The sequence below is a fragment of the Lycium barbarum genome, chromosome 2 (assembly GCF_019175385.1).
Source record: "Lycium barbarum isolate Lr01 chromosome 2, ASM1917538v2, whole genome shotgun sequence".
Taxonomy (NCBI): Eukaryota; Viridiplantae; Streptophyta; class Magnoliopsida; order Solanales; family Solanaceae; genus Lycium; species Lycium barbarum.
In genome coordinates this window covers 24,289,390-24,433,568 of record NC_083338.1, presented here as the reverse complement: position 1 = coordinate 24,433,568, position 144,179 = coordinate 24,289,390, and the positions used below count along the sequence as shown (strand labels likewise).

The window sequence follows — 144,179 nt, the reverse complement described above, 5'->3', positions numbered from 1 at the left end:
GAAGATATTCCACTAAAAAAGAGGGAAATGGTGGAATTTCTTTTTCTCCTTTTGGGCTAGCATCTTTCAAGATGCAAAAAGATGTATGGATAAACAAGGTCCAAGCTCACGAAAAATTCAGTTTTCTTTAAAGTGCAGCAGCTTAATTTTACTCATCATGATTTCAATTTTTTCACCTCAAGTTCCTACAATATAGACCATATTTTCTTATTTTGAACTCAATTGGAGATTATGGCCTCATTTGTTTGCACTTAATGGAGTTCTGAATCTGAATGGTTCAAACCTTAGGCCATTGAGTGCATTTGTTTACATTAAGATCTAAGCACTTATTTAATCTGAATAGGTCTTAATCATTAAGATCTTGAACCAAGTCTTAATATTATTAAGAGGTGCTTTTATATGGATAATGTAACACACCGTAAATTTGGATTAGGTGGAGATGTGTTAAATGAGTATTAATGTGACATTTTTGACATATGAAGTCCTATTGGGATGAGTATGGGTGGAGATAGTTGTTTTGGAATCAAGACAAATAGTGAGGTGCTAAAGGTTCGATAGAATCAACTAAGTTTACGAAAAGTCTGTCTTCCAGCCCGATTTCATGAAAATCCATTGAGAATTTGACAAAACTCAAAAATGTGAAAGTTGTAGCCCGTTGAAATGCCTTTTCAACGGTATGTTGTGGAGCCGAAATGGAGCTCTGTACAAAGTGTTATGTCCATTTTACTGAAGACAGTGCAGCGGCACCCTTGCGTCGCAAGGGTGGCGCAAGCAGAAGCAGTTCGGACCAAAATTTTGCCTTGTGCGCTACACGTGCGCCAAGGCTGGCATGGGAGTCTTAGTTTTCCAGGTTATGTATTTTACTATATATTTAAGGTCGGGGTTTATTTCTCCAACTTCCCCAAGTGCGAAAAATGACCTAGAAAGAGATAGAACTCATCCCAAGCCTCAAGAACCCTTTAAGGTAAGTTTTAATGATGATTCTAAGTTGATTTCAATTCTCCAATACCTTATTAATACGATTAAACCCTTCAAATCCATAGATAATCGATTGAGACTTGGTTTTGGACGAAAGAACCCTAGAATCCGAATTCAAGAGAATTAAACGTCAAAAAGGTAATACCTTCTTCCTTTAATCGATTATAGTTTTGTCTTGATCACAATAGACTATAAGTTCATGAGATATGAGTTGATGGCCTTGATAGAAAAGCATGAACGGTTATAGGTTTGGGTTGTTGATTGTTGATTATTGATTAAGGGTGTTGTTTATCTCATGGGTGATGAAGAATGGTGTTAATTATATCTAATTGAGATCGTAGAATCACCTAGAAGTAATAGAATGGTAATTGGGTGAAGAAAACACCATTAATGAAGATTGTGGAGCTTTATGCCCACCAAGTGTCTAATATTGAATCCCTTTGACTTGTATTGTTATAGATTAAGGTTGAAAGGTTTGACGAACGTTGTGTTACGTTCAAAGACCGGAATTAAGGTATGTGAGGCTAACTCTCTACGTTTGGGAATGTTAATGATTCTCCCTACACAACGTTCTTTTGCAACGATATGAATTGCCTCAGAAATATAGTTAAACTTAGTTCCTTGAATAGTTGCAGAACTTCTATTCTTTAGTTTCGTAACTCGTTCATGACTTTCATTTCGAACGTTGTGAGCTGAGTACGTAATTAATATCAACTTTTGTTTGATACCCATGAGTCTTAGTCTAGAATACTCAGTATGTTTATAAACTAGTTAAAGTTTCAGTTCTCATAATCAGTGCTTGAATATATGTCTCAGTTTAGCAATGTTCATTATTCCAGTGATCTCCGTTCCTTAATAATAATTAATGAATATTGAACATATGTATTTTTCCCGAGGGCACAGTCTCATGTATATGTATACTCGGCCAAGGCCAAGGCCATTGACTGATGCACTTACTTGGCCAAGGCCACTGATTTGTGCACTTATATTGGGCCGAGGCCCCACATATGATTAACTCAGTTAAAACAGGTGGATTCATATTCACAATAGGGAGTACCTATTACTTTACTTCTTTTGTTTAGTTCAGTTATCAGTTTTAGTTCAAATGATATTACCTGTTTATTGATTTGGGCTGCCCTTTCCCGAGCACCCCACTTACAGTTCTTTCATTCAGTTGATTTACATACCAGTGCAATTTAAATGTACTAACGTCCCTTTTTGCCCGGGGCATGCATCTTTCGATGCAGGTAACGATTTACAGGATGACGCATCTGCTCGCTAGGATCTCCAGTATCAGTTGATTGGTGAGCCCCAGTTCTTTAGGGGCCTTATCAAATATTTACAGTGTCATGACCCAAATCAGTGATCGCGCGGGCACCTACCCATTCCCACTTGGTAGGAGAACCCGTCCCTTACTTGACTTCCAAAATTAACATATATAAAAGTAAATAAGAAGAAATTGCAGTCTCAAATCATAAATAGATAGTCATGTGGAATCCTGCACCATAAAACCCCTGAATCTGGTCTGAATAGTACAAGAGCAACAAAGTACATATGTCTGGAAAATACAAGTATGAAATAAACATCTTTCTCAGAATGGGAAAATAAAGACAGAGGGATAGAGAAGCCTCCGGGCAGCGAATCCATCAGATGCTCACCCTGGACACTCGAAAGCCTAGCCTCGAGATCACACTCGAAGGGTAGAAGTGGAGCCTACTATGAACTCTGCACTCAGAAAAAGAGTACAACAAGGTAGTATCAGTACATACACCATGTACCGGTAGGCATCATAGGCCGACAACAGTTAGATAATATATATAAAAGAAAGAAACTGAAAGATAGTCATGCGAGCAGTCTAGTAGAATCACAATACAGTCCAAGAATAAATAACACACGTGATAGGAATACCAAGTAGAATCAATGTAATATATGAATGAAGTAATGATTGCATATGCAATGCAATTATATGCACTGGCCAACTGTCTGTCTCCGTACACACATGCTACAGACGGATAACCTCCTCCACGTCTCGACAGTCATGACCTATGGGGGACCCGCGAAGTTCATGTACTAGTCACTCCGCACACAGCCCAGAGATGACTTCCATAACGCCAACCACTCCACACACAGCCCAGAGGTGGCTTCCACATCACTAGCCATTCTGCACACAACCCAGAGATGGCTACTATATCAAATCTGTCCATAATCTAGGATGTTCCCTTCTCACTTATCATCATCAATACCAATCACAGTTCCTATCAATGTATCATGCAAAATGAGTATGAATGCAATGCATAATATCAATCTCAAATGTAATCATATCAAATCTCAATCGTGCCTCTACATGAGCACATATCACAATATAAATACTGAATCAAGTTTTTTCCTTTATCAATGATGATGCCAAGTCCAACATGAAAATTTAGCAACAAGTCCAATACCACACACATGGCAACAAGCCAAATCACAACAAACGAGGCAACAAGCCCACAAAGTCAACAACAATACCAACCTAAGAACATCCATCCCAATTTCATATCCGAAGGTTGAACATGCTTTCTCCGTCAATAACTAACTCTACATATGCTTCGCTAACTGGAGTCTAACCAAAAAGGTAAGTCGTAACCTACCTCGTTGCGGAGCTGATGCCACGAACAGTCAAATCTGAGCCTTGCCTTTCCGAAAAGTCTCTAAATACTCAAAGTCTAGCCATTACCGAAATCTAAGTTAGAAACGGGGAACAACGGTATCCATATTGCTATACATTCGTTCCAATCAAAATCAACTAAGGAAAAGAGGGAAATCAGACCCATAAGGGTAAAACGGGTATTTCAAGAGATAGAATTTGTAACCCAACATTCTAGAAGTTCAATTCTACTCTCCAACTGCTAATTTAGCTCAATCATTGATCAATTTCCTCATTCAAGGCAAAAACCCCCAAATTAGGCATAAACCCTAGCTTTTCCATATTCAATTTCTCCACTCAAACTGAAGATTCAAGCCTATTGGTTACTAATTAATGAAATTTCATGCTTAGATTAGTCAAATCCATCAATTAATCTCACATTCAAAGCCTAAATTTCAAATAATAAAATTAAGTTTGAAATTCATCTTTTCCAACTAGCTTTCTAGATTTTCACCATAGATTTCAAGCTTAGGAAAGTAAGTAATGGATAACAAGATGGAAGAGACTTACCCCAAAATGAATCCACTAAGTAAACACTTTAAATTTCCCTTGAGTCATTTTGGAGAATTAATTTTGGGAATGGGAAATGAAGGGTTTAGTTTAAGCATTTAATGATTCTGGAACAACGTCTTTTGCTCTAGCGGAAGTGGTCCCGCTGCCGCGCATTCGCCTCGACGGAATACCATCCGCTGGGGTGGACTTCAATAGAATCTCTAGACTTTTGCGCCTGCAGACCAAGCCTCGCTGAGACGAGTCCGCTGGGGCGCACCCAGTCTCGCTGGGGCGAGACATCAATAACTAATGAAGTTCTGGTTTTTTACCAAGTTCACCCCAAATCCCGACATACACCGGAGACCTCCCAGATACAAAATAGGTATACAAACATATATAAAAGCACGCTATGGCTCGTGGTCTCGAAATTCCCATCAGAGGTCTATTTGACTGGGTCAACCCCCAACGGCCAAAAACCAACTCTCCAACCTATAGCCCAAAACGCTCTCGAGTGCCTCGGAAACCGAACTGAACATTCCACCAAATCACAATCGACCCTCGGACCTCACAAAATCGATGAATTTTCGAATAAGGTTTGTTTACCCAAAATTCAACTGTCGGTCAGTAATTTTTCACTTTAAGGTTCTAATTCTCATAATTCATCATACAACTAGCCCGATTTCCTCGGGAATCATGTCGCCCATCCCCGCCGGTCAAAATCATATTAACAGGGCTCGAGGAAGGGTCAATAGGGGAAGATGGGTAAAAAACACAATAACTACTAAACGGGTCATTACATACAGTCTTTATAGCAGTTATAGATAGTCAGGTATGCCGGGGGACTTGTCCCGACAACAGTCGATTTACAGTACTTTAGTAGAGGCTTCATAGACTATATTAGCAGCTAGACAGAGTCACAGGCTTTTATGTTAGCCTTGTTGGCTACAATATTTATCTCTATGACTTTTTTGGGTATTCCGCACTTTCAGTTATTTATTCAGTCAGACTTTAGTAGATCAGCATGTGTTAGTTCTATTTTCTGCATTTAGTATATCATGATACCACATGTTGATTTAGTCAGCCAGTTGGTCGCTCGGTCACATATAGTCAGACACTGAATGTGGTGTTACGTCCAGGCCCATGGTCGGGGCATGACAGATAATTTTTACCACCACTTTATCCACAAACACCACCCCTCCCCCTCCACCACCCTACCGCCCACCACCTTCCTCGCTAGGCCGCTACCACTAACCACCTCTTCCATCATAACCACTACCCCCACCACCTACCCAACCATTGCTAACCACCACCACCCCACCCTCCTAACCCCCACCTCTCCACCCCACCACCACCGCCACCACCACTGTCAACCCACCACCCTCACCCTCCCAACCCCTCACCACCTAGCCTATTCACCCACCACCCACCCACTCTCCACCCCACCCACCACCTTTACCATCACAGCTGCTATCACCACTAACATCAACCAATTCCACCCTCACAACCACCACCACCACTACATAGCATCTTTACCATCATTAGCAAACATAAATGTTTCATTTTTTATCAAATAATAACTTAATTTTATTAGAATTGTATATTTATTATATTTAAATAAATATATTATGCACATTCAGATATTGAAAAATAAACATCTTTATCATTCAGTGTTCAGATTTAGAGACAACATCTTAATCATTCAAATGTGTATTCAAATCCAGACGTCTTAATTTTAATGGAAACAAATGAGGCCTATGTCTCATGTTGTTGTTTCTAATTTGGTTTTGTATTACTTGAGAGTCTATTTTGTGATAATATTTGACACTAGATTAATTATAAGGAAAATTAAGTTATTTGTATCCTTTGTTTTTTATTGTATGGGAGTTATTTCAATATTTCTCACAAATATGTTTCTTAGGGTCAGTTAGTTCTTATTTCATGATTAGGAAATTAATATGATTGTTAGAAAAAAAAATGGGGCTTACATTATCTGAAATACTTTCTTTGTGTTGAAACTATCCCTAATTATATTATACTATATAAACGTGAGTCTAATTACAAGTTTAAATATATGATTGCGAGGTCATGCACGTTACGTGCTTGGATGTCGTTGTCCTACTTTTACATAATTTTTTGGGGAGAAATGATGTCCTATCTTGATCACTAACAAGCCTTTAAATAAAAAAGTTATTAATTCCCTAAAGAAAATAATAGAATATCATCCTATACAAATAAGAAAATAAAAAATTCATGGGGCCGATAATTTTTCATTTTATGATTGTTAGAAAAAGCGAGCTTACATTATTTAATTGTTTGTTAATGTTAAACAATTCTGAATTTGATAGTAGTCCATAAATAAAACTGTGAGGTACACAAGCCACTGTTGTTGAAATTAATGTTTGGGTTATATTTTGTTAGTTTTTACTTTTTTTTTTTTTTTTAAAAGAACTTATATTTTCACATACTTATCTTCTTCCGCTTCTTATCCATATCTGTACTTTTTACTGTCTTATTTAATTGTTTAGATATACAGTTTTATCACAATATATAAAATAAAACTTTTAGGATGACACATTTTGACTATATCATGTCAACTATAGTTTTAAATGTGAGTTTATCTATTCAATAAAGAGAAAAGTGTTCAAAACACACTTAAACTATGGTCAAAGTTGCCATAACATACCCTTACTTTGCGGGGGTCCTATGATCCCTCTGGACTTATTTTTTGTGTATTATTTACGCTTTCATATGGACAAAGTCACCCAAACTCAAACGAGTGTATGCACGCGCTCATAAAAAGTTATAATCAGACGGGTCTTTTCATTTCTCCACTTTCCAAAATTTCAAACCCAAAAAACTCTCCACCTCCCACTCGATTTCTACCCAGATTAGATGTGTAATCACTCAAATCATAGCATTTTGTTCTGCAAATCACTTTGAATCACACTTAAACTAAGTTTGGCTTGCAACATTGCGGTGAATTTTCAAGGTTGTCGTCGATTTATCTTCAAGGTTGTGTCAAACTTTTAGTGGACTAAAAAATACCAGGTTAGTCGTGTTCTTTGTCACTATTGTACATGTAAAGTTTATTTTTTTCGATATTATATAGGATTTGTGACATTGTCGTTTGGAATTCTAGGGTTTGTTGAAAAATTATAGTTTTTTTTTCTAGTTTAAATTGGGGTTAAGAGGTGTGTAATCTTATGTTGTGTAGTATTGCTGTTGTAGGTGTGTCCAATCCATTTTCACCCCAAAATATGATTTTATACATTGTTTGGCCTTCTATTGTCACTTGTCTAAATTTAATTGTTGTTATTTGATGTTTGTGTGGGGTACTGATTGTTGTTGGCCATCTATTGTTGTTGTATGTGTGTGGTATTGATTGTTTGTACTATTATTGAATTGTAATTTCAGGTATGAGTGGGTTTATATTGGTAGCATTAAGATGGTATCATGGTGGGGGTTTTGGATGTTAGTAGTGGGGAACAGCATGAGGGTGGACAAATAACAGAGTTTTTGGATGCTGATGTTAATAAGATGTCTTTTTTTTAACTAAGGGACTATATTAAAGAACTAGGGTATACTACAAGTTGCTTATTTTGTGTTAGGATACCTAATAGTGACAGTCTTGTAGAAATCCAAACTGATAGGGACATTTTCGAACTTTCACAAAGTTTTGAAAATGGGGATATTATTGAAATCTATGTCTGTCACATGGTTGATAATTTAGATGGTCCCATTGCTTTGTTGGAATATACTAGGCCCAATGAGGAATCTTTTGTTGCTTTTAATGAAGAAAGGGATGGGGATGTTCAAGAAGGGGATGGGTCTGCTTTTAATAAAGAACCAGCAGCTACTAAAACTGCTGCACTTGTTGAACCAGCAGCTGCTGAAACTGCTGCAGCATCTCAACCAGCAGCTACTGAAACTGCTGCTGCTGATGACCCATTAAGTAGTGAATTTCCTATTCTTGAATCTGACCAATCCACTAATGATAGTTCTGAGTCTGACCAAGCTGAACTATTTAATGAACATGATGCTGAACATCAAAATGATGATGTTCATGACGAGTGCATAAATTTGAGGGCTGAAAAAAGATCATATCAGAGGAGGAAAAGAAGAGAAAGAATACCAAATAACCCTGGAGAAATTCGTGTTGGTGAAGTTGGTCTGGTTCTGGGCTTTGATGAAACTGCTACTCCTGATAGAAGCTTGGAAGGTAAGGTTTCTAGGGATGAGCCGGTGTATGTCAGTTCTGATACATGTAGTGTTGAGTCAAATACAGATGATGAGTCAGGGTCAAGGAGGGCTAGGAGAAGGATAATTTTTGACAAAACTGCTGAAAAAGTGATATAGGAGTTGGGGATGTTTTTTGAGGATGTGAATGAGTTTAGGAATGCTGTTACAAAATATGCACTTCAAAGGGGTTTGTAAGAGAAATATGTCAATGAGCCCAAAAAGGTTAGGGTGAGGTGTAGGGAAGGCTGCCCATGGTTGCTATATGCAAGTCTTGACAAGAAGATTAATGACTTCATAATCAAAACCTACAATCCTAAACATAGGTGTATCAAGAATACCAGAAATTACATGTGCAATGCCAAGTACTTGTCTAAGCATTACAAGAATAGAATTACTGAACAGCCAAACATTAGGATTTTCAAGTTTTAGCAGTTGATTAGGGAAGAACTTAACATAAATGTTGGAAAAATCACTGCCAGGAGAGCTAGAGCTAAAGTACTCTAAGAAATCATGGGTGATCATGTGTTAGAGTTTGGAAGAATATTGGACTATAGGGATGAAATGTTGAGGACTAATCCTGGGAGTACTTGTGTTGTTAAGGTTGATGACTCTGGTGAAAGTGGTAGGTTGGTGTTTGAAAGTTTGTATATTTTCTTTGACGCTTTGAAAAAATATTTTTTAGGTGGCTGTAGAAAATTTATTGGTTTAGATGGTTGTTTCTTGAAGGGAATAACCAAAGGACAACTACTGGTTGTTGTTGCTAAAGATGCTAATAATCAAATGTTACCTATTGCTTGGGCTATAGTGGAATATGAGAATAAGAACACTTGCACATGGTTTTTGAAATCGTTGATAGCTGATTTGGGATTAGGAGATGGCAGAGATTACACAGTGATATCAGACATGCAAAAGGTATGACAAATGACTTTTATTTTTCTTCATTTAGTTTCTGTCCATATTTTTCTTCATATATAACTGTTTCTTATCTTTTGTAGGGGCTTCAATTAGATATGAAAGAATTGCTATCACTGGTGGATCACAGGATGTGTGCAAGACACCGCCTAGCCAACTAGCAAAAAAAAATGGAGAGGTCTCCAAAAAAGGAACCAATTCTAGAAGTGTGCAAAAAGCACCTTTGAGGGAGAGATGAAGATAAATCTGGAGAAAATGAAACAGCTTGGTACTGCCCTGCTTGGTAAGGATATTGTTGCAGATTTACTGTACTACCTACCTGAAACTTGGTGTAAATTGTACTTTAGAACTGACATTAAGTGTGATAGTGTGGACAATAATATGTCTGAGAGCTTCAATGATTGGATATTAGGACCAAGGCATAAAACCATTATCACTATGCTTGAAGAGATTAGAGTGAAGGTAATGACTAGAATAGGTCAGTTGAGTCAATTTCCAAATATATGGTTAACCAATATATCTCTAATGGCACTGAGGGTACTAGAAATCAACATAAAGAAGTCAATGGAATGTAATATTGATTTCAATGGTGAGAGAGGGTTTGAAATTAGTGATGGGCCATATCAACATACTGTTAATTTGAGAAATAGAACTTGCAGCTATAGGGCCTAGATGCTCAAGGGAATACCATGTCCACATGCCCTTGCTGCTATATTATATAAGAAGTATGAACCCATTGACTTTGTTGATAGTTGCTACAGTAAGGAGACTTACTTAAGGACTTACTGTCATTTTCTTCAACCAATCACCAATATGAAAATGTGTCCTGAGTCTAATAACCCCTATGTTGCATCACTAGTTGTAAAACCTATGCCAGGCAGGCCAAAGAAGGTTAGGAGAAGAGAAGCCACTAAGACAAGAAGATGTGGTAAGTTGTCAAGAAAAGGAGTTGACATGACTTGTAGCATTTTTCATGGTAAAAACCATAACAAAAGAGGTTGTCCTTTGAAGGTATGAACTTTTAAATTACCATTCATCATTTTTAGTAGTAACGGTTTGAATTTGACACTATGTCTTTTATACTCTTTGTAGGATTCTGGTAGAACCAGCTTTGGTAATGGACCACGTACTGCTGCAGCATCTCAACCAAGCTTGGGTAATTTACCAAATGACTTTGTTGAATCAAGTGTTGCAGCTGAAACAAGAACTAGGACTACTGCTGCTACACCTACAAGAGCTAAGGGAAGGCCAAGAAAGCCAACTCCAACTTCTGAAGCACCAGCAAGAGCTAGGGGAAGGCCAAGGAAGAATCCATTAACTTCTGATGCACCAGCAAGAGCTAGGGGAAGGACAAATACTTCTAATGTACCAGCTAGAGCAAGTGCAATGCCAAGAAGTACTTCTCAAGCACCAGCAAGAAGTATGGGAACAAAAAGGACAACCATTACTTCTAAATGGTTTGAAAATGCAACAAGTTATGCTGCACCTGTTCAACCTGTTGCTTCTTAGTCTAATGTGAGTAAGGAAAGACCAAGAAAAACCTCTCAAGCTTCTAGTGCAACACCTGTTGACAATGAAAGAGGAAGAACAACCCCTTATAAAAGGCCTAGGACAGTTGGAATGGGTATATTTGTTGCTGAAAATGGGTTTACAACATAAAATGTAAGTGCTGAAATATAGGGTAAAATTTTATTTTCAAGTGAGTTTACCAACTATAAACAACTATTTTGCTTTGTTTACAGCATGGCTTGCCAAGTAGTAGGATAATAGTTGCTGGTCCAAGAAAGCCTATAAGGTCAGCTGATGTTACTAAGGACCTTGGTCACAAACCAAGGACTGGAGTGAGGTGGAGGGGCAAAGCAGCAATGACATCAAGCTAGCTTGAAGAGATGAGGGTAAATAAAAGGTAAAAAGTGACAGCAACCCAGAACTCACAAACAAAATATCCATGGAAGTAGTGTTAATATGTTGGTAGTTGCTAGAACAAGCTAATGCAGTTGGCAGTTTTTGCAGTTTTTTGATAAACAAACTAATGTAGTTGTGGTTGAGATGTAGTTATGGCTTAAGATGCTTGTTTTGTGACATTATGCTACTTCACTTGAATGTTGCATCATCATGAATGTGATGCACTACTTTTGTACAAACTTATATTGGTGCACTGGTTTATATATATTAAGGTTTGTTTCTATTATGAAGTTTTGTTTCTTTTTGTATGAACTTATGTTGGCGCACATGTTTAATGTCCAAAATGTGCAGTTTATGGTAATGGTAATGTGGTCAATGATGGTCACTAAATGTGGTCAAGCATTTGAATGGATTTAAAGGTGGTCAACAAGTGCTAAGGTAGTTTGGGGGGGGGGGGGGGGGGGGGATTAGTTGGTAATTTAATGCATAACACATTATAAATATAGGCTTTCACTCACAAATCATATAGGTCTTCCAATCTACCTCTCACTCACACTCTAATAGGCAGCCTTTAACATAAGCCTTAATTTGAAAATGGTAGCATATTTTGAGAAAAAAATTGACCAAATCACATGTCGAAAATGATGATTTCGTAAGTATTAATTTTATCATCTAATTTATTTTTTAGTTTTAGTAATAACATGTATTTTTGCAGATCCTTTCAAGTAACATTTTGGAATTTCTTCCAAACACTGACCGTGAAGCTGTTCTAATTTTTTAAAGTGGTGCGTACAATATGAAATACAAAGTTGGTGCACATACACGCCTCTATCAAGGCTAGAAAGAATTCATCGATGTTAACAGATTGAGGAAAGGAGATGTATTGTGTTTCAAGGCCTGTAACACTGCTAACGACTGCCTAGCCTTCCTTGTTAATAAAAAGCAGGAGATCATAAGTGATAGATTAGATTAAGTCCCCGTATTTTCAATTTAAGTAAGGTTTATGCTGGTACACATGTGTATATTGAACACCTTTTCTTTCTAAATAGAAGGGATTTCATTCATCAACTTCCAACTTACATTAACCACAAAACAAAATAAAACTACAAAGCACTTCCTAACTTACATTAACCACAACACAAAAGATATTTTTCCAAGCACTTCCTACCTTACATTAAGCACAAAACTAAAGCATTCAACATTAAACATACAAGAACCACTATGCCAATTGGTCATGACAAGTCTTTGCATCTCCTTGCATTAACCAATTGATCCAAATAGCAACACAAATCAAGAGACACAAAGTGAACATCATATTAAAGCTACAGTTGTTGGTCCCCTTCTTTTTCACTTTTATCTCCTTCTCTCTTGGATTTTCAATTTCAGGAAAATTCATCACAATTGATTGTTCTTCCATCTCTTTCATTTTCATAACACTTGTGGCAGATTGTTCTTCCATCTCAATCTCCTTCAACATCTCAGCAATTTCAGAACTCCCATATCCTTCTTCCATCTCCTTAATTTCCTTCTCCTTTGAAGCTAATTCTTCGTCCATCTCCTTTATTTTGTTCACCAACTTTGGAATAATGTACTTCGATCTTTCATCAACTTTGCAAAGATCTCTCCATCGAAAAAATTTACACTTCTTCGAACCATAGTAGGGTCAAGACCAGTATCTTCTTCCAAGATTGTTGTCGGACCAGAAAGTCCTCAATGGGAGCAAGAGACCATGGCTGCATCGCACCTCGGCATTCAACATTGGATCTTCATTGTCCATACAAAGCTTATTTAAATCCAATCTTGTTTCTTCCATATCTAACCCTAATTTTTAAACAGAAATTTGGGGAATGAAATTGTAAGAATCCAATCTTACCTCTAAACATAAAGAGAAAAAATTTAAATAGAAATTTGGGGAAGAATCCAATCTTACCTGAAAATTTGGGAAAGAACTCAAATGGTGGAAGAACTCAACAAGTTCTAGCTATTGTTTGGGTTAATATTTGGTGGATTTAATAAAACATTGCTTAAAAGACATTATTTAGACTGCCATTTGGCAAATATATACTGGTTCATTTAGTTTCTAGCTACTCTTACGCGCTCAAAGAGAGTAGTCTCACTTGCTTGTCCAGGCACCCTATAAAAGTTTAGGTGTGTTATGACAACTTTGGTCATAGTTTGAGTGTGTTTTGAACCCTTTTCCCTTCAATAAAAGCTAATCAGATTATGTGAAATCTTGAAAATAATTTCTTAGTAAGTGTTATGATTATCAAGTGCTAATTACGTGCTATATGTTAGATTTGAATTGGAAAAAAAACAAAGAGAAGACTAGCAAATTTTTTTGAGAAAAAAAAAATCAAATGTTTCTTTTTTCATTGAATTCTAATCAAGGAAGAGATCAAATCAAGTGTCAAATGTTCAGAGCTTTTTTAAGTCGGTGACACCGATTGCCCCCTCAAAAGCTCTACCAACAGTATAATTCATTAATTATATTTTCTAGAAATAAAAGTTTTTAATGTGAGTTCTCATTATTTAAAATAGTTTTTCTAATATTTAAACTATTTCGGATTTGATAGCAGTCCATAAACGCGCTATATAGTTGTTGTTCGTGCAAGGTATGTGCTAGGTTGGTGACATAAACGTGCATGTCCAATAGTTAAACAATTTTTCATACTTCTATCAATACATATTATTGTACAGACATTATATGTATCAGGACCCTATGTATCAGTCGAGTATAGCCCTTTATATACTACACAGTACAAAAGAGGCCAAGTTAAGTTTCGGTTTCTTAACATGTAAGAGTCCATAAATGTGAATTTTTTGTGCATTTGCTTCATGTAATAATGTAATTTTTTGGTTGATAGCTTTAATGATCCTATATATATTATTGTTAGTTAATGTGTGAAAAATCAAAGTGTTCACAAGCAGTGATGCTAAGGCTTTGAGGAGTGTGAGACACTCTTTGATAATATGCCATTGTTGTTTACAATAGTTATAAAACTTGTTGCCACAATTATATTGTTACACCCCGCACTTTCAGAGCACGATCATGTCACGTACTTCACCGTAGTAATGGAGTATCGGAGACGTCCCATGAAATTTTGGAAGGTACAAGCCATGGGAAGTACGCAACAACGAAGTAAAGGACGAATTACGATCTTGTAAGTCGTAACCGGGAAGGACAACATTAAAACAAAATAACATGACCATTATCAAGCATAATAAATGATAAATATCATGTAGGGGGAGTTTTGGAAGATTCCGGGACCAAGAAAATCAAAGAAAATAAGTTTGTCGATAATTTGGAAAAAGTTGGCAGAATTAAGGATAGAATTTTGGGTCAACTTTGGAGGGGTATATCTCCAGGTCTATGGGGAGTTTTAAGGTTTTTCAAAATCCTAAAATGAAGTTCGACAAGTCTAGTTTCCAACGCAACAAACCGCTCATCGATACGACGTCGGAATAGCGAATTATTGACGTTACAAGTTAGGCGGACAAGTCTAGTTTCCTACAGTGCCACCGACTTGGACACCCTATATAAGGGTTAAAGCCCCATTTTTTCTCCATAATAATCCTCCCAAATATTCCAGAAAATTCAGCCACATATGAGAGCATATATATAACATAAAAGTGAGGATTTTGAGAGATTTCAAGTTACGGAGTATTAATCGAGGTTCGGACAACGTGTAGTCACGATTATAGTTTTGTCTTGCATTGGAATTGGCCTGGATTCAAAGTAAATATTGAAGATATTGCTGATCTAGCAAGAATAAGGTATGAATCTCTCCTTATTAATATTAATTTCAGTTTATTTACGGAGATAAAGTTATCAAATAGCCGTATTACAAGTTGGTTAGTTGAGAAATTCGGAAAACATCGTGTGGGATGTTTTAGGAAATATATTGGTATGGATAATGGTGTTGATGATGTTGGTATTGTTGTTGTTGATTGGTTGTTGATATTATGATTTCGGGCTAGGCATATAAACAGGGGAGATGTTGCCCGAATTTCGACAGATTCTAAATGGATTTAAATTAATGGTTTAAGACGAGCGTATGATGATGAGCCTAACAATAGTATGAATGGTAGTATATGTATATTACGAGGCTACGAATGATCTTAAGTGAATTGCAAGACAGGAAGTAAGTTGGAAGTCGAGAAATTATCTTCCAGGTATGTTAAGGCTAATCCTCTTTCTTTTAAAGGCATGATTCTTTTCCTACCAACCCATACATGAATTCTATAAAAATCCTCATTTCCAAGAATGTTAGAGATTCATGACTCTTAATGTTTTTATGGTGCTAAAGATGATTTTTTTTTTATGATAACCATGACGATGATTATGAGGGATTTATTTATCAAAGCTCCAAGGCATACAGATTTCATGTTAGTATTAGATGATTTTATTCATAGAGATTTCCAAGTACATGAGCTTTATATTATTATGAGGTGATTCAGCTTACTTTGCAATTTCTTAATTTCCTTCATTGTTGGTAACCTCACCTTATGCCCTTGTTCCTTCAAGATGGGATAAATGATGATGATTGATCCATAATATAATCGGAGGCTACCGACCTTATGTCATTCCGATATAGTTGTGGATTTTGATTGGGCTCTTATGCATGCTTTATATATATGTATGTATTTTCTCACACTGCGCTGCGCTATAGTCGTTCGGGCATGACACATAGATGTGCACACCACTGCAGTGGGCATGTTATGACGCGGGCTAATAATGATAACACCGAGCCTTAATGGCCGGGCATGATACCATATATATGACACCGAGCCTTAATGGCCGGGCATGGTACTATATATATGACACCGAGCCTTAATGGCCGGACATGGTACTATATATATGTATAAAAATATTTTTTTAAAGGTTAAGCATGCATGGCATCCGCCTTATGAGGCATCCAGATGTACAGGTTATCTCTCTTATTCCATGTTACCTTTCATATCTATATTATATTCTTATTCATGCCTTACATACTCAGTACATTATTCGTACTGACGTCCCTTCTTGTGGACGCTGCGCTCATGCCCGCAGGTAGGCAGGAAAAGGGATCAGACCCGTAGGTGTTCTATCAACGAATTCTTAGGAGCACTCCACTTATTTCGAAGCTGCAGTTTATTTGGTATTGTCCTTATGATCATTTGTATTCTATGTAGAGGCTCGTAGACGAGTGTGTACAGTTAGATGTTTTATAGCTCCACCGGTTCATATTGTTGTATAATATATTGGTGGCCTTGTCGGCCTTATTTTGAGCTCTTGATACTTTACTATTAGCCTTGCCCGGCTTTATGATATACGTTATGTTGTGGCGACCTTGTCGGTCCGCATATGAACATATGTGTTGAATGATCGGATATTCCTATGTTGGGTCTTTTCTGCGTGCAGGTGTTCTTTGAGGTGTGGTTTATAATGTTCAAAGTAATGGATAAGTCAGGTGGTTCCGGGCCTACGGGTCAGAGCCCGTCATACTCCTGGTAGAGGTGTGACATATATTGCTAGCAATATGACCATATTCTTTGCAACTGTAACATTGAGTTATAGTCATATCCCTGCCCTTTCCTTGTCCTTGAGCAGCAAATACAATAGTAATGAAATTTTCTTACTTGAAAGCATTTTGTATGCCAAGACACTTCTCTTTATGAAGTAATTCCCTAAACAAACATTCAAGGAGAGAGAAGGGTCAAGGTTCATCAAGTTAGAGCGAACATTCTTAAAATCATATCCTAATTGGTCTCGCTTGTTTTGATCATGAACCATTTGAATTACACAGAGATCCAACAAGTATATTAGTATAAGATATATTAGTAAATTCTGCCCATAAGTTTTGAAATTCAGAAAATAATCCCGAACAAAGACTTCTTGAGAATTATTAATAATTTCATATTTTAACTGAAATCGTCTTGCGCTATTGTCTTGATTGTAAACATTTTGTAAATAATCCCGTCTTGTACGGCTTGAGATTAAGAATAATAAGGGGGTCAATTGACCCTAAAATTCAGTTTATCACCGGATAATTTTTTACTTAACTTTGTAGGATTAGTAGGAGTAGGACCGCTTCCATCTTTTTCAGTGGCAAATAGCTGGAACTGAAACTCCTAGGGAGAATAATCTTTTTAGTAAAACGATCATTGAAGGACTCAAACTGATATGAAATCAAGTTCTCAAATTGTTTTGAAAATAAAAGACACAAGGATACAAGAAAATAACCAGAATAACTGAGACCGAGAGCCTTAGATGTTTGGAAGTAACTGTTGATGAACAATCAAGAAAATAAAAACTTTCAACAATTTTTTTTTTAAAAGAACCACAGATGAAAGACTCTAAGAATTAGAGTAATCAAGAGAAAGCTCTGATACCATGTCAATTTTGTTGAATAGGTGCTCTCAAATTGAGAGTTCTACCATTAAATAGAAAGAATTCTGATTTACATGCTTAAATATCTGCTATTTACACCCCTAAAGATCTTCTACTCGTAGCTATAATATCTCTAAAAATATACTATATTAATCTCTGAATATCTCCTATATATGTGAGCAATTGACACCATAATTATACAATTATGTACAGCTATTACATAGATATGTACAATTATTCTAATCTATCCATCATGCTTACATACAATCCTCCCCCCCCCCCCCCCCCAATTTACTCCAATAATGTCTACTAGTACACAAATCAACTCAACTGCTCAAGGTGAGAAGCAGTCAAAAGAGATGGTTTTAATTTTCTTTGTTGAAACATACTTCCATTTACTTCCAACCACCTTCATTAAAAAAGAGAAGAAAAATCAACGCACTTACAAAATTAAAAAAAATAGAGTTTTGAAAAGGAAGTCCCTCTGTTCATTCTGATTCCGGCAGCAAATCGCCCATTAGCAAAGAAAATGGAAGTCATCTTCTTTGACGCTTTTCGTTTGCCATGTCGGCAATTTGCCTTAAGACACGTGGAACTATCAACACCACTCCTTTAAAAGTTAAATTTTGGTACTTTGCGTATTTGGATTTATGTGTTACAAGTCTTCCGTCGCTTCTTAAACTCCGTCCAACCAAATACCTTAACATAAGATGGGACTGAGGAAGTGCGAAAGAGAGTACATTAGTTATATAACATTCCGATAATCCACCAGCAACAAAGAAAAAATACTACCATGTAAACATGGACAAAGGGATTTAATATTGTAGATTTTCTTTAATATCTTTTTGACTATTCAGATTAGTAAATGTAAAACTAAAACTAGAGCTGGAGTTCCAGCTGGTTGATCGATACTATAGAGTAGAGCGAACCAAATTTATTGTGGACCAAGCTGGAAATATGATGGAAGCTAACTTGTCTCAAGAAATAAAAGAAAGGCCTTTGCTCTTTCTGTTTTTGAAATTGTAGATTACCAAATTGTGCCAATTCTTCCATTGTGATACTGTGAGGTTCTACCTTCTTCTTTATGCAGAAACTCCCTAGTGTTAAGACATGGCTTATGCTGCTCTACATCTCTTATGGGCATCACAGATGACTACAAGCGATCTACTAGACGTGATCTGATATCATTCTATGAAAACCTTATATGCTCGAGAGCTATTCTGGAGGAAGCTTAGAAAATAACAGGCGATTCATTTGAGGGACAAAACTTAAAGACTAGTTCATTTGAAAGGCAAACCGTGTAATATCTTTCATAGTATCCTGTTATTAGAAAGAAATCTTGTTTTGTCATGGGTCTGATTGAGCATAACCTTGAAGATAATTTTAAATTATCGTCAAAAGTTGAGAGGCAGTTGAACATTTTTTCTCAAATTATTTGAAACATGAAGTCTAGTCATTTCATTTTGGAGGAGCTCTATCAATGACATAAGTAAATCCGTCATGATTTGTTAATAACAAAGGTATAAATGGACAAAAATATGTAATGACGGACACATTTAAACATTTTCCCTTTAATCTAAGCACCAAAATGACATTACCTTTTCATATGAGTGGTATGTGTTAAGAGTTATAATATTAATAATAAAGTAATTAAAAAGTGTGTTCTTTTTAATAACTTAAGTCTTTAACTGAGATGATTAAACACTTCAACAATATGAACGACATGGGGAGTCGTATATATTCGCTCATAGACCATAGTCACAACTCACAATAATATATCGTTTATGAACTTTTCTATTTACACCATATCCTTCAAAGCGTCGACACAAATGAGTAACTTTAATCCGAGATACATGATATAAAGATTCCATATCACTTGATAGTTCGAGTTTTAAATAAAGAATTTTTTGGTGAAGGATGCTTTATTCTCCTCAATGGACTTATTTGACGTAACTTTAAAATTATTGAGTCAATTAATTTTGGCTACGGAATGATACATTGAGTAACACTTTCCAACTGAGAATGGAACCTTTACTTATAGGATAAGGTGACCATTATTGAACAAACAGTTTAATTCTAAATAATCTATTACTTTATTGCTGTGCTAGAAAATAACAAATTAGTAGAAAAAACTAAAAACCACAAACAGGTATGAAGTAAAGTGCAATCCGAACCAAAAGAACTCTGTATGATAACAATTTGCCTCTCATTTTTCAATTTTTGGAATACTGGGGAAAAAAAAAAACCCTACCAAACACATTTACCATGGTATCAATACTTTGCTTGCTAATCTGGTCTATTAAAGCCAAACATCGGGGTTACATATCTTTTATGTGGATTAGTTTCACGTCTGAAAAATCGGCCTCCACCATAACGTGTTGAAGTTTTATTGAGTTCAGAACTCCAATACCTTGTACTGAAGTTTCATATGTAAGCTTTAATTTCAATTTTCAGTATTTTAGCCGGTGAAACTTTTTCCAAATTTTGGTTCACACTACAAATTAACTTTTTTTTTTTTCAATTATGTTGCAGAAGGTGACTAAATTTTAAAACATATCCAAACATTGAACATCCCCCGTCATTTATACAAGAAAAATTAGAACAATTAATCTAAATAACGGCCCGTACAACTGCTTAAATTAAAAATAATCGGTGGATGTATAATATATGCATAAATGTGTATAGTTAGAGTATAATGTATATACACGTCTAGAAAAAGTAAACAGTGAATTCGGCCAACTAAATTTGTAAAGATTGGGCCGGGTGATTTAACAGAATGTCTTGAAGTTAGGTGGTCTTGAACATTTCACACCGCTTGCCCCATGGGCGAAACTCCAAGGTCAACAAATATTGTCTTTTGACCTTGAAGGTCATTGAGCGTACGTAATTTCCTGGTATTGTCATCTACAACCAAGCGATATTTGTCTCCCTTTTGCAATCTAATGAAGTTAAAAAATCTAAGCAGCTATATAATGCACCATCATATAAGGCAAGTTTCATATACATGAATTTTATAAAATTTTAAGAGGAACAGTAACAAATGTGCCTTGGAGGAACCTTGTTTGCCATAATGCAGCATGTCCTAAGTGTTGAAAAGCAATATAATATCTCAAAAAGAATAATAATATTTCTTTGGAAACTTTTCTAACAGTATTAGCTTCTGCTAATGGTAACAGACCATTGATGAGCCATAATAATCTCTATTCATGAGCCATAATAATTTCTATTCATGAGGCATTATTTTGTATAGCTCTAAAGTTCTTATATAGTCTTTGTAACAGACCTTTGTCATTCAATTGACATTTACTATTCTGTACTGCCAACGGTTGGAACACTCACCATAAGCCAAAAAAAAAAAAAGAGAGAGAGAAATTCTCTCTTTCTATATTCTATTACGTTGGGTTTTCTACTTCTGTGAAATCTTTGTTAGATTCTGACTCCTAATTTTATACTAGAAGAGCTTATTGAATCCTGGGGATACACCCATACCGGGTGAAATATCCTTAAGGACAGTGTCCTAATTGGCATGCCTCAAACTATGTGAATTCGTTAAAGTGTTCGTGATCGAGTATTTTCCCTAAGATTCCAACAATTTTAAGGATATTTAATTTTACACTATAATTTTATGAAGAATACGAATTAGAATGTGGATCAAAGGGGTGAGACGAGCAAACAGTAGTAACAGGCATGGATGAAATACAAAGGTTGATGAGGTAACACATTTTCACTAATGAGGTATATAAGATTACTATATTCTCTATGTTATAATAAATAAATAAATAAATAAATAAAAAGAGACATCGTTACAAGCCCACAGATAATAATAACGATTATTTATGTGGGGCAAACTAAGTCATCATGTCACTCAATGTAGTAGAAGATTCGGAGAAATTATAATCCCACTAAAATATATATATTACTACTATTAAGAAGCACTGGTTGGTGCTCCTTTTTCGTCGTCCGTTGTGGACCCCCCCCCCCCCCCCCCATAAAAAAAAAAATTGGGCCCCATATTAAACAGGCCCATAAAAAAAAATTGTGTGCCCCATATATATTAAACAACAACTAATATTAAAAAAAAAATTGTGGGCCCCATATTAAACACGCACCGGTTGGTGCTCCTTTTTCGTCGTCCGTTGTGGACCCCCCCATAAAAAATAAAAATAAAATTGGGCCCCATATTAAACAGGCCCATAAAAAAAATTGTAAAAAAAAAAATTGTGGGCCCCATATTAAACACCATCAAGTATTAAAAAAAAAAGTGGAACCCACTACATCCAAACTTACGGAAAAAAAAAGCGGACCCCATATTAACAAAATCAAGCAATATTGAAAAAAAAAAGTGAATCCCATATTTAAAAAACAAACAATGTTAAAAAAAATATGGGCACCATATTAAACACCATGTGTATTCGTAGCAAACACTAATATAATAAAGTTTTAAATACGGAGCACAAACTACAATGTTATATTAATCGCGTTTTGAACATAGTATCCCATATTGACAAAATCAAGCAATATATAAAAAAAAAAAAAAAAAAAGTGCAGACTTTGTATTCTTAGCAAACACTAATATAATAAAGTTTTAGATACGGAGCACAAATTACAATGTTCTATCAATCGTGTTTTGAACATAGTATATATATAAAAAAAAATAAAAAAAATTGGGCCCCATATTAAACAGGCCCATAAAAAAACAAAATTGTAAAAAAAAAATTATGGGCCCCATATATATTAAACAACAACTAATATTTAAAAAAATGTGGGCCCCATATTAAACACCATTCAATATTAAAAAAAAAAAGTGGAACCCACAACATCCAAACTCACGGGATAAAAAAAGTGAAAAAAAAATTGTGGGCCCCATATATATTAAACAACAACTAATATTAAAAAAAATGTGGGCCCCATATTAAACACCATCCAGTATTAAAAAAAAAAAAAAAAAGTGGAAGCCACCACATCCAAACTTACGGGAAAAAAAAAGTGAACCTCATATTAACAAAATCAAGTAATATTAAAAAATAAAAAGTGAATCTCATATTACAAAAACAAATAATGTTAAAAAAAATTGTGGGCCCCATATTAAACACCGTGTGTATTCGTAGCAAACACTAATCTAATAAAGTTTTAAATATGGAGCACAAACTACAATGCTATATTAATCGTGTTTTGAACATAGTATTCCATATTGACAAAATCAAGCAATATATAAAAAAATAAATCCCAAATTGTGGGCCCCATATTAAACACCATCCAGTATTAAAAAAAAAAAAAAAGTGGAACCCACCACATCCAAACTCATGTGAAAAAAAAAAATGGACCCCATATTAACAAAATCAAACAATATTGAAAATAAAAAGTGAATCCCGTATTTAAAAAACAAACAATGTTAAAAACAAATGTGGGCCCCGTATTAAACACCATGCGTATTCATAGCAAATACTAATATAATAAAATTTTAAATACGGAACACAAACTACAATGTTATATTAATCGTGTTTTGAACATAGTATCTCATATTGACAAAATCAAGCAATATATATATAAAAAAAAAATGAATCCCATATTAAAAAAATAAACAATGTCAAAAAAAAAAAGTGCAGACTTTGTATTCTTAGCAAACACTAATATAATAAATTTTTAGATACGGAGCACAAATTATAATGTTATATCAATCGTATTTTGAACATAGTATATATATAAAAAAATAATTTGGGCCCTATATTAAATGGGCCCTATATTAAACAGGCCCATTAAAAAAAATTGTGGGCCCCATATATATATTAAACAACAACTAATATTAAAAAAAATGTGGGTCCCATATTAAACACCATCCAGTATTAAAAAAAAAAAAATGGAACCACCACATCCAAACTCATGGGAAAAAAAAAGTGGACCCCATATTAACAAAATCAAGCAATATTGAAAAAAAAGAAGTGAATCTCATATTTAAAAAACAAACAATGTTAAAAAAAATGTGGGCCCCATATTAAACATCATGTGTATTCGTAGCAAACACTAATATAATAAAGTTTTAAATACGGAGCGCAAACTACAATGTTATATTAATCATGTTTTGAACATAGTATCTCATATTGACAAAATCAAGTTGTTATGTTCACTAAAATAAATATACTTAAAATATTTATATTTTAAAATAAGATAGAATTTAATGCAAAAGACAACATGACAAGTAAAATGAGCTAAACCGAGAATATTTACCAAAAATTAAAAAATAATATTTCTTCGTTTAAATAGAAAATCAATTTCTACTTTGTTTTGTTTTAAACATGTAAAATTAATTTAATAAATTGAATTAGAATTATCCAAATCAAAATTTGATAAAAAATAATAAATATTTTACACCTTTAAATTAATCGAATTAAAATTGAAGGTATGCTTAAATATTGCTATTGTTTTATCTCAAAGAGAGAAAAATAGTTTCCTTTTAAACAAGTCTTCTCTTTTAAAAAATATTAATAAATTTGCCGATTTTGTATTCATAGCAAACATTAATATAATAAAATTTTAGATACGGAGCACAAACTACAATGTTATATTAATTATGTTTTAAACATAATATATACTCTCTCTCTCTCTCTCTCTCTCTCTCTCTCTCTCTCTCTATATATATATATATATATATATAATCACTATTCAAAGACAACTACATACACATAGATGCACTATAATCTAAAGTGTTGGGCCTATATATAATCACTATTCAAAGACAACTACATACACATAGATGCACTATAATCTAAAGTGTTGGGCCCGTGCGCAGCACGGGCATAGGCCGTCTAGTATATATATGGCCGGTGCCAACACCGGCCCAACACAATACTCCCTTTGTCTTAATTTATGTATAGCTGCTTTTTAGTTTTGAGAGTCAAATAAAAAAAAATCGTATTTTTTTTATATTTCTTTTAAATGTTTTAAATTATCAATTCTTGTGACTTATATTACATTGTTACGTAGTTTTTGGATATGTAAATTTTATTTTAAAAAACTTAAAATTCAATATCTGAATTCACGACCAAAATTAAATTTTTTACTAACGTCCGCATGTCTTCTCTTAATATCTTATCAATATCAAAATTTATATCATTATCATTATCCTCACCATTATACATGTTGGATATATTATTCTTGTAAAAGCCACTAAGAGGACATGAAACCAACATAAGGACCAAAAAATATGTGCTCGAATTTCGTCTCAAGGGGAAGATGAGAGACGACGCACTGAAAATAAACACGCAACATCCATTGAATTTCAAAATTAATAAGGATGGACAGAAATCCAAAGATAACACCAAAAAGGAGAAGGATGAAGGAAAAAGAGAAGAAGATGTGGGCAAAATTGATTGACAGGGAACACCACAAGCATAGACATGAGACATGGAACATAAACTTTAGAGATATACATGCAACTAAGAATATAAACGCACTCGACAGAAGCAGGTAGAAGAACTGTAAAAGCCACATAAATATCGTGATTCGAGTATATACATTTCTATATTATATAAATGTTGGATCTTCAATTTACTTTTAATTCTTATGTAGAGGTCTCTATGTTTTGTTCCATTTTATAAAGTATCTAGCATAATCAAAATATCCTACATTTTTTGGAATAGTTTTATCTAGAAATTTGTCTATTACAAATTAAAAATTGTGATTACTATTGATACAAGCTATCATCAAAAAAGTTCAAGAGTCCGCAACAATATGACATTAACATGTATTTTGGAATGCCGAAATGTGATGGTTTATAATATCAAATAAAAAATTCAAGATAAAAAAGTGTACACTTTTGAAATGACATGTTTGTTAGCATTTTCTTCACGCAAATGAGTGTTATATTGTGGATTATGTATTTGTAATTTATTGATTTTAGTTCGAGAAAATATCATGCAATAATTAAATACTGTCATACTTGATTTTAATACCAAGAAATAGTGATTTCAGCTATTAACACCAAATAAATCATATTAGTCTTTCAGAAATTCACTGAGGTAATATCTCAGATGGTCACTCAACTTTGTTTTCTAACCCAAAGATCACTAAAATATTGGTATTTCACTTAGAAAGTTATCGAACCTATTTTAAGTGATTATTTTCATTAAATTTTGCTGACATGAACTTTTTATTTAAAGTCAATTTTTTAAGAAATAAAAAGATACTCATTTTAACTATTTTATTGACCCGCCCCACTTAACCCGACTCGCTAAAAATATATTGACCAACGGATACGACTTACATAAAAAAATATATATCTGAAAATCAATATCTAAATTGATCCATAGTAATCTAGTTTACCTTTGAATTACAACATATTGTGGATGAATTGCCTTCTTTTGTTCAAATCAATTTTTTCTTCTGTCATTTTGTGTTATCTAGTTTATCACTTTATAAAATAAGCCCTCATAGATTGATTGTCATCAACTTATCAAGATTAATAATGATAAACTTGTAAGCATATTACTGAACAGGAGGTAATTATTTAACGTCATAGGCGAAGAGTGCGATTTAATAATTCTTTTTAATTATATTGATACATTAAATAATTAAACTTCATTGTACTCATTTTAAACTTTATTTTAATTGACAAACTTTATTTTAAAGACACTCATTTTGTAGTAAGTTACTTAAGATATTATAGAATTTAAATAATAACACCTTTGTGTTTGTGGGTAATGTTTTGCTAGTTTATCAATTAGTTGCATTACTATTTTTAAATGTAAAATGGTAATCTTAAAATTTAATTTTTTTTTTTTAAAAAAACAAACAAAGGGAAAAAAACTGAAAGCCTCGACTTGAAGTCCGTGCGTAGTTAAGGAGAGAAGGCATTGGTGGCTTGGGGGGCGTGGGGGAAGCGGGTTTTTTATTTTATTTTTAAAGAGGCCCTTCAGCTTCTTAAGCCACGTAGTGCATAGAAAGTTATGGGCCTTGTGGAGTGATGGATGATGACATAAGCAAAATGGTAGTTTGGTCAAAGCAGAAAAATATTTGGTTTGTAGCTACAGTACAATTCCCTCTAACCAATCATGTTACTCCATTTTAAAGTGAATTTACGAAAATAGACTTATGAGTGCCAGGCATGTTGAAACCAACATTTATAAAATATAAAAATATATTTGATTGAGCGGATGACGTAATTATTGTGATTATTTCTCAAGCGAATCGGGTGGCTAATGTGTGAGATTGAGTGTTAGACTTTGGTGCTACTAAGCATATTTGTGCTAACAAAGTTTTGTACTCTATACCTAAATTAAAGAAGAATAATTATTTATTTATCTTGGTGATTCAAGAACTACTTAGGTTCTTGTAAGTGGAAAATTCTTCCTAAACACAAATTTGAAAAAACATTGGCAGTACATGTTCCTAAAATTGAACCAATTTGTTTTTATGAGATTATTAGGAAAAGCGGGGGTAAACGTCTCTTTTGATTCTGATAAGGTTATTTTAGCCAAAAACAATGATTTTGTTGGTAAAAAATATTGTAATCATGATTTATCTGTACTCAATGTTTCTCGAGTGATGAGTGAAAATGCTAGTACTTGATTTTTTTTTTTTTTAAAGGCATGCTAGACTTGAAAACATATGAAATAAATAAGGAAAGCTTTGATCTCTTGTGTCTATTTATCTCTTAGTATGTGTTTTAATTTTTTCGGTGTTACCAAGGAAAATAATTGTAGCAAATTTTGATCTTGATCACAAAAAATTAATTTTTTGAGTCACAAAAAAATCAATTGTTATCATGCTTCCTTTTGCAATGTATCTAAAAACAACAACTCTATGAAATTAAAGTAAATGAATCATATAGTCATGGAATAACTTTTGAAAATTCTAATTATCATAACCATCTATAGTTGATGATACAAACAGTCTGAATTGTTACATGATTTAAAAGTATGAAGTAAATCTCTAGAATCACGTTATGGAACTTGCAAACCATAGACAGAAGCAAGTTTAATATCACAAAATGGCGACAAGCCACACATAACCAATACCAACCTAGAATATCCATCCCAAAACCATGTTCGAAGACCTAAACATGCTTTCTCCGTCACTTTCTACTAATCACATGTGAAATCCTAACTAGAGTCTAACTCAACTAAGTCGTAACATACCTCGAAGCCGAGCAGGTGCCACGACCGTCCACTTGAACTTCGCCTTCCATTTTTGGGAGAATGTGAGACGGGAGGGGTCTAAGAAAGGCAAGTAACTCGAGTAAGCACGCGTTAGGAGCGTCTGATTTGCTACAACCCAAGAAAGATTCAAAAAAAGTCTAAGAAACAACCACGACCCACAAGAGTAAAATCGGAACTTTACTTGTTAACAAGTTTAGTGGTTTCTCCAAAGAGTACTAACCTCAATTAATAGTCATCTATCCCAATTAAGCTATCAATTCCCTTCATTTCAAAAACCCACAATTTCAAGAAGAACCCTCCCTTAACCCATTTAGAAAATTAATTCCAAAAATAGAGTTTGGAGTTAGAAAATAGTTTTCTCAAGCTAATAATCCATTATTACTACTTAACCAACAAGATTTTAGTAAAAGAACATTATTTGTCTACCTAGGGTTCATAAACCATTGACCTTCCTCCCCAAAACAACCTTTCCACCATGAAAGCTTTAAAGAACTAAGATGAAATCACAAAACAAGGGCATGGAACTTACCCCAAATGGTCTACCTTGAAGAATCTCTCTCAAAAGGTTTTCCACCAGCCTTTTAGGTTAGTAAATGAGAGGGAAGTAAATGAGCCTCGAATTAGGAAACAAGGTATTAAAAGGATTTGCTGATTTCAGCGATCCCGCCCCGGCGGAAAGAGGCTTCTTGGGGAAACCACGCTTCGGTGAACAAATGCTCCGCTGACACACGTTTTCCGCTGAGGTGGCCTAAACTGTCACGGGTGCAGGACCGCCAGCACGGCCCGTTGAACGCTGGCGCGAAGTATTGCATCAATGGCTAAAGTGATTTGGATTGTCTCCCTTACTCAAACATCCCATGCGTAGAAACTATGGTGCGAACTCGAATGTGGGTATTTTGGGAAAAAGGAAATGAAAGTCCGTAACGACCGAACGGGTCGTTATAGATCAAAACAAGGTGGCGGAGTTTCAGGAAAAAGGAGGAGGAAGGCAACCCCCAGCTTTCATAGACAGTACTTATTTTGCTGATCTAACGGGCACTGCTTATGAAAGACTTGTAGGTTTTGTAATGATCCTTTAACGGGTATTAACTCGAGACAAGTAATTGGGACAAATGCCTTAGCTAGTATGTAATTTTGCGTGTATATATATTAATAAAAACAATTATTGCATATGTTGGGCCTCAAGAAAATCCAGAAACCAAAATAAAAAGAAAATATAGAATTCTAACGGTGAATAGTCACCAAAGTAGTTGCTGCGCGATTAGGGTCTGCTTCCAATTTTCGGACTGGGGCCCTTAATTTTTTGACAATGGCCCATGCCCCACCCTTGGGGTCTTCCTCCATAGCCTTGGCTTCTTCCACCGAGCACCGAGAAGCTCGAGTGCTATTACCTTTACATTTTTCATCTAGTTTCTTCATGTGCTGACGACCATGAAATATCTCACAAGCACTGGTGTAATCTCTTCTTGATAAAATACTGCTTCATAAAGCAGTCACTTGGACATGATTTCTTTGCTCTTTTGCATGAAGGACAGTCACCCATTGTGATTCTTGATAGAAGACTGAAGACGAGCAGATTGAAAATTTAAGATGTAGAAAGAAAAAGACTGCAATTTAGAACCGTGGGAGAAGTTCTTGATAGAAAACTATAAGTTCTTCTTTTTATTTGGAGAAGTTGAAGAGGGAGGACTCTTTTTAAACTAGAAACCTTATATAGATATATTTTTTGTTACTTCTGTTAGTCATAAACAATTAGTTATATGCAATTAAATTGTATCTCAATTGACATTCTCTCCTTCACTTTTCCATAGCACAAACATAAGAAATTTTTATTTACAATTACTCCCTCCGTTCACTTTTATTTTTTCACGGACTTTGCACTCCTCTTAAGAAATAATAAATGAAGTGCATAATTTACCATGATACCCATATTAATTGATGTCTAGTCTTAATGGTTTTGGAAAATGATTTGGAATTAGCAATTAATACTAAGGGTAAAACAGGAAAAATAAATTATTTTTCTCTTGATATGCAAAAGTGGACAAGTAAAAGTGAAAATCTATTTTTGAAATAGTAGACAAGTAAAGGTGAATGGAGGAGTAAATGGGAATAACAATAATGGTATGATAGTGTTTCAAGAAACTTATTGCATTGAATAATTTTTTATTTTTTTTGCTTTTGGATTTTCGTGAATTTATTAAATTACGTTCACATTTTTTTTTTCTTTCCAAATTTTGAAAACTAGCAACACCCATAATTTGATTTTATATTGGTAAGAATTAATTCAAGTTAATAAGATGTTAACCATGTGTTTGCAAACAATCTGTTGGATGTCGTATAAAATGTTGTTTACTAATATGAAGATATGAGTAATTTAATTAAAATTAAAAAATTGTCACGACCCAAAATTGCTTAGTCGTGCGGGCACCCACACACGCCCCCCTGGTGGGCAAATCCTTCCCTTACCAAACATACAGTCTATCAATGGGGAAGAATAATATAAATGCCAATAAGTCTCAAATATCATATAAAAGTAACAAGTGCGAAAATACATAAATTACCCAAGGCATCTGGTCTGCATCAGTACAAGAGCTACTACTCACTACTTAAGTCTAAACAAATAAGTACAAATATCTGAATATAGCCATACAAGGCTCATAACAAGATAAGGAATACTGTCCGGAAAGTAAAAGACAGATATAATGAGGAATGGAAACTCGGGCTGCAGATCTGGCAGTGACTCACCCTAAGTCTCTTCTGAACTGCCTCGGGGATCACTCATGAGGACCTGGCGTGGATCCTGTCTCAAAGTCTACACCCTGAAAATGAGTGTAGCAAGATAGTATCAGTACAAACAACACGTACTGAGTAGGCATCATAGATCGACAATAGTTAGTTAACATATATAAAGGAATAGACTAAAGAATAGACATGCTCACAATCAAGTATAGACACAACACAGTCCAAGAATAAGAACTCAAGTACAGAAAGATCAATAGCCGAATCATAGCCTATGGTGAAGCACCAAAACACAAGTCTGCCAAGTTTCCCACAATTCCTCAGAACAACCACAAACACCAGTACAACCAACAAATCCGATCGATATATGTAAAATGAGATGATGATAATGGGTGCAATACAATGATATGCAATGGCCAGTGTAATGATCGTACACACATGCTCCTGGTGGAATACCTCCGCACCTCGACAGTCATGACCCATATATATATATATATATATATATATATATATATATATATATACTAGTCCATTTAATTAGGCCCCAAATGATGAGTCTACTTTAATAGCCCCAAGTCCAAGCCCATCTCAAAATCTAGGCCCATGCCACGGGTCAAGTGAGGTGGCAATCCAAGTCAAATTAATGGGCCAATGAAATCATGCCAAGTGTACGGATGACATGCTCTGGCCAATCAAATCACAAAGCTACACCTTCCTTAAACCTATAAATAGGAGTCCTGATAACTCACAAAGAGGGGGACTTAAGAACAAAAAGCAAGAAGAGAGCTCGTAGATCAAAGTCTACATATTTCTCTACAAGCTACAAGTTCAAGCATTCAAGCAATGAATTTCAAGTTCAAGTTCAAGATTAAGAACAAAGACAAATATCAAGGCATTCAAGATCAAGCTACTTGTTCTGGGAAAATACCAAATCCAAAGACGAAGATTCAAGATCAAGCTATTCAGGCCCTTGAATCTAAATCAAATTCAAGTTTCAACATAGTTTACATTATTGTTGGAGAATCAGAGGATTATATAGAGATTGTAACACTCAACATTCTTGAAATCAAATACTACATTTTGGTACTCAATTTTCCTGTCTTGATTATTTATTTTTCTCGACTCGAAAATTTATTGGTTACAGATTTTGGCACGCCCAGTGGGACCATCTCTACCTCTTATCTCTTCACATTAATTATCAAATCGCAAGAACACTGAAATGGCATCCAAGAAGATCAACTCCAAGTCTATTGCTGTTAAGGCTACTGATTCCAAGTTTTCCTCTGAGGTGGAGAACATATTGGAAACTATTATGGGAAGTTTGGGACCCGTCACCAGGAACAAAGCAAACTTACTAGGACAACAAACATCTCAAGTGCCGTCCGCATCAGTTCCTGTCTTTGAACTTCAATCCTCAAAGGGGACAAGAGTCTTTCCGGATGGATTGGAAGAAGGAGAGAACATCGTTGAGATTGTTGAAAAGATGTTGGCTCGGCTTAGCCCACTTCAAACTAAGAATCTCATCATTCAAGACGAAAATGATGCCTTGATCACCAGATCTGCCCCAATCACTCCACGAAATCTTTTCCTTTCGAATTTCAGTTTGAGGGAAAATCCATGTTTTGCTCCATCATCTACAACAACCATCCAAGCAATGATGACTAATACCTCAACTATTGAAGAACAACTTGCGAGCTTGGCGAAGGCGATTGGTGACTTGACGAAATATGTGCAAGACCAAGATAATCGAATGTCAAGTTGACAGACAGATTTGATAGCATGATGGAGGGGGATTCGAGTCATGCACTTGGGAAGCATCCTATGGCACAAGAAAAAGAAGATCTATCTACAAAACAAGTGCATGTTGCTGAAGAACTATAAGTATCCTCTGAAGGATTAATCCCAATTCATCAACTGAAGGACTTCATTATGGGAACCATTAAAGACAAGTATGATGTTGCTGCCAAGTCTTCAGTTAAATGCGCCAAGCCATACACTTCAAGGATCGACGGGTTAAAGATGCCTGCAGGTTATCAAACTCCAAAATTTCAACAATTTGATGGTAAAGGAAATCCGAAGCAACATGTTTCTCACTTCGTGGAAACTTGCAATAATGCTGGAACTTATGAGGATTATCTTGTTAAGCAGTTTGTGCGCTCCTTGCAAGGGAATGCGTTTGACTGGTACACGGATCTCGAGACTAGTTGCATTGATACCTGGGAGCAACTTGAACATGAATTTCTCAATCGCTTCTATAGCACGAGGTGTATTGTAAGCATGGTTGAACTTACAAATATGCGTCAATGGAAGGATGAACCCGTCATTGATTTCATCAGTCGATGGAGGAATGCAAGCCTCAATTGCAAAGACAAACTTAGTGAATCTTCTGGCATTGAAATATGTATCCAAGGAATGCACTGGGGACTTCTTTATATCTTACAAGGAATCAAGCCCAAGTCTTTTGAAGAATTGCTACACATGCTCACGATATGGAGTTAAGCATGTCCTCAAACAAAAATCAAGGGCCACCTATTTATGAGCCTCGCAAAAGGAAAGACAAACTAGAAGTAAATTGAGGGTGCTAAAGTCTGAAAGCAAAGGGTCGATGAATGTTAATTCTGCACCATTAAAGGTCACCACAAAGCTAAGCAAGAAGCAAAGTGTGAAGACTACATCTTTCCAAAACAACCGCGGCAAAAAGTTAACTTTGAAGGAAATGCAAGCAAAAGAGTATCCATTCCTAGACTCAGATGTTCCAACAATATTTGAAGAACTTCTTGAATTGAAACTTATCGAGTTACCCGAAAGGAAGAGGCCAGATGAATCTGGGAGGACTAATGATCCAAATTACTGCAAGTATCATTGGTTGATGAGTCACCCTATTAAAAAGTGTTTCATCTTCAAAGAGAAGGCCATGGATTTGGCCCCCGAAGGAAAGATATTGCTCGAAGATGAGAAAGAAAGTTTGAATCAAGTCTCTATCACATTTGGCCGCTGGATCCCATAGTTCTTTGCAACTTTACTGAAGTACGTGAATATGGAGATATTCCGATCGCGTCACCACCGGAGATGATTAAATTTGGTGACTTCGATCCCATCAATGTCAACATGCCATTTTGGCTTCCTATAATGCATGATATAATAGTGAAGGAGAAAACTGAAGAAAGTCAATCTCGTGTTGATCAAACTGATGATGATCGATGAACTTTAGTGACTCGGCGGAGACGCTGCAAAACGAGCTCACGAAAAGAGCTAAGTAAACAAGTGACAAGAGGAAAAATGATGAAAAGACCCAACAAGCATAGGGTAAAGAAGAATGTGAAGAAATCAACAAACGAGGAGGCTTACTATCAAAAGCCACGTTGTCCGATAACATTAGAGGAATTCTTGCCAAGCTGGTTTCACATAAAGATTTCTCACTATGATACCAAGGCCTCATGTTGCAATATTGACGAAGAAGAGAAGAAAAAGGAAGATGTGGTATTGCCGTCACTTTCATTGCATGAAAACCTCATCGAGACTCACTCTGAAGAAGTGGACACTTGTGATGCAAAAGTCACATTCACTAATGATGATCTTTTGCTGGGCACAGCATTTCATAATCGTCATTTATATATGGTTGGTTTTGTGTATGAGCACAAAGTAAATAGAATTATGATTGATGATGGGTCTCGAGTCAACATTCTCCCAATCCGCACTATGAAAGAGCTTGGAATCTCGGTAGATGAACTATCTAAAAGTCGTCTGATGATTCAAGGATTTAATCAAGGGGGACAAAGAGTCGTAGGCGCTGTCAAGCTGGAAATCAATATGGGAGATATGTGCTCAAGCGCATGGATGCATGTGATTGACGCAAAGACCTCATATAGTATTTTGTTCGGAAGGCCATGGATACACGAAAATAAAGTGGTTCCATCCACCTACCATCAGTGCTTTAAATACTTTAAAGATGGGGTCTAACAGAAGATAGTTGCTGATGATGAATCTTTTGCTGAGACAGAAGCACACTTTGCAGATGCAAAATTCTACTTGAAGAACCGTATCTCGAAGGAGGTTAAAGTTGATAACACGATGCCAATGAAAAAGGTTAATACTACAAAGAAGGTTGATCTAGCAGCTGGAAAGGTGAAGGTTATAGTTGAAAAAGATCAAGCGCTTTCTAACATGAGCAAGGTACCCAAGATAAACAAGGCACCTTCAAGCAATAAAGCTACTCATTTTCGTCACTATGTTCCAAAGGCGAAGAAGGGTGCAGGCCAGTCTTTTGAGTTGCAAGGTAATGTGTTAAGTGGGTTGACCTTTCCTATGAACCAAATTGATGCAACCAAATCATCTTAAAAAATGGTGGAAGGATTTGTCAAATCATCCAACCGTAGTTCACATGAATCACTTCCTGAAAAGAGCACAGATGAGGATTTTGACCCAAACGCCTATAAGTTATTAGCGAAAGCTGGATACAATCCCAATGAGCCTTCTAAATTAGTGAAGCTCCCACTAGAAGCGGTTGGAAAGGGAAATCATGGACTAAACCCTACTCAAAGGATGATAATAGAGAAAGGGTATGCTGTCAAACAATTGCGTGAAGGTTTGGGTTACAAACAACCTTCACCAATCCGTATTTCTATAAGAAGGGGAAACAACAACTATATTACCACTAAAGAAGAGTCGACATCGTCTAACCAAAGGCTTTCTGTGTTTGATCAGCTTACCAACCCAACTCCAAGGACTTCAGTGTTTGATAGATTGGGACCATTGAAGAAGAAACACAAGTGCCAAGGGAATAATAGAAGGATGGAAGCGCCCGTTCATGCTCAAAAGCAAAACATTTTTTAGGATTGCCCAAGTTTGATTCCTCCTAGAATGAAGCGAGAAACAAAACTTGTAGTCTCATGTGGAGAGGTTCTCAAAGCAAAAAAACATACCATAATCCATACCAAGGAGCATGATGAAGATGAGGAAAGTTTAGGATCATCATATCACATCACAATCTGGGACGAACAAAGCGCTACGCTTCAATCAAGAGTTGAGGAAAGGTTTGTTGATATTCATGCATGTCATCACATATCTTTCAATGATGGAGATCCCCAAGAAGATGAAGATGCACCGCCTGAGTTTGAGGAAGGGGTAACGACGACCGTTGATGCATTAAATGAAGTTAGTCTTAGAACTGGTGAAGACCCAAGGCCTACACATGTAAGTGCCTCACTAAATGTTGATGAAGAAAAAAAATATATTGAGCTACTTATAGAGTTCAAAGATGTGTTCGCTTGGGGTTATAAGGAGATGCCAGGATTAGATCCCAAAGTTGCAGTTTATCATCTTGTCATAAAACGAGGTGCTCGTCCTGTTAATCAAGCTCAACGTCGCTTTAGATCTGAACTAGTTCCCTTGATTAAAATTGAAGTAAACAAACTCATTGAGGCAGGTTTCATTCGTGAAGTCAAATATCCCACATGGATTTCAAGCATCGTACCTGTAAGAAAGAAGAATGGCCAAATCTGAGTTTGTGTTGACTTTCGGGATCATAACAATGCATGCCCTAAGGATGAATTTCCTCTTCCAATCCCTGAGCTTTTGATTGATGTCACGACTGGATATGAGGCAATGTCTTTGATGGATGATTCGTCTGGGTACAATCAGATTCGCATGGCACCAAAGGATGAAGAACTTACTGTTTTTCGCACTCCTAAAGGTATATATTGCTACAAGGTAATGCCTTTCGGTTTAAAGAATGCTGGTGCTACTTATCAACGAGCCATGTAGAACATCTTTGATGACATGCTACATAAAAATGCTCAGTGTTATGTTGACGACTTGGTGGTGAAATCAAGGGAGAGAGATGACCACTTGAAAGATTTAAGAGTGGTGTTCGAACGGCTTCGACGATATCAACTCAAAATGAATCCTTTGAAGTGCGCCTTTGGAGTTTCTTCTGGAAAGTTCCTCGAGTTTATTGTCCGATAACGAGGGATCGAAATTGATCAAGCTAAGGTCGATGTTATTCTAAAGATGCTCGAACCTAAAGATATCCATGAGTTAAAAAGCCTACAAGAAAATTTGGCATACCTTAGGAGGTTCATCTCAAATCTAGCTGTGAGATGTCAGCCATTCAGTCATCTTATGAAGAAAGATATTCCTTTTGAATGAGACTTAGCCTGCACGAATGCTTTCGTGAGCATCAAATCTTATTTGATGAAGCCTCCAGTACCTATATCTCACATACCTAGAAAATCGTTGATATTATATATTGCGGCACAAGAAAGGTTAGTAGGAGCACTTCTAGCCCAAGAAAATGTAAAGGAAAGAAAATGCCCTTTATTACTTGAGTAGAATGACGACACCGAACGAGATAAATTATTCACCTATAGAGAAGTTATGTCTGGCACTTGTATTCTCAATTCAGATGATGAAGCATTACTTCCAAGATCATGTGGTGCGACTCGTCTCGAAAGCAAATCCTATCAAGTTTGTCATGTCCAAACCCGTCCTAAGTGATTGGTTAGCAAGGTGGTACCTCCAATTTCAAAAATTTGAAATTGTGTATATCTCTCAAAAGGCTGTAAAAGGACAAGTGCTAGCCGACTTTTTGGCCAACCATCCAATTCCTGATGATTGGGAGTTATCCGAGGAGCTACTTGATAAAGATGCAATGCTTGTGGAAATTCAACCTCTTTGGAAGATGTACTTTGATAGTGTTGCATATTGTGAAGGAGCTGGTGCTGGAATAGTGTTTGTTACTTCCTTAGGGGAGGTCTTGCCATACTTCTTCACTCTAACACAACACTACTCTAATAATGTTTCTGAATATCAAACACTCATACTTGGGCTCGAAATGGCTGTTGACATGAAACAATTACAGCTATAATTTTTTGGAGGTTCCAAGTTGGTGATCAATTAAGTTTTGGGTAGTTATGAGGTCAAGAAGACAGAGTTGCTACCATATCGCAACTATGCTCAAAAAACGATAGGTTGGCTCGGAGAGGTGACTATTCAACATATTCCTAGAAAGAAAAATAAAAAGGCTGATGCATTAGCAGCTTTAGCTTCTGCATTAGTATAACCTAGTCAAATGCAAGTCGTTGTTTGATAGAGAGGGGTAGTACCACCACCAAATGAATGTGAATAAGAAGTTGAGCATGCCATCACCACTTCGGAGGTTGAAATTGAGGATTGGCGGCAACCAATAATTGATTACTTGTGTTATGGGATATTGCCAAAAAATCTTCGAAGGAAGACAGAAATCCGACGGCGAGCCCCTCGTTTCCTTTACTATAAGAATACACTCTACAGATGATCATTCGACGGAGTACTTTTACGCTGTTTGGGGGCATATGAGTCCGTTCAAGCTATGCAGGAAGCACATTCTGGAGTATGTGGGGCGCATCAATATGGGCCAAAACTTCATTTTCATATAAAAAGAATGGGGTATTATTGGCAAAATATGGTGAAAACTGCTTGGATTATGCTCGAAGGTGTAAAGCTTGTCAATTCCATGCCAATTTCATACATCAACCACTAGAAATATTGCACCCTACCGTGGCTTCGCAATTTGAAGCTTGGCATTTGGATGTTGTTGGGCCATTTCCGAAGTATTCTAGCAGGCATTTATACATTTTGGCTGCAACTGATTACTTCTCGTAATGGCCAGAAGTTGTTTCTCTTAAAGAAGTAAAGAAGGAGAATGTGGCAAACTTCATCCGAGTTAACATTAGCTCTTTGGGCATACAGCACCACCTATCGCACACCAACGCAAGCAACTCCTTATTCGCTTATTTATGGAGTTGAAGCAGTCCTTCCACTTGAGCGTCAAATCCCATCATTGCGGCTTGCGATTCAAGAAGGACTCACTGATGAAGAAAATGATGGATTGCGCCTTGAAGAATTGGAAGCTCTCGATGAAAAAAGGCTAGAAGATCAATAAAGCCTGGAATGCTATCAAGCCCGTCTATCTCAATCTTTCAATAAGAGGGTTCGTCTTAGATGCTTCCAAGTGGGTGACCAAGTCCTTGTTGTAAGAAGGTCAATTATTACTTCTCGTCGATTTGGAAGCAAGTTTTCTGCTAAATGGGATGGGCCATATATTGTGCAAGAAGTATACTCAAGTGGCGCTTATAAGCTTGTTGACTCAGAAGGCTTGTGGATTGGGCCCATCAATGGGAAATTCATGAAGAGATATTATCCTTGAAGAGAAGAAATACGCTTCTTAAGGAACGAGCATAAACTCCATATAACTCCTGGCCCGCAAGAGTATAAACTGTGCACGGCCCAAAATATTAATATCTGCTAGGTTGAAAATCTCGAAAGAGGCGGCCTAGGCAAAAGTTAGGACTAAAAAAAATCACTTTTCTGAACTATGGTATGACTTGATCCTCTTCACTGAGGTACGTAGGCGCTTAGAGTTTTATTTCAAGTTCAGTCACGAAAAAAAAAACTCACTTTTCTAAACTACGGCATAACTTGATCCTCTTCACCGAGGTACATAGGCACTTAGAGTTTTATTCTAAGTTCAGTCTCATGAGTAAAAAAAAAAAATGCATGGTGTTATGTGATGATTGGATTGAGTTGATAATGTTGTCGAATAAATTGGCTCAATATTGAGAGATTAATACGTCGATCATTGGTGAAGGACAAAAAATAAACAATTGTTATCCGACATCTCGATTCATGAAAGTAATCAGAAGAAACGAGTTGTTTCCAACTCGCTCCGAACGTTCCTATCAAGTTGGAAGAATTTCTTCATTACATATGATATCAATAAAAAGTTACGAGTATTTTTCCGACTCGAATTGAGCCTCTATGCTTGGAATGCTTGTAGTATGTTCATTGTGTAAGGCCGAACACGATTCTGAAGCTCAATATATGAATTTTTCGGCAACAGTGCACTAAGATGGAAACAAACATGGGAGCGGATGTGATTAACTTCTATAAAATAGGCAAGATAGGCATCATTATCAACTAAAGAAAGAGGTTTCCATTATTTTTCTTCTCATTTGCATGCTAAACATGCTGAACGATCTGATTTTGAACTATTAAGGCTTGCAACCCAAACAAGAAGAAAAAATTTCAAATTGAAAAGCATAATGAAGATTACAAGGCACAATATGAGGCCAGACAAAAGCAACTTTATTACTATAAAAGCATCTAATTGGATCAACCAAATTCTAAAAAAAGGGTGGGGAGGGGTGGGGGGGGGGGGGTAGGTCTAGTCTAAACTTAATTTGTAGTTGATCAAATCTTGACGGCTAGCCTCCAAGCATTCCCTCTTCTCTTCTAGACGGGTCAAATCATAAGCAGTCAACAAATCCATGCTATCATATGAAGACACCTCGTCCTTTGCAGCTGAAATCTTGGTTTGAATCTCTTCAACCTCCTTTTCAACAACTTCTATAGAAGCTTCAAGTGTCTCCCTCTCTTCTTGTAGCGTCGCTAACTTCCTCATAACTCTCCTTAGTGATTTTTGTTTATAAGAAACTTGTTCAGCCTTCCCTTCTTCTTCCATTTTGAATAAGTCAAAAAGTTCTTTAGCCTTGGAAAGCAATTCTAGCTTCTTATCTTCTCGCGTCTTGTCAACTAAATTAGACTGTTCTTGATCATATGAAGAAGCAAGCTCGAAAAGAGAATCCACCAAGTTCTTCAAAGATGAAAGATCTAAGAGATGGACCTCATTCATCTCCTTGAAAATCTCATAAATATCCTCTTTACAAGATGAAATAGATTCTGGAGAACTTGTGGAAAGTTTATCACAAATCTCCATCCAAAATCCCAAGATGTACTTCTTTTTGCGGTTAGAGACAACATTTTTTCCTTTAAAAATAGATGCAGCTGCATTTGGCTTTGGAAGGGATCGAGTGATCTCAGTCAAATTAGGAGTTTCCACTTTTAAAACTTGGTCATGGGAAGTAGAGGATGTCTTTTGTCTTCGCCCAGCAGTTGAAGATGATTTTGCCTTATGTTTTGGCCCTGCAATAGATTCATCACTAGCTTGCGGTCCTTCATGAGGTAGTCCCATTTGATGCTCAACGACATTTGGCTAAAAAAAAAATTTTAGCAAAGTTATTTAGTCATGGCTTGAAGATGAGAGGTTCATGATTATAACCTTTTTAATAGCTGTCAAAGTCCTTGAAGAACTACTAATGCTGTCAGAAATTTCAACCACAGGTGAATTAGTGTCTCCCAAGCCGCTTGGACATGCTCGCACTCTCTTAAAATTATGATATCCATCACTGTCATCGCTTTCATCTCGTGATGGTCTCTTGTTAGAAGCTTGACGAGCTTGAGTAGGTGTCTTCTCCTTTTGACCTTCTTTATCTAGAGGTCCCTTACTTTTCTGCGGCACAACAACCTTGGACTACAAAACGAGAGGCTTGTTTATTGTCAGAACCTCATTTCCACGTTGCTGAAACATTTGTAACTGACTCAACCGCATTTACCAAGGATTGCATGCGACTTTCAAGAAAGCTCTCATGACATTCCCCCACCAAGATTAATTGGGCGATAAAAATTTCTTCAAAGTGGTCCTGCTAGAAGGAAATACTGCTCTTGCCTCGGATTTAGCTAGCACACAAATTCATGCGAGCCTTAACCCCTCTTCTAATGAAGCCTCACGAAAATCATGATCCAATCGGCCGGGGACATCTTGGAAATAGCCAAATTGGCCGCTGAACCTATGAGGATAATAAGGCTCAATAATAAAGGCTCCCCCATCCTTTATGGGAAGATATCTCAAACGAATACTCAAAAAGTTATTCGATAGATACTCCATAGCAGTGCCATCATCATAGTAGAAGTGCGGATCATGCCTTTCAATCATTGTTGCACCCCAAGCAATGTTCTCACCTTTGTGAATATGCTTCCTTGCGTCCTCTTTTCCAAAATACTTTGCAACACCCTCTCCGAATAGAAGGTCACTAGATGGTCACCTGGCGCATTTGCTAATGGATAGTGAATCTTAAAATAATAAGCCAACCAAGCATACACGTAATGGGCCGGGAAGAAAGCTTGGTTAAGATCAAGTTGTGGGCACTGCAAAATTGTGTTCAGACCCCTATAAATTCTAGCTAAAACCAGAACTGCAAGGCCAATTTGTCGTCCACACACAAGATGGCATGCAAGCTTGAAAACAACAGGTCGAATGAAGTCTCCCCCTCTAGGCATCACAAATATACACAAGCAACAAGACAAAAAGGCAACCAAGTATATTTCATGTACGTTATGACCCATGACCCCTACTTATGGAACAAGGCTTCTTCAGCAGTAAACTAATTAACAACCTCATCAAATTTCCCAGTTGGATTGTGCGACAATTTGAAATGAGCGGACTTCTTTTCTTTTCTTGGCGGAGGTTGTTCATACTTCAGAGCTTTAATACACCAAACCTTTACCCATTTTCTCATGGGAACATGTGGGTTATTACTACCTCCCTCTCGTAGCTGATGGAAGACATCAAATAAATGCTCACAAGCCTGAGAGAGATACCTTTTGCCCTTGTCAAATGTGCCCATAAGTTCTATAACGTTTGGCACAACCTCCTCGTAAGAAGTTCCTGCTATAGGTAGCCCACTAAGTACGTTTAAGTCCCAAAGTGACACAGATATTTCTCCAGCTGAAATAAGTAATTTGTTTGTAAGTGGACACCAAGCTTTGCAGAAGACTTGCATGATGTTGGTATTACTGTCATAAATAAAAAAGGGCTTATACACAACATCATAAATTTTTGTTTCCTTCAAAGTTTTGTGACTCCTGTTGAGAACGGCTTCAGCCCACTCCCAATAACCAGAGATGTAATGAAACTCATCACCAAGTGTGAAAGTATCACTCTAACCAGTTTCTCCATTCAGAATTCGTCGCCCCAAGCATGGTCAAGAACTTGCAAACTTTTTAGTATGATGAAAAGAGGAGCGAAGCTCCCACGTTTTGGGCGTACGGCTATGGTATTCAAGAGTCCAGCCACTCTGTCACGACCCGACTAGGGGCCGCGACAGGTACCCGGGGCTAACCACCGGGCACCGCTCGTTCTATTACTCATCATACTCATATAATGCTCTTTTACCAAATTTATACGCAAATTATAAGAAAATCATTTTCCATTTGAGAACATAAGTACTTTTATATACATAAGCCTCTAGGCTATCAAAATGATAATATACACATATATGCACATATACAGTAATGAACTTGCGAGACCATATAACCCACACTGCGTATCTACGAGCCTCTACTGGAGTGCTAGATATAAGGACGAGACAGGACCCCGTCGTGCCCAAAACATACATATATATATATATATATATATACCAAAAGAATAATCCATGGCACCTCCGGAAAATGGAGTGCTCTTCAAATCAGCAAATAGCTCCTACGGGTCTGGATCGCCTCTCTGTCTACCTGTGGGCATGAACAAAGCGTCCAAAGAAAACGGACGTCAGTACGAATATTGTACTGAGTATGAGAGGCATAAATAATAATGATACATCAATGAGATAAAGGAAGCATTAATAAGGAGCAACTGTATATGACTGTAACTTATAGAAGAAATAGGACATGCTGACTTACTCATAATCATCATCATCTCATGTATGCAATAATGTATAAGCTGCCCGTCCATATAGGTACGGTGTGATAATGTATAAGCTGCCCGTCCATATAGGTACGGTGTATAAGCTGCCCGTCTATATAGGTACGGTGTGATAATGTAAAAGCCTGCGTCCAGGCCTCCCGCGTCCGGGGCATAAGCTGCCCACTATAGTGGTGTGTATGTCTGCCCGCCTTAGCGGTGTCTGCCCGCCTTAATGGTGTAATATCATCGTATGTCTGCCCGCCTTAGCGGTGTCTGCCCGGCCATATAGGCACGGTGTAATATCATCATCATGTGCATATCATAGGCCTATCATACTATTATCATAATGCATGCATAATAGCTCAAGGATAGTTATACTTTATCGAGGTGACATGAGGTCGTGAACCCTCAATTCCATTATGGACACTTATAAGAATTCTGCCTCACCTTGAAGGAAATAATATATGAGGTGAGTGTAAACAATAAATGACCTCAATAACGTTATAGGAACATCATATCATGAACTCTAAAACCTGTAAGCTTTGACTTATTGTCATCATTATCGGGCTCATAACATATCTCTTATCTCATATAGCTATTCATGAACATAGGCTCATAGTTTTTCTGGAATATAGAAGATTCTTGGCGAGGAAGGAGAATCATACCATCGGATTCATGCCATAGAAAGAAAGGACTAGCCTCACATACCTTTTACAATTAACTAAGCTATAGCTTGATCGTTCTCCTTCGATGCTCGCGTCTCTACCTTCAAGAGGATTCGCATTAACATTAGCTAATTGATTACTTAGACATACTTACTAGAGCTAAAAAACATTGGGCAGCATTTCCTTTATTTATAAAACTTTCCCCATATTCTATATCAACTCCCAAACGTTCCTAACAACATTCACAATATAATAGACAACAATCATCATTCATTTGTATTATCCGCATTTCACAATTCCTCTTCAATTTCTCCATAATTGTGGTTATAGTTCATTATCGCGTTTTCTCATATACAATACTCATTCCATGGTCTATAGGTCATTCATAACATGCTTACAATGTCAACATACCAATATTCGTAATTCAATCCAACTATTGTTCAACAATGACACTATTCACTCCTTTATGACCCATTTTCTATACTCTTCTACAATCCAAGTGTTTCAACTTATCAATACTTCAAACATCATGAAAATACCATGAAACTTACCTTAGATTGCGTAGAAACAAGCCTTGAATGGAAATACTCTTCTAGCACCAAAACCTTGCTTCTCTTCCTTTGGGTTTTCTTGAGATAGATGAACTTTTACTAAGTTTCACACACTTGTTTTCATGGATTTGAAGTGGTTGATCTTGGCTTTCCTTTGATTTTTCTTGTGGATGAATGTTAGAGAGAATATTCTAGAGGTTCTTGACCAAAAATGGTGAAAATATGAGTTGTGGGTCGAGTTGGGTCTATTTAAAGTGGTCCAGAAAATTCTGGACCGACACAACATGCGGCACGCTTTGCTAGACTTAAAGCATGCTTTGCTAAACGTATGTTGTGTCGCAAACCATGCAGAACCATAAAATTTCACTGGCACACTTTGCTGCGCAACTGCGTGGCCGCATGTCGTGTTTTTTGGTCGCAGGTTGCGCCGCAAAGTGCGCCAGAATGCGATATTTTGCCAAACTCTCTCCGAAACTTAACTCCGATGATCCGACGAGTCTTAAACCTTCCCGAAGCTTACTAAACATGGTTTTTCTCCATTATATACCCAAAATGGACATATCTATTCCCATGACCTCGAAAAATTTTATCCTACTTCCCAAGGCTAGGACAATTAGCATTCGGCGAAACTCAACATATGAAAATGAGAGGTGTAACATTCTCCCCCCCTTTTGGAACATTCGTCCTCGAATGTTAAACACTCGGGATTCTACGAAAATTTCGCCAGAGTTTCTCCTGTAATATGGCACTACCATCCTGTCACAACAACCCATAATATCACTGCCTCACAGGGCCACAACATAATAGCAACGTATCTATGGCCACACACGACCAAAAGCATGAAAAGTAAGCGTACATACCTTATATTGTTGGCGTTTCATCTTGAATTTCTCCTGGGGGCTGGAATAAATGCGGATACGTGAATTTCATTTTCTCTTCCACTTCCCAAGTCATTTCTTCTCAGTTGTTATTCTACCATAAGACCTTAACTGAGGCCACTTCTTTATTTCGAAGTCTCCGTACTTGCCTATCTAATGTGGAAATGGGCACCTTTTCATAGTTAAACTTTTCTGTTACTTGAACATTATTTACTGGCATGATCCTAGTAGGATTTCCAACATATTTACGAAGCATCGAGGCATGGATGGTAGATCTAACTCATAAGCCATCTTGCCTATTTTGCATACAATCTCATAAGGCCTAATGCATCGGGGACTAAGCTTCCCTTTCATTCAGTGATCTTATTGCATTCGTAAGTTGTCACATCCCAGGGCTACTGTAGTAAGCGTATAACATGTACTTATTGTCATATTCGAAGTAATTGTCCTATTTATCCCTAACAATAATCCCAACTCAACATTTCAACTCAATTTACCATATATTTTCCTTCAACTGACCCGGGGATGTCATGACCACACTATTCTTGTTTACCTCTTACTCCTCTTTTTAAGTACCCACTTGGTTTCATTGGTGACATATAATTACTTGCAAGTTACATAATTGTTCTTGCGTGATTTGTGTACATACACATCTATACATGTACCTGTGGCCATATCTGCATCCGTATTCATAATCGTACTCATTTACATATCGTATCCATGATCATATTCATATTCACATCATTTACATAGCATGCCTGACTACGAAGGTTCGGTGTTTCGCATACCCGACTATGATTAGGCTCGGTGATCATTCACACTCAAAAGTCTTTTGTCTATCCGTAGCAACTTATCTCGTCGTGCTTTCTTCCTTCCTTTATTTTTTCCCTTGATTTTCATATCTTACGTTCTACCATAGAAAACCTTAGGTCCCGCTCTTAATTATCACCCATAAATGGCGATATCATTAACAACGACTCTCCCATTAGTGCCTTTGTCTCCATTCCGGTCTAGCATCGCTATCTTTTACAATATTCCTTGAGTTATTTGCTATCAATGTCACGTGGTTCGAGGTTTCCATGAATGATTTACCGTACAGTCTCAGATGACTGTTCAATTTATATCCGCTCAATTGTTAGTCGGTAGACTCATTTATGTGCAACTCACTCTTTGTTTCAGAGTCTTTATCTATCACATCTTATGGTCGATCATTTCAATTTCTACACTTGTATTTTCCTTACTCGCTTCCCCCCTTTAAGGGTTTTACTTGTACCATCCTCAAATCCGTTGCCTCACCTTCAAAGCTTGAATTCATGTATCCCTTACTATAATACATCTCATTTATATCATTTCTCATAATTTATAGCTACGATAATTCAGGTGGGAGGCCTTAACATACTCATCTTGCAGTTTTTTTTTGTTTTTGTAACCAAGTAATACAACTGGCATAGCAATCCGAACAAGAATGTGTTTTACTTAGCTCATTTGGTAGTTATAAGTCAATATCTAAATCCGCTCCAATTAACAACTTTCTGCCCCATAGGGATGCTCACATTAGTAGTAGGTCTAGTTATCCATACCATCCATCTAATGTCACTTGCCCTCTTCTCCGGCGCTCAAAATTCGCTTGTAACGTCATCTTTGTTTTCCAGGGCCTAAGTCTCATACTCCCCTAATACCCCTTATGCCTCATATTCTTTTACTCTTGTTTTGCACTCAACACTGATTTCAAAAACCAATCATAATCGTAGTATACTTGTCGTTGATGATAACTTTACTCTATCGCTTTATTGCCGTACAATAAACTCATAACTCATAATCATCTTTTTCTTTTCAACTCTTTACTTCATATACTTTACTCGTTCTAACTTGGTACAGGATATTCGTAGGAGATACATTTTTCTTTTAGTCATAACACGACTACTTCTTAAATGCGCGTACTTCGCATATTTCCTGTTCTCTCTATTCTCATTCTTATTCCTTTACATTCCTTCCTCCTCAATTAATCTTATTTCCTCCCCCTTTTATGGTTAATCCTTTGTTCTTCACATGAGGAACTCTATTCCTAACTTAGTACCGCTTTGTCCTTTAGAATATACTACCTTTGTACAATCCATTCTTTGCTTCCAAAACTTATTTTGTTCATTCTGATCATCCCCTCTCATCCTTACTGTGTTAATCCTTTCGTTATTCACCTTCTTGTAGTCTTTGTCTTTTACCTTCAGCTAAACATATCACTCATACTCTCGTTCATACCAATCAAAAACTACTACTATACCACTTTTGTCATACCACTGCTTTCCGATTTATTTTTCAAGTTGACTTCCCCCTTTTTGCTGGCTATCATTTCTATCATTGAGGAATCCCTATGCTGGACATTCCCCTAACAAGGTCTTTTAAGTTTTCTCATCTACCGCCCCGTGGCTCGCTTGCTGGTTTCATTCTTGCATTCACTCTTTATTCGTATATAACATGCCACATCCTTAGTTGTTTCCTCGCGATACTTTGTATTACAGTTCTTGTTACGTTCTCATTATACCTTGATCTTAATCAACGGTATAGAGTGACACTTCTTTACTTCGTTCGCAAGCCTGCTCATAAAATAAGATAAATCTTGCGAAGTAAGCATACTCAACCTGTTACTCTTTCTAATCAGTTCTATTACGCTTACCGTATAAATTGTTTTTACCAACGTATTTTCATTCATCATAACCCTCGTATTCGTACCTCTATCTCCGGGTACTGTTACTTTATTTACTAGTAAACTTATCGTATCTTACTCGCACTTATCCGTCCAATCAATACTCCAGTACCACACTCTATTGGAGTTACCCTTTCTCTCCCATGTCATGTTTTTGTACTACCAAGCATTTCTCTTTACCGTATCAATATCGCTCTTATAACTACTGTTACTATCAATTCAATAGTATTTAACTCATCTCGTGTAGTTGTTAACGATACTCCTAGCCTAATCTCGTCCTGCCATTACTTTTTGCACAACATCTTTTCCCGCCAGGACATTTTACGGGCTTATATCTTATCTCCTTTAGATTCGAGGAAAAATTTCGGCAGAATTTCTCTTGTAAATAGAACAATCCCAAACCTGCACATATCCCAGAAAACACGTCCAGTGGCTCAATGGGACATATATCGGAACACACATAATACGTAAACGAACAACACAAGATCACTTACCATTAAAGGGTATAAATAATAGTGCTTGTTTCATAAGTTGTGCCTGCACACTCAGTTTAGGATTCCAATATCTATATACATACACATATTACTTATATTCACTCACTGTCAATCAGCTTACTCGTATCTCACAATCCTTGCTATCACTAGGTTACTAACAAATATAGCCATCTCAAATTGTCGGATTGGCTCAGATTTTCACCTCAACATAATCATCACAACGGGGGTGATACATGAAAGCATAGGATCCGAATCAATCGATGCACACATACCATAAGAGGATACTAACAATATACCTGGAATAATATCAGGGGAAGACTCAAGATCCTCTCGCTCAGCTAACGCATGGATATGATGTCGGGATCCAGTTGGACTGAGCGTTCCTCTTTGGTCTCTATCACCACCTACTAACATCTGTGGCCTTAGCCTTGGGGGGCGTATCAATGATGAAGAGCCAGCTACTAACCTCATAGGTCGAACCTTATCTCTACCACGCCTCCACGGGCAGTCGCGCATAATATGGCCTGGCCGAGCACAGGTATAACAAACATCTGAGCCCGAGCGGAACGGTCCAGAATGTAACTTGCAACACTGAGTACATCGCAGTACCGAGGATCTCTTCTGACTAGAACCATTCAGAATCTGAGAACTGGAAACTCTGAGACTCTGGGGTGACCTTGAATAAGTAGACCCATCAAATCCGGGTCTAGAAAACTGCGGAGGAGCACCACTTGTCGAATGAACTGAGTGCCTAAAGAATTGTTTCCTCGGAGCACCCCCTAAACTCATGATCAAACCCTGAAGAATTAGCTCCCTTTCTCCAACCCCTGTTATCGTGGCTCACATCTTGCCGCTGAGCTTGAGCGGCTACCAATTGAGTCAGTAAAAGAATAGCCTGTCTCATCTCTTGGCCTGAGGTATCTGGTGGAGGAACGGGGGGTGCTAGAGCTAAAATTAAGGCTCCTCTGTGATCCTCTAAAGTGGGAGAAATATGGGAAAACCGAGGTGGGGCCTTTTTCTGGGGTTCGCCCTCTTCCATATCTATAGACGGCTCTCGTTCAAGCCCTTCTTTAACCACTATCTTTCCCTTCTGGGCTACTGTAGCTTTTCCTTTCATCAGCTTTGCTGAAATTATAACGCACCGTTAGGGATGGGATAATCTTATAACACAGCTCTATCGCACGATCTTTTAAGATGAAAGATGGTCATTTTTCCTAAATTCCCGATAGCCTCCTGTTTATTAGTGTGGCGCGCAACACACCATAAACAAGACTCTACTAGACACGACTCGTAGACACTTCTTAGGACTGAACTGCTCTGATACCACTTTTGTCACGACCCGACTAGGGGCCGCGACAGGTACCCGGGGCTAACCACCGAGCACCGCTCGTTCTATTACTCATCATACTCATATAATGCTCTTTTACCAAATTTATACGCAAACTATAAGAAAATCATTTTCCATTTGAGAACATAAGTACTTTTATACACATAAGCCTCTCGGATATCAAAATGATAATATACACATATATGCACATATACAGTAGTGACCTTGCGAGACCATATAACCCACACTGCGTATCTACGAGCCTCTACTGGAGTGCTAGACATAAGGACGGGACAGGACCCCGTCATGCCCAAAACATACATACATACATATATATATATATATATATATATATATATATATATATATATATATATATATATATATATATATATATATATACCAAAAGAATAATTCATGGCACCTCCGGAAAATGGAGTGCTCTTCAAATCAGCTAATAGGTCCTACGAGTCTGGATCGCCTCCCTGTCTACCTGTGGGCATGAACACAGCGTCCAAAGAAAATGGACGTCAGTACGAATATTGTACTGAGTATGAGAGGAATAAACAATAATGATACATCAATGAGATAAAGCAAGCATCAATAAGGAGCAACTGTATATGACTGTAACTTATGGAAGAAATAGGACATGCTGACTTACTCATAATCATCATCATCTCATGTATGCAATAATGTATAAGCTGCCGGGCCATATAGGTACGGTGTGATAATGTATAAGCCTGCGTCCAGGCCTCCCGCGTCCGGGGCATAAGCTGTCCACTATAGTGGTGTGTATGTCTGCCTGCCTTAGCGGTGTTTGCCCGCCTTAGCGGGGTCTGCTCGACCATATAGGCACGGTGTAATATCATCATCATGTGCATATCATAGGCCTATCATACTATTATCATAATTCATGCATAATAGCTCAAGGATAGTTATACTTTATCGAGGTGACATGAGGTCGTGAACCCTCGATTCCATTATGGACACTTATAAGAATTCTGCCTCACCTTGAAGGAAATAATATATGAGGTGAGTGTAAACAATAAATGACCTCAATAACGCTATAGGAACATCATATCATGAACTCTAAAACCTCTAAGCTTTGACTTATCGTCATCATTATCGGGCTCATAACATAGGCTCATAGTTTTTCTGGAATATAGAAGATTCTTGGAGAGGAAGGAGAATCATACCATCGGATTCATGCCATAGAAAGAAAGTACTAGCCTCACATACCTTTTACGCTTAACTAAGATATCGCTTGATTGTTCTCCTTCGATGCTCGCGTTTCTACCTTCAAGAGGATTCGCATTAACATTAGCTAATCGATTACTTAGACATACTTACTAGAGCTAAAGAAATTTGGGCAGCATTTCCTTTGTTTATACTACTTTCCCCATATTCTATATCAACTCCCAAACATTCCTAACAACATTCACAATATAATAGACAACAATCTTCATTCATCTGCATTATCCGCATTTCACAATTCCACTTCAATTTTTCCATAATTCACTACTAGAAAATAGGCCTATAGCAACGGTTTTTTAGCAACGGTTACTCAACCGTTGCAATAGAGTATATGTTGCATCGGTTTTAACCGTTGCAAAGACACTTTGACCTAACAACACGTTTATAAAATTAAACCATCGCGTTAGTCCGATAACCGATGCTATAGACGTACATTTAGTAACGGGTATTGGAACCGTTGCAATAGATGATTCTATTGCAACAGTCATATAAGAAAATTTAGCTATTGGGACAGTTTACTTTCCCCCAATATTTCCCCCCAATATTTTTCCCTCCAATTATTCTATTGGACCCGCCAAAACCCCCATTTTTAATAAAAAATAATGACCAATTCACTGACCGTATGTGAATAAACATATCAGTGGAAACATTTCATAAAATATTTCTTCTCAGTTGAAGCTTTTAACAATATGGATTTTCTCTTGCAATGTGACTAATTTATTCTCATTTGAAGTTTCTCTAGCAAAATTAATCTTTTTCTTCAGCTAATTAGTCTTCTTGCTTTTTGCATCTACAGGTTTGCTCCATGAAATTTAAGTTTCCCCTCTCTCTTAACATGTATTATTGTTCTAGTATTTTTAAAAATCAGAAATTCTATGAGTTTGTTTGTGGATTTTTAGTTTCTTGGTGTGATAAGAATGTTAACTTTATGTAGTCTAGCTATGGAATTGTTGATTTTCGTACAACATCTTGAATCTGTGAACTGCGTTTTTTTTTTTTTTTGTGGAAACAAAATATCTACTGCATTTGGTTGTGAATTTTAATTTCTGGGTGTGAAAAAAAAGGGATATCTAAGTAGTGTAGCTGTAGAATTTACCTTTTTCTTTCATTTTCTTGGATCATTGTTGAAATTTGTGAACTGGGTTTTTGTGGAAACAAAAACTCTTCTGCATTTGTTTGTGGATTTTAGTTTATGGGTGTGATAAAAAGTGATCTTTATGTAGTCTAGTTGTGGAGTTGTTTTTACTTCCATTTTCTTGGGATCATCCTTCAAAGTTGAGAACTGGATTTTTAAGGAAAGAAAGGTTCTTCTGCATTTGCATGTTTTTGTTTGTGGATTTTAGTTTGTGGATTTGATAAAAATGGGAACTTTATGTAGTCTAGCCATGGAATTGTTGTTTTTCTTCCATTTTGTTGAATCATTCTTGAAAGTCTAGGTTTTTGTAGAAAGAAAATATCTTCAGCATTTTTTTGTGGATTTTAGTTTCTGGATATGATAAATATGTGATCTTTATGTAGTCTAGCTGTGGAATTGTTTTTTTTTTTTTTGTTATTTTTTCGGTTTTCTTGGATCATTCTTCAAACCAGAGAACTAAATCTTTGTGGGAAAAAAATCATTTGCATTTGTTTATGGATTTGATAAAAATGTGATCTCTATGTAGTCTAACCATGGAATTATTCTTTTTCTTGGATCATTCTTCAAAGCAAAACATTGGGTTGATGGGGAAAAGTGATACTTTTCTCTTTTTGTATGCATTTCTGCTGAAATTTGCTATTTGAATTTTGATTTTGATGTTATGCTCGTGCCACGTAGGATATTCAATGGATACTATAGATAAAAGTTGGATGGATCTCCGAAGATCCACCAATGAGTATGATCGTGGAGTGAAGTATTTTCTTGATAAGGCATTTGAACGAGCTTCTCAAGGAAATGAAATACTATGCCCTTGTAAAAGGTGTTTTAATCGGTATTGGCATACTCGAACGGTGGTGGAGAATCACTTGTTTGGTTATGGATTTGTTAATGGATACACCAAATGGGTTTTCCATGGAGAAGGGTTTTCTTCAACAAATATGCCGCATCCAACCAATGATGATGAAACTTCCGACATGCATGACGATATCGATGGACTACTTTATGATACTTTTAGGAATGTAGAAGGTGATCTGCTGCATGAAGGAGTGAGAGAGGGACCATCTGAAGATGCAAAGAGATTTTTCAAATTAGTTGAGGAAGGGAAACAAGAGTTGTACCCAGGGTGTAAGAATTTTTTTAAGTTGAGTTTCACCATTCGGTTGTACTTGTTTAAATGCATTCACGGGTTGAGTAATGTAGCCTTTTCAGACTTATTAGACTTGATAAAAGAGGCATTTCCATTTGCTCAGCTACCCGAGTCTTTCAACAAGGCAAAAAAGGTGATAAAAGATTTGGGTCTTGGTTATGAGAAAATTCATGCATGCCCTAACGACTGTATGCTATTTTGGAATGACAATGCGAAGATAGATAATTGCTCTGTGTGGTTCTTCTAGATGGAAGAATGTTCGTGATGATTTGACTAATAAGAACACTAAAATCCCAGCAAAGGTTTTAAGGTACTTCCCTTTAAAGCCTAGGCTTCAAAGGATATTTATGTGTTCTGAAACATCTGTAGCCATGAGATGGCATGCTACTGAACGACCCAAAGATGGGAATTTAAGACATCCTGCTGATGGGGAAGCTTGGAAGGATTTTGATTCATTGCACCCGGATTTCTCTAAAGATCCTCGTAATGTTCGATTGGGTCTTTCAAGTGATGGTTTCAATCCATTCCGAACCATGAGCATTTCCCATAGTACATGGCCAGTTATGTTAATGAACTATAATTTGCCACCATAGATTTGCATGAAGTCGGAGTATATAATGTTGTCAATGATCATTCCAGGTCCATCGTCTCCTGGAAACGATATAGATGTGTTCCTACAACCACTAATTGCAGAGTTGAAGGAACTATGGGAAATGGGAGTGGAAACATATGATGCTGAAACTAACCAAACATTTCTAATGCGTGCAGCTTTATTGTGGACAGTTAGTGATTTTCCAGCACTAGCAATGCTTTCCGGATGGAGCACCAAGGTGAAATGGGCATGCCCCACCTGTAATTATGATACTTGCTCTCAATATCTCAAACATAGTCGTAAGATGTGTTACTTGGGTCATCGAGCATTTTTACCTCCTGATCATCCATTCCAAAGAGATAAGAAATCATTTGATGGTAAAGAGGAGCATAAAGCTTCACCTACTCCCTTATCAGGCATAGAAGTTCTTGAAGAGCTACGTGAATTCAATAATGTCTTTGGGAAGGGCCGAAAGAAAAGGGCTCGGAAGAGTGATGGTCCATGGAAGAAAAGATCCATATTTTTTAAATTGCCATATTGGGCACATAACAAATTGAGGCACAATCTTGACGTGATGCACATAGAGAAGAATATATGTGATAGTTTGCTTGGGACTTTGTTAGATGTACCTGGAAAGTCCAAAGATCATGTAAATTCTCGCTATGACTTGCACGAGATGGGGATACGCAAGGAGCTTCAACCATTTAAAGATGATAAGAATGGTAAAATTCATCTGGCTAAAGCTTGTTTCTCTATGAAACCAGAGCAGAAAAGGTTGTTTTGCACTGTTTTAAAAAATGTCAAATTACCAAAAGGGTGTGCCTCTAATATATCACGTCGTGTGCAAATGGAGGAGATGAAAGTATCAGGATATAAGAGCCATGATGCTCATTTCATAATGCAGTACTTGCTTCAGGTTGCGGTTAGAAAAGTGTTACCCAAGAATGTGTCTTTGGCCTTGATTAGGTTGGGGAGTTATTTTAGAACCATATGTAGTAAGGTTATAAGAAGAAGAGATCTTGATAAAATGAAGGCTGAAATCATAGATATAGTATGTGACCTTGAAAAGATTTTTCCTCCAACCTTTTTTGATATAATGACACATTTTCCTATCCATTTAGTAGATGAAATTAAGCTTGGGGGTCCGGTTCATTTGCGTTGGATGTATCCTAATGAGAGAAACATGTGTAAGTACAAGGGGTTCATTCGGAATCGATCCAATCCAGAAGGATCAATAGCGGAGAGTTTTCTGGCCGAAGAGTGTTTGACCTTTTGCTCAAGATACCTACATGATGGGGTGAAGACAAGATTTAGTATGTATCAGACCGAGGATGAAGATGTTCAAACAAAGGGAAATGATTTTTCACATATATTTCCTAAGATAGGCCATCCAATTGGAAGTAAGAAGAAAAGGAAAGGCAAGACATTTGACAAGGATAGTCATCAGTGGGTTGAAGCACATCGGTATGCTTTGTTCAATACTGGAGATGAACAAGTAGAGACGTTTATCAAGTAATAAAAAATAGTCATTTGAATTTTGAACTTTATTTATTATGATAATGTGTTTTAAATTTCATTTTTATATACCTAATGATTAATATAACATACATGCTTGCAGGGAAAATAAGAGTATAATTGATAAACGTGGTAGTGGAAATGCATGGGCAAAAGCACGAATTCATAGTCGAGAATTTGGTGATTGGTTAAAAGAGAAAGTTAAAACAGTTAAAGTGCCTAATCATATAATATGGCTATCTTATGGGCCTAATGTAGTGGCCAGAAGATATACTGGATATTTCATCAATGGATACCGATTTCATACGATGAAACGGGATGCCTCATGTAAGACTCAAAATAGTGGAGTGAGTTTGTCAGCAACAACTGATAGTTTTGCTAGTGCCAGAGACCAAAATCCCGTTGATGGAATGGTTACCTATTATGGAGTTATTCAAGATATCATTGAGATTGATTATTGGGGTTGTTTTAGTGTTGTACTATTTAGATGTGATTGGTTTCATAATGAAGTCGATGGCTATGAGTTGACTCGGGTATACTTCAATAAAAAATGCAGCACGGACGACCCTTTTGTACTAGCATCTCAAGTGCATCAAGTTTTTTATGTGGAGGATCCAATTGAGAAAGGGGTTTATTATGCAAGAAATAAAGTCCCGGTTGATTTGTATGAATTGGAGGAAGAGAATTGTCCTAATATTGAAGAAACATTTTGGAGGGAGCCTAATGATAACATTAGCTCATCAGAAAGATTACTCGATGTCGATGTCAGATGGTCGAGAGAAGATCTCCCTGTTGATATCATTGATGTGTCTTCCCTTGCACAACATTCACAAGATGTATCTATGGAAACATCGGAAGAGGAGGCTGACTTCGATGATACCGATTGGGATTGGATGGAGCCTGATGATTGACAAAGGATCTTTTGAACTTGTACAAATATATACCCTTCATCAATTTTTGTAGTGAATAATAAATTCCCTTTTATAATGATCTGAATTGAAAAGTAGACTCCGTTTACTATCTCTTATTCTCTTTCTGTTAATGTGCTTACCTTCATGTTTGTCTCTAAATTAGTGCTCAAAATGTATGATACATTATGTAATCTTTCTTTCGTATATTCATTTTGAGAAAATTATTTTTATTGATGAGAAACTTATTAAGTCTTTTTTTCTTATATTCATATGCAATATCCATATTTCTGCAATATCTCTGAGGAATCTTTAACTTCACAGGAGACCAACAAAAATTCAGGTTATAGTCTTTCACTCTATCTCTTAGTTATTTTCCTTCAAATCTAAGAACAAAAATCAAAACTTTGTTATCATGTTATTGATAAACAATATCTCTTTTCTTCTGCGTAAATAGATGCACAGAGATTTCTCCATATCAGCTAAGTTTCTCCTATTTTTTGTCTGTCGCCTAGTAATGCAAGATAGCTATTAGTCAAGGAATACTTGCTATTTGAGGTTAAACCATATCTGTCTTGTTGGTACCAGGATATCCTGCACAATCTTCTGGGAAATCTGAGGCTATCCAGAAATGCTTTGAGCTTTGTATTCACTGATAATATTTACAGATGCAGTGGTAGTGTATTTATACACATGCACCACTCGTATAGCACACTTCTAATGCATGAAGGAAACTAGTCTATGATAGAGTTATACATTTAACTAAACTCTAATACTTAAGCTTATCACAACTACTTAACAATAACAATAATGTACTTATCCTAAGTAACCTTATCATGATCAGTGATCTTATCATGATCTTCAACACTTCCCCTCAAGCTAATTGGTGGTAAGTGTACCACTCTTAGCTTGTCTCTAAAGAATCTGAACAGGTCCTTTGCTAGGGCCTTGGTATGAATATCAGCTAGTTGATCTTTAGATCTGACAAACTGAGTGATTAGCTGTCCTTGAGCCACCTTTTCTCTAACAAAATGATAATCCAATTATACATGTTTAGTTCTAGCATGTAAAACAGGATTTGTAGTCATGTACAATGCACTCATGTTGTCACAGAACAGTGTAGGAGCAGACTTGATGTAGATTCCAATATCCTGCAAAATATAAGTTATCCATGTGAGTTCAGCTGTTGTAGCAGCTAAGGCTCTATATTCAGCCTCTGCACTTGACCTTGCCACTGTGTTTTGCTTCCTAGAGGACCAGGATACACAATTTGCACCAAGATATATGCTGTAGCCAGTGGTGGATCTTTTTATTGTTGCACACCCTGCCCAATCTGCATCTGAGAAGCCATATAGTCTGAATGAGGACTGAGATATAATACATAGCCCATGAGAAATAGTTCCTTGTACATATCTTAGTATCCTCTTGACAGCCTGAAAGTGCACAGAGTTGGGATTCTGCATGAACTGGCTAGCAAGGTTGACGGCATGAGTTATGTCAGGTCTGGTCAGTGTCAAATATTGCAGGCTTCCTACAATGCTATAAAACTCACCCCCTCCATCACTTTGAAACACTTTAATGCTTTTAGAAAACTGTTTCTCAACTATTTTCTGGAACTTGACAAACACCTCAAAGAATTCTGATTTTCTTCTTAATGGATATAACCAGGAATATCTACTGTGATCATCCACAAACAATGCATAATATTTCATGTGTTGTGAGGACTCAATATGTGCAGGACCCCATAAGTCACAATGAATTTTCATCAAAGGTTCCTTTTCAATCTTTTTTCTCAAGCCAAAAGGCAATTTACAACCTTTTCCCATTTGACAACTAACACAAACAGTAGGACTTTTATTCCAACAAGTGATATTGATACACTTATTTTTGTCTAAAACTTCTAAAAACTTAGAGTTTGGATGCCCAAGTCTGGCATGCCAAACATCACTAGAGCTAAAACTACTTCTACTCCTCCTTGTCTGTATTGCTGTCAATGCTAGGTTGTTGTCCTCCAAGGCATACAGTCCTCCTCTTTTAGATCCCTTGGCCAAATGCTTCCCTGTTCTCTTGTCCTTTACATCAAAAGTTAATTCATCAAACTCAATTGAACAACAATTATCCTTAGTTAGTTTGCTAACAGACAAGAGTTTTTTCTTAAGTTCAGGAACAACTAGAACTTCTTTTAATTTTAAACCATACATACTTCCAGTGCCAACATGTGTGATATTAAGTTCATCTTCATTTCCCACAACTATCTTATCAGTTCCTTTATAAGGCCTTAGATTAGATAGCTTACCTGAAGAGTTAGTTAAGTGAGCAGTTGCTCCTGAGTCCACATAAACTGAATTGTCTCCATTTTTAGGATCATTCAAGTTGACTGATGCCAAGGCCTGAGGAAAATCTTCTGGTGCTTGATAAGAGAAGTCCCACCTGTAAAAACATTTGAGGGCAGAGTGGTTATTCCTACCACAAATTTGACATGCAGCAGGATCTTCCTTTTCCTTGGAAGAATGTGCATTCCCTTGAGTGCTCTGATTTGTGCTTTGTCCAGTAGGCCTAAAGCCTCTGCCCCTTGAACTATAGTTCATATTTCCTCTTTTTGAATAGGAGTTTCCTCTACCCCTATGGTTATTGGACCTTTGAGCAGTAAAAGCAGTGTTATGATTCACCTGTTGTATGTGTTCTCCATCATCTTCCCTGAGATCAAAACCTCTCAAGGCATTGACTAGTTGATTCAAAGTTGGATAAGGTGGTTTGCCAAGCATGACAGTCCTGAAAGTCTTGTATTTAGGACCTAAACCCCTGGAAAAATTGATCACCTTACTGTCCTCATCAACTGGCTTATGAATGGCTGTTAAACCATCACATATGTTCTTGAACTCCTTCAAGAACTCATCAGTTGTTTTGCTCCCAAGTTTAATGGTTTGAAGCTGTTGCTTCAACTGAAACTCCTTGTCCTTGGTGGCCTGAAGGTAAGTTTCCTCCAGAGTTTCCCACATCTCTTTGACAATTTTACATCCCACAATGAGATACATGGTTTCTTCTGATAGAGTACCAGAAAAGCAACACATCCTTTTGTTCCCAATCATCACTACTATCACTGGTTTTCTCACAACTTTTATCACTAGCTTTGTCACTGCTTTTACCACTGCTAGCAGTAGTTTCTTCAGAGACTGTCAGTTTTGGTTCATCTACTGTGTTTGGTTCATCCTTGATGAGATAGGCTAATCGCATGACTTGAATGAGTTGCAACATTTGAGTCCTCCATATCAGCTAATTTGATGGCTTAAGTTTTATGGAGACTAAAGCAATGAGATGGTACAAAGAAGAGGCTAAAAGAGTGTTAGGAGTTGATGACTTTTTTTTTTTGGACTGAGTTTTAATAACCAGAGATTTTCAGTAGCGGAAGAAGAGCTTAAAGCTCTGATACCATGAGAAATATGAGGCTATGCAGAAATGCTTTGAGCTTTGTATTCACTGATAATATTTACAGATGCAGTGGTAGTGTATTTATACACATGCACCACTTGTATAGCACACTTCTAATGCATGAAGGAAACTAGTCTATGATAGAGTTATACATTTAACTAAACTCTAATACTTAAGCTTATCACAACTACTTAACAATAACAATAATAAGATTGTACTTATCCTAAGTAACCTTATCGTGATCAGTGATCTTATCATGATCTTCAACATCTTCATCATGTATTATATCAGATTTTTAATAATATGTATCATGCTTATTATTTTTGTCCTCCAGATTTTCTCACTTGTTCAATCTTAGATTTACACAGATCTGGATAGTCATGAGTCAACAAGGGCCTTCAACAAGAAGCAAAAGAGCTCAAACCAGAACATATGCTAAACCTGGTTCATTGTCATCCTTGGCAAATAAAAAACGGCAGTTATTAACCACAAACGAAACTGTTCAAGCTATAAGGTCAGAGAGATCATCTGCTAGAATTAATTGGAGAACAGCAGCCAGTAGCACCACAATCTAACCAAAATGAGCAACTTGTAGAAGAGCAACATGTAGAGGAGCAACAGCCCGTCGAGGAGCAACAGCCCGTCGAGGAGGAAATGCAAATGGATTCTACAATTCCTCCCACAAATGAACAATCTGAAGAAGGTAACACATAGCTTACGAACTTATTAAATTCATCCATGACTTCTAATTTCTTGCATTTTCTTTTAACTTTAGGCCCTTCGACTCAGAAAAGAAAAAGAGGCAGAACGCAAATGCATAGTGTGCATGGCCGACATGAGCGTAAATTGATCCTACTGAATAGGCTCAATCAACCTATTGTTCCTACTGAAGATGTTGTAATAGAGTTTGGTAGCTTCCTCGGTACATTAGCGAGGACTGCGACCCTTTGCCCATTTGATATACTTGATTGGAGGAAAATGGACACAAAAGATGATTTATGGATATATACCAAGGTTTGCAGTTTCCAATATTTAAGTATCTGTTAAAAGTATTGTTTATGCTAACAAAATGACACAAAATTGTAGGAGAAATATGATATTCCTGAAGCTGGCAAAAAGTGGACTTTGAAAGCAATTCATGCTGCTTGGAGAAGGCATAAAAGTGACTTGAAGAAACTTTGTTACAAACCAAAAGTCACTGATGAAATCATAATGGCAAAAAGGCCAGGTCATATTCCGGAATGTCAATTTAAAGATCTCCTCGAATATTGGAAGTCTGAGAAATTCCAGGTAAAATATATTTCCAGAATACATTTGTCTTCTCTGGTGCAAGTGTCCTTCTGTCTCTCTGTCTTCTCTTTCTTTGTTGCGATATAGCTGTCGTTGTAGGTTTTTTTTACCTTTCTCTTCTCTGCTGCAGTATCGCTACTGCTACTGCTTTCTTTTTTCTTGTAATTTCTCTTCTTATCTTCTTGTCTCTGTTGCAATCTTTATGTGTCATAGATATAGTAGGTGGAAACAAGAGACCACTTGTTCTGTGAATGTATTTTTTGCTTGAGGATGGAACAAAAATCACATAGGAAGACAGTCTATGTAGAAAGAGAGAAATCTTGAATTTTTTTAAAGGACTGCCAGATAATATAAATAGTATAGAAAACTAAATAGTATTTGTATGAAATATCAAGGAAACTGCAGCAAAAAGACTTCTCAATCTGGATAAGCATCATACTCCAAGCATCAGGAGAGATCAGGAAAGGTGCATCTGATTGAGAGACTGCATTTCAACGATTCAATCTTGTACAGATCTTTTGAGTTTTTACATGTAGCTAACACATTGGTTTTGAGTGGATTATCTGATAATTTGTAGGATTGATCTAGTGGTGGTATTAAGATTTCGATGTTATATAACCAGCTGGAATGGATTTATCCTAACAAGCTACATATCATGATATAGATGCTGCAGTTTTCAGATTACAACACAGTATTTGATTACTTGAAAAAAAAAATCAATTGGAATGAGCCATCCCAGTGGCCTTTTGAGGAAAAAACAAAAAGGGAAACTGCTCTTACTGTTTAGTTGTTTTAGCATAAAATTGACTTACTAGGTTTCTATGCTGATGTTGTATGCGAATAACTGTCTATTTTGAGCTTGGTTGTGGCTGTAATAGTTTTTACTGGTAAATTTTATGGTTAATACATTTAATTGATTTATTTATTTGCAGAAAATGTCTAAAACAAATACTGAGAATCGGAAGAAGTTGTTGAATCCGCACACAGTCGGCAAAAAAAGTTTCGCTTTAGTCCGCAATAAAGTGGTGTGTTCTCTTATTTGTTTTATTAAGTCTTAACCTGTCATTTTAAGTGATTTTTTATATCCATTTTGATATGACTAGGAAAAAACCAAGGGAAATGTATCACTTAAGGAGATCTTTGTGGAAACAAGAGCAAGGAAACCCGGGCGGTTGTACAAGGAGTCAAATGAAGACACAACTAGTAAAATTGTATGTATATTATGTATTGCAAGTATTTATTGAAATCTATTATTTATTGTTAGTTTTTGTTTGCTTGAGTGCAGTTGTTGGATTTTCTTTGTTAGGCTGAAATGGAGGAAATTGAAACACAACTAAGCGCAGATGATAGTCAGCCTGTTGATGCATACTCAGCCGTTATGGGTCCAGAACATCCGGGACGTCTAAGACTATATGGACGGGGGGTTACAAAGACTTCTTTGAAAGGAAAAGCTGGAACTTTTGAACCAACTTCAAATGCCACAAATGATGTAGTGCAAGAAATGCAAGAAAGGATCCAAAAAATGGAGGAACAAAAGAGAACTATGCGAGCAGAAGTTACTGCAGACATTACTGCAAAAGTAATTGAAAAACTCCAACGTACAGGATTAATTAGTCCAGACATGCTAGTAGCATTGTGTGCTCCTTCACCAGGAGAAGCTACGTCTGCCCCACAAGTAGATAGCAATAATTAAGGTTAGTCTCACTTCTTCTCTGTTGCGATATAGCTGACTTATATTAGTTCTACGAATTTCTATACAATGAACATGGTAAAATTAAACTAAAACTTGGAAAACAAAAGTTGCTAATAAGTTGCATGCACATCTGTGTGTTGCTGTATATATTGTCAACTAAGTGGTGTCCGAAGTTTGGTCCCTTAGTGCATAGCTCAGTTGCATTTTCTCTGTAGCCATCTCTTCTGCAATGTCCTCTGTTGCTTGTGCTGTTTTCCTTATGTAATAGTTAGCTAATTAATGTCCCAAGTTTGCATCCTTAGTGCACCAAGTAGTTGACAAAACTGGCAGTGATTAGCCTGTATCCTATCCATATATGCAACCTGCAGTTCTGCAGTTTTAAAATAGCTGCAATTGCATGCTTTCCAATTTTTATGAGTAACCTGCATATAAATAGTATTTACATTTCTCCTATATATCCTGCAAACTAAAAAACTAGCTGCACCACTCATTTTGCAATCAGTGGCACCAGTATAATCTCTTTCAGTTCTAATAAGTTTCATATAGAGCTGCAGCTATGTGGCCTGCTCCAACTGCAGATTGGATACTATTCTCAGGCCTTGTTATGAAACATCACGGTGTTATAAGTTGTAAGGATGGTTTAAATCTTTCAGTATCTACTGGAACCATAGTTATTAATGATTTTGTATACTTGTTATTGCAGTAGTGAGAAGGTTACTTCCACGATACTGATATTGAGCATTTTTCATTGCCTATATATGTCTTGGCCTGGTCTAGTTTGCAGCACTTCTTTTCTGGTTTTCTGTTAGTAAATGAGTCGAGGTGTCTTTGCACATCATTAGAGAAAAAAGATTTCTTTGAAAAATAGTGTTGAGCGTCGCTATACAAGGAGTATATAGAAAACTAGCTAACCAGAACTATTTCTTTCTACCTATGAATTGAAATGCTTTATGTGCTTCAGAAGTAAAAAAGGAAAATAGCGAGAAATTTTCAATTCGGATAAAGAAAGCTCCACATCATCTGAGGTTCTCCTGTTCCTCTCTCTCCATATGGTCTACGTCATTACATGAGCCATGTAGTGTTACTTTCCAACGCGTATCTACTTCTGGAATTATCTGTTCTCTTAGCAGGATAGTTGTATCAGGTAGCATGAATGGGGAACCGTTTTGGGGATTTTAACATATGTTTTCTCTTGCTGAAATACTTGCATCACTATCTAGATTATCTCAGGCTGCATGTGCGGATGCAAGAAATTTGAAATCTTGAATATAAAAAGTATCACCATATGCTATTTTGCATGTGGAAATAAATATGAATAGCACTAACATTTTATCCCTTCAAGGTCCAAACCTAATGTGTTTTGTTTATCCTGAACGACTTTTAAACGAGACTTGTTACTGTACTTTTAGGTTTGAATAGCGTTAGATGCTTTTAATTAGACTTACTCTTAGTGGTCTACCTTGGAAAGCTAAGTTCTCAGTTGCAAGAGTAGGCTGTCCCTCTGAGAATTGGAATCTCTCTAGAGTTGTTAAAGGGATTTACTATGTTGAGTTCATAGTGCAGTAATTTCTGTCTTTAATAGAGGAGTTTGACATAATCATTTGTCACATGTTATGCGTTTGTTATACGTGCCTTACCTATCAAAAAAGTGTTATGCATTTGTTAAATTTCTATCATAAGGAGGAACAGAGAAATATTCATATATCATCCATTCTCTCATTTTGCAACCTTTGATTATACCAGAGATATGGTTGTCTACTACATTAGGGTGTGTGTTTGAATAAGGTTGTCAAGTGAACACTAATACCTTTGAATATGACTAAGAGTATATTCATTTCTAGTCTTGTCATCATTAGTATGTATGCATTGTAGAGATTAAATTCTTTTATGAAAGCTTTTCTAAATCATTTTTCCTTATCATTTTTTTGTAGGTGGTGAAATTGAACAAGGGGATGAAAGAAGTGAAGATACATGATCGACTAAGGAGGATTGGGTTAATTTTTTGGAAAATTGAAAACTTGTGTGTTCCACCTCTTGAATGGTCAAACATTATCTTGATATTTTGCTTTTATGTATATTACTTGACCTCTTGGATTATTATTTTGGTATGATCGATGTTGGATCTTGTATTATTATTTTGGTATGACGTCGGATCTTGAATTATTATTTTGGTATATATGATGTCGAATCTTGGATTATTATTTTGGTATGATGTTGGATCTTGAATTATTATTTCGTTGTGATGTCGGATCTTGAATTATTATTTTAGTTATGCATAGTTTCTTCTTGTGATTGATATATGTGTGGTCTATATTGTGTTAGCCCTCTATAGTCTGTTGCAGTAGCACCATAATATCCGTTGCAGTAGCACCATAATACTCGTTGCAGTAGCACCGCAATAACTGTCACGGTAGCCCCATAATATATGTTGCGGTAGACCTACAATACCCGTTGCAGTAGAATTATAATAATTGTTGCAATAGTCCTAAAAATAATCGTTGCAATATTAAATAGTCGTTGCATTAGCTCTATAACGACCGTTGCAATAGGAAGAAGCAGTAGTTGAATAGTCAGAAATGAGCGTTGCAATAGCGTTGAATAAGCGATGCAAAAATCTATATTGCAACGGTTCATATCTGTTCCCGTAGACACATAACCATTGCAATGATCGTGAAGAGCAAACCGTTGCGATAGGATAATCTATTGCAACGGTTTTACAAACCGTCACAATTAACCGTCACAATAGACCTATTGTAACGCAAGCTGTTGTAACAGTAACTAAAACTGTTGCAGTATCACTATAGCAACGGAAAAACAACCTACTGCAACGGTAACAGAACCGTTATCATAGACCAAATTTCTAGTAGTGATTGTGGTTATAGTTCATTATCTCGTTTTTCTCATATACAATACTCATTCCATGTTCTATAGGTCATTCATAACATGCTTACAATCTCAACATACCAATATTCGTAATTCAATCCAACTATTGTTCAACAATGACACTATTCACTCCTTTATGACCCATTTTCTATACTCTTCTACAATCCAAGTGTTTCAACTTATCAATACTTCAAACATCATGAAAATACCATGAAACTTACCTTAGATTGCGTAGAAACAAGCCTTGAATGGAAATACTCTTCTAGCACCAAAACCTTGCTTCTCTTCCTTTGGGTTTTCTTGAGATAGATGAACTTTTACTAAGTTTCACACACTTGTTTTCATGGATTTGAAGTGGTTGATCATGGCTTTCCTTTGATTTTTCTTGTGGATGAATGTTAGAGAGAATATTCTAGAGGTTCTTGACCAAAAATGGTGAAAATATGAGTTGTGGGTCGAGTTGGGTCTATTTAAAGTGGTCCAGAAAATTCTGGACCGACACAACATGCGGCACGCTTTGCTAGACGCAAAGCATGCTTTGCTAAACGCATGTTGTGTCGCAAACCATGCAGAACCACAAAATTTCACTGGCACACTTTGCTGCGCAACTGCGTGGCCGCATGTCGTGTTTGCTGGTCGCAGGTTGCGCCGCAAAGTGCGCCAGAATGCGATATTTTGCCAAACTCTCTCCGAAACTTAACTCCGATGATCCGACGAGTCTTAAACCTTCCCGAAGCTTACTAAACATGGTTTTTCTCCATTATATACCCAAAATGGACATATCTATTCCCATGACCTCGAAAAATTTTATCCTACTTCCCAAGGCTAGGACAATTAGCATTCGGCGAAACTCAACATATGAAAATGAGAGGTGTAACATATTCGAACAAGATGGATTCCCCAAAGGAGGCCATGAAGCAACATATTGTCCAACTAAGGGTGTTTCGACAGGCAATCTCGTCTCCACTTTGCTGTCCTTATGATCCGATATTATAAGATATTGTGCCTTGGAAGAAGAAGATGTCGAACCTCTAAAGTAAACCATGATTCAAACTGCAAAACAAAAGGGAGAACTTATCAGCACCTTAACTTTGTAGAGTAATAATCATATTTTTAAATTCAAGCATTGTATGGCCGCCAAAAAAAAAAAAAGGAAGAAGTTAAAGTCCTTAGCATAGGCGGTGTATTGGCCTTGCTTCGGATTAAAAAAGGGTCTTTGACTTAGACGGTGTAGTGGTCTTTGCCTCAAACAAAAAAGTTAAAGTCCTCAGCATAGACGGTGTATTGGCCTTGTTTCAGACAAACAAACAAAAAAGTCCTTAGCATAGGCGGTGTAATGTCCTTGCTTCGGACAAACAAAAAAAAAAAAAAATAAAGGTCCTAGCATAGACGGTGTATTGGTCTTGCTTCGGACAAACAAACAAAAAAAGGTCCTAGCATAGACGGTGTGATGGCCTTGCTTCGGACCAAAAAAAAAAAAAGTCCTTAGCATAGACGACGGTGTAATGGCCTTGCTTCAGACAAACCAAAAAAAAAAAAGTTAAAGTCCTCAGCATAGACGGTGTAATGCCCTTGCTTCGGATAAAATAAAATCTTTGGTTTAAACTGTGACTCGGACGAATTAAATTCTTCAGCTCATAAGTTGTGTAGGTATTTGGTGCGGAAATTATTTCAAAATTGATTCACATCGGAGCTCAAGAAATTTCCAAGACAAGTTGAGTTGGTCTCTGAAAATATCAAAGACAAGCAAGTCGAAGCAATACAGTGCACAATTAAAGTAATTCTCTGTCATGAGATGAAACTTGTAAAAGTGTACAAAAAAATTACAAAAGACATCACAGCTATTATGAAGCCCTACCACCTGATGCAAATAAGGTGAAGTTCTATATTGAAAAAAAAATGCTGCATATTAGAACCTGAAGGGCTTTACATCACATATTCCAAGAAAGCTGTCTATAAAAGGTATATTGCAAGTTGGATTAAACTTTAAAGGTGCATTAAATCATTTTTGACAGACCAACATAATGCAAATTACTTTCTCAAAATACAACATGGAAAGAACACGGGTTGCTGATGACAAAATAGATGCAAATTTTCTCTTTGGGAATAAAAGGGGAACACCAGAAAAGTTCAAATACAAGAGTACAAAGTTATCATGTTGATGCAAACAAGCAACAGCTAGATAAAGGAAACTGTATTATATGTTTTGTTTTCTCCTTCGGTCTAGTTGCTGCCAAAAAAATGCAGAAGAAATATCAAGGAAAAGCTTGGTTCAAGGCTAAGTTCATAATAAGAATGGAGAGAAAACCAAATTCATGAAAGACAATTATGTGGGCCATCTTTCTTGACCCTTCCATGTTAGGGTTTGTGATTAAATCTTTACCATATCAAAAGTACAGATGGTAATGAAGACAAAATTCAAACACTTTTCAGGATTATGTTTACAAAAACAATTTCACAACGTACCTTTTGGATGTGACATAAAGAAAGAAGTGTATTGTACTTGCTCTAAGTGATAAAAAGAAAGCAACATAATTAGCATGAAGAAAAATGGATGCTTGAATCAAAATTTTCACACTTTCAAATAGTACAAAGATGACATTGTACTTTCTGCTGAAAGTGTCATAAAGTAACAAGTTTGGAATAAAGTTTGTGGTAAAGCAAGAATCCCTCTACATAAAGATGCAAAGTTAATAAATTATTTTGCTCTAGGAGGAGAAGGAACAAACCTTGAAGATGAACTCGAGTTTAAAGCAGTACTAGTACTGTGATAACAAATAAAGAATTGCAGAAAATCTGTTATGTGCTATGAGTTGAGAAAGTTAGCCTCTTATATAGGTGTCCAGAGAAGCTCTCCTAATCCAAAACAAATTCTATATTTGATAAGTGAATATCTTTTGGGATAAGGACAAAGAAGACAAGCAGTAAGCAGTAAAATGAATCCTTTTTCTGCTAAAAGTCCAAGAAACTCCCGTAAGGCTTATCAATAACTTTGGACAAAAGAAAATAGCACCAAATTCCCCATATTCTCGTCCAACAAGTCAAAGTATATGGGTGAATATTGTTTGCCACGTAAGTTACTTAGTCCAGCAAGGATTGAAGGTGATGGGCTTCTAATGAGATAAAGGGAATTTACGAAGGGAATTTGCAATTTTTATATATATGGATTGGACCTTGAAAGTACTCTTAAGAGGAAAACATAGTCACTGATCTTATTGGGCATTAAGTCACTGAGCCAAACAAGCACACAAATTAACAAATTATCCAAACAATTCCCCATGCCATGAAAATGAGCGCACATGCATTAAGACAATGAAAGAAAAAAAAAATTATAGCTTTGTTTTAATAGTACTTCAAGTCTAGTCTTTAAAAAATTAATAGGACAAGTCTTGAAGCAGGGGCATTTGTAGGAATGTAAATTTTATTGGATTTAAATCCATAAATTAATTTGGACTATATTAAATTCAAGAAAATAATCCGAATAATGTGGTTAATCTGATTGGATTAATAATCTATAAATGAAATGGGTTAGTCCATTTAATTGGGCCCCAAATGATGAGTCCACTTTAATAGCCCAAAGTCCAAGCCCATCTCAAAATAGGCCCATGCCATGTGTCAAGCGAGGTGGCAATCCAAGTTAAATTAATGGGCCAATGAAATCATGCCAAGTGTGTGGATGACATGCTCTGGCCAATCAAATCACAAATCTACACCTTCCCTAAAACTATAAATAGGGTCCTGATAACTCACAAAGGGGGGGAATTAAGAACAAAAAAGCAAGAAGAGAGCTCGTGGATCAAAGTCTACATATTTCTCTACAAGCTACAAGTTCAAGAATTCAAGCAATCAAGTTCAAGTTCAAGTTCAAGATTAAGAACGAAGATAAATATCAAGGCGTTCAAGATCAAGCCACTTGTTCTAGGCAAATACCAAATCCAAATTCAAAGACGGAGATTCAAGATCAAGCTACTCAGGCCCTTGAATCTAAATCAAATTCAAGTTTCAACATAGTAAACATTATTGTTGGAGAATCAAAGAATTATATAGAGATGGTAACACTCAACATTCTTGAAATCAAATACTACATTTTGTTACTCAATTTTCCTGTCTAGATTATTTATTTTTCTCGACCCGAAAATTTGTTGGTTACACGTGCAACCGGTCCAATATATGTATATATGTTGCGGCGTGCAACCCAATCCAAGTATATGAGTATGAATGCATGAATGCGAATAGTGTGAATGAGAATCTATATCAATACCAATCGTGCCACACATGAACACATATCACAATATCACTAATAAATCACATCCTTCCTCTTTACAAGACAATGCCCAATAAATGAGAGATAGCAGTTTCACAATCATGATAAGACGACTAAGTATCAAGTCTAATATCACGCACATGGCAACAAGCCAATAGATCACAACAAGGGGACAAGCCCACAATCAAACAACAGTACCAACATAGGTAATCTATCCTAACTTTATACCCAAAGGCGTATCATGCTTTCTCTGACAATCACTAACTCTACATATGCTTTGCTAACCGAAGTCTAACCATAAGGTAAGCCATAACCTACCTGACAGCCGAGCAGGAGCCACGAACAATCAAACCTTTGCCTTGCCTTTCCGGAGAGCCTCCAAGTACTCAAAGTCTATGCACCATCGAATACTAAGTTAGAAATCAGAACACATGATATCCATATTGCTATATTTTGCTCAAATCCAAATCAACTATGGAAAAAGGAAAAACGTTCCCACAAGGGTAAACCAGGTATTTCAAGGGTGAAATTGGTAACCCAACGTTCTCGAGGTTCAATTCTACTCTTCAATTGCTAAATTAACTCAATAATAGATCAATTTCACCATTCAAGTCAAAACCCCCAAATTGGGTATAAACCCTAACTTTCAATCTTTCAACTCATCAACAAAAATGGAAGATTCAAGCCTATTAGTCACTAATTCATCCAATTCCAAAGGAACATCAAAACCCCTCTTCCTTCTTAAGTTCTGTGGATTTTCTATCAAGGATTCATGCTTAAGAAAAGTAAATGAATGAAATCTAGGTTAGAGAACTTACCCTCAAGAGAAATCTGGTTGAAACCTCCTCAAATCGCCTCAAAGGTGCTTAGGAACAATAAATGAAGGGATAGGAAATGAAAGGTTTTAACTAGGCAATAAATAGGATTCTGGTCCACGGCGCTCGCGACAGCGGTCGCTGTCCCCTATAGTGGGCCCGCCACAACAGCGCTCCTCTCACTATCACGAGTCCTCGTTAGCAGATCTTCGTGCGCTATGGCGACTTAATAGGAACTCCTCACACTCACCATAGTGGCTAGTCCTCGCTACAACGGGACCGCTACCGCGCAAATGGTGCCGCTACGACGAACACCAGACACCAGAATAATCCTGGTTTTTCACTAACTCAATCCCAAAATCCAACAATCACCCGAGACCTCCTTGATACAAACCAAACATGCAATCATACATAAAAATACATTACGGACACACTCGTGGTCTCTGAACTCCCAACAAAGGTCTACTTGATCGGGTCAACACCCATTGGCCTAAGACCAACTTTCCAACCAATAACCCAAAACACTCTTGAGTACCTCGAAAACAAAACTTATATTCCACCTAGTCATAATTGACTATCCGGACCTCTCGGAATCGACAGATTTTTGAAAAAGGTCAGTTTAACCAAAAGTCAACTATTGGTCAAATGTTTTTCACTTTTAGGCTCTATTTCACATAACTCATCATAAAACTCGTGTGACTACCTCGAGAACCGTGCCACCCATCCCTATGGATCAAAATTACACTAACAAGGCTCGGAGAAGGGTCAACGAGGGTAAATAGGCTGAAAGTACAATAATGACGAAACGGGTCATTATAACAGATACCAATTAAACAATCGTTCCTCCTCGAACGAAGAAAGAGTGTACGAAAGCTGACAGTAACCAAGGAATCCTTATTATATCCACACGGAAGCCTCTTCGGCAAGAAGTACACCAAAATCACTGCTCACTCACCTTATCAGTCAAAACTTCCTCTAATTTAGCCAAAAGACCCCATTTCCGTTAGGGCTGGGCATAAATACCGAAAACCGAATTACCGAACCGAACTGGCTATTTCGGTATTTCGGTATTCGGGAATTCGGTTCGGTATTCGGTACTAAATTATAAAATTTAGTATTTCGGGATCGGTATTCGGTATTTACAATTATACCGTTCGGTAATTCGGTAAATACCGAATACCAAAATTAAGTCCAGTAGTGAGTAGTCCAGCCCAAATCCGAAATAAAGGCCCATTGTAAAAACATTTGATGTGCAGTAGTCCAGCCCAAATCCATTAAAAGTCCCATTGCTAACAGCCTAACACTGTAAATCCCTAATCGATCAGTTCACTACTTCACTCTTCACGGCTTCACCTTCACTCCTTCAATGCTTCAGACAAAATCTCCCCAAGTCTGATAATCACGAATCACGGTATCCTTTCTCACTCAGCTCCAACTGCGAAGTGCGAAGTCTCTTTTCTCACATTAGGTTTTTCTCATTCTTTCCTCAAGGAGAAAACAATGGTGAGATTCACTAATTTAAGCTTCTTTAATAGCTTCCGTATTGTATTTTTTAGTTTTGTTTTACACTTCCAATGCTTCGTTGTTGTTGTTTTTGGGAGAGAAATATATGAATGGATAGTATCCATAGCAATAGTATTTGGGAGAGAAAGAAAGATATTTGTTAAATTTGTATCTTTCGTTTCTGGGAAATTAAATGGGTTGAAGTTCTGGTTACTTCCTTTGTTTGATGGTCCAGCTTCATTGCTGGTTCATTTTAGGTAAATTTATTGAACTCACTCATGGTGGAAAACAATTGGTGTCCTTTGATTTCCTGCAATTTTATGGTCTGTAAATTACTAGCATTTCAAGCAGTATTGCTCTGTTGTAATCTATCTAAAGTAAGGAAAGAAGTAAACTGCACAGGATCTTTCTGACTTCAGAGAGCTTGTATCTTTGTTCTTATTTCTGAAAATGGGTTTAATCTGCATTTTCATAATGTAGGAAAAACTAAGAGTCGCTGTTCTGGTTTCACAAGCTGCACTTAGCTTTATTCAAGGTACGTAATTGTGCATTTTAGTGAAACCAGCTTCCTTTCATCCTATAATCGATATGCATACTTATAAAAGAGAGGAAAATCTTGAGTATTGATGAGCAAAAAAATGGTATTACTGAATACCGTACCGAACCGAAATTTGATTTACCGATTCCCGAATTACCGAACCGAAGTTTGAAAGTTCGGTATTTGGTATATACTTTCAATTACCGAATACCGAATTACCGAACCCGAACTTTAAAAATACCGAATCGAATACCGAACACCCAGCCCTAATTTCCGTAATTCCATACTCGAATTTCTCTCACAACTGATCCCCGAATATAAGAACTGCTTTCGCTGGGATTCTCTGATTCGATAAAACCATACCTCTGAACGCGATCGATATGTCCCATAAACATTCCTCAAAACAACACAAAATTTTAGATATAGACATAATCATAGCCCACTCTGAACCAGTAAAATATTCCGATTCCGCTAACCTTTCTTTCACACTTTGAAAGTTGTCCTTCGCACCACGATTTCTTAGAAACACATATACATCAGCCCAAAACCATGACAACATCAGCCCAAAACTATGACATACTTTTTCCAGAAAAGAATCCTTGCTTTAACGGAGCAACTCTAAGTAATTTCATCAAACTGATCTTACTCATAGCCAACTTCGCCAGTCCCAAGTATTCTTAGACATTCAAATCACAATATAGGAAGCATACCACTGAGTAACTCACCGGGCCAAATCCGTAAGAAACAATCTAATCACTCTAAAGACCTCTCGCAACCATGGTACCTCCTCGAATCATTACCAAGTACCGTTGTAAACCATTATACCTGTTCGAATAGCTGCTCTCGGCAAAATATCATCAAGTCCATTCATAAACCCTGATAAATCTCGGTACACCTGTCATACCTCAAATCTGAACTAAAACTCATCGAACCCGTGAAGGTGATTTACTGGGAATCCATAAGTCCTTCTGGAAATATAACCATAGTCCATCAAGCTTAATTCAAATAATTCTGACCCTGAATGAATGCTCAACTCTTGAATACCGCCAATAGTCACTTGAACTGACTCCAACTTTCCGAACCCAAATCACAGTCCTACCAAAAATCTGTGGCGCTAATTCTAATATTTTCCTCATGAAAATTTGATCATGTCTGTCACCCTCGACTCCAAAAGCTGAGTCCAATCCAAGCTGTCAACTTAGTACCAAAGAACTATACCTTATGATTGCAACCTTCATGTTTGTCAACCTTTACCTGAGATGCAAATCTGATACAACCCTAAACTTTTCGACACAAAACCTGTAGCCTCATATAATACCCCTTTACCCATCGAATCTCCCGTTGCAACACCTCGATATGCCCACAACAATTCCAAAAGTATCAAATATTACAACCAACGCTCTCAACCTCAAGCAACTAACCCCAAGTCCTTAATACCTAACAGTGCTCACCCAAGCTATCCAGTTAATATTATTTGCAACATAATACACTACCACAAATACGGTCTCATCTCAAAAATATAACTCTAGCCCTCACCTAATAGGGATTTCCATAATTCCTTTCTCTCAAACCACACTAACTCATCCACTGAAGAGTGTTATAAAATTACCCAATTGTGTACCAATCAAGCCACTTCCATAAGCCTTAACATGTCGATTACCTGAAATTTGTTTCTTACTAGTCACTGATCACAAAACCTCACGAAACTCTATCATATCACTAAGTCCATTTCTATAGACTTCTTTCGTTAAGATTACTCAACAATCATACCTCCTCTGAATTATGCAAGACAACAACGCCACAAACTATATAGACCCAAGTAATTTTCGCAAATGTACCTTATTCTTACCGATTCTTGATCAACTATACCTTTTCTTGACTCAATTCCTCAATTTCTAACAGATCACAATCATCGTCACCGTTTAGCCATTTCTCGAACCCACTCAATAAAATACCGCATAATCATAAGTCTTGCAAACTAGCCGAGTCAATGCTGGAGATAGTAGTAGGCCACTTACTCTACACATTAGAGTTCCCTTAGCTCACTCATCTCTAAATTGAATACTCTCTAAATCCAGCGTATCACATACACAGTCCTACTAGTGTCCTCATTTATCTCCACCAAGGTGCCTTTTCTCAATTTCCCTGAACTCAAATTCCGACATGCTATCCACAACTCGAATTAATTCAAACCTCATCATTGATTTACCACTTCGAACGTCCCAATTGTAGAACCAAAACACCTTTAACCATTCGCGCGATTATCCCTTTCATTCGATCAACTCAATCGAGTAACAACACCATAAATAGGAGGAGCTAGCCGAAACATACACAACAGGTACAAAGTTGTCAACCCTCATCCAATTTTAGATGCAACACCTGATAGCTCCTTGAGTACTAAAAGTTCGCACTTGTCCAACACTAGAGTCATCCTTATTAGTCAACCGCTGGCTCCCATTTGCCCACGGCATAACCCATTATACCAACTCAAAACTGAACCCTTATACATTTTACCATGTATGACCACAACATAACTCTCAAATAAACTACCTCTTAATTCCACGATATCCTTACCATTCCCCTAAACACGAAGACCTGGTGAATATACCCTTTACTGGAGGACTAGGACCACAGCTACCCGATATCTTAAGTATCCATTCGTCACAAGTAACTTTGCTTTGCGATCTAGAACCGATAACCACTTTCCTTAAAGAATCCACAAACCATTACCATATATTCACGTCTAAGTCCAACTTAACTTCTCACGACCGAACATGAAATCCACTCTCGTACCAAGTGCAACCTTATTGTTACACCTCGTAGTTTTATACGTTGAAATTCGTCATAAGTTAATAGCCCCAGTTTTGGGCCACAGAGGCAATTCAGACATGCAGGTTGCATTTATTTCATCCTATGTTTTCTTACGTCTCTTTCATGTTACTTTCATGCCTTACATACTTTGTACTTTGTCCGTACTGACGTCCCTTTCTGGGGGCACTGCACTTCATGCCCGCGGGTGCAGATAGACAGTTTGGTGATCCACCCCCATGGGTTTCCGTTCGGGTGACATTGGAGCACTCCTCTTGTTCAGGAGTCGTCGTTGTACTTTTGGTATATTAATATTTTTTGTACATACGGGTATGTCGGGGCCCTGTCCTGACCCCTTTATGTTAGATACTCCAGTAGAGGCTTGTAGACAGTCAGGGTTTTGGTTAGGCTTGGCATAGCCCCTTCGGTCTATATTTTAATATATAGTTTTTCATGATAGCCTAGTTGGCTTGTATAGTTTGTCCAGCATAGTTGTATAGTATATCTTATTGGGCTCATTACTTTTTAGCATATCTCTCATATAATTTAGTAGATTTTCATCTTGTTTATGATCATAGTAGGAAAGCATGCTTAGTGGTGCTCAGCAGGTAGGGCCCGGGTGCTAGTCATGGCCCCTCTTGTTTGGGTCGTGACACTTATCCTGACAAACACGGCAGATACCAATCTTTCCCTTCTTAATAACGGAGATTAATCTATCCAAATCCTCTTCTTACGCCTCTTTCCCATTATCACAAAAAGAACTCATGCAAAAATACCCTAAGAAATCTTACTTTGCTACACGTTCCCCACAAAAGTTATCCTTCATGTCCTTATTCTCAACTTCTCCTCTTCATTACACGCGATCACTATACTTTTGCCAAATCCGATGGTCCTTACCAAACTTACACTCGTCCTCGCATATCGACATCTAACACAACGTCGCTGCTGAATCGTTAACTTGACATTGGTACACCCGTGCCACGCAAACCATCATAATAATACCTTGACGATGTTGAAACTTTTCCCAAACCAATCATACCTCGAACCAATCATTCTTGTTAAGCCATAAATGCACTTTTGCGACTTCCGAGCGACCCAACGCTGAAACATGGAGATCATTTGACCCTCTATACCATCTCTCCCATTTCTCAAGAAAACCCCCATAATAAACGAGTCTTAACCACGATTCCACACAACTGAATCCTTAAACCATAGCTAGAAACTGAACTTGGTCACGCGTCCGAATCAGGATGACACATCTCGTACCATACCACAACACTTCCATAACAAACAGATCACACAAGAATTTAAGAACGAGTTTCAACCATTCGTGATAGAATAAGACAAGGATATTCAAATACCAATGGGAATCGACTAGATACCAATTCAAATGAAGTAGCACAAAAGAACGAAAGAATTAGAAGTTTTCTAAATGTCCTAGCCTCTCGTAGATAGGTACGGAGCTCATCGTACTTGTTGACACCTAATTTTTGACCTCTCATAATTTATTTTAATTGCTCAGAGTACTTGAATATTAAATGGAGTAAAATATGTATTTTTTTAGAAATCAGAATGATTTTATAAACTATGTAGATAATATTTTACCATAATTATTTGGTAAATAATTTCTATAATATTATAAACCATTTGGAAATTAATTTACAACAATTATGATGCATTTTGCAAAATTCAATCAAGAAAATAGTTCAAAATAATTATTTATTTAATTTTTTAAATTATCATAAATTAATTAGCAAATATTTTACTCCACTTAATTCAAGGAAATTGATTAATTAGAATAAATAGACATTTTTGTCCCTCAACTTTAATTTATGCATAATCAAATCACATTTGACAATTTTCAAATTAATCATAATTGATTTAACCAGTTAATTATGGCTATATTTGTAAATTTGTGAAATTGACCATGTCTTAAATTAATTGGTTAATTCGTTTTAATGTGGTTACAATTTAATTGCTTCAATTGACCCTTTTAATTTAGCCTAATTTGCAAATTTTATCCATTTTTTGCATATATATGCACATATATGAAAATGGCTCCTTTTCCATTTTTTTAAATGGACCGAGTTGGCCCAATCGGACCGACCCGGCCCAAGTCACCTTCTAAAGGGGAATGCCCCATTTCCCCCTCAGTTTAGAACCAAACAACCAAAAAGGGTTTCCTTTGAAGGAAACCCTAGCCGCCGCAGGGCCACCCTCTCTCTCCTCTCTTCATCTCACCATTTTTGGCAAAGATTCAGAGGTGTAAGGCCTTTAACAGGACTGGTATGGATGATTTAAGGCAATGCATTTATTGTCTCCTCCATTTTTCACCAAACTCTACCCAAACGAGGTGTAAGTAATCCTTTTCTTGCTTTTTTATCAAATTAACAGACAAAGCTCTGAGCTTTCTTAATGGTTTTTGTTTGCACTTGTTCGAATTTGAGGAATTTGATTGGTTCATGAAGAACCCTACGGATCGATCTTCTGTCGACTTAATCTGATCCTTTGATGTTGTTTTTTATTCAATCCTAGCCCTACAATATCGAATGGTGAGGAGGAAATCCCAAAATTGGGTCCTCTATTCGTATTTTAAGAAAGGGAAGAAAATTTTTTACACAAAAAAAATATATACTTAAGCTTAAGTTTTGGCAATATTCTGCTTTGAGACTAAAAGGTTTAAGTAAGTGTAAGTTTTTTTTTTTTTTTACACTTTTGTTGTGTGGTTGAGCTTTGGATTTGAGGAGTAGAAGGCCTCCAATTCCAAATCTCGACAAGGTTGCACAAAAGAAAGGTAACATTCTTACCCTTTCTCTTTATTAGTTTATTTAGTTAGTTTTTTTATATGTGCTTACTTGCCTCACATATTAATCATTATGTGCTTAGTCTACTTGTTTTTCTCATATATACTGCAGTTAGTGCGTGATTTAGTCAGTTGCTTACTTGGTTTTATATAATGGTTTAGTATTCATGCTTGATGTGATTGTTTTTATTTGTTAGTTTAACTTGATGTTAATTGTGTCAAGTCTATAGTTGTCCAGTTTCCCCTTGCTTTATTATGGTAGTATAAAGTTGTCCTTGGTCTGCATAGATTGGTTCTGTTAGAGTTTATATGAGATTATTTTTTGAATCATGTCCATGAGATCAAGAGGTGACAACTGTGATAGAATGCTATAACTATTGGACATAACTCTATTAACAAATTAATTAGCTATTATTGTGTAATACCAACTGGTTCTACATTAAGCTGTTTGTTTAATCTTAAGAAGGCCAAAAATTGTGTCATGTGGGGATATGTTTTGAACTTGATTAATATGCCTAGATCTCATCTAGGTCATGCTTGTTTTAAAGAAATGTGCTATTTGTAGTTGTTAAAACCTGAGGTGGTTGTGCTTCTTAATTAAACATGTTTATATATGCTAGCCTAGTTTAGTTTGTTATGTTAAGTACATTAGTTATATGAGGCTTGGCTTAATCTGTCTTAATTAGGCATGCTTATATGTTAGTTTAGCTTGTTTAATTGATCATGTTTTATATGGTTGGTCTAGTTTAATCTGCGTAGTTAGAGATGCCTTATGTGTGGTTCAGCTAATTGATTGTCAGGGTGGTAATAACCTGATTTAGGCATTATTAATTTTAAAAATTTGTTTTTAACATGGGCAACCTAGTTGTCTTTGCATAGTCTCCCCTTACAATATGTGGTATGGTCCTGTTTGTAGCCTGATTTGTCTAACTAATAGATAAGGCCCTATAGTTTGGCTAAATGTAATAATGGCACTAAAAATAGTTTAAGCCTATTAGTATTGAGTGTCCAGGCTACCTTGATCTTGTTACTGGCGTTGCTGAGTTTAAGTATGGTTTGAACTGTTTAAAACTTGTTTGGTATCTCTGTTATTTGGTTAGCCCCCATCTAGTTGGTAAGAAACCATGTTACAACTGTTTGCTTCAGTTCTGTGTTCTTTCTAGTCTTCATGTATCTTTGCTAAACTTGAGTCTTTGCGGTTCATTGGTAGAATACTGTTTGGAAGGTATACTGCCCTATTTTAATTTAATCCTCTTGTCTGTTTATGCCTCTGTGTGATTTTGAATATAAAATGTGGTTCCTCGAAAGCTCTAAATTGTCCTCATGAACTGTCTAACTATTCAAGCTTGTTAAAGGAGTTAGTTCCATTTTTTGTACAAGTCTAAGTGTTTTGAATTAGTCATGAGTTTCATTTGGTCACTAGTCTATTTGTTTGGAAGTTGTCAGGATAAATAAGCCTTATACATGATAATAAGGAACCTCAAGCAATCAACTAATCATTCGTAAACATGTTAAAGGATCAGCCCAGTACACTCCGTGAAATTGGATTTTAAATCATGCCTTTATTTGTTGTTTGTTGCTATGTTTAAAGTAAGTGTAAGTTAAGTCTTTTTTGAAGATCAATACTTGACTTATGGTAACAAAAAAAAAACATGTCCCTTGATAACTTTATGTCATATTTTGGGAGGATAAAGACTTTGCCCTGTTAAGAAGGTCTTGTTTGTCTAAATAGTAACTGTAAGTTGGAAATATTAGCATTCCTTTTCTCTATGAAATCCTGGATGTATACTAGCTTGGTTTGTGAATTGAGTGACAACCATGAAAATCCTACTTTTACCTGCTATGTGTCAATTATACTTGTGCCTTGAACTGGGGATATGCCCCAGTATACCAGGTATACACAACTTGATGTGCCTCTGGTATACAAGGATTTGTATATTTAGTATAAGTGAGGTATATCACCCATATGAGTTAGGAATTTTTCTTTTGCCTTAACCAGTACTCAGTTGGGCCTGGTGATGTGGCGTGATTTTACGCCACAATCGATGCTTTTCGGCTATAAGTTTTACTTGTTTTTAAGTAAGTCTATGTGATTTTACGTGGTTTTTATTACATTTCAGGTAATACGAGATCCCTAGAGCCTAAGTGAGGAAAACAAGCGAAAAAGAGTTGCTCACTAGAAAAACTGGAGATTCTAGAAATTTTGTTGGAAATTTAGCCTGCGTCTCCGCGCAGGTATGTCACGCGTTCACGCCCATGGGTGCCAGTGTCTCTACGAGTTAGCGCTAGTGTGTCACGCGATCGCGCTGAAGAATAGAAGTGGTGCTGACGTCATACACGCGTTCGCGCCGCCACGTGGCACGTTTGCACTGCCACGTGGCGCGTTTGCACTAAAGGTCTTCAGGCCCAGTCCGAGCAGAACTTGGATTTTGATGATTTTTTCTATTCCAGTTCATTTAAAAGCCCACTGGGAGCATTGTAAAATTATCTTTGGCATAAACACAAGTTTGGAGGCTAGGGTTCCTACGTATATTGTCTTTCTTTTATTCAAACCTTGTTTATGGGAATTTCTTGGTGACAATTGAGGTTGAAACTCTTGTTGTGCTTATTTATTGATCGACATTATTTTTAATCAAGTAAGTTATTGTTATTTTAATTATTCTTGTTCTTCAACATTTCTCAAGGGAATAGCTAACCCTAGGACTCGCCCATTTATTTTGTTTGAAACTCGGAAGAGGAAGAACGGGGTTGGGATAGAATAATTAACATGAATTTGGGGTGTTAACCCCCCATCTAATGGAAACTGACCTAGGAATAGGCGATACCACTTATACCCATAGTCGGGTGTTCTTAATGCTCCTAATTGCTTTAGGGTTATTCAATTAGGTAGTCTAGTTAATCTTCGGAAAAAGTTAATTTAGAGTCATTATCTGAGGATAATTAACATAATATTACCATTATTTGTAATTCGTGAAATATATTGGATCGTTACTTGAGAAGTAGTTTCCTTTATTCCATTCTTGTGGCCATTGATCAATTTACTTGCTTTCTAGATTAGATTTAATATTTTCATATTTTGTCAAAACCATATCTAAAAACCACCATTGATGCGTTCGGCCTAGCTTTTGTTGGTGATAATTCCTAATCTGCTTAAATTCCTACATATTGTTCTCTGTGGGATTCGACCCTAACCTTGTTAGGTTACTATATTTGACAACGTCCGCGTTATGCCATTAAAAGGTGTAATTTGAGCGTATCACTTGGTCTTTTACTTGTTCTAACATATTGGGCCTCCATTTGCTTTCCTCTGCTACTCTCTTTTATGACTGGAGTTTGGGCCTTCCACTTTCTTCATTTCTTTTAAGTTTCGGTCCAGTTGGGCCATCTGTGTTTTGGGCCAGTCCTTTGTGCCATATTAATTTAATTGATTAAGTATGTGATTATATATTGTGTGTTTGGATAATTGTAGCTAGTTTCTTATTGTAAGTTTAGTATACAAATCTTAAACACTCCCTCTCCTACATACTATGAACTTAACACATAAATGGAGAGGCAAAATAGCACTCGGGGATTAAGCTTAAACCTTCCTTGGTGTCTGCCATGTGTAGGGCTGCAGATCTGGCAGTGGCACACCCTAAGTCTCCTCTAGAACTGCCCCGGGGTTCACTCACGAGGGCCTGGAGTGGATCCTGTTTCAAACTCTACACCCCAAAAAAGAGTGTAACAAGGTAGCATCAGCACAAACAACACGTACTGAGTAGGCATAATAGGGCGACAACAATTAGTTACATGTATAAAGGACGAGTCTCAAGAATGGGCATGCTCACAATCAAGTATAGACATAACACAGTTCAAGAATAAGAACTCAAGCACAAAAAGATCAAATAGCCGAATCATAGCCAATGGTGAAGAACAAAAACACAAATCTGCCAAGTTTCCCATAATTCCTCAAAACAACCACAAACACCAGCACAACCAAAAAATCCGATCGATAGATATAAAATGAGAGGATGATAATGAGTGCAATGATATGCAATTGCCAATGTACTGATCGTACACATATGCTCCAGGCGGAATACCTTCACGCCTCAACAGTCATGACCCATGGAGGACCCGCGAAGTCCATGTACCTGTTGCCGCGTCCAGCCCGATCTAATTAATATATATATAAATATATTACGGAACGAGCAACCCGGTCCAATATATATTGTGGAATGTGAAACCCGATCGAATATATGTATATATATGTTGCGGCGCGCAACCCAATCCAAGTATATGAGTATGCATGCATGAATGATATTAATGCCAATAAGAATTTATCAATACCAATCGTGCCACACATGGACACATATCATAATATCACGAATAAATCACACCCTTCCTCTTTATAAGACAATACCCAATAAATGAGAGATATCAGTTTCACAATCATGACAAGACGACTAAGTATCAAGTCTAATATCACGCACGTGGAAAAAGCTAATAGATCACAACAAGGCGACAAGCCCACAATCAAACAACATACCAACCTAGGTAATCCATCCCAACTTCATACCCGAAGGCTTAAAATGCTTTCTCTGACAATCACTAATTCCACATATGCTTTGCTAACTGAAGTCTAACCATAAGGTAAGCCGTAAGCTACCTGGTAGCTGAGCAGGAGCCACAAACAATCGAATCTTTGCCTTGTCTTTCCGGAGAGCCTCCAAGTACTCAAAGTCTATCTATCATCGAATTCTAAGTTAGAAATTAAAAAATAAAACAATGATACCCATATTGCTATACTTCGCTCAAATCCAAATCAACTATGGAAAAGGGGAAAATGGGCCCATAAGGGTAAAACAGATATCTCAAGGGCGAAATTGGTAATTCAACGTTCTAGAAGTTCAATTCTACTCTTCAATTGCTAAATTACCTCAATAATAGATCAATTTCACCATTCAAGTCAAAACCCCCAAATTTGGTATAAACCCTACTTTCAATCTTTCAACTCATCAACACAAATAGAAGATTCAATCCTATTAGTCACTAATTTATCCAATTCCATGCTTAGATTAGTCAAATCCACCAACAAATCTCATTTAGAAAGGCTAAAACTCAAATAATTAAAGGAACATCAAAATCCATCTTCCTTCTTAAGTTCTGTTGATTTTCTATCAAGGATTCATGCTTAAGGAAAGTAAATGAATGAAATCTAGGTTAGAGAACTTATCCTCAAGAGAAATCTGGTAGAAACCTCCTCAAATTGCCTCAAAGGTGCTTAGGAACAATAAATGAAGGGACAGGAAATAAAGGGTTTTAACTAGGCAACAAATAGGATTCGGGTCCCCGACGCTCGCTGCAACGGTTGGCCGTCTGCTGCAGCTGGCCCGCCACAGCGGCCATCCTCTTGCTATCACAAGTCCGCCACAGCAGATCCCCATCAGCTGTGGTGGCTCACCATGAACTCCTCACACTCGCCATAGCGGCCAATCCTCGCTACAGCGGGACCGCTACCGTGCAAATGGTGTCGCTATGGCGGACACCAAACACCAGAATAATCCTAATTTTTCACTAACTCAATCCCAAAATCAAACAATCACCTGAGACCTCCCAGATACAAACCAAACATGCAATCATACATAAAAATACACTACGGACTCACTCGTAGTCTCGAAACCTCCAACGGAGGTCTACTTGACCGGATCAACACCCAATGGCCTAAGACCAACTTTCCAACCAATAACCCAAAACAATCCTGAGTGTCTCAAAAACCGAACTGAACATTCCACCAAGTCATAATTGATCATCTGAACCTCTCGGAATCGACAGATTTTTGCAAAAGGTCTGTTTACCCAAAAATCAACTATTGGTCAAATGTTTTCACTTTAAGGCTCTATTTCACACAAGTCATCATAAAACTTGCCCGACTACCTCAAGAAACATGTTACCCATCCCCGCGGATCAAAATCACACTAACAAGGCTTGGGGAAGGGTCAACGAGAGTAAATGGGTCGAAAGTGCAATAATGACCAAACGGGTCGTTACAAAAATGTTTTTAGTATAAAAAGTAAGCAATTTTCTTTCTTTCATTTTTTTCAATTTTTTTATTTTTCTTTATAAACTACAGTATTATCTAAGCGAAAATAAAATCATAAAATTCAATATTAACAGATGAGCCTAGTAGATGAGCCTGACGACCATACACCAATTTCAACTCCTGCCCAGCAGCCTCCGTCGACTTCAGAGATCCCGTCAACTTCTTACTTGCCGTCGACTTCTTACCCGCAGTCGACCTCAGAGCATCCGTCGACACCTGTGTATACGCCAGATTTATTTTCAGATCACATGTTCTAGCCATCGCCTGCACAGCCGCCAGTTCGTCATCCACAGGGTGAGCGGCCAGCTCGTGATCTACAGGGTGGCATAGAGCTGGACTTCAATTACTTCTTCGAGGAGTTCGACATGTCTCCGGCTCCAGGGCCTGCTCAGGAAATCACTAAGGAACCATCTCAGGAGCCCTCTCACAAGCGGTCTCAGGAGCCCGTCAACACACAGGTTTGATTTTTTTACAATTAAGTAACGTATTAAATTAATTGTTTATATGTTATTTTATGTTTAGTTTAGCATAAAACTAAACTATATTGTTTATATGTTATTTCAGGTTCATTCTTCTGGGCCTGTGGACCTGTCTCCTACTCCGGCACCATCTACATCTCCGGCTCCGAGGCCCACTCAGGAGACAGCTGAGGAGCCAGCTCATGAGCCCTCTAGCCAGCCATCTCAGGAGCCCGTCGACACACAAGTTTGATTTTTACAATAAAATAATGTATTTATTAATTGTTTATATGTTATTCCATGTTTAGTTTAACACAAATCTAAACTAAATTGTTTATATGTTATTTCAGGTTCATTCTTCTGCGCCTGTGGACCTGTCTCCTGTTGAGATTGAGTCATCTCCCGAGGCTCACATTTCGACCACCGTCGTCTCCCATAGGAAGCATGTTTTGAACAAGCCCCCTAGGAAGGAAACACAGGATGATCATGCCATAGAGCGTGTACAGATTAAGAGGAAGAGGGGGGATGGAGATGATGGTGAGGGTGGTGGGGCTCGCCTTAGGCCTAAGGTTATTCTAAAGGCTCCCACATGTGGGACCTCGGGGGATGGAGATTGTGTATTTGTAAATAAAATGTACATTTTATGTTAATATTATATATATATTTTTGGTATTATTTTCTTAATGATAATTAGTTATCTTAGTTTTTGTTGTCGTTTATTAATAACTAGTGCGACATCCTAAATTAATCAAAACCCTATAAAATAAAACACTTAAACCTAAATATAACAAGTTTCCAAACAAACAAAAATTACTTCGGGGCACTTTACAACCCCTAAAACGATGATCCAAACGTATAGGTATACTTGATGCGTTAAGCCTACATTATTGTTCGCAGAAAAAGATATCAGGTTCTATATATAATATTGATATTCCGGCGTTTTTAAACATGACTAATCTTTAGTCAAAGTACGGAAAAAACGTGAATTTCAAAACTATTTTTTTGAATAATGGGTGGGCAGTTTTAGTATACCCCTATTGCGCACTAAATTAGTGCGCAATAGGGCCAAGGTGTAAATTTACACTTTGGTGCTATTGCGCACTAATTTAGTGCGCAAAAGGCATTTTGGTAACTTTTTTTTAATGAGGTATTTTTGTCACGACCCAACTCCGTAGGCCGCGACTAGTGTCCGTGCTGGACACCCAAACGTACCCAATAACCCAAACTAGCATATCAGCAGAATATTTTTAAATGAAAAAAAATCAATTGGCGTTAGTAATTATCATAAATGAACCGACATAGTACATGGAAGCCGATAAGGCTGTCACAGATCATATCATCCAAAACATATACAGAACCCACACAAGTATGTCTACAGACCTCTACAGAACATAACAGAATCATAAGACGGGACAGGGCCCCGTCGTACCCCTGAATAATGTACATATATACGATAGCAGAAGACTGTACCAAAATATGGGCTCCGGATAAAGGAGCGCTCCAAAATAGCAGAATAAAGTCCTAAGCGGGCGGATCAGCAAACCTGTCGTTTGTACCTGCGCGGCATGAAAACGCAGCCCCCGAAGGAAGGGGGTCAGTACGAAATATGTACTGAGTATGTAAAGCACGGAACGTAGTAAACAAAGTCATAATCGAAGCAGAAGATACAGAAAATGAACTGAATATCCAGATTAGCAAAATGCTGATCATATAGCATAAATAATATTCGCTGGAAACATATGTCGTACCTGGTCCCATTATGGAACAAGATCATAACCGAAACAGAGCTTACAGAGAAGTGAGTGTAACATCCGAAGTATCAAATGCATATTTTCGAAACATGAGGAGTGTGTACAGAAACATATACCATATCATATCCGACCCCTTCCAAGGGACTCGGCAAACAGAACGTGGCCACCCCCCGACGCTGGTGCCACCACACATAAGGAACAGAATAGGGGATAACCCCGTAACATAACATATCATATCAGATGGCCATATCAGATCATATCATATCATATCAGAGTGTGTACATGGCACAACATACTCCACAACCCATGTACATGTATACCTGCCCCCTCACATCGAGGCACGGCGAACAATGCAGAGGAATACGCTTGACAACATATCCTGGCCCGGGCTCAGTGTGGGAAACATTGGGGCATCCACGAATGGAGTAGTGAGAAACTAATGCAAATTAAAATATAGCACATTTACGGAGACTCAGTAGCATAATTCAGATGACAAACCATATGACAGAAGCGGAGCAGTAATCATAGTGTATGCATTTCGGATATCCCAATAGCATATGTCAAAATAAGCTTTTTGTAATCATTTTCATGTTTCAAAATACATTATGGGGCTTATCAAAATAATTCAAACGAATGTCATATATTTCCAGAGACTCAATAAGACCTATCGGATGACAAATCGAAATAATGAAATCGGACAGAATCATAATGAGTGTATTTCGGATGTCATAATGGATTACAGAAGCATAATCTTTCTAAGTTCGTTTCCAAGTTCCGAAACAGTTTTACAAGACTTAATGGAATATTTAAAACAAGTTTTATTTAGTAATTACAAGCGTAGTTAAAAACATTTCTTTAAAAAAAACGCTCGAAGACAAGTCATAACCACTAAAAGGGTAAAATCGGAAATAGTGGGCCCACCTCGGGACAAACGAAGCGGTGGGCTCAAATTACGTATTTTAAGCTTATAAAGTCACCTACGGAGATTCTGGGGACATTCCATAATTTTCTAAACAATTTGCGGAAGTTTGCACAATTCTTTCAATAAAGCATACTTATAGGGTTCAATTCCATTGAATGAAAAAGGGGTATTTTCAAATGCGGATTCCGATGAGCAGAATACTTTCCGAGGCTCGAATCCGATCCTAGTATACCTAGGACATGCCAAAAGAATAATCGGGATAGCTTTACATACCTTGTATGCTCTTTACGCCTTTCCAAATTCAATTCCCGTTTCGCCCAAAATCTGCAATTGGTCACATTTACCAATTCTCAATTTCCAATCTTTAAGTATTCAATCTTTATTCATAATTGCCTACAGAAATTTGGGCAGCATCTCCCCTATACATATAGCATCCCCGAGAATTTAACTCGGCCAAAACAATCAACAACAACCCAACAACAACATAAACAACAACAACAATCACTGTAAACACAATATAACTTAACTAGCTATCTTCCCAACATAATGTCATAACCTTCATTTCAACTTCAATTTCCAAACTAACCTCAATGGTTTCACATTCATCATCTAGATCATCACAATATAATTTGGAAATATTTCATATCATTTCTACGAAATATTCACAAGATATACAAAATATACAAACTTTCCACCAAAACATAATTCACCCAAAACTTCAAATCTTCAACCTACATATTCATAACATATTTCCATCTTCCAATTTCATCAACCATAATCATAATTTACACCTTAACAATTCCATTTTCATAATTACATAAATCTACCATAAAATCACAAAACTTCCCATAACAACTTAACAACCAACCTTTCATGCTAATATGGACTTACATCCCTCCAAATCCACCAACCAACATAGCCATTCACATTTAAAACTTCATTTCCATATTTACATAAAATTACATTAAAATCACATAAGTTCCTATAATCATTTTCCAACAATTTTTCATGCCATCTTAAACCATTTTTCCTCCACATTATACAAGTGAACTACATTTATTTTCATCCAAAAATTCTCTTCAAATCTCATTCCATAATTCACAATGCCAACGGACGAATTTATATCGCTATTTTCCCGTTCTAATCCGTTAAAACTTTAAATAAACTTGTTAGCAATGAAAAGGAACCTTATTCATACCTTAAGAATTCAGCCACCACGTTATCACCCTCCTCCTTGGTTGATTTTTAGCTCAAATTGAAGACAACGCAGCGTACAACACTTTTCCCTTCATGGGCTTCGGGATTCGGGGCTCGGATTTTGGTCAAAATTAGTTTTTCTTCTCTCCAAAGCTCCTCTCTCTCTCTTTCCAGAATTTTCTGGTTGTTACAGGTCTTAAAATGAGGAGGAAGGCCGAAATTTTCACTTATAAAAACTTGGGTAATGGGCCTAACCCGGTTGGGCTCGGATTGGGCCTAGCCCACTAACCTTTCTGCATTAAAACGTCCATATCTCCTTGTCCCGACGTCACCTGGGAACCCACGACCTATGGTTGGAAAGATAATTCAATTATCTACAACTTCTATTTCTTGGTATTTTTCCAAATTCCAAACTTATAATACCGTTTTTGCCCCCCAAAGGCAGGTCACCCGAAAACGTTTTCTTAAAAATATTCGTTTGGAGGACTTCCACTTTGATTTGGCCCAAGGGTCCTTCTTGAGTTGTGTTTAACTTCACATATGTGATTCATATAATTTGTCACATGTCCCAAAAAAAATCTTGACGTGTGGGCCCCACCTCAACTTATAATTAATCCGACGTTCAAAAATACGGGATGTAACATCCTCCCCCCCTTTAGAACATTCGTCCTCGAATGTTCAACTAGCCTTATGGGGTATTATAATACGTCGGAGAGGTCTCTTTCTTTCCTTCAAAATTTCCCAAACGTTACTATTACTGTCCCCCTTTTACGTACTCGCCCCTTTTTTTTTTTTCTATTTCCGAACATCGTTGTGCTGGAACGTCCCGGCCTTAGCTGGCGACGGAACTAGTGTCAGTTTACTTATAATATCTGTACCATGTCTTTCGCTTTGTCTCTCAAATTCTGTTCGGTTAATGTCTTTCATACCTCACGACACTGGCTGCTGAGGTCCACCTGTCGGTCGGTACAATCATGAATGGGGTGTCATGTGTACAAATACACATTTACTACCATTTTGCTTACAAAACAATTCTCAAACGCTTATTCAAACTTACTCTCATTCCCAAGCTGCATTGCGCTATCTTCTTCCTCACCAGCTTATCTTGTCTTAGTCTACCCGACTTCTTGAGTGTTTCTAATCACTCCGCATATCCTAATTTCCTTTAAGTTACCTCAAATTTCCCATTCGTCCCTTATTCCTATACTTGTGAAAATTTTAATTTACTTCCCAGGGGGTCACCCATCCCAGAATTGCTCTGGCCCTAGCACGCTTAACCTTACAACTTTAATGCATTTAGGCACGTTAAGGCCGTTATAATTACACCAATTGCCCTGCACGTCCTTTGTCACGTAATTTAAGACAAGTCGGGGTCTTGACAGCTTTTCAAAACGTTCTCGTAGCGGGTCCCACCCCGACCTAGCGAGAATTCTTTTACTTTTCTGACTATATAGTTACCGTGTTGCCCCCTGTACGTCTTCAATATTTACCTCCATGTATATATATATATATTATATTTGAGTCGTGAGCGAACCACTCAATTCCCAACTGCTTGTCATACACTTTGTATTCTTTCAATTAGAGGAAACTTGATCGTTGGACATTTTTGCCCTTCCACATATTTTTGCCCTTCACATGGGCTGTGCCAAAGCAAAATGGGGTTGGAACATATTTCTGGTTCATTTAAATAAATTGCGAACTTGCTACTCGTATATGCTTTCTCGAGATAAAATTTTCCAAACAAGGATAATGCTTCTTACAAATGACATGGAGGGTATCTCTTAAACTTTTAATCCAACATAATAGATTTACCCTATCGGTATCGACCTTCAAGACATGTTAAGAATTTATGTCTCATTTTCCTCTTCATATTCCTAGAAAAGTTTGGGCAGAGGTTCCTCTGCATTTCTTACTATCCCAAAACCTGTACACAGGAAATACCAACCATGCTTCACAGGGCCAACACATATACGTATATACATATCATATCATATCGCATCATAGCTACACGGGGCTAACAATTTCAAATAAGAGTACAAAGATGCCGAGGCTTACCTCACATGCCCAACTCAAATGGCACCTGCTACACTTTCCTGTTTATTTTTCTTTTTAATCTTCAGCTTGTGTTTCAATCGTACATCAAATACCTTACCCAGCATACGTCTTTCATACCATTACTTACCTGTGTACTGTGCAGCTTCCAATATCATCAGTCGCTGTCTTACGTCGATACCGTCCTCCAGCTGAAATCAAGGGTTAATAAAAAAAGGAATTCATTTCCTACAGCTGGCTCTATCGCACGATCTAAGATTCAAAGAAAGGTAACACCCTAAATGCCCTGTAGCCTCCTGTTTATAGATGTGGTGCACAACACACCGATAAACAAGACTCTACTAGACACGGTCTGTAGACATTCCGAGGACGAACTGCTCTGATACCACTTTTGTCACGACCCAACTCCGTAGGCCGCGACTAGTGTCCGTGCTGGACACCCAAACGTACCCAATAACCCAAACTAGCATATCAGCAGAATATTTTTAAATGAAAAAAAATCAATTGGCGTTAGTAATTATCATAAATGAACCGACATAGTACATGGAAGCCGATAAGGCTGTCACAGATCATATCATCCAAAACATATACAGAACCCACACAAGTATGTCTACAGACCTCTACAGAACATAACAGAATCATAAGACGGGACAGGGCCCCGTCGTACCCCTGAATAATGTACATATATACGATAGCAGAAGACTGTACCAAAATATGGGCTCCGGATAAAGGAGCACTCCAAAATAGCAGAATAAAGTCCTAAGCGGGCGGATCAGCAAACCTGTCGTTTGTACCTGCGCGGCATGAAAACGCAGCCCCCGAAGGAAGGGGGTCAGTACGAAATATGTACTGAGTATGTAAAGCACGGAACGTAGTAAACAAAGTCATAATCGAAGCAGAAGATACAGAAAATGAACTGAATATCCAGATTAGCAAAATGCTGATCATATAGCATAAATAATATTCGCTGGAAACATATGTCGTACCTGGTCCCATTATGGAACAAGATCATAACCGAAACAGAGCTTACAGAGAAGTGAGTGTAACATCCGAAGTATCAAATGCATATTTTCGAAACATGAGGAGTGTGTACAGAAACATATACCATATCATATCCGACCCCTTCCAAGGGACTCGGCAAACAGAACGTGGCCACCCCCCGACGCTGGTGCCACCACACATAAGGAGCAGAATAGGGGATAACCCCGTAACATAACATATCATATCAGATGGCCATATCAGATCATATCATATCATATCAGAGTGTGTACATGGCACAACATACTCCACAACCCATGTACATGTATACCTGCCCCCTCACATCGAGGCACGGCGAACAATGCAGAGGAATACGCTTGACAACATATCCTGGCCCGGGCTCAGTGTGGGAAACATTGGGGCATCCACGAATGGAGTAGTGAGAAACTAATGCAAATTAAAATATAGCACATTTACGGAGACTCAGTAGCATAATTCAGATGACAAACCATATGACAGAAGCGGAGCAGTAATCATAGTGTATGCATTTCGGATATCCCAATAGCATATGTCAAAATAAGCTTTTTGTAATCATTTTCATGTTTCAAAATACATTATGGGGCTTATCAAAATAATTCAAACGAATGTCATATATTTCCAGAGACTCAATAAGACCTATCGGATGACAAATCGAAATAATGAAATCGGACAGAATCATAATGAGTGTATTTCGGATGTCATAATGGATTACAGAAGCATAATCTTTCTAAGTTCGTTTCCAAGTTCCGAAACAGTTTTACAAGACTTAATGGAATATTTAAAACAAGTTTTATTTAGTAATTACAAGCGTAGTTAAAAACATTTCTTTAAAAAAAACGCTCGAAGACAAGTCATAACCACTAAAAGGATAAAATCGGAAATAGTGGGCCCACCTCGGGACAAACGAAGCGGTGGGCTCAAATTACGTATTTTAAGCTTATAAAGTCACCTACGGAGATTCTGGGGACATTCCATAATTTTCTAAACAATTTGCGGAAGTTTGCACAATTCTTTCAATAAAGCATACTTATAGGGTTCAATTCCATTGAATGAAAAAGGGGTATTTTCAAATGCGGATTCCGATGAGCAGAATACTTTCCGAGGCTCGAATCCGATCCTAGTATACCTAGGACATGCCAAAAGAATAATCGGGATAGCTTTACATACCTTGTATGCTCTTTACGCCTTTCCAAATTCAATTCCCGTTTCGCCCAAAATCTGCAATTGGTCACATTTACCAATTCTCAATTTCCAATCTTTAAGTATTCAATCTTTATTCATAATTGCCTACATAAATTTGGGCAGCATCTCCCCTATACATATAGCATCCCCGAGAATTTAACTCGGCCAAAACAATCAACAACAACCCAACAACAACATAAACAACAACAACAATCACTGTAAACACAATATAACTTAACTAGCTATCTTCCCAACATAATGTCATAACCTTCATTTCAACTTCAATTTCCAAACTAACCTCAATGGTTTCACATTCATCATCTAGATCATCACAATATAATTTGGAAATATTTCATATCATTTCTACGAAATATTCACAAGATATACAAAATATACAAACTTTCCACCAAAACATAATTCACCCAAAACTTCAAATCTTCAACCTACATATTCATAACATATTTCCATCTTCCAATTTCATCAACCATAATCATAATTTACACCTTAACAATTCCATTTTCATAATTACATAAATCTACCATAAAATCACAAAACTTCCCATAACAACTTAACAACCAACCTTTCATGCTAATATGGACTTACATCCCTCCAAATCCACCAACCAACATAGCCATTCACATTTAAAACTTCATTTCCATATTTACATAAAATTACATTAAAATCACATAAGTTCCTATAATCATTTTCCAACAATTTTTCATGCCATCTTAAACCATTTTTCCTCCACATTATACAAGTGAACTACATTTATTTTCATCCAAAAATTCTCTTCAAATCTCATTCCATAATTCACAATGCCAACGGACGAATTTATATCGCTATTTTCCCGTTCTAATCCGTTAAAACTTTAAATAAACTTGTTAGCAATGAAAAGGAACCTTATTCATACCTTAAGAATTCAGCCACCACGTTATCACCCTCCTCCTTGGTTGATTTTTAGCTCAAATTGAAGACAACGCAGCGTACAACACTTTTCCCTTCATGGGCTTCGGGATTCGGGGCTCGGATTTTGGTCAAAATTAGTTTTTCTTCTCTCCAAAGCTCCTCTCTCTCTCTTTCCAGAATTTTCTGGTTGTTACAGGTCTTAAAATGAGGAGGAAGGCCGAAATTTTCACTTATAAAAACTTGGGTAATGGGCCTAACCCGGTTGGGCTCGGATTGGGCCTAGCCCACTAACCTTTCTGCATTAAAACGTCCATATCTCCTTGTCCCGACGTCACCTGGGAACCCACGACCTATGGTTGGAAAGATAATTCAATTATCTACAACTTCTATTTCTTGGTATTTTTCCAAATTCCAAACTTATAATACCGTTTTTGCCCCCCAAAGTCAGGTCACCCGAAAACGTTTTCTTAAAAATATTCGTTTGGAGGACTTCCACTTTGATTTGGCCCAAGGGTCCTTCTTGAGTTGTGTTTAACTTCACATATGTGATTCATATAATTTGTCACATGTCCCAAAAAAAATCTTGACGTGTGGGCCCCACCTCAACTTATAATTAATCCGACGTTCAAAAATACGGGATGTAACAATTTTGGTACCTTTTGACACTTTTTGGGTTATTTAAGTTGCGGACTCCTACAATTCACCACCAATCAAAAATTGGCTTCCCAACACATTGTCCAAGTTTTTTTTTTCTTTTTCGTATTAGGAGTTGCAAGATTTGGACCCCCCCCCCCCCCCCCCCTCCTTAAGTGCATACAGGTTAAACAGTACAGTAGAATTTGTACGATTTGATTAGTAGAATTTCTACGATTTGATTAGTCGAGGCAGTAAATAGGATTAAGCAGTATAATAAATTATTAAGTAGAATTAAGTAAGAAAAAGAAGAAGAATAACAAGGGTAGGATTAAAAAGAAGGAAGAGCATGTGTTAGGCTTTAAAGACATGGGCTTTAAAGATGAGTGTAGTGTGAATTGGGAAATGGTGGCAAAATAAAATAGAGGGAAATGAAATTCAAATAAATTTCATTGTGCAAAGGCACTTTGTCCCTCATTGCTAGGGGGTTGTGTGCTTATATATAGAATCACCTCTTCTAGCTCTTAAAGAGTTGGGAAGAGGGACTCCCCTCGCGTCGTTGTCGTCTCTCGGTTTCAGCTTCGATCTGATTGATTGATAATTTTTTTGGACCAAATTTATTTTCTAAATGCCATTACTTATTTTCCTAAATTCTGATACCTGTGGCTATAATTTTCAAGGCTCTGCCTCAGTTTTCATTACTGAAAAAAACAATTCGAACTAAAAATGTGTGTTTTTTTACTCCCCTCTCTCTTCTGCATTCTGCATATTTTTCCAAAGCAAAAACATAAGTGTCCAATGTGATTTGCTGCCACCCTTTGAATTCGCCGAAGTTCTGCAATTTGCATTGCCGCTATTGCAGAATAGTTTTTTGTTCTATCCTGGAAGAAATTAATCCATTAACCTTGGCAACTGTGGGGGGTTTAGATTTCTTAAGGATACACAAGAAATTTGTAGGCTCGGAAATTTTTTGTTTCATCTAATTTCTGTCTTTGACGTGTTTTGATTTTTTATAACAAAAACAGAATCTGGTTTTAGTAAATTATTGCAAAGTTACTAGTTTTGGTACATTACTGGTAACTTACTAATTTCAGTAAGTTACAGGTTTGAACACTTAGAAATAACAGTATGATCAAGTCTAATTACATTATAAGTAGTGTTAAGTAACACTAAGTATTACTCCATCCGTCTCATTTTAACTGTCACTTTAGTTTTTTTCCACGTCCATTATTTTACTAAGTTATCCTATTTAATAAAGACATGCTAATTTTTTCTCTTAAAATTTATGCAAACTTCTCTAATATTAAATGTATAGTTGGAAATAACTACCAACTTTATGTCACACCCCTACCAGGAGTATGACGGGCTCCGACCCGTAGGCCGGGAACCACCTGACTTATCCGTTACTTTGAACATTATAAATCATAACTTAAAGAACACCTGCATGCAGAAAAGGCCCAACATAGGAATATCCAATCATTCAGCACATATGTTCATATGCGGACCGACAAGGTCGCCACAACATAACATATATCATAAAGCCGGCAAGGCTAACAGTAAAGTATCAAGAGCTCAAAATAAGGCCGACAAGGCCACTAATATATTATACAACATTATGAACCGGTGGAGCTATAAAACATCTAACTGTACACACATGTCTGTGAGCCTCTACATGGAATACAAATGATCATAAGGACAATACCAAATAGATTGCAGCTCCGAAGAAAGTGGAGTGCTCCTGAGAATCCGCTGATAGAAGACCTACGAGTCTGATCCGTCTCTCTGCCTACCTGCGGGCATGAGCGCAGCGTCCACAAGAAGGGACGTCAGTACGAATAATGTACTGAGTATGTAAGGCATGCATAACAACATAATATAGATATGGAAGGTAACATGGAATAAAAGAGATAACCTGTACATTTGGATGCCTCATAAGGCGGATGCCATGCATGCTTAGCCTTTAATTTTTTTTTTCTTATATACATATATATATAATATCATCATCATAATGTACCCGGTCGTTTCAGGACTCGGTGTGTAACGTACCCGGCCCTTTCGGGACTCGGTGTGTAATGTACCCGACCCTTTCGGAACTCGGTGTGTAACGTACCCGGCCCTTTCGGGACTCGGTGTGTAACGTACCCAGCCCTTTTGGGACTCGGTGTGTAATACCAACTGATCAGTGGTTGTACAATAGGTGCCGTACCCAGCCGACTATAGCGCGGCTCGGTGTAGTAAAATACATTCACATATATATATATATATAAAGCATGCATGAGAGCCAAATAAAAGCTATAAATACTTCGGAATGACATAAGGTCGGTAACCTCCGATTTTCATTATGGAATTATCATCATCGCTATATCTCACCTTGAAGGAACAATTATTATAAGGTGAGATCAACAACAATGAATAAAATCGAGAAAATCATGGAATAATCTCAATAATCTCATAATAGTATTAACATCATAAGCTTTGAAATTTCTAGAATTAAAATTGTCACCATCATAATCATCATAGAAACATTCTCATCTTTAACATCGTCATTCATATTGTAAAAACATGTCCGTTGTTGTTGTCATAAAAGCTTATAGAATCATAAATCTTTGACTCGGAAAATAGGGACATTTTGAAAAATATTTATGGATTATCAAGAAAGAAGCCATGCCTTTGAATCATAAACTCTATGAATCGTGAATTTCCAGCTTTTTGAGAATAAGAATGTTTTTGGAAAACATTTATGGATTCACATAAAGGGATCATGGGACATTTGGAAAACACCTATTGGATTCATAAGAAAGGAATCATGCCTTTAGAAGAAAGGGACTAGCCTTAACATACCTGTTCAGCCTCCAATTATCTACACTTATTTGTCCGAGCTCGCAAGTCTACATTTAAGAGGATTCACACAATCGTTAGACTCATCGTTATACGCTTGTCTTAGTCCTTCAAATAAATCCATTTATAATCTGCCAAAATTCGGCCAACACCTCCCCTGTTTATATGCCTAGCCCGAAATCACAATCCAATAACCAACAACAATAACAACAATACCAACATCAACAACAATAATATCAACACCAAGATGCTCCATAAACATCCCACATGATGTTTATTCAATTTCTCCAACAACAGTTCATTATACGATCATTTCATAACTCTATCTCCGTAAATAAACTGAAATCAATATTAATAAGAAGAGATTCATACCTTATTCTTGCTGGAGCAGCAATATCTTCAATATTCACTTTGAATCCAGCCAATTCCAACGCAAGACAAAACTATAATCGCGACTACACGTTACCTGGACCTCGATTAATATTCCGTCACTCGAAATTACTCAAAATCCTCACTTTTATGAGGTAAATATGCTCTATTTAGTTGCTGATTTTTCTGGAATATTTGGGAGATTGTATGACCAAAAAAATGGGGTTTCCCCCCCCCCCCCCCTTATATAGGGTGTCAAAGTCGGCATCACTGTAGCAGTGTTGTTTCTGATCTGCCCGCATAACTTGTAACGTCCATAATTCTCTATTCCGACATCGTATCGATGAAAGGTTTATTGTGTTGGATACTAGACTCAACGAACTTCATTTTAGACTTTTGAAACACCTTAAAACTCCCCCATATACTTGGAGATATACCCCTCCAAAGTTGACCCAAAATTCTGTCCTTAATTCTGCCAACTTGTTCCAAATTTTTGACAAACTTATTTTTATTGATTTGCTTGGTCCTGGAATCTTCCAAAACTCCCCCTACATGATATTTATAATTTATTATACTTGATAATGGTCATGTTCTTGTGTTTCAAAATTGTCTTTCCCGATTACGACTTACGAAATTGTAATTCATCTTTTACTTTGTTGTTACGTACTTCCCATGGCTTGTACCTTCCAAAACTTCATGGGACGTCTCCGATACTCCATTACTACAGTGAAGTACGTGGCATGCTCATGCTCTAAAAGTGCGGGGTGTAACACTTTAGTCTTAAATTTCTAAAGTAATAGTAACTATTTTGGGACAAATATCTAAACGACAGTTAAAATGAGACGGGGGAGTATTAAATAACGTTAAATAGAATTAAGTAAGAAGTTATACAAATTTAGCAAAGAAGGCTAATTAAATCAATAGTTATTTTTAGGGAAAAGGGTCGTATTTTCCCATCTACTATTGAAATATACACCTAACGTTATATACTATCAGTTTATATATGTCCCTAATGTTATTAAAGTAGCTCAAATGTGCCCTTCCTCCATTAACCCCATCCATTGTAGCCACATGACATGTCAACTAACACATCAATCCCTCTTCTTCTACCACCACCCAAATTCACCAACATCTTCATCATATGTACCATTAGAGGTGTATCTACCTTTGTAGGTAGGGGTTCAATTGACGCGGAGCATAAATTTATGTGTAAAGAATTACTAAAATTATTTCAATAGTAGTATATATGAACTCTTAACTTTCAAAATATAATGGATTCAACCCTAAGAATTTTAAAATTAAACCCATAAAGTCTAAATTCTGAATTCGCCTCTGTGTACCATCACGACTAACATAAATCATTTACCGATCTTCCATTTCTTTAAAAATAAAAATAAACAATACCTTTAATTTTCAATATAGTATTCCTGAGTCATCCGCTTTTTCCCTTTTGGTTTACTTAAGAATACTCCAATATAGTGTTCCTGTGATGGAAGAAGAAGTGTAGGTGTGGTGAATTGAAAACTCTTGTGGCTAAAATGGATGGGGTTAACGGATAGAGGACAAATTTGAGTCACTTTTATAACATTAGGTGTATATATGGATTGATAGTATAACGAACAGATATTAAACTTTTTTCAATAGTAAAGGGGCGAATGTGATCCTTTTCCCTTCTTTTTAACCTATTGGGACACCCACCCCCCTCGCCCCCAAAACATGCATCATTGAAGCATAGAGTGACAAGAATAATGAGTGGAGGAAGTAAATAAAATACTCTAAAAAAATCAATAAATTTAACTAGTGAAGCATATACTCTGACAGGAACAAAAATCAAAATCCTACATTCCCTGTGGAACACCTTTGTTTCTCTCAATACTTTTGTTTTGGACATACAGCAATTGAAATCCAGCAAATTTTTCAGATTGTTATTGGATTTCCAATAGGATATGGCCAAGTGTTGCAGCTTCACTGCATCAAGAAACAGGTGCTTCAAATACTCTTTTTCAAATTCAGGCTTAAAATCTTCCACAAAAGACTTAGGCGATGGCACTATTATGCATTGCTGGATACCCAAAACACACAAAGAAAAAAAAACCAATTTGATTCTCATTCATGGAATTGGAGCCAATGCAATGTGGCAATGGAGTGAATTCATTACACCCTTATCATCAAAATTCAATCTTTATGTCCCTGACTTGTTGTTTTTTGGTGAATCTTATACTACTAGGCCTGAAAGAACTGAACATTTTCAGGGTCAGTGTGTTATGAGGACTATGGAAGGTTATGGGGTTAAGAAAATGATAGTTGTGGGGTTGAGTTATGGTGGTTTTGTGGGGTATAGTATGGCTGCTCAGTTCCCTGATGCAGTGGAGAAATTGGTTTTAGGATGTTCTGGTGTTTGTCTTGAGGAAAAACATATGTAAAATGGGATGTTTCAAGTGAAGAGTGTAGAGGAAGCTGTTTCAGTTTTGTTGCCACAGAGTCCTGAGAAGTTGAGGCAGTTGATGAAATTGTCATATTATAAGCCTGCCAAGAATGTTCCTTCTTGTTTCCTCAATGATTTTATCGATGTAAGTCTCGGATTTACACTTCTATATCCTTTTTCTCACTGATTTTATTTAAGGTGATGGAGGAATTTAGTTCAAGTTACATGATTGTTCGATCATTTCGTGTGTGCAGTTCACATATTAGGTATAAAGAATCTTGGATTCCTAGAATGAAGAAGAAAATTATCTCGTTCACATATTAAGTATAAAGATTGAATCTTATATGCCTAGAATGAATGAAAACTATCTGGTTCACATATTAGGTATAAAGATTGAAACTTGGATGCCTAAAATGAATATTATCTTGTTCACATATTAGGTATAAAGATTGAATCTTGGATGCCTAGAATGAACCATAATCATCTTTGTTAGCTTGGTTATTTAGATTTTAGTGGTTCAAAATGATGATTGATTAGCGGGAAATCAAGATTCTTGAAGATTTATTTCCACTGATTTTATTAATGGTAGTGATGGAATTTATTTCCATTTACATGACTATCTAATCAGTGTTTATGCAGATTAAGCACTAGGTATAAAGATGAGCAATTGAAATTTATCTTTTCTACCTTGAATTTCTTGGCGATTAATTTGTTGCGTGGTGGGGAAAGTAGGATTTTTGAAGGTCTTGAGGTTTTCACTGAACTTTTAAGAGTACTGGTCAAGATAGAAGAATTGAGGATTATAAATCAGTCTTATGCCTACTGTTAAAAAAAATAGCTTTATGTGTACCTCCCGCCACATTGGGGATGTACTTTAAGACACTCTTCCTCCAGAAAAAATGCCAAGAAGATATTGTTGAAAAAACAATTTTACACCCTACTACAGTCCTCCGCTCTACCAACTGAGCTAAGGTCGGTTGTATAAACCCTGCATAGTTGATAATATTATAAGGCGGTCTATCTTATTAAATTCCAAGAATGTATATTGTCCATCTATCATTTCACAAATATGAAATTGAGAGATATAAACTTTTGGATTATTTATATATGCTTGGTGAGTTTCTGGAGTTTGGTCTGAAAATTTTTATTAGTTATTTCAACTGGTTCTGGTATTCATACTTGTTGCTCTCATGATGTTCTTTTACATCATTACTTTTTCTGTATACCTTCTGCTACAACTCTTTTTTCCCTCTCTTTTTAAAATAGACAGACAATGCAGTCTGAAGAGTTTGATCAATGTGTATTAGAAGACACTCAGTGAGTTCCAAGAACGAATTTTGTCTTCCATCTACAACTTCAATTATATTAAGTTGAGAAAGAAACTTCTTAAATTTGTTTCTAAGATGTTTGTTGATTTATCTAGCTTTTGGCCTGAAGTGTATATTATTTCTTTGACCAGTTCTGGCTTCAAAGAAGGGTAAATTGTCTTGTTCTACATGTGTTATCCTTCTAGTTATTTGCTCTGATGTTGTTCCTTTAGCACCACTACCTGTGCCCCCCTTCTCTTTCTCAAAATTATTGTGTAGTATATGCTTTTGAATTCTGATATATGATTGGTATCTGATGACATTAGTGACAATGGGGTGCTTCTTACTTTAGTATATAGAAGCTAGATGTTGTGGGTATGGGTTAAATTGAAGATTGCAGGGAATCTCACACTATTGACACAAGAATATAGTTTTATAAGCTGCTATTGCCAAAGAAAATGGTAATAAATTCTTTTCATCCACCACCTGTCAGAGTGAGAGTATATTATATGAAATCCCTCTTCTCCAGAATAGAAATTATAAAAAAAAGGAGAAAGAAGATGACAAAAAGAATCAAAATCCGACCTGCCGGATTCGAACCAGCGACCTAAGGATATCTCCGCTCTACCAACTGAGGTAAGGTCGGTTGTTGTTGATTCTTTCCAGTGCTATGGTTTTGACAACATTATAAAATGTCTATCTTGTTTTAGTCCAAGAATGAATTCCCTCTCAAAGCACTGCTGAATATTGTCCTCCATTGTCATCAAGAATGCCTATTGCATGAGCATAAACATTTTTTACTTATCAAAAAAAGGAAAAAGAAGGGGCAGAGCTCATGCTAATGCTTTGAAACTAGATTGGCTATTGCTATTTGCTTGTTCTTCCCTGTACCTTGACTTGGAGTCTTGATAATATCATAAGGTGATCTGACTTTAAGACACTCTTCCTCCAGAAAAATGCCTAAAGAATATTATTGAAAACAAACAATTTTGTCCGACCTGCCAGATTCGAACCAGCGACCTAAGGATATCTGAAAGGTTTACACCCTACTACAGTCCTCCTCTCTACCAACTGAGATAAGATCGGTTGTATAAACCCTGCCTAGTTGATAATATTATAGGGTGATCTATCTTATTAAATTCCAAAAATGTATATTATCCATCCACCATTTCACAAATGTGAATTTGAGGAAATTTTTTTGGATTATTTGTATATACTTGGTTAGTTTCTGGATTTTGGCCTAAAAAATGTTACTATTAGTTATTTCTACCGGTTTTGGTATCATACTTGCTACCTTTCATGATGTTCTTTTGCACCATTACATTTTCTTATACCTTCTGCTACAACTCTTTTCTTTCCCGTCTTTTTTCAAATAGACATACAATGCAGTCTCAAAGAGTTTGATCAATGTGTATTAGAAGAAATTCAGTGAGTTCCAAGAATGAATTTCGTCTTCCATCTACAACTTCAATTATATCAAGTTGAGAAAGAAACTTCTTAAAGTTGTTTCTAAGATGTTTGTTGGTTTATATTTACCTTTTGGCCTGAAGTGTATATTGTTTTTTCAACCAGTTCTGGCTCCAAAGAAGCACAAATTGTCATGATCTATGCGCATTGCATCCTTCTAGTTATTTGCTCTCATGTTGTTCCTTTTGCACCAGTACCTGTGCCCCCTTCTCTTTTTCAAAATTATTATGTACTAGTATATACTCATGAATTCTGATATACGATTGGTATTCGAAGACAGTTGTGACAATTGGGTGGTTGTTGTTTCTTGCATTGGTTTATAGAAGCTAGTTGTTAAGGGTATGGGTTCTCATTAAAATGTTTACTCTGCGTGGATTAAGAAATTGAAGATTGTAGCGAATCTCACACTACAGACACAAGAATATAGTTTTATAAGCTGCTATTGCCAAAGAAAATGGTAATAAATTCTTTTCATGCACCACCTGTCAGAGTGAGAGTATATTATATGAAATCCCTCTTCTCCAGATTAGAAATTATTAAAAAAAAAAAAAAAAAAAAGAAGATGGAAAAAAGAATCAAAATCCGACCTGCCGGATTCGAACCAGCGACATAAGGATATCTGAAAGGTTTACACCCCACTACAGTCCTCCGCTCTACCAACTGAGCTAAGGTCGGTTGTTGTTGATTCTTTCCAATGCTATGGTTTTGACTACATTATAAAATGTCTATCTTGTTTTAGTCCAAGAATGAATCCCCTCTCAAAGCACTGCTGAATATTGTCCTCCAGTGTTATCAAGAATGCCTATTGCATGAGCATGAACATTTTTTTTACTTATCAAAAAAATGAAAAAGAAGGGCGGAGCTCATGCTAATGCTTTGAAACTAGATTGGTTATTACTTGATCCTCCCTGTACCTTGACTTGGAGTCTTGATAACATTATAAGGTGATCTTACTTTGTGAGTTCCAAGAATAAATTTAGTCTTCCATCTACAGTTTCAAAAATATGAAGTTGAGGAAGAATCATTTATAAGTTGTTTGGTGACTCATCTACCTTTTGGCCTGAACTGTACATTATTTCTTCTACCAGTTGTGCTTCAAAGAATCCCAAATTGTCATGAATCATGACCTATGTGCATTGCATCCATCTAGTTATTTGTTCTCATGTTTTTCCTTTTGCGCCACTACTTGTTCTCTAGGCATTCATTCTGCATTGTTTGAACAAGCAGGCATTCTTTCTGCATTGTCACGCCTAAGTATCGGTTTAAAGTTCTTGCTGTCTGTTTGTCTATATAAACTCTTGAAATTTGATAAATGATTAGTATAGATATTTATGATGTTGGGTGCTTGCTTTTTCTTACATTGGCATAGAGAAACTAGTTGTTGCGGGTCTGTGTTTTTCACTGAAAGTTTAAGGCTCTGCCTGGATTAAGAAATTGAAGATTGCAGGGAATCTCACACTACTGACACAAGACTATTTGTTTTTTTTTTTATAAGTTGCTATCTCCAAAAATAATGGCAATAAGTTCTTTTCATGCACCTCTTGTCAGAGTGGGAGTATTTTATACGGCAAAACCCTCTTCTCCAGATTAAAATAATTAAAGAAAAAGAGAAATAACATGGCAAAAGAATTAATCCGACCTGCCGGATTCGAACCAGCGACCTAAGGATATCTGAAAGGTTTACACCCCACTACAAGCCTCCGCTCTACCAACTGAGCTAGGGTCGGTTACTGTTGATTCTTTCCAATGCTATGGTTTTGAAAACATTAAAAGTTGTCTCTCTTGTCTTGTTCCAAGAATGAAGTTCCTCTCATAGCTACCACTGAATATTGTCTACCAGTGTAATAGAGTTGTGCAATGACCTTTTAAAGTTGGGAAGCTCATGATAACAGTAGCCCATTGCATGAGCATGAGGCTTTTTTCCTTATTAAAAAAAAGGGGAGCTCATGTTAACGCCTTGAAACTAGTTTGGTTGTTGCTTGATCTTGCCCGTACCTTGGAATCCTGATATCATATCTTACTTAGTGAGTTCCAAGAATGACTTTTGTCTTCAATCTCCATTTTCAAATATATGAAGTTGAGGAAGGAACTTCTAAAATTGTTTATAAAATGTTTAGTATACTTCTTTACCTTTTGGCCTGAATTGATCGTTATTTGTTCTACCAGTTCTGCTCCATTGCATCCTTCTAATTATTTGTTCTCATGTTGTTCCTTTTGCACAACTACTTTATCTCTAGGTATTCCTTCTGCATTATCACGCATAAGTATTGGACTTCAAGTTTGTGTTGTCTGTTTGTCTATTTAAACCCTTTCCTTCCCCTCAACACCCTGGTGCCCCCTTTCTCTTTCTCAAAGATTATATGTAGTATATATTCTAGAAATTTGATAAACGATTGGTGTTTCATGACGTTTGTGACAGTTGGGTGCTTGTTGTTTTTTTACATTGAATAAAGAAGCTAGTTGTTGTGGGTCTAGGTTTCTCACTGAAATTGTAAGGCCTGGATTAAGAAATTGCAGGGAATCTCACGCTTCTGACACTAGAATATAATTTATAGGTTGCTATTGCTAAAGAAATAGTAATAAATACTGTTCATACACTCTTGTGAGTGGGACTATATTATATGGCAAACCCCTCTTCTCCAGATTATAATAATAATTTTAAAAAAATAAATAGGAAAAGAAGATGGCAAAAGAATCAATCCGACCTGCCGGATTCAAACCAGCGACCTAAGGATATCTGAAAGGTTTACACCCTACTATTGATTCTTCTCAATGCTATAGTTTTGAGAACATTAATACATGTCTATCTTGTTTTGTTCCAAGAATGAATTTCCACCCAAGCTATAGTTAATATAGCATGCACTTTCTCCTCTAGTTTGATTAAGTGATTTGTGAGATCAACTCTAAGGCTTTCAGTTAGTAGAATTTTCTCAATTACAGCTATGTTTGGCTTCTCATTAGTACAAGAAGTTACACTATATGTCACAATTGTTCAACCTGAAGTTGGTATTTACGTGTTTTTTTCTCTTGTTCTTGCAGGTGATGTGCACAGTTAATCATCAAGAAAGAAAGGAGTTGATAGAAACATTATACAACAAGAGAAAGTTCGCTGATCTTCCTAAGATTACTCAGGTTCGTATAAACTATGGTCTCATCTCTGCCACTTAAAGTTCAACAGTTATCGCTCTTGTTATTAGTTCTTTGAGCTCTCTCAACTGTGAGCACCTCCTTTATGCAGCCCACATTGATAGTATGGGGAGAATATGATCAGATATTCCCACTGGAATTGGCTCGCAGATTAAAAAGGTCAATCTTACAAAACCAAACTAGCTCATTTCCTTTTCCGTTTCAAATCTCTCTCCCTTCAATCTCCTCTGGTTTACAAGAATTAAACGACTAGCTTAGCGTATTGTCCAAACTTGCTTTGTTGGTGCAGGCATTTAGGCGAGAATGCCCAACTCGCGGTAATAAAGGACGCAGGTCATGCAATTAACATGGAGAAACCGAAGGAGCTTTACAAACACTTGAAGTCATTCCTTCTTGAATCTCGCCCTCATATTAAGCCGGACAGTAATGGCAATAGCGACAAACTAGATTAAAAAGAATGAAGAAGACATTACCTTAGAGGAGTTTTTCTGGTAATTTGACCGAATCTCTTGGTTACCTAACTTCATTGCATTATTTGTCGCTTGATTCTTCCAATCTCCTGGGGCCTATTCATGTTCACCTGCACAGAGTATTTGTTCTTTGAAGGTAGTTCCCTGAAGGGAACAATACGATCTTGAATATTCTCCCTTTCATCAGTAAGTTATTTAGACTTAAAAGTTTTAAGTTGCAAGGTCCTCTTCCTGAGTCAATTCAAAACCTTATGAACCTAACACGACTTGATCTTTCATCAAATAATTTTAGTGGCAATGTGGTTAAAACTCAATCTAAATAACTTAGTGATGGCAGGGAGAATATCCAGGATGGTATTATTCCGTTCAGGGAGTTACCTTTAAGAAACAAATACTCTATGTGGGTGTGATTCGAAAGAGATTCATGAATAGGCCCTGAGAGATTGCAAGAGTCAAATGGGAAATAATGCAATGAAGTTAGATAGCTAAGAGATTCAGTCAAATTATAAGAAAAGTTCATTCTAGAGAATATACTTATTTCATTCTAGAGTTATTTAGTTTATTTTTGTTGGGTGAGCTCTCAACCATTGGTGAAGCATTATAGAAAAGTTGATAGAGATGCAGAAAACATAATCAATCTGGCCTGCCAGATTTGAACCAGCAACCCCACTACAGTCCTCCGCTCTACCAACTGAGCTAAGGTCGTTGCTGTTGATTCTTTCCAAAGCTATGGTTTTCGGGACAGTATAGAATGTCTATCTTGTTGTGTTCCAAGAATGAACTTCCACTCAAAGCTACTGATGAATTTTGTTCACCTTTGGAGTTACGCGATGAGCATTTTTCTTATAATTTTTTTGGGAGCTCATGCTAATTGCCTTGAAAATGGCTTCGTTGTTGCTTGATCTTGCTTGTACCTTGGAATCTTGATAACATTTTAAGGTGAACTTAGTGAGTTCCAAGAGTGAATTTCGTCTTCCATCTCCATTTAAAAAAATATGAAGTTGAGGAAGAAACTTTTGAAGTTGTTTATAAGATGTTTGGTGACTTATATACCTTTTGGACTGAAGTGTGCATCATTTCTTCTACTAGTTCTACCTCATAGAAGCCCATATTATCACGATCTATGTGCGTTGTGTCCTAGTTATTTGCTTTCATGTTGTGTTCCTCATGACCACCACCCTAGTGCCCCCCTTTCTCTTTGCAAATATTACATGTAGTATATACTCTCGACATTCGATGAACGGTTGGTATTTCAAGACATTTGTGACGGTTGAGTGTTTGCCTTTTTCTTACATTATATTATTATATTATTATATTATAACTATATAGAAGCATGGGTCTACACCCATGCTTCGTCGTCCGTCTATTAAAAAAAAGTGTGGGTCTAATATTAAACACCAACCAATATTTAAAAAAAAAATGTGGAACCCACCATCTTCAAACTCAAGGAAAAAAAGAAAGAAAGTGGATCCCATATTAATAAAATCAAGCAATATTAAAAAAAAAAAAAAAAAAGTGAACCCCACATTAAAAAAACAAATAATGTCAGACTTTGTATTCGTAGCAAACACTAATATAATAAAGTTTTAGATACGGATCACAAACTACAATGTTATATTAATCGTGTTTTGAATATATATATATATATATAAATAAATAGTGCAAACTAATAATGTCCAAAAAATAAGTGCAGCCCATATTAAAAAATCAAACAATATTTATGTAATTTCCAAAGTATCTCATTAAGTCAATAATGATGGATTCATTGTCACATGTGTATCAATCCATTCGTGGGGGCAAGTGAAATTATTGTACAGTAAAAAACATGAACCCCATATTATTGCTTTTCTTCAAAAGGTTAAGTAGTCAAACCATACAATTTTTTTCTTTTTTTATATTAGCCTGAGATTTAATCTAGATATTGAACTGTTGTATTTGCTATTCCGCCATATCATTTATTTGTTATGTTTACTAAAATAAATATACTTAAAATAGTTATTTATCTATATATAATAGAAGAGGCAAAAGCATAATATAATAACAAGTGTAAGCACAATAAAATGCCAAGTGGCAGCCTAAAAATATTACAAATTTTTTACATTAACTTAATAAAAATTAAAAATTAATTCATTTTTTCAAAAAATAAAAACTGTGTCGTGCAGTTATGGGGTGAGGGAATCACAACCAACCCTTACTGTTTTTAAGTAGGCATTTGGCCATCAATTTTGAAACCATGGTTTCAAACTAGTGTTTGACCATTAATTTTTAGTCATAGTTTGAAACCATGGTTAGAACCCAAATCATTCAAAAAGTATGATTTCAACTTTTTTAAATACAAAATTTAACCCATATGTTAATATTTTGTTAAAAAAAACTCATAAGTTGGTAATATTTTTAACAATTACTCTCATCAATCATTTATCAATCTCATTAACTTCCACCAACCTTTATTTATGTCTACCAACTTTTAATTTATGTGGGAAGATTATATTAAATAGTAGTTACATTACTATTCATGTTAAATTTTTTATTTTATTGAAGTAAAGTTTGATTAATTGATGTTGCATTTTTTAGAAAAGTCTTCTAGTATTTTAAAATAAGATAGAATTTAATTACTTTTTTATTTTTATTCTTACTCTAATAAATGTGAAAAGAGATTAATGTCGTAAAAAAAAATATTAAATGGAGATCAAATAATGAATAAGGTAAATTAGTCAAATTATAATTCTAATCGGCGTTTTCTTAAAAAAAACAAAACCATACAAAAGACAACATGACAAGTAAAATGAGCTAAACCGAAAATATTTACCAAAAATTAAAAAATAGTATTTCTTCGTTTAATAGAAAATCAATTTCTGCTTTATTTCGTTTTAAACATGTAAAATTAATTTAATAATTTGAATTAGAATTATCCAAATCAAAATTTGATAAAAAAATAATAAGTATTTTACACCTTTAAATTAATTGAATTAAAATTGAAAGTATCAACTGATGCTTAAATATTGCTATTATTTTATCTCAAAGAGAGGAAAATAGTTTCCTTTTAAACAAGTCTTCTCTTTTAAAAAATATTGATAAATTTTTGCCAATTTTTGTATTCGTAGCAAACACTAATATAATAAAGTTTTATAGACGGAGCACAAACTACAATGTTATATTAATCGTATATATATATATATATATATATATATATATATATATATATATATATATATATATATATATATATATATATATATATATATATATTATCACTATTCAAACATAACTACATACACATAGATGCACTATAATCTAAAGTGTTGGGCCCGTGAGCAGCACGGGCATAGACCGTCTAGTAACTTTATAGAAGAGTTGGTTGGCTCACTTTTTCGTCGTCCGTTCCATTTTAAAAAAAAAGTGTGGGCCCCATATTAAACACCAATCAATATTAAAAAAAAAAAGTGAAACCCACCATCTCCAAACTCACGGAAAAAAAAAGTGGACCCCATATTAACAAAATCAAGCAATATAAAAAAATAAAAAAAAAAAGTGAATCCCATATTAAAAAAATAAACAATGTCAAAAAAAAAAAGTGCATCCCATATTAAAAAATCAAGCAATATTCATGTAATTTCTAAAGTATCTCATTAAATCAATAATGATGGATTCATTGTCACATGCGTATCAACCCATTAGTGGGAGCAAATGAAATTATTATACAACAACATACTTAAAATACTTATTTATTAAAATAAGATAGAATTTAATTACTTTTTCATTTTTTCCTTACTCTAATAAATGTGAAAAGAGATTAATGTCATAAAAGAAAAAATAATATTAAATGGAGATCAAATAATTAATAAGGTAAATTAGTGAAATTATAATTCTAATTGACGTTTCCTTAAAAAAACTGTGCAAAAGACAACATGACAAGTAAAATGAGTTAAACCAAAAATATTTACCAAAAATTAAAAAAGAGAAGTTCTTCATTTAAATAGAAAATTTAAATTTCTACTCTGTTTCATTTTAAACATGTAAAATTAATATAATAATTTGAATTAGAATTATCCAAATCAAAATTTGATAAAAAAATAATAGGTATTGTTTAGGCCCAATCTACATACATTAACAATAGAATATTTTACACCTTTAAATTAATCGAATCAAAATTCAAAGTATCAACTGATGCTTAAATATTGCTATTGTTTTATCTCAAAGAGAGAAAATAGTTTCTTTTTAAATAAGTCTTCTCTTTTAAAAAGTATTAATAAATTTTTGCCAACTTTGTATTCGTAGCAAACACTAATATAATAAAGTTTTGGATACGGAGCACAAACTACAATGTTATATTAATTGTATTTTGAAATATACATACATACATATATATATATATATATATATATATATTACTTTACTACTATATAGAAGAGCCGGTTTATAAGCAAGATCGTCGTCCGTCCTTTGGTCCCACTTTTTTATTTAAGGGCAAAAACATCCTTCGTGGTCCCACGCACTTTTTAATTTAAGGGCAAAAAAATAACATTTTATACTTTATATTACCAACTCTTCTAAAAAGTAGATAGAAATACTTTATTATATATTTCTATTTTTCTACTATATAGAAGCATCGGTTTACCCATGCTTCGTCGTTAGTCACTCTTAAAAAAAACAAAAAGTGGACCCCATACTAAAAATGCCAAGCAATATTAAAAAAAAAAAGGAAAAAAACTGGACCCCACCCTCTCCAAACTCATGAAAATAAAGTGAACCCCACCCTCTCCAAACTCATGAAAAAAAAAAGTGGACCCCATATTAAAAAAAAAGCAATGTCAAAAAAAAAAAACGTGCACCCCATATATTAAAAAATCAAACAATATTCATATAATTCCCAAAGTATCTCCATCAAGTCAATAATAGTGGATTCATTGTCACATGCGCATTAACCCATTAGTGGGAGCAAATGAAATTATTGCACAGCAAAAAACATGGACCCTATATTATTACTTTTCTTCAAAAGGTTAAGTAGGCAAATACATACAATTTCCTTTCTTTTATTATATTAGCATAAGATCTAATCTAGATATTTAATTGTTGTATTTGCTATTCCGCCATGCCATTTATTTGTTATGTTTACTAAATAAATATACTTTAAATATTTATATTTTAAAATAAGATAGAATTTAATTACTTTTTCATTTTTATTCTTACTCTAATAAATGTGAAAAGAGATTAATATCAAATGGAGATCAAATAATGAATAAGGTAAATTAGTCAAATTCTAATTCTAATTCACGTTTCGTTAAAAACCCATGCAAAAGACAACATGACAAGTAAAATGAGCTAAACCGAGAATATTTACCAAAAATTAAAAAAATAGCATTTCTTCGTTTAAATAGAAAATCAATTTCTACTTTGTTTCGTTTTAAACATGTAAAATTAATTTAATAATTTGAATTAGAATTATTCAAATCAAAATTTGATAAAAAATAATAAGTACTTTACACCTTTAAATTAATCGAATTAAAATTGAAAGTATCAACTCATGCTTAAATATTGCTATTGTTTTATCTCAAAGAGAGGAAAATAGTTTTCTTTTAAACAAGTCTTCTCTTTTAAAAAGTATTAATAAATTTTCGTAGCAAACACGAATATAATAAAGCTTTAGATACGGAGCACAAACTATAATGTTATATTAATCGTATTTTGAACATAGCATATATATATATTATCACCATCTAAACACAACTACATATACATAGATACATTATAATCCAAAGTGTTGGGCTCATGCGCAGCATGGGCATAGGCCATCTAGTTGGTATAGATAAACTAGTTATGTAGGTCGGTGTTTCTGACTGAAATTCTAAGCCTCTCTAACCTATGCATTATTTGACCCTTTTCCCTAAAATAAATGGGTGCTGCTATTTGGCACAACCCAAAATGAAACAATTTGGCACGACCCTATTAAAAAGTCTTAATTACCCTTAATGAAGGTTTGGCTCCAATAAGTGGTATTTCCCTTCAAATTTTTTTCCTCAAAGACAAAGCAATTATTACACATAGCATAGTTAAGCTTTTCATTCTTTCAATACCTAGAACCCATAAATTTATCTCCCTCTAATATTTTTATATAATTTATACATACATAGCATGGAGCTAGAAAGCTTTTTTGGTGCTTCTTAGCTGACAATTGTTTTTGTTTGTTGTTTTAAGACTCTTTTGTTTTTCGTTTATTTTTGTTCGGTTTCCTTATAAAATATCCACTAAGTCTACTTAGTGGTTTGTTTAAAAAAAATAAAAAATAAAAATTATATATACACCTAATTTAGTTATTTGGTCAACCTATATATACGGTCTATCATACAAACTACAAGTTAATGTACCCTATAAATATCTTTTAAACAATATAAAAAAGGTCCTAAAGTACATACAAAAATTGTCTATTTTTCTTTGACGAAATTGCATTTATTTTATATAAAAAATGATTGAATTGAATCAAAATTTAGTAAAAATATTGATTCAATCCTATATAATATTTAGCTAAATTGAAGTAACTAAACATTTCAATTACAGTCAATCATGGTGTTGATTGCTTGTTTCATCCAGTTTTTGTCTCTTTTTTTTTTTTTTTAAAATTGATTGAATTAAATTAAAACTTGCTAATTGTTCCTCAATTATATCTAATACTTATCTAAATTCTTGCTAGAATAAATCTTTAATTCAAAGTCAACAATAGTGTGACTACCTGTTAAACACGCTATTTTAAAAAAAAAAAATTGAAGTAAATCGAAATTTGCTAATTGTTATTCAATTCTATCTAATACTTAGCTAAATTGAGACAATTCAATATTTCCATTAAAGTCAACTCGGTGTTGACTAATTGTTACATTCACTATTTTTTATTTTCTTAAATTAATTTAATTAAATCAGCACTTACAAAATATTTATTCGATCTAATCCTATCTAATGCTTCATAAGTTGAGATAATTAAATGTTTTAATTAAAGTCAATCACAATGTCAACTACTTGTTACATCCATTATTATTTTTTAAAAAGTTGATTGAATTAAATTAAAAGCCGATAATTGTTACTCAATCATATCTAATACTTAGCTAATTTGAGATAATTTAATATTTCAATTAGAGTCAACCATAGTGTTGATGCTTGTTACATCCTTTTTAAAAAAATAATGATGGAATTACATCAAAACTAGCTAATTGGTGCTCAAATTTATATAACTCTGAGAAAAACTAAGATAATTCAAAATTCAATTAAAGTCAATCATATTGTTTGACTACTTGTTATATCCACTTTTTTTTTTTTTTAAATGATTGAATTGAATCAACACTTGGGAAAACTTTTACTTACTAATGGTTGATGCTTAGCTAAATTGATATAATTCAACTTCAATCAAAGTCAACCATAGTGTTGACTACTTGTTACGTTTCTTTGTATCGTTTCAGTTTTATCGAATGTCTACGAAGAGACACAACTTGTTACATCGTCTATTTTTTTTTTTTAAAAAAAAATTGAATTAAATCAAAACTTGCTAATTGTTATTCAATCCTGTCTAATGCTTAACTAAGCTGAGATAATTTAATATTGTAATTAAAGTCAACCATAGTGTTGGGCTAAAACACAGTGGACCTATTTTCTGTATAGCTAGTCAAAATCTTATTGACGGACACTGTCCGATGCACTGTCATACTTAGAGCCTGTTTGGATGGGCTTAAAATAAGCAGCTTATAAGCTGGAAACAGCTTATAAGTAAAAAAAAAAAAAAAAAAATTGGGGTAGGTTAACTTATTTTTTTGTCTTATAAACTGTTTTCAGGTTATAAGCTGCTTTAGATAAGCTAAGCCAAACGGGTCCAATTATTTTTTTGGGCTTAGTTTAGGCACAAAATGACTTTAAGCTGACCAGTCAAACACTCAAAAAAACTGAAAACAGCTTATAAGCAACTTATAAGCCAATCCAAACGGGCTCTTAGACTAATACTGTAAAAAATATCAGAAAGATAACATCCCAAAAGAGTTCATGCTCCATAAACTTAGCTTAAGTACGCCCTAGATGACATCAATGGACCTTTTGTCATTCTATATGAAGTTTAGAAGTAGATCATGTCATTAAAAAGAAATAATGAATAGAACTTTCAAAGGAATACAACCACGGCAGTAAAAACCTCAAAAGAAACATAAAAAGTGAAGGCGAAGAAAGAAATCTGATGACAAACACATCTACAATGCTCCATTGCGCTACAAGATTTCATCCGGCCAAAGGAACTTGGCAATTCGTCCATCATGAACTACAATACGTGGTCGTAAAGAAACAGTTGGAGCAGGAAGATACACAAGCATGCAATTTGCTATTTATTTGTTACAGTCTGTTATTCCTATTTGTTACAGGCTTGCACAAGCGTAAAAAACAGGCCAAATGTACATTTGGCAGTAGGTTGCTAAATGTTACAAGAAACGCGCATGACTTCTAAATTCAAAAGATAACATGACTTAAAAGGAGCTTTAAACAAGCCAAGATAACCATAAATACAAGGGATGCAATCCTTTTCTACTACATCCATGAAGCGCCAGCACTATTAAAATTCTGGATCACAAAACGACATTAAGGTACAGAAGCATGTTTTCTAAAATTTGCAGACTCATTCACACTAAGGCTGTGCATCTCAATAAAATTTCTTCTCCTTCAAGCTTTCAGCAGTTTCTTTGATGCTTTCAGCCAAAGGAATGAACTCAATATCCCAATTTTTTTGCTCCTTCTATGTTAACCAGGTACTTTGGCGGAAATGGCTTGTCATCAACACACCTGGAGATTTTAATCGAAAACTTTGAGCAAGTAAAACTATTTCAAGAAGTAAAAACTATGAATTCAGCCGCTCCAGTTTATGTATTTTTTTCAGCAAAGCATGCTCTACCAACTTTGCGAAACATCACACTGCCAAATCAAAGATGCACGTTTCACGAAGATAAACCGTATCAAAGACGTTACACCTAAAAGAAATTTACTTTTTCGGAAGCTTCATTGTAGGATAAAGCTCGCGCAGTATCTTTACTAACTCAGAGTAGCTGCAACTGACTCAGCCATTATATATCTACCATTAGCTGAAGGGTTTTCAAATGCTAGAATATGCGTGAGGGCGACATCTTTCACATTAACCCATCCAAATGTAGCATTTGGGTAAGTTTCAGCACCTGCGATAAAGTACAATGAAACTTTTACCATGAATTTCAACACATTGTAGTAACATGAACAGGACGTTAAATAAACTTATTTAACAAAACTACAGGTACTTATGAAAATCAAAAATAAAAACCAACTAGATAGGAGATAAGGAAAAGTACGATGGCAAAAAGGAAGGCAAACTGGTTACTCCTTCCAATCGCAATTCCAAATATATAGGATGCACTTCCCCTCTCTCTCTCTCGCTCTCTCTATCTCTCTCCATATATATATACACACATGGGACTTCTAATAATATCATTTTCTGAACCTTTTTTCACTCAAATTCATTTTATATTTAACATTTGAAGCAATTTTTCAATCCTATTAACTTTTTAACTATTCTTTTGGGAGTTACATTCACTTAGTTTCTACTAGGTGAATCAAATTCCATTGTACACTCGAACTCCATCTCCATCCCTTTTCAATATGCAGAGATCATAAAGAGCACTGCAAGTACGAAGGGGAATTTATACAGTAGATTCAAAGTATCAGAATTCTCTTGTTTGAAAGAACTGAGACACGTTGAAATCGTACTAGTGCGATTTGACCAATATGTAAAATTTGTCCTCCTAAAAAGATCATTTCCAAAGAAACGGGCAATAGTTAGCAAAGTTGAGCCAGTGGCAAGCAGAAAAAAGGTTGAAGTTTCTTGTAGACCTATTAATACTAAAACATAACGAAAGGAAATAAAATGTGATTTGAGCTCATTGCAAACAAAAAAAAGATAAAAGTAGTTAAATATAATATGAATCGCTGTAAAATTAGTGTATGTATTTGTTTAAGGGTAAAAAATAGACCTATTAAAATTATCTGGAGTTACCAGAACCGACAGAAATATACATTGATTTGTCAGATTCATTCTCTTGAAGAGAAACTTTAGGAAAACAGTTAAATAACTAATCATGATTCCTTTTTTTGTTTCAAAAATCATAAAAGATGAGTCAAAAGGTAAAATAACATAATTCAGAGGACAAGATCACAGAAAAACCAGCTGCTTTAGGATCAAGCATGCCATTTATAAATTGTAAGATGGCAGCACAACTTGTATTAAGTGTTGGTTGTAACAAACTGCCAATAAACATTGCCAGGTTTATTGTGACCATATCGATAACTTTCTCTTTCACAAACTTCCACGCAGCATCCTCAGCCAATGTCTTCGAAAGTACATACCAGAGCTGGTTAAGATGAGTCCATAATTAGCTCCACAAATACAAAGAATTAACAGGGGAGGGGGGAGGGGGTGTTGTAGTTAAGACATAACAGCCTGATGAGTTATGAGTTTTGATGATCGACATATGCACCAGGGCCAGGTCCTTGATCAGGTCCCCTGGGTACTGTATGAACGTGACAGCTATAAAGCTGTGGCATTGTTCTGACTTGTAGATCCATAGCGGGACAGACGGATCATTGCAACGTCTCTATCTATATCACATGCCACTCACATGATCCTCACATGCTCTCATTCAGTGGCGGAGCCAGGATTTTCATTCAGGGGTTCAAAAATTCTAAAAGGTAAATACACGAAGAAGTCAGGGGGTTCAACATCTACTATATATACATAACAAAATAATTTTAACTCTGAAAATACACTGTAATTTTTCGCCGAGGGGGTTCGGATGAACCCCCTGGAGCCAGTGTGGCTCCGCCCCTGCTCTCATTGGTCCCTATATAAACAACATGTTGGCATTTGTTTGACCTAGCACTTGAAATTATATTCTTCTCATTTTGTCGAAAAGAACAACCGCCACTGTTTTCTCAGAGCTTTCAAGATCAAGACTAAATAACTTCAAGGACCAGATCCCAAGACTGAAGATGTCTTGAAGTCCTAGGTTGTTTTAGTCTTTGTCTTTTGGTGTAAATATTGTAAACATACACTTCTTTTAAGAAAGACTTTTGTATGTGTTTGGTTTATTAAGTTTTTTGTGTAAACGTCTGACTATAGTTAGTTATGGTGAATTGAAGTTCAGCTAGAGGTAGTTGAATTAGTTGGTTCTTAGCTAGAGTTAGTCAAAAGAGTGCTTGCAATAGAGTTATTGTAAGGGAAGGGATTAGTTGGCTAATTCCTTGGTTGCAAAAAGGCTTGTAATATGAAAACGTTGCTCAGTTAGTGAAATTACAAATCCTACTAGTGTAGGTCATGGTTTTTAATCCCTTGAGCAAGCAGTTTTCCATGTAAACATTGTGTCTTGTTTACTTTCTGTTTTTTGCTTGTGGGAACAGATAAGGTACCTGGTCCCTTATCTGTTGTGGTGGACTCTTAGTTTTTATCAATTGGTATCAGAGCGGGTTCTTTTTAAAAGGGTAACACCTAGAAAGGATCTCTCATTATGGCTGCTCCACCAAACTTCGAGGAAGGACAGTCAACCACGAGACCTCCAAGGTTTAATGGAAAGTATTATGGATGGTGAAAAAACAAGAATGCATGACTATTTGATGGCTGAAGACTCTGAACTCTGGGATATCATTCTTGATGGTCCTTTTGTCCCTACAAAGACTGATACTGAGTCTGGAAAGCTAGAGGTAAAACCCAGAAAATAATATACCAAAGCTGATTGAAAAGCCATTGAAAAGGGGTTCAAAGAAAAGAAGATTTTAATGTGTGGTACTGGACCAGATGAATACAATCGTGTTTCATCTTGTGAAATTGCCAAGGAAATATGGGAAGCCCTCTTGACGGCTCATGAAGGAACCTCTCAAGTCAAGCAGTCCAAAATAGACATGCTTACCACTGAGTATGAACTATTTAGAATGAAGGATGATGAGTCAATCCAGGATATGCACACTCGTTTCACCTCCATTATCAATGAGCTTCATTCTCTTGGTGAAATCATTCCAATCAACAAGCGAGTTTAAAAAATACTTGTTGTTCTACTAGATCTTGGGAGAGTAAAGTTAATGCTATAACTGAAGCCAAAGATCTGGAGAAAATGACTATTGATGATTTGATTGGAAATCTCAAAACCTATGAGGTGAAAAAAAAGAAGGAGCTTGAAAGACGGGAGCCAAGGAAAGAGAAGAACCTGGTCCTTAAAGCGGTTAAAAGTGACTCAAGTGGTGATGAATCTGATATGGCCTACTTTACAAAAAGGTTCCATAAGATGATTCGTAAAAATAGCGGGTTCTCCAAGATAGGGAGCTCCGGCAAGAACTTCAAACAGAATGACTTATGTCACAAATGTGGGAAGCCTAGTCATTACATTAAAGAATGTCCTCTTCATAAGCAAGATCACTATAAGAATGCTGACAAGGGAGTGAAGATGAACTAGGTCCCTGATAAGAAGTTCAACAAAAAGATGTGGCTGAAAACTTGGTAAAGCAGGCTCTAGCTGCTTAGGGAGACTCCTCTTGTGAGTTTGAAGATGAAGATACAGGGGATACTTCCATGATGGTTGTTGAAGATGAACCTATGAAGTATGAGTCCATCTTTGAACCCATGGCCAAGTCATAAGATGAAGATGACAATAAGAACAAAGAGGTAAATTTCTTTGATGTTCAGAAAAATCTGAAAAATTATTCTCAAAAGAAATTAATATCTCTTGCAAATGTGTTGATTGATACCTATCATAGCCTTATTAATGAGAAAAATGTCTTAAATGAAGAGATTGAAGGATTAGAACAATTAAGGGATGATATGGTAGTTAGTATTATTGATCTAAAGGAACAAGTTGAAGAGTTAACTAGGGATAATGCTCTGTTGATTAGTCAGATGACTAAATGGGTGAACACCCCCTCTAAAGGAAAAAAAGTGGGGAGTGAGACCTATTTTGAGCTTGATAGCGAACTCAAAAAGGCTAAAATGAATCTCTCTGCTGAGCTAGAAAGAAATAGACAGCTTCAAGAGGATCTAAGCCGTGTGAAATCTGAGCTTGATAGGTCTCTTCACTGGACCTGTTCCTCTGACAAGGTTGTTGCTATGTGCAAGGGTAATGATGGTAGATAGGGCATTGGTTATAAAAAGGCCAAGACCCCATTCAATCCTCACAGCAAATATGTTTTTGTGATTGATAAATGGCTTTGCACCCACTGTGGCAACACTGGTCATTACAAAAACTGCTGCAAAGCAAGATTTCAGTCTATGCACAGAAACTGAGCTTACGTTGAAAACAAACCCAAGAATGCTGGACCAAGTCCCCGAAAAATGAAATCTGTGCTACCTGCATGGGCGAAGAGATCTCTTATTCACCCATTCTATGGTTACAAGGGACTCAAGTTAGCTAGGGTTCCTAAGACTAACAAATAACTTTGTTTGCAGGCTAAAGTGAGAGGGAGCAGTCAAAAATGGTTTGTGGATAGTGGCTACTCAAAGCACATGGCTGGAAGGATGGAAATTTTCTCTCACTCAAGGCCTTGAAAGGTGGTGGTATGTCCTTTGTCAATGGGAAGAAAGGATATATTATTGGTATTGGAAAAATTGGCAAGACACTCTCCCATGCTATTGAAAATGTTTACTATGTGAAAGGTTAAAGTTACAGTCAGCTGAGTGTGTCTCAAATATGCGACAAAGGAAACAAAGTGGAGTTCTTATCTCATGTATGCACTATCACTAATCTCAAAACTGGAAGTGGTACTAACTGCAAAAAGATACAAGAACATCTACACATCAGATTTTGGCTCATCTGATGATGGTGACTTGGCTTGTCTCAGTGTTGTAGATGATAATGCTGAGCTGTGACACAAGAGACTAGGACATGAAAGCTTCACTCTGCTAAACAAACTGGTGGCAAAAGACTTGGTCCGTGGGATACTGATAACGTCCAAATCCACCCTATTAATTAGAATGGGCACGGTCGTATGCAAATATAATTTACCCAACTATGAGTCGGGGTCGAATCCCACAGAGAACAATATGTAGGTGATTTAAGCAGATTAGGAATTATCACTAACAATAGCTATGCCCGAACGCATCAATGGTGGTTTTTTATAAGGTTTTGATAAAATATTGAAATATAAATTCTAATCTAGAAAGCAAGTAAATTGATCAATGGCAACAAGAATGGAAGAAGGGAAACTACTTCTCAAGTAACGATCCAATTTATTTCACGAATTGTAAATAATAGCAAGTTTATGTTATTTAGCCTCGGATAATGACTCTAAATTAACTTCTTCCGAAGATTAACTAGACTACCCAATTGAAGATCCCTCAAGCAATTAAGAGCATTAAGAACACCCGAATATGGCTACAAGTGGTATTACCTATTCCTAGGTCAATTTCCATTAGATGAGGGTTAACGCCCCAAATTCATGTTAATTATCCTATCCCAAATCCGTTTTTCCTCTTCCGAGTTTCAAACAAAGTAAATGGGCGAGTTCAAAGGTTAGCTAATCCCTTGAAAACATTCATGAACAAGAATAATTAAAATAGCAAAAACTTACTTGATTAAGAACAATGCAAATGAATAAATAAGCACAACAAGAGTATCAATCTTAATTGTCACCAAGAGATTTCCATCAACAAGGATTAAAAAGAAGAGAGAACATTTTTGTAGGAACCCTAGCCTCCAACTTGTGGGAGCTGCCAAAGATGTCTAATATTTTGCCCTAATTTTCTATTTATATGAACTGGAATGGAAGAAATCGTCAAAATCCGAGTTCTGGTCGAAATTTCCAAAAATCCTTCAACGCGATCGCGCCATGTGTCTGCGCGATCGCGTGGATGACGTCAGCTCCCCTACTCCCTTAATCGCGATCGCGTGTCGAGCCTGCGCGATCGCGTGTCATTAACAACGCGCGTGGGCGCGGTCGCGTTACATTCCAGCGCGAACGCGTGGAGTGCAATTCCAGCGTGGGCGCGATCGCGTGGGTACTCTGCGCGATCGCGTAGAGTATTTTTCCACGGTATTTTCCAGAACTTCCAGTTATTTCCAGTTTTGCAACGTTTTTGCTTGTTTTCCACACTTAGGCTCTAGGGACCTCATATTACCTGAAACATGACAAAAACTACGTAAAATGACATAGACTTGCTTAAAAACAAGTAAAACTTATAGTTAAAAAGCATCGATTGTGGTGTAAAATCACGCCACATCAGATACCAAATGTCAAGTTCAAAGATCACATGATGTGTGATGCATGTATAAAAAGGAAGCAAGTCATGACCTCTTTTAAACCAAAGAAGGAAGTAAGAACCTCTAAGAAACTTGAGCTTCTTCATATGGATCTTTGTGGGCCTGTGAGGGTTCAAAGAAGAGGTGGAAAGAAGTACATTTTTGTGATTGTTGATGACTTTTCAAGATTCAACTAGACCTTGTTTCTAAGAACAAATGATGAAACATTCCCTGTGTTTGTAGCCTTTGTAAAACATATTCAAGTAAAGTTGGGACTCCAAGTTGTAAGTATAAGATCTGATCATGGCACTTAATTTGACAAGGTAAACTTTAATGAATTATGCGTTGAAAAAGAGATTATTCATAATTTCTATGCTCCTAGAACACCTCAGCAAAATGGTGTTGTGGAAAGGAAAAACAGGACACTTAAAGACATGGCAAGAACAATGTTGATTGCAAGTGATGTGGCCAAGAGCTTTTGGGCAGAGGCTGTCCATATCGCTTGTTATTTAATCAACAGGTGCATAATCAGATCCTTGCTTAAGAAGACGCCCTTGAGCTACTAAATGGAAAGAAACTGAAGTTGACTTACCTAAAGGCCTTCGAATGCAAATGCTTTATTATTAACAATGGTAAGGAGGCCTTAGGAAAGTTTGATTCTAAAAACGATGAAGGAATCTTTCTTGGGTATTCCTCTCACAGCAAGGCATATAAAGTTTTCAACAAGAGAACTCAAATTGTGGAAGAAAGTGTGCATATGATCTTTGATGAGACAAATGAGTTGGGAAGCAAAGGGATACAAAGTGGTGAAGCAGATGATGGAGACCTCTCAATTACTAATGAGGTCCTAGAAATCACAAATGGAAAAGCTAAAATGATGAATCAAGTTGAAGCAAGCAATGAAGAAGATATAGCAGAATATCTAGATGATGCTAAGGTACCTGGCACCTCCATCACTCCACTTGAGGCTGAAGATAGAGTAGTTGATGCTGTGTCAGGCACTCCCAGTGCTGATCAGAGAAGTGGAGATCATGCATCTATAGATATGGATGATGGATCAAATGCGGACGCACCTGGTCCCTTAAGCAGTGAAATTCAAGTATCCAACTGGAAACACAAAAAATCTCACCCTCTTGAAAATGTAATCACTCTCTTAAACTATGGCATCCAAACTAGATCTAAGGCAAGAAACATGTTTGCCTACTCTGCATTCATTTCCCAAATTGAGCCCAAGAATATCAAGGAGGTACTGAATAATACTGACTGGATTAGTGCTATGCAAGAAGAGCTTCATCACTTTGAAAGGAACAAGGTGCGACACCTGGTCCCTAGACAAGCAAACATAATAGTGATTGGGACTAGGTGGGTGTTTTGTAACAAGCTTGATAAGTTTGGAAACACTACCAGAAATAAGGCAAGACTGGTAGTTCAAGGGAATAATCAAGAAAAGGGTATTAACTATGATGAGACTTTTGCACCAGTGGCAAGGATGGAGGCAATCAGGATTCTAATTGCTTTTACATCCCATATGGAATTTAAATTATTCCAAATGGATGTCAAAAGTACATTTCTCAATGGATACTTGAAGGAAAAGGTCTTTGTCAAGCAACCTCCTGGCTTTGAAAGTCATGATCATCCTGAGCATATTTTCAAGCTTGACAAAGCTCTTTATGTCTTAAAACAGGCTCCTTGAGCATGGTATGAAAGGTTGTCAAAGTTTCTTCTGGAAAATGGGTTTACAAGAGGTAAAATTGACAACACTCTATTTCTAAAAAAAAAAATAGGGAAAAATTTGTTGATTGTGCAAGTATATGTTGATGACATCATCTTTGGTGCTACTTTTGATTCCCTATGTGAAAAATTTGCTAAGCTCATGAGAAGTGAATTTGAAATGAGTATGATGGGTGAGCTAAATTTGTTCTTGGGACTACAAGTCAAGCAATCTCAAAAGGGCATCATGATTAGTCAACAAAAGTACATCAAGGAGATGCTTAAAAGGTTTGAGATGAAAAATTCAAAGCCTATTGATACCTCTATAGGAACTGCTACTAAGTTGAACATGGATGAACCCAGTCCCTCTGTGAATGAAACTATGTATAGAGGTATCATTGGGTCTCTACTATACCTAACTGCTAGCAGGCCTGACATTGTGTTCAATGTAGGGTTGTGTGCTAAGTTCCAATCGAGTCCTAAAGAGTCACATTTGAAAGTTGCTAAAAGAATATTGAGGTATCTTAAAGGTTCACAGGACCTGGTCCTCTTCTATCCCTCTAGAGACAATTTTTACTTAGTTAGTTATGTTGATGTTGATTATGCTAGTTACTTGGTGGATAGAAAAAGTATCTCTGGTATGGAACATTTTCTGGGGTCATGCTTGATCTCATGGGGAACAAGAAAACAGAACTCTGTATCTCTCTCTACTGTTGAGGTTGAGTATGTGGATGCTGCCTCTTGTTGTGCCCAATTGTTGTGGATCAAACAAGAACTTGAGGATTTTGGTGTCTTCACTGTTTGTGTGCCTCTAATGTGAGACAATACTAGTGCACTTAATATGCCAAAAATATTTAGTGCACCACAAAAGAACCAAGCATATTGATGTGAGACATCATTTCCTAAGGGATAATATGGAAAAAGGACTGATCTGCATGAAGTTCTGTAACACAGAAGATCAGATTACAGATATCTTAACCAAGGCACTGGGCAGAGAACATTTTGAAAGAAATCGCTTGGAGTTGGGCTTGATCAAGCTCAACTAATTGTCTCCCAATGATTGGTTATGTCAAGAGAAAAGGTACAATGCTTAAAGTGTTTTTTGGAGACATCTAACTCACTCTTATACTGTTACAGGTATACTTACATGACACTCTCAGGACAACACAAGCACTGAAGTCATTGCATATTTCAGAGTTTTTGCCTAAGCTTTATCAAAAATTAGTCAAGGGACCTGGTCCTTCTGACTCAGGTTAGTAGTCAATTCAATACTTATATACTTTTAAATTGTCAAAGTGCCATGTCATCATTTTTTCCCTCCCCCTTTCAAAATTCCAACGTCGAATCATCACACTTTTTCAGAATCGACCCGACTTAAATAAAACGGTTTGTTTGCAAATGGGAACCGGTTCCTTCACTCTCTTTTAAAACCCAACCGTAAATTTCTCTCTCTCACTTTCCTCTCAACACTCAAGCCTTCATTGTTCATATCTTCTCATATTAATTCAACCATGTCAAATAAAGAAGTTGTATCTCCAAATGTCTCAGAAGTCAATCCCTCACATTTCTCTCCCAAATAGCTTACTCCAACCAACCCACAAACAAGTTCATCATCTCCAACAACTTCCCTTCCCAAAGAACTAAACCCTAAAACGTCTTCCCCAAAACCTGCTGGCTTCACTAGAACTCGTAAAAGCCAAATCCCAAAGAATTTTGTGCCTACTTCCATATCCTCTGAGAAACAAAATTCAAAAGGAAGCACTCATACTATGACGACCTCTCAATATCTTGAGGCATCTGTGGAAACTACTGAGAAGGACGACGGCATGGAAGTGACCAGTCAAGGGGTGGAAACAGAAACTACAACTAAAAAGGGGAACTTAAGGGAAGTTCCTCCAAGCTCAGGTAATCTAACTACTCTTGCAAATTTGGATGTTTCTGGTGATTTGAGTAAAAGTGTGGTAACGGGTGGTGAAATTGCTAAGGATAGCGTAGATAATGTTATTGCTACTGTACCTGGTAACAGTGGGGAGATGGAGACTGAGGAAGTGGGTGTTTCAACTCAGGGGGAACAGAGTAGTTTAGGTCATACTGTGGTGAATGAGGGACCTGGTCCCTCTGAAATAGCGTCTTCCTCTAAATTAGTGTCTATAATTGCAGTTCATTGGAAAGAACTCACACCTGCAAGGAAAGTCTCTTCAGAGGAGGAACTTGGTTCCTCTAATCATTCTGAAAAGGTTAACTCTGAAGGTAATGAAATAAACTCTGATGATGATGTTATATTGAGAACTATATATAGACACAGGTCTGGGGGTGCTGAGTAGATGAAAAAGGGGGAAAGTAGGAGAAAACATCTCGCAGATAGGAAGCCTGCTTCTAAACAAAGAAAGAGACCTCCTACCACAAGGCAGAAGTCTCAGGCAAGATTAGACTCTTCCTTGTTGGTTAATAAAGCAAAGACTACTGGTAAGAGGCGGGGGAGAGTACATTTGGAAAATTTGAGTAAGTTGAGACATGAAGAGGAAGAGGTGATTGCTGTGTTCGATGGAGAAGAAGAGGAGGAAGAAGCCACCTTGGTCAGGAAAAACTTCAAAAGTAGAAGAATGTCAGTGGCTGTTGACAAGAAAACTGTGGCTGCAGGCGGTGATGGTGAAAATAATAACGAAAGTGAAACGGAGGAAGCAGTAGCAGAGGGGAAGAAGGCATCAAAATCCCCTAAGCAAAGAAAAAGTTGTGTTAGTGAGGAGCGAGGTTCCTCCAAAAGAAGAAGAGTTAGTGTGGAAGGACCTGGTTCTTCTACGAAAAGAAAGCAAGAACTGGAGGAGGAAAGACAACACAATCTATAAGGGCAGAAAGTTTTACAGGGGAGAGTGATTGATCCAGAGATTGTTGGGCACAAAGCGCTAGAGGAATTAACGGAAATGCTCAAATCTAAAAAATGGGAGCACTTAATCGAAGGTCCTGCAGTGGATTATGGGAAAGAAGTAGCTGATTTTTTTGTAAATCTTCGGTACACTGATGACTACTAGTTGGTTTGCCAAGTTGGTGCAATGGAGTTCACCCTAGATGAAGAGCAGCTGGGAACAATTCTTAGTGTTCCAATTGATGGAGTAAGTAGACTGGAGGAAGGAGACAAGGTTATTGCAGACTTCAGCTTCACATAGTTAAAAGAGGTTAGCAAGTGACCACTGAGACCATATGTAAGAAACAAATGAAGTCTCAGTATCAGTTTCTCTTTCATTTTTTGAACAAGGTCATGATACCTCAGACTGAGAAAAGGTGTATTGCTTCCAGGACGGACCTGGTCCTTATGGAAATTCTGGATAGTGGCCACTTGATCAGTCTGCCTAGAATAATGTTGCAGCATATGATTGAGGTGATAGATGTCAAGGATGGTAAGCATGGTATGGCCTATGGATTTCTCCTTACCAAAGTGTTTGACCATTTCAAAGTGCCAATTGGTAAAGCCTCCAAAGGGACCAAGAAGCAAATGTTCTCTATGTCCACCCTGGAGAAGTGTGAATGTGTCCCAAAAAAGGGAGAAGCAGGGACCACATCCACTATATCGGGTCTGATTGAAGCGAATGAGAACATCTTGGCTGATGTTGAGAGGTTGCAGGTTGAGAACACCCTGCTGAAGGCTGAAATCACCAGACTGAAGGTGGAGGGAGCTAGTCCCAATGGTGATACAGCAAAAGAAGTTGCAAAGTTGCGAAAGGTTAATTTTAGTCTCACGAAGAAAGTTGCCGAGCTCCAGGAGCAAATCCTGGCTAATCACAAAGCTGCAGACGCTAGACTAGACATGATGTTCAAAGCTTTCAACCCTGTCAACCCATCAAACCCTGCCCAACCCTGATCTTCTCTTTCACCAAATTCCTGAACCTTTTTTTTTTATATTGGCATTTTGACAATTAATTTAGTATGTTTGTGTTGAATTGATTACTATGTTTTGTACTAAATTATCGTTCGGATTGGCAATTCTCTGATTCTTGCATATGTTTTCCTTTATGTTGCTTTGTTGTTTCTGTTAGTACTCATGCTGAGTTGCCCAAGTGCCCTGAGTTAATGTTTCTGAACTTCTTAATGCTTGTGTCAAATTTTGTCTATTTTCAATGATGCCAAAAGGGGGAAGATGTTTTCGTATTCGCAAAAGGAACCTTGGTTCTCTGAATGAAAATGAGAATATTATATGCTACATGTTGTTGGGGTCAAATCTGCAGAGAGAACCTGGTTCTCCGAGGGAACATCACTTACGAATTTGTCATCATCAAAAAGGGGTAAATTGATGAGTTATGAGTTTTGATGATCAACATATGCACCAGGGACTAGGTCCTTGATCAGGTCCCCTGGGTACTGTATGAACGTAACAGCTATAAAGTTGTGGCACTGTTCCGACTTGCAGAGCTACAGCGGGACAGACGGATCATTGCAACGTCTCTATCTATATCATATGCCACTCACATGATCCTCACATGCTCTCATTGGTCCCCTATATAAATAACATCTTGGCATTTATTTGACTTAGCACTTGAAATTATATTCTTCTCATTTTGTTGAAAAGAGCAGCGCCACTGTTTTCTTAGAGCTTTCAAGATCAAGACTAAATAACTTCAAGGACCAGATCCCAAGACTGAAGATGTCTTAAGTCCTAGGTTGTTTTAGTCTTTGTTTTTTGGTCTAAATATTATAAACCTACACTTCTTTTAAAAAAGGCTTTCGTAGGTGTTTGGTTTATTAAGCTTTTGTGTAAATGTCTGACTATAGTTAGTGAGTTGAAGTTTAGCTAGAGGTAGTTGAATTAGTTGGTTCTTGGCTAGAGTTAGTCAAGAGAGTGCTTGCAATAGAGTTATTGTAAGGGAAGGGATTAGTGGGATAATTCCTTGGTTGCAAAAAGGCTTATAATCTGAAAACGTTGCTCAATTATTGAAAGTGGAAATCCTACTGGTGTAGGTCGTGGTTTTTAATCCCTTAAGCAAGGAGTTTTCCACGTAAACATTGTGTCTTGTTTACTTTCTATTTTTTGCTTGTGGTAACAGATAAGGTACCTGGTCCCTTATTTGTTGTGGTGGACTCTTAGTTTTTATCAACACCAAAAGAGCTATCACTAGGATCTTCCACAATTCCCTATAAAATCCAGGTCCTCATCATTTTCCAGGTATTGTGGTCTATAAAAATATGTGCTTATCCAGGAGATGTATAGTAAGTTGAGAGGTATGATGCCTAAGGCGGACTGGAGGAAACTAGTATCTAACAAAAAAGGAGCACCTAAATGGATATTCATCTTGTATATGGTAATCTCCAGGAGGCTTCTTGCTTGCAAAATGGGGTATTTTCAATGAGGTGAAATGTATCACGACCCAACCGGAGGGCCATGACGGGCACCCAGAGCTAACCTATCAAGTACCACAAAACATACATACATCACATAATCATACCTGAGTGGGCGATCATGCTAACTCATAAATATCATAAACTGTATGGGACACAAGCCCAAAGATAATATACTTACGTCATCAAGCTAATCCCAAGTACATATGCTGGCAAGGCTATCCATAGTAATGATATAACAGAGTATAAACTGAGATGACCATAAGACATTTAACTGTGCATATCTATCTACGAGCCTCTACTGGAGTATATGACATAATGGGGCCGGGACAGGGCCCTGCCATACCCATGCAAATGCATATGCAACCATGCTGACTCACAAAGCAACTCCGGAGCAAGTGGAGTGCCACGACACTGCCTGCTGAGCTGGTATCCTACTAAGAGATCCATCAACCTGTATCTCAAGACCTGCGGACATGAATGCAGCGCCTCCAGCAAAGGGACGTCAATACGAATAATGTACCGAGTATGTAAGGCGGAAAATGTAACATAATAAACATATATTGTAAAGAAGAAGGATAAGAATGTAAGGCGGAAAATGTAACATAATAAACATATATTGTAAAGAAGAAGGATAAGAATGTAAGGCGGAAAATGTAATATAATAAACATATACTGTAAAGAAGAAGGATAAGAATCAACTTGTCACTCCTGACTTACCAATGAGAATCTAGCATATATGTCTCTCTATACTATCATGTGCTTAACTATATCTATGTACAATACTGTGTCTGTAACTTACTTATCATCCTGGTGCTAACTGCCCAACTAATCAGTGGTAACTGCCCGACCGACCCGATTATCACCCGATGGTAAAGCGCATTACCCAACTGATTAGTGGTAACTGGCCAACCGGCCGTAGCTCGGTGGTAATAACTGCCCAACCAGCCATAGCATGGTGGTAAATACATAGCTGCCCAACTAGCCGTAGACCAGTGGTAAATATGAATGCATTTGTTGCGGAACATGCAACCCTATCCAGATATGAAAGCATGTGCTGCGGAATGTGTAGCCCGATCCAAATATGAAAGAATGTGATGTGGAACGTGCAGCCCGATCCAAATTTCCCCTATAGGTACTCTTTATACACTCCTAGTGTACATTCTGTATCTATTAGCTTCTATGCACTTCTCATGATCATTACTTATCTGTTAATGCCTACATGATTACATAAGATCCATAAGCACATTTCACGGCCATTAAGACTTCTTCCTGATTAGCTAAACCTTAGTCAATTCGTGGTTGCATCATAAGCCTATCTTCTAGCATTAAGTACCTCGTTAGGGATCTCATAACTAGCATATTATTCATGTCTTACAAAACATTCCATAAGAACACATTTCTGAATTGAGAAAAGACATGTTTTAACCCCTGAACTTGACACGAAAACTCACTTTAGCAACTAAACTTAACTTTTATTTATTTACCCCCCTTAACAACTTACGTTTCAATTGTTTTTCACCCCAAATGCTGACGTGGCAAAAAATAATAATTAAGAGAGTGAAAAACAAAAAAAGTGAACCCGCTCATATATATATATTATTATAAATTAAAAAATAAAATAAAAGTTATACAATTAAAAAATAAAATAAACATTATACAATTAAAAAATAAAATAAAAATAAAAACCATCATCATCTTCTTCACAATCCCCCTCCCACTCCACAATCCCACCCACCATCTTCTCCCCCGCCACAGCCCCGCTCCCAGCTGTTTTTATTCCCACTCCACAGCCCTGCCCCCGCCACAGCCCCCCCTCCCCCCGCCACCCCCCCCCCCCCCCCCATCTGCTTCTTCTTCTTTTCATTTTCACCATTTTTTGGTTTCTTGATTTTGATTTTGATTTTCTTTCAAAAATAAAGTTATGGAAGAAATGGGTTTGCTAATAATGGTGGTGGAAGAAATGGGTTTGCTAGAAATGGTGGTGGTTGTGGATGTGGGTAATTTGATTTTCTTTCAAAAATAAAGTTATGGAAGAAATGAGTTTGCTAGAAATGCTGGTGGTTGTGGATGTGGGTTAAAGATGGTGGTGGTGATTTTTTTTTCTTTTAAGGAATTTGATGAAATTTGGTGAGGAGATGATGGTGGTGGTAGTGGGTTAAAGATGATGTGATGAATTTTTTTTTAAGGGCAGTTCGTCCAATTTTTTGCGGCGGAGGCGGCGGTGGCGGTAGCAGCGGCATGGTGGTTGATAAAAGTAGGGTGAAGATGAGGAGAAAGAAGAAGAAAGAGAAAGAAAAAAAATAATAAAAGAAAAACAAAAAATGATGTGTTGGTAATTTTGACATGGCAATGATGTGGCATTGACGTGGCAATTATGTGGCATTGACGTGGCAATGACGTGGCGCGAGTGTAATACACCTCCCATTGTGAGAGTAGTATTATTTTTTTAGGGTGGAAAATAATTGAAACGTAAGTTGTTAAGGGGGGTAAATAAATAGAAGTTAAGTTTAGTTGCTAAAGTGAGTTTTCGTGCCAGGTTCAGGGGTTAAAACATGTCTTTTCTCTTCTGAATTCATCGGAGTGACATAAGGTCGGTAAACCTCCGATTTCCATTATGGAGCTAACATCATTGGCATATCTCACCTTGAAGGAACAATAATCATAAGATGAGATCAACATCAATGATATCATAAGAGAACATCGAGAATATAAGCTTCTACCATTTCTATGAGAGGAATCATTATGGACATCATTTGTGAAAGTTCATAACAATAGGATCATGCCTCAAGAAAGAAAGGGACAGCCTTAACATACATTGCTGCTTACTTAGCCACTCAAAGTCTGCCTTCCGAGCCGAAAAATCTACATCCAAGATGATTCATACAACAATCAGGCCATAGGAACACTTTCACACTCAAACTTAGCTAGTTAATAAGTTAACGGAATTCGAACAACATTTCCCCTATATTATCTACTCCAACCAATTCCGAAACAGCTCCCAAACATCAATAACAACATTAACAATAACATAATCAAGATACTACATGACAACATATACAAATCCATCCAAAACTTCCTTCGAAAACCAGCCCATAAGCCAACAACATCAACATATCAAACTACGACCTTTATATTATGTTTTCCTTCACTTTAAACCATTAAAATCCTCCAAAAACAAATCAATATCAAAGTCAAGATGAAGAACATCCTTATACTTGAAGAACTTTAGCCACACCAACTTTCTTCAAGACCAAACTCATCACAACATCAAGTAGAAGCAAGAACAATCACTTTTCATGAACTAGTTTAGTGTAATCTTATTGAATTCTTGATCTAAGGGGCTATAAGTGTTTAAGAAATATTTATAGAGGTTTCTAGAGCTCTAGGGAGTGTAGAATGATGATAAAATGAGGGGGAATGGGATATTTATACCCCTTGAAGGTCGGTTCCACCAACTTTCCAAATGGGCCCGCGGAGAAGCCATCTGACAGCCTATCTGGAAACGCCCATAACATACTACTTCGATATCGTATCGACGAACGGTTTGTTGCATTGGAAACTAGAATCAATGAACTTCAATTTACATAAGTTATGCATTCCATAACTCCTCATATTCTAGAAGATACACCTCCCTCAATTTGGACCAGAATTTCTTGTCCAAAATTCTGCCAAGTTTTTCAAAATTTCGACAAACTTAATTTCTTCGATTAGCTTGATCCCGAAACCTTTAGACACTTGCTTAGCACTTGTTAAAAGTATTCCTTAATCTTATAAGGGTTCCTGACCTCTCTGAGCTTACGTTGGTTTACTTACAATGCAAACGACGCAAAAATTTTCGAGGTGTAAAAAAAATGCCCACTATGTGACAGTGTGGATAAAGAACTGGTCATGCTAAGGGAAGAACTGCTTCTGCAGAGATATATAGAATGGCATTGGCAAGTTGTGTATACCGTGTTTGGCAAGAGATGAACTGGATGGTATTCCACCAGAGTTCAAGAGGAGCTACTGAGATTGTTAGGTTGATCATTCAAGAACTACATTGCAGAGGAAGAAAGAATATTGCTGCGGCTAGAATGTTAGATGTTTAAGTTATTATCATTAGAAATGCTGTATAGGAATCCTGAGATGTAATGGTTGCTTGTGGTAGCAGAGTCTGGTGTATGTAGGCTCTGCTGTCTTTTTTCTGTACATATTGCTATTTGGTAAATAAAATGATTTTGCTTACCAAAAAATTATATATGTGCTTATCTTATCAAGAAAAAAGAAAAGAAATATGGCATTTGACCACTGGACTAGAAAGCACTAGTTGTCAAGTAGCTATTTTTGTATTGCTCAAGGGCTTATGCCAACATATGTGCTGCCACTAGAAAATGAAAAGTCAAGTAAAGCACCTGTGATTCTCTGCAAAAGTCAGGATCTAACCACCATGTCTCATTGACTACCACTTCAGGCGTTCTCGGTTAGCTATTGTAAGCAACTGCTGCTACAGTTTATGTCAAAACCACTCTTCTAACAGACGGTGTCTTCGCAACTGATCCAAGAACATTAAGTGTTCCCTGCAGTGCAGGATCAATCATTTCCGCCTGCACGTTAACAGTAAGGCTAATCCATTACCGTAATAGATGGAAACACCAAAAACTAGAATAGAGAAATACGACCAACAGGACCAAGACGGCTATAGCCGGTTTCGTAGGACAGATTTTCTTACACTTAACTAGTAAAGGTGCACAACAGTAATCCTTTAAGACGGTTTCTTAAAACATAGTACTACAGTTACTATAACTATTTAACTCCAAAGTCCAATTGACATTTTAAGTCGTTCAGTGTCAGTATACACCTTGAAAAGAAATTATTAAGCAAATTTAGAGGCAACAGTTTATGCAGGACCTATAGTCATTCATAAATTGATACACACACCTTGAAATTCAAATTACAGTTTTATCAGGAAACAAGATCAATTTTCACAGTATTTTTTATGTGAAGACATATCAAGTAGATACTAATTGACTCGTGCATAAAATACAACGTAATGAGAAAATGGTTAGTACTTGGTAACTATGTTACTTGGACTCTTCAAAAATGGACACGGGTGTGTGTCGGATCCTCCAAAAGTAGTGCATTTTTGAAGGATCAGACATGGGTGCGGCATCATTTTTGGCGAGTCCGAGCAACATAGCTTAATAAAATAACTTCTTCATCTAGTTGGTACTCTCTCCGTCCCAATTTATGTGACTCTGTTTGACTAGGTTCAAAGTTTAAGCAAAGGAAGACTTTAGAAACTTGTGAGCAAGCTGTAGACACTTGTATGACTTTAAATTAAGCGTAAAATGAAAATTCAAAAGTTAATCGTTTCTAAATATAGAAAGGTGGCATTTTTTGGGACAGATCAAAAAAAAAAGTGTACCGCCTAACTTGGGACGGAGGGAGTGCCATAATAATTTGAAGAATTATCGCTGTATATATAGCAGAAAGAAAAGAAATTTGTGAATAACAAGGGAAAGCTACAACAAGACTAACTACGAAATGCCAAAACGCGAGCTTCCAAAAGTGAAGGACATTTGGAGTATTTTAATATTATTTTATTAATATATTAAAGTGCCTTATTTAGTCCTAATTACTCCTACACTTTGAGGCCATAAAGTCGGCAGAAATGGTCTACTTTTCCTCACGTTTTTTGTGTCTTTAATTGGCCATTACTTTTGTTTTTAATTATCTCATTATTCATATGAGTTATTGATCAATGTGGTCTTATTTTCTTTTGTAACCTCCTACTCATAATTCTCCCATATTCTCCATATTTACACCATCTTAATACCCCATTATTCCACTCTTTCATCCAATTCAATTCAACGATGAATTTTTCAACTATAAATAGTTTGTCATCTTTATTTTGTGGAAGTAGAGAAAAATATATACTTTGGAGAGTTCTTAAAAAGTGAGGAAAGTAAAAGAGAGTTTATTAGTTGAAGGAAGGTGTTCTTCTTTTTTGTGGAGCTTTGGACTCAACATCTTGTCCAGAGTTTGTTGAGTTGTACGACGTGATCGGACTGTTGTATCCTGGAGGAGAAAAGTCAGAAAGATTATTGCTGGACCGGTAGATTTACTGCAGTGGGCTTGAATCTCCTTAAAGAGAGCGAGATATCCGCGCCTCAGCCGAAGATATTTTTATTTCTTCATTTTATTCTTCAATTGTAATTGTAGTTTCATTGTATTATCACCAACAAAAGTAGCAGTCAAAACCATATTTATCAGGAGAACGAGTGAGGAATCTGTGGATCTTTGATTCCATGGTAAAAAGGAGATGCTGTATGAAATAGACCTTCACACCCATCAACCACAGCATCAAAGGCACCGTCTTCCAGCTGGTTTGCTTTGAACAAGTGGAGTCTCTCCTTAGCTCCATCAAAGGATGTCAAGTGATCTGTCTTTTTTGGATCATCTGCAGGTGGATTCAAAAAACTTATAACATTAATACTACACAACAGAAAAAGCACTAAGAAGACGTTTGGCTAAGTAAGCTGACCAAGCTAGCTTATATACACATTTGGCTTATCTACGTGTTTAGTAAACACCAAAAGTACTTATAACCCAAAATCAGTCATAAGTTGGTCACCCCCAACCTATGCTTTTTCAGCTTATAACATTATTGCACCAGTCATTCTCAACAAAACTGTTTCAATAATAAACTACAAAATAAAGTAAAATTTGAATATCAACATTTGGAATGTTTTCGAACTTCAAAAACTCTTGAAAACCCCACTAGCTCTAGCCCATCTAAAGAGAACTAAAATCATACAATTGAATGCCAAATCCTTCAAGTGGTTATATGTGAAAATAAAAAGGCATAATACATAGATAGACACCTTAACTTATCCTCAACTAGCAGAACTTTGAGAATGCATATCTAGAAACCTCAACTCGTCTCCCCTGTGTCTCGTGGACACCTGAAGCTGACGTGACATATAAATTTTTGAGGTGTCTAGATGATCATTTTGTAAGTTGGAGTATTTAACTAACACAATGGAGACGAGTTGAGCTGTCTAGATGTGCATTCTCAGAATTAGGGTGTTTAGTTGTCAGTTGAGGTCAAATTTATGGTGTCTATCTATGTATTATACAATCACATAGAAAGAAATGATCTCATAATTTCAGCATTCTCTCAAATGTTGAAATTAATGAAACATGAATTGTTTAGAGAGAGAGAGGACAAACTGGGATCGTGAACAGTGGCCTTAACAGTATAACCACGCTGTAGCAAAAACTTCACCAGCCATGAAGCAATGTAGCCTGAAGCACCTGTGACACACACTGTTTTTGTAGCCATTTTTTCTCTCTGTTTTCGTTGCTTCCTTTTTCACCTATGCACCAACAAAATACTGTGAGACTCAGCACTGTGAGTTGTGATAAAAGCTCTGTATTTATAGGGAGGAAATTATTCGGATCATGCGGATACTATTGATTGTATTGTAGTAATATCAAAAAGGCCTATTTATCGTAATATATTAGATTAGACGACGGTTCAATTTTAATCATTTAAGTTTCCTTCCATTAAAAACTAGCACTGCGCCATGCATGACATATATTTATGACATATTCAGTGACACGTATTTATGAGTTATGACATATTCAGTGACATATTACTGTGAGTCCATATTATTTGGTGTTTTACTATTTCATTTTCGTTTCTTTATTAGTGGTGTGTTACAAAATCATAAAGTTATTAATTTTATTTTCTCAAAATTTGCTCTTATTTATACATTTCTGAGAAGTCTTTTTCAATTAAAATTTTCTATGGGTACATTAACAGTGTGTTTGATATGAGGGAAAATGTTTTTCAATAAAATATTTTCTAGGAAAATAAGTGATTTTCCTAATCATTTTCTTATTAGAAAATATTATTTTAAGAACATTTGTATCTATTCAAAGCAAAATACTGGGGATTTTTAATTCGGAGTGAACTTGGGGGTAGGTAGAGAGTTAGGTGGGGTATTGTGTAGGGGAGGGGGCAGGCAGGGGAGTGGGGGTTAGGGGTAAGAAAAAAACATTCTAATTTTTTATAAAAGTAAAACAAAAGTATATGAAATAGAAATAAAAGTATATGAAATAGAAAATTTGAGACGTAGAGGGTGGGGGTAAGAAATAAACATAGTTTGATGTATGAGTTTAAGTTAGACGGTGCTAGCAAACTCCAATTATTATGAAACTCTCTTTTTCAATCTATTCTAAACTATTAACACTTTTATATATGAGTTTAAGTTTTGTACACGGGAGGTGTACAAAATATTTTATACCATCAGGTAAATTAACTAAAATTTAGGGAAGAAAGTATTAAAAAGCCTTAATTACCACCGTAACTAACTAGAATTTAGGAACAAAGTATTAAAGTATCCGAGTTGTACTCCTGCCAAATTAGTTTCTATTGCCTTTTACTACGTAAATCAAAATCTAATTTTCCATGTTTCTCTCTCAATAAATCTCACGCCTATTATTAAACTTACAAGAAATAATTTGTCCATGCTTCAACCATTGTTGATCTTGGAAAGTTTCTTATGCTTTAAGGTTTGCTGTCACTTTTTTTCTCTCTGACTGCTTTGCAAACGAATTCAATTTTTAAAAAAAAAAAAAAAGGTTAAGAAGCATCCAAATTCCAGACATCACATAAAAATCTCATCAAAATTTTGAAGTGAATTAAAAGCACCTCAATAATATTAAGGAGAGTACTGATGTAGAAAAACAAGCAAGGAAAGATAATATGGAGAAGAGTGTTTTGGAAAAGAAATCGGGTTAGATGGAGGGGGTTTAAGGAAATAGATGAGTGCAAGAAATTTAAATTTGAGGAAACAAGAAAAAAGTAACTTGAAAATGGGGCAAAAAGAACAAAGAAATTTGGAAGGAATGCGTAACCTGCAATAGCAGGTCAATTCCACGTGATGGCGTAAAATATTTTATCTACTGACAGTGCACAAAACTCAAACTCTTTATATATTTAAAAGTTCTTTAATTTTACACTCTATTATATTAGAGATATCAATTTTATGATTTACTATATAAAAAAAAAAATACTTGTATGGCATTTTCTGCATGAGATTGATAACTATAAAACACAACATCAGTAAACGAAGTATATTAGATGAAAATCATTTACCCTTTCAACTTTGCTTTAAAAATTAAACTCCCTCATCAACTATGAACAATACGCATTCTTCCCCCTTATCCTATGCAATGTCTATTTTACCCTTGATAATTTCAATTCGACATCTATGTATATTAAGTATGTTATATGTGCTGACACCTAATTTTTGACCTCCCGTAATTTATTTTAAGAGCTTAGAGTCCTTGGACAATAAATAAAATCAGTTGTGCACCCTAAAAGGTCTAGGTAATTTTTATGAAATTATTTGGGATAACATTTCACCCTTTTAAATTGATAAAGAAATCTCCAGGGTAATTTTAATTTTTTTTTGTGGAAATTGATGATATTCAAAGAATTTTTTTTTTACTGAAATTAATCAAAGGGGCAAGAAAACCTTTTTGGATAATTATTTGTTTAATTAATTAAATCAAGGAAAATTAGTTTAATGAGTAGTTTTATTCCAGTTTTATTGTCCAAGGCACTTTGAGTAATTAAAAGAAGTGATCATTTTACCCTTTAAATCTTGATTATGTGTGCATTTGCGTAGTTGATTAATTTTTCTTTCATTTGGTTAATTAATTCAAAACCAGTATCTACAAAATGATTTTTAATTTATTTATGAGTCATGTTTTAAATTATTTAAGTCCTAATGGACCGATAATTAGTTTTTCTTTATTTATTTATTATTTTGTTTTTTCCCAACCCTATATATATATATATATATATATAGAGAGAGAGAGAGAGAGAGAGAGAGAGGGTCCCCATTTTTATTTTTTTTAAATAAAGGACCAGGACCCGATCCATTAAGAGGTTAAAAATGGGGGAGAATTATACTCCTCCCACCCATTTCACAAAAGAAACCCTTAGGGGTCTGTTGGCAAAAGAAGAGAAGGGGAGGCGGCTAGGGGTAAAACCCTAGCGCCGCCCCCTGTTCCACCACCTACCCCGCCTCTTTCTCGGTCCCGTCCCATCGTGATTGACTTGTGGCGTGAAGAGAGAAGGCGAAGCCATTAATGCTTCGTCCTTCTCTCCACGAAATCAGGCCAAACAGGCCTTTAAAAGTACTACTTCCCATTTTTGTATGTATTTTCCATCATCATTGTTAGTCGTGGTGTATTTGAACCATTGATTTCATTTTTTCCATAGATCTGGACCGTATATTTGAGTTTATGAGTAGGACTTGCATAAAATTTGCAAGTCCCACATCGTTGGTGATAGTTCTCAAGTCATTCTGGGGTTTCTATAAATAGAAACCCCCATTTATTCGAGAAAAGAGGTCGGAAACCACAAAGAGACTGAAAATCTCCATTTTTAGTCTTAAGAGTTCCAAAGTCAAAAGTTCATTTTAAACTTAAGTTTTTTTTTTTTAAGTTTTCCCAGTTCTAAAATTTGTATTTTATTTGTTTGTGTGGTGTTCGTGGTGGTTTGAGTTTGGCATTGGAGCACAAGGGCTTCCAAATCCATCGCTTGACCCCAGTTGCACTCACAAAAGGTAAATACCTTTTAGTTTAATGCTTTAAATTTATGTCATGTTTAGTTAATAAGTTTCTGATTAAGTTAGTATTTTAGTTCATTGTTTTCATGCTTAGATTTTGCTTATGTTGTGTTTAGTTAATAAGAATATGTGAGATTTTATGATAAAGCTTAAGTCGTTATTGTTCTTTATGCTTAGTTTTTGTTTTGTGTGATGTTTAGGTAGCATAATTGTATGGTCTGTGATAGGCTTTGAGTTAGTGTATTAGCTTGTCATCTTTTATCTTGACTCTGTCTACACTATAACTTGTCAAACGGTGTGTGGGGGGTTTAGGATAGATGGCTAAGCCCATATGCTAGTCTGTTTCCCTTTCTTTTCAGTTTGTGTCCACATTGTGCCTGGTTAATGTAATTGTTTGTGGTTTAAAACAAAGCTCAAAACTTGATATGCTTATTGTGATTCCGTCTTGATCCTGTCTGCATTTTACTCACTTAGGGAGTTTCATGTGAGTTATAGAATAGTTTCAAATTAATAGGTTGTTCTGACTCAGCTTCTTAGTCTGGACTTCTATTCATGCTTTGTGACTAGTTTCTCCTTTTTTTCTTACACCTAATCTAGGCTATAACATTAAGCTGATGAACCTGCCTCACTTAGATTTCCATTTTGCTTTCCTGCTTATACCTTTGGTTGTTCAGTTGTGACTAAGGACCTTTAAGTGTGCCTTGGGACCATAGTTTGAGTTGAGGGGGTTTTGTCTAATATGGGTCTTCCTCTGGACTTCCTGTTTTATCATGACTATCTAAACATTTTTAAGTGTTCTATATAAGGGTCTGAGTTGAAGTGTATCCTGATGTATTGCTTAGCATAAGTCTTGTGTTCTGAATTAGGGTCAAGATGGGTCTGTTGAAGTCATGAGTGATCTAGTCCTGTGTATCTCATGTAATAAACTAGGTTCATGGGGTTAGTTTGAAGTCACAAGCTCTTTTGAATGACTTGATTTGTCTTATGTCTTGTTGTTTATCATTTGGAGGTTTGTCTTGGTTTAGAGGATTATTAGGGGAGGGGTCAAGAGGTCTGTCTTTAGTAAGTTACCTAATCAGGTCATTGCTTGTTCTATGTGGTTATATGTTGGTTGGGAGTTTGATGTCTTGAACCTAGTTGATCATAGTCTGTCCTGCTTGATCACATGTGTCATGGGAAAGTCAAGTCTTGTTACGTTGAACCCAACTTGATTATTGTTTTTCTCATATGGTTAAGTGTCATGGGAAAGTCAAGATTTATTGTGTTTGAACCCAACCTGATTATTGCTTGTTTTATGTGGTTATGTGTCAAGAAACAGTAAAGGCTCATTATGTTGAACTTTAGCCTGGTTGTTAGTGTCTCACTTGATCATGTACTTGTTGGAAAGATTGAAAGTCTAAAAAAGAATTGTACCTAGTCTGGTCATCACATTGTCTTCTCTTAAATAATTTGGCTTGTTTGAAAGTTGAAGTTGTCATGTGTTGGACCTGGCCAGATCATGTCTGTTCTCTAATGGTATTTTGGTTCTAAAAAAGTAAAAATTTATTGTGTGCTATTTATGGAATCCTACTTGTTTCACTTAGCAACTTGTTGGGCTTGATTCCTGTTGTCTCACCTAAATCTTACTTACTTGATAAAACTTGGCATTTTGGGGTCATAATAATAGATATCGAAACAAAGGTGTTTAAAAGGTGATTTTGGGGTGGAAGGGTTTTAACTTGACCAAGGTACTTCACTTAGCGTTGCTTCTTGTTTGGTTGTCCTGTTTGTGGTAAATATAGGAATTTGTTAGACTACCTCTGAGTAGAACATGTGGAGTGTGTGGTTGTGATGTGTTTGAGTCTAAAAGGTGTTTGTAAGGTTGCTATAATGAGATAGGCTCAGGGCAGTTCTAAGATGGCCCGTGCCTGATAAAAAGAGAAGGCAAATCACCTAGTCTAACAGGTTGATTAAGAGGTAACTGTTATGTTTGTGTCACGACCCAACCGGAGGACCATGACGGGCACCTAGAGCTAACCCACCGGGCACCTCTCATCGTACATTCACATTCATGTCTAGGTGAGCCACATGGCTTATCAACAAACTCTATGCCTCAATAATACAATTTCCAACGGCTAAAACACTTTTTATATCAACATCAACAACCACACCCATATGCATATACACAAGCTGACGAGGCTAACAAAATAATATACCAAAATATGAGCCGACAAGGCAAAAGACATCTACTATACATGACTATCTACTAGCCTCTAAGAAGAGTATGAAGCATCATCATAAGGATCGGACATGGCCCCGCCATGCCCACATGTATATACATAAAAGAATAGTACCAACAGTTGCGGCTCCGAATCAAATGGAGCCCCTCTATGTAGTCTCTGAACAAGCAGTCTATGGGTCGAGTCTATCTCTCTATCCACCTACGGGCATGACGCAGCGTCCACAAACAAAAGAACGTCAGTATGAATAATGTACTGAGTATGTAAAACATAATCAATAACATAATGGAAGCATGAGAAATAACATAAGATAGAAAAGTCATGGAATGAACGAGCCATTTATGCCTCTAGCGACGTTCATCATATTTACTCACCCTCTCTCTAATGGGAAACTTCCATTTCATACATCTATACATTTACTAGTATCATACCCGACCATAGAGGTTCGGTGCCTTACGTATCCGACCATAACAAAGTTCGGTGTTATACGTACCTGGCCCTACCAAGACTCAGTGTTACTCGTACCCAACTGCAGTGGTGTGCAGGTGATAGATATCGTACCCGGCCATATAAGCTCGGTGTTCTTAATAGTCATACTTAGATACATATGTATACATGCATAGGATTACATAAGTATCATCAACATCATCATCGTCATCGTCATTTCCATTATATCTTTCCTTAGAAGATCAACTATCATAGGATGGGACCAATAGTGTCATGAGAATATCAAGAACTGTGAGCTTTAATGATTCTAGGAAATGAAGTCATCATGGAAGACGTTATGGAATTCATGTGAAGGTATAAGACAAAGGGAACATGCCTTAAGAAGAAGGGTTAGCCTTACATACCTCTTTGTCTTCTTAACTATCTAACGTTCACCGCCAAGGCTTGACAAATCTACATTTAAAAGGATTCATACCATGGTTAAGTCTTAAAGACACTATTGAATTCAAACCAGAGCAACTCATGAACTAACAAAAATTGAGCAGCATTTCCCCTATTTCATCAACTTCCACCATATCGCAAAACAACTCTCAAACAACCATAATAACATCCACAATATCATAATCAAGTAGTCATATTCCATTAAGTCTCAATAATTCATTCTCACATTCAACTTACATCAACAACTTCACATCCACCCTTTGCACAATTTTACACAACACTTTCTTGTCATCATTAATACTCTTCAAAGCAAGATTATATCCATAGCATACTAAGAATCATGACTCGAGTTAGTTTACTACTTAAAAATATCCTAAAATCTACATTGAGGCCTCATCTTCTACTTACTCCTTTCACCCAAGTTATTCAACAACTAATCATTCTTGATAACATGGAATAAGCATGAAAACTAACCTTTTATCTCAAAGGAATGAGCTTTGGAGCAAGTTATCAACTTGTATGAAAACCCTAGCTTCAATACCCAAAAAATTCCTGAAGTTTACTAACCCTAGCAAGTCTTCCAACACATGGGTATCTTGATTCTTGCCTCTTGATCTTTGATTTCTCTTGAGTTTGGTGGAATATATGTATGTAAAGGTTCTAGAGCTCTCAAGGGTTTGTGGAGAATGTGGGAAATGAAAAATATGAGCTTGGGTCATATATATATAAAAAGGGAAAATCTGGAAAAAGTGACCCGACTTGGTTATACAGACAGTTATACGGTCCGTATAACTTTATACTATCCGTATAAGTGACCGTATAATCCCACCAGGGATTGACCCTTCTCTGTAATATTATACGGACCGTATAAAGTTATACGGACCGTATAAGTGGTCATATAACCCATATTTTCCAAACTCGCTCTCGTTGATTCGTTTGATCTCCAATCCTTGTGTAACCTTCTTGGCACTTACATAACACTTCATTAACCATACAATAGGCCCTATAGCAGGCCCTCAAGACATTACTAAATAAATACTAGCTCAATTATAGCGAAACCTTTCCAAACATGACTTACACTTCACTTCCTTCAACGAACTTAGTTTCACTTATTCATATAACTTCAAAATATTGTGGTACGCACTTAAGGCTATCAAATACTCTCCTTAATATTTAGGGACTTCATGTTCATCGTAATCTCGCATTAGTCTATTCACAACGCAAGAACTCAAAACTTCTGAGATGTAACATTCTCTCCCCCTCCCCCCAAGAACATTCGTCCTCGAATGTTAGGCTCTCGAGGATTCTACAAAAATTTCGCCAGAGTTTCTCCTGTAATATGCCACTACCATTAATAACTATGGCCACACACGATCAAGAAAGCATCAAGGAAGCATTACATACCTGGGGACGATGGCGCCTCATCCTGAACCTCTTCTGGAGGTGGAAATAAGTGTGGGTACCTGAACTTCATGTCTTCTTCTAATTCGCATGTCATTTCCTCTCTATTATTATTTCTCCATAAGACTTTAACTGAAGTTACATCTTTGGTTCTTAGTCTCCGTACTTGCCTATCTAGAATGGCAATGGGAATTTCTTCGTAAGACAATTGTTCAGTGACTTGGACATCATTTACTGGTACAATTTTGGAAGGATCTCCAATACACTTACGAAGCATCGATACATGAAAACCCGGATG

At 36.5% G+C, this 144,179-nt stretch overlaps 1 protein-coding gene, 2 long non-coding RNA genes, 3 other non-coding genes and 1 pseudogene across 6 annotated transcripts; 1 reads left to right on the top strand and 6 right to left on the bottom strand.

The window, feature by feature from the left end:
- Positions 1–86,027: 86,027 nt before the first annotated feature.
- LOC132629415 (uncharacterized) lies at positions 86,028–89,037 on the bottom strand. The gene is made up of 3 exons (XR_009578221.1): positions 88,633–89,037; positions 87,708–87,758; positions 86,028–86,317 (listed from the first exon to the last, which is right to left on the bottom strand). It is a non-coding gene; the product is annotated as an uncharacterized LOC132629415 (long non-coding RNA).
- Positions 89,038–91,187: 2,150 nt separating this feature from the next.
- On the bottom strand, positions 91,188–94,400 carry LOC132629414 (uncharacterized). The gene is made up of 3 exons (XR_009578220.1): positions 93,793–94,400; positions 92,868–92,918; positions 91,188–91,477 (listed from the first exon to the last, which is right to left on the bottom strand). It is a non-coding gene; the product is annotated as an uncharacterized LOC132629414 (long non-coding RNA).
- Positions 94,401–99,411: 5,011 nt separating this feature from the next.
- Positions 99,412–107,410, top strand: LOC132626362 (uncharacterized). Its single transcript, XM_060341214.1, has 4 exons — positions 99,412–100,198; positions 105,867–105,959; positions 106,066–106,133; positions 106,264–107,410. Exons 1-4 carry the CDS (start codon positions 100,058–100,060, stop codon positions 106,424–106,426), a joined length of 465 nt encoding a protein of 154 aa, XP_060197197.1. The 5' UTR covers positions 99,412–100,057; the 3' UTR covers positions 106,427–107,410.
- TRNAY-GUA (transfer RNA tyrosine (anticodon GUA)) lies at positions 102,353–102,446 on the bottom strand. The gene is made up of 2 exons: positions 102,410–102,446; positions 102,353–102,388 (listed from the first exon to the last, which is right to left on the bottom strand). It is a non-coding gene; the product is annotated as a tRNA-Tyr (tRNA).
- On the bottom strand, positions 103,409–103,502 carry TRNAY-GUA (transfer RNA tyrosine (anticodon GUA)). The gene is made up of 2 exons: positions 103,466–103,502; positions 103,409–103,444 (listed from the first exon to the last, which is right to left on the bottom strand). It is a non-coding gene; the product is annotated as a tRNA-Tyr (tRNA).
- Positions 104,461–104,554, bottom strand: TRNAY-GUA (transfer RNA tyrosine (anticodon GUA)). Its single transcript has 2 exons — positions 104,518–104,554; positions 104,461–104,496 (listed from the first exon to the last, which is right to left on the bottom strand). It is a non-coding gene; the product is annotated as a tRNA-Tyr (tRNA).
- Positions 107,411–115,106: 7,696 nt separating the features above from the next.
- Positions 115,107–136,192, bottom strand: LOC132629413 (cinnamoyl-CoA reductase CAD2-like; annotated as a pseudogene).
- Positions 136,193–144,179: the final 7,987 nt, after the last annotated feature.

Excerpts from the sequence above, each read along its gene's own strand:
- LOC132626362 (XM_060341214.1), top strand. The coding sequence starts at position 100,058 with ATGTTTCAAGTGAAGAGTGTAGAGGAAGCTGTTTCAGTTTTGTTGCCA. Across the intron at positions 105,960-106,065 it reads ATCTTCCTAAGATTACTCAG|CCCACATTGATAGTATGGGG; the intron begins GTTCGTATAAAC and ends TCCTTTATGCAG. Across the intron at positions 106,134-106,263 it reads TTGGCTCGCAGATTAAAAAG|GCATTTAGGCGAGAATGCCC; the intron begins GTCAATCTTACA and ends TTGTTGGTGCAG.